The sequence below is a fragment of the Urocitellus parryii genome, chromosome 14 (assembly GCF_045843805.1).
Source record: "Urocitellus parryii isolate mUroPar1 chromosome 14, mUroPar1.hap1, whole genome shotgun sequence".
NCBI lineage: Eukaryota > Metazoa > Chordata > Mammalia > Rodentia > Sciuridae > Urocitellus > Urocitellus parryii.
The window spans coordinates 17,193,004-17,337,182 of NC_135544.1; positions in this window are offsets into that span (position 1 = coordinate 17,193,004).

Consider the following 144,179-nt stretch of genomic DNA (forward strand, 5'->3'; position numbering starts at 1 on the left):
TCTCTCTCTCTCTCTCTCTCTCTCTTTCTCCTTTTTGTGGTGCTGGGAATTGAACCCAGGGCCTTGTGCATGCAAGGCAAGCACTCTACCAACTGAGCTGTATCCCCAGCCCAGGATATTTCCTTTTTTTATTTAAAATTTTTTTTTTAGTTTTATTGATTTTATTTTTTTTTAAATACATGACAGCGGAATGCATTACAATTCTTATTATACATAGAGTACAATTTTTCATATCTTTGTATATAGAGTATGTTCATGCCAATTCATGCCTTTATACATGCACTTTGTTGTTTTTTTTGCATTACAATTCTTAATACACATATATACCACCATTTTTCATATCTGTTTATATATAAAGAACGTTGACACCCAATTTGAGTCTTCCTACATGTACTTTGGATAATGATGACCATCACATTCCACCACCCTTGCTAATCCCCTGCTCCCTCCATTTCCCTCCCACCCCTCTTCCCTATCTAGAATTCATCTAATCCTCCCACGCTCCCCCTCCCTACCCCACTATGAGTCAGCCTCCTTATATCAAAGAAAACAATCAGCATTTGTGTTTTTGAGATTGGCTAACTTCACTTAGCATTATCTTCTCCAATGCCATCCATTTACCTGCAAATGCCATGATTTTATTCTCTTTTAATACTGAGTAAAATTTCATTGTGTATATATGCCACATTTTTTAAAATCCATTCATCCATTGAAGGGTATCTAGGTTGGCTCCACAGTTTAGCTATTGTGAATTGTGCTGCTATAAACATTGATGTGGCTGTGTCCCGGTAGTATGCTGTTTTTAAGTCCTTTGGGTGTAGTCCAAGGAGAGGATAGCTGGGTCAAATGGTGGTTCCATTCCCAGATTTCCAAGGGATCTCCATACTGTTTTCCATATTGGCTGTACCAATTTGCAGTCCCACCAGCAATGTATGAGTGTACCACTAAACCACAAAATTATAATTATCTTATATTAGACAAAATTGCCAGAAACATGCACTGGAGAAAAGATAACATTTTCAACAAATGGTGCTGGGAAAATTGGAAATCCATATGCAACAAAATGAAATTAAACCCCTATCTCTTACCATGCACAAAACTTAACTCAAAATTGATCAAGGACCTAGGAATTAAACCAGAGACTCTGCGTCTAATAGAAGAAAAAGTACACCCTAATCTTCATCATGTGGGATTAGGCCCTAACTTCCTTAATAAGTTTTTTTTTTAGTTGTTGGTGGACCTTTATTCTATTCATTTATCTATATGTGGTGCTGAGAATTGAACCCAGTGCCTCACGCATGTGAGATGTGCGCTCTACCACTGAGCCACAACCGCAGTCCTAGGATATTTATGCTAGTTTGTTGAGTATTTTTTCCCATGGAAGTGTTTGTTGGATTTGTCAAATGCTTTTCCTGCATCAATTGAGATAATCATGTCCCCTCCCACTTTCATTCTATTAGTGTGATGTATATTCAAGTTATTTTTACATATAGAATCATCCTTGCATTCCTGAGATGAAATTCAACTTGGTCATGGTACATAATCCTTTTAATATGCTGCTGGGTTTGCTTTGGAAGTATCTTCTTGAAGACTTTTGCATTAATCTTCATAAGAGATATTGGTCTGTGGTTTTCATTGTTTGACTTTGGCATTAGGGTATTACTAGCATCCAGGAGAGTTAAGTGTATTCTGCCCTCTTCCTTTTTTAGGGTGGGGGGAAGAGTTTGAGAAGGATTATTATTAATTCTTCTTTAAATGTGAAGCCAAATGGTCCTGAAATGTTCTTTGTTGGAAGTTTTGTAATTATTGACTCAATTCCTTTACCTGCTATTGGTTTACTCAGATTTGAGTCACTTGATGGTAGCTTGTGTATTGCTAGGAATTTTTCCATTTCATTTAGATTATCTAACTTGATGACATGTCATCATTTTGTAGTATTCTCTTATAATCCTCTTATTTCTCTAAAGTCAGCAGTAACGCCCCCACTTTCATTCCTGATTTTAGTAACTTGAATCATCTCTTTCTTTTTTCCTTTGTCAGCCTAGCTAAGAGTTTGTTAGCTTTGTTTATTTCTTCAAAAAAAGCAACTTTTGGTTTTATTGATTCCTTCAACTGATTTACTATATTACTGTATTTCATCTTTCTATGCTCTAACCTTTATTTTTTGCTGTCATTTGCTCTTTTTTTCCTGATTTCTCAAGATAGAAGGTTAGGTAATCAATGTGAAATCTTTTTACAGTTTACAGTTAAAATTTTTCTTTGATTATGCTTTTATTGTATCTCAAAAGTTTTAGTATATTGTATTTTCTTTTTTTTTTAAAGAGAGAGAGAATATTTTTAATATTTATTCTTTAGTTTTTGGCGGACACAACATCTTTGTTTGTATGTGGTGCTGAGGATGGAACCCGGGCTGCACACATGCCAGGGGAGTGCGCTACCACTTGAGCCACATCCCCAGCCTGTGTATTTTCATTTTTAATCATGTTAAAGTATTTTCTAACTTCTGTTTTTATTCCTTTGTTATTTACAAGAGTGTTGTTGTTTAATTTCCACGTATTTGTCAGTTTCCAGATTTTCTTTCTTTTTTTCTTTTTGAGGGTCACTCAACCACTGAGCCACATCCCTAGCCATATATATAATTTAGAGACAGTGTCTCACTGAATTGCTTAGCACTTGTTTTTGCTAAGGCTGGCTTTGAACTCATGATCCTCCTGCCTCAGCTTCCGAGCCACTGGGATTAGAGGCAAGATTTTCTTTTTCTATTGATTTCTAATTTCATTGTATATAGTTGGAGAAGATACTTTGGATGATTTAAATTTAAAAAAAATATTGAGATTTGCTTTATGGTGATATTTCATGTGTACTTGAGAAGAATTATGGGTACAAGAAGAATGTCTGTTATGGTTTGAATATATGGTGTCCCCCAAAACCTTGCATTGAAACAATGCAAGAATGTTCAGAGTCGAATTGATTAGATTATGTAACCTGATCAGTGGATTGATCCACTGATATGAATTAACTGGGTGGTAATTGGAGGCAGGTAGGATTGGCTGGAGGAGGCAGGTCACTGTGCCTTTGGAGTTTATATTTTGTCCCTGTGTACCAAATGTTAGAGTCTGTAAACAAGTCAAAATAACACCTGGCATTTTGCCAGACGCCATCCAGACTTGTTTAGGAACTCTAACATTCTTCTGGCAAAATGCCAGGTGTTATTTTGACTTGTTTACAGACTCTAACACCTGGTGAGTGTTGCTCTCTCTGATTGAGTTGCTTTCCTCCACCATGACCTTCTGCCTTGATGCTTTGCCTCATCTCAGTCCCTGAGCAATGAAGTTGGATGTCTGTTGACTGAGAACTCTGAAACTCCAACCATAAATAAACTTCTTCTCTTCTACAATGTTCTTTTCAGGTAATTTTTGTCATAGCTACAGAAAAAGCTGACTAAAACAATCTGTTGTTGAGTAAAGTGTTCTGTAGAGAGAGTTACATACAGTCTGTTAGGTCCAGTGATTTATGTTGTTTTCTATTTCCTTGCTGATCTTCTTTATAGTTGTTCTACAGAAAGTAGAGTATTCAAACTTGAAACAATTATTGTTGATCCATTTTTCCTTAAATTCTGCCAGTTTTTGCCTCAAATATTTTGACTCTGTGTTTTGAGATGCATATGTGTTTATAATTGTTGTATCTCCTTGATTGAATGATGTATATGTTATCATTATACATTATATATCATTTTTGTCTCTTGTAACAATTTTTGTCTTAGAGTCTATTTTGTTTGATATATTAGCTACTTCAGTGTAATATAAAATTAATTTCATTCTGCCATTGTGTATAACAAATTAGAATAAATAAATAATTTAATAAAATAAAAAAAATCAGGGATAATGAGGAAACAGGTTCTTTTATACCTTGTATGTATATTTTTTAGCCTAAAAGATATTTTTGAAAATAAAAGTGTCCAAGATTAAAAAAATATACATATATATGTATATGTATACATATGTGTGTGTGTGTGTGTGTGTGTGTGTGTGTGTATGTATCACATATTACTACTCCAGTCTTCTTTGGGGTTAATATTTGCTCAGATTATCTCCATTCATTCACTTTCAATCTATTTGTATCTATAAATTTAAAGTCTCTTGTAGACAGCATATAGTTGGATTGCAGCTTTTTAATTCTCTGATTCTGCCAATCTCTGCCTTTTAATCAGTGAGTTTAATCCATTTAAATTTAACATTTTAGTGATAAAGATATTTCCCCCCTTTCCTATCCATTTTTTATGTCACATGTCTTTTGTTCCTTAATTTTCCTTCCTTATTACTTCTTTTGTATCTAATAGATATTTTCTAGTGTACCATTTTGATTCCTTTCTCATTTCTTTTATTATATGCTTTTCTATTTTCTTAGTGGTTGCCCTGGGATTACAATTAATCTACCAATGAGAAACAATTTTTAATAATCAATTTGAAATGAATACCAACTTCTTTTCAACAGTACACAAAATTTTTGTTGCTATAAAACTCTATTCCCTTATATTGTTATTGTTACAAATTGCATCTTTGTGCATTGAATGCCTATCCATATGGATTCACATGTATTGTTTTATGCTGGTTTTGTTTAAATCACTATGGAAAAATGAGAAGTAACAGATTAAAAAAAATTAATGCTAAGTGTGTGTGTGTGTGTGTGTGTGTGTGTGTGAATTACTGTCTTTTGTTCTTTCAGTTTATCCAAAGGATTCCTTCTAGCATTTCTCGTAGGTCAAGTATACTAGCAATGAACTCTCAGTTTGTGTTTATCTGGGAATGTCTTAAATTCTCCTTTAGTGTGAAAGGCTTTTTTTTTTTTCTTTCTCCCAGATATAAGATTTTTGGCTGGAAATTTTTAGCTCTCAACACCTTTAGTATGTTACTCTTATGTAGGACGGAAGAGACTGCACACTGAGGAATTAGCAGGAAGCAAGTTTATTGGCTGCAGCCTATGGACCGAGGGGGCTTTTGCCTAAATAAATTCGTTCCTCTGCCCTGAGTCCAGAAATTTTTGTAACTTTAAAAAAGGGTGTAGGGGGAGGGGGGCTTTACTAGGTTTTTTCCTACTGTATTGGGCACCTGACCTAGCTATAGCAAGGACTTTCTCAGTAAAAATCAGTGCCTGGGAAAGGGAGAGTCCTCCCCTCCACCCCCAGCTGGTTTTCAAGGAACCTAATTTGCACCATTCACTGTTACCTTTTCGATTGTAATGGACTTTCCCTGGGATCTAACTGCTTTTCTTTGAAGTGTAAACGCCCTGTGGAGGCTCCAGCAGGGCTAGAGGCCTTGAGCTAGTCTCTCTAATTGCATTCTGCTTCTGTAAACACACTTGTCTCCTGAAAACTCTTTCTTTCCAAGAAAATTCTTGCTGGTAGGCTAAGAACAGTCATGGTGAGGCTCTCTGGAGAAGTGTAATTAAGATTTTCTGTGGAGGAGGGGGTGCCACTACAACCCTACTGTCTTCTGATCTCCACAGATTCTGATGAAATATCAATGGCTAATATTATTGAGGATCCCTTTTACCCCAGGAATTGTTGGTTTGATGCTTCTTTGTCTTCATCTTCTGGCAGTTGATTATACTAGGTGTTATATGGGTCTCTTTGGGTTTATCCTGCTTGGAGTCTGAGCTTCTTGGTTGTAGATACTCATAACTTGTTTCCATTCAAGTTTGAGGAGTTTTTGGCCATTCTTCAAACTTTTATTTTTCTGCTTCCTTCTTTATTTTTTTCTTATTATGGGACTCCAACTACGTGTTGGTTTGCCTGATAGTGTCTTGCCGTCTCTTAGATTTTGCTTATTTTCTTCATTTTTCTTCTTCTTAATCGGGATAGTGTAAATTCAGCTCTCTTTAAGCTCATTACTTTTTTTTATTGCCCTTTTAAATCTGAGGTTGATTTTTTCTAATAAAATTTTATTTTTTATTGTAACTTTTTAAACTACAGACTTTCTGTTTGATTTTTAAAATATGGTTTCTACCTCCATATTGATATTCTCTGCCTGGCTAGGAATTGTTCTCATGGTGACTTTCTTTGATTTTTTTTTTTTTTTTTTTGTTGTTGTTGTTCACTGTTTCCCTTTCTTCTTGGCATACACTCACAGTCGTCCATGTGAGTTCAATGCTTTGGCTTCCTCAGGTACAGTTTCTTTTTTGCTTATAGTGTATATTAATCATAAGAATGGTGAGTTTCATTCTGGTACATTGGTAATACATGCATATGACATAATTTGACCAATTTCACTCCCCAATAACTCCCCTTCCTGTCTCTCCTGCCCCCTCCATCCTATGCTTCTACTCTATTGGTCTCCCTTCCACTTTCTTGACATCCTTCTCCCCAACCCCCCTTTCCCTGCTAGTCTCCACATAGGAGAGAAAACGTGGTACTTGTCTTTTTGATTTTGCTTATTTCACTTAACATGATGCTCTCCAGTTCCATTTATTTTCCTGAAAGGGATATAATTTTATTTTTCTTTATGGTTGAATAAAACTTCATTGTGTATATATAACATATTTTTAAAAATCCATTCATGTGTTACTGGACACCTAGGCTGATTCCCTAACAACCATTGTGAACTGTGTTATAATAAACAGGGGTATGAATTTATCTCTGAATTACGCTGATTTTAATTCTTTTGGATAAATATGTAGGAGTAAAATAGCCGAATCATATGATTGTTTTATTTTTAGATTTTTGAGAAACCTCCATACTGATTTCCATAGTGGCTGTACTAATTTACATTCTTACCAAGAGTGAATGAGTTCATTTGGGGAAAACTCTTTGCCAACATTTATTGTTATTTATTTTTTTGATAATTACTATTCTGACTGGGATGAGATAGAATTTCAATGTAGTTTTATTTGTATTTCCCTTATGGCTAAAGATGTTGAATACTTTTTATATATCTATTGGCCATGTGTACTTCTTATTTTGAGAAGCCTCTGTTCAGCTCATATGCCTCTTTATTGAACAGTGTTCAGTTGATTTTGGTGTTCAGTTCTTTACATATTCTGGATATAATCCCCTGCCAAAAGAGTATCTGGCAAAGATATATTTTTTTCCCATTTGTTAGCTGTCTCATTATGTTGTTAATTGTTTCCTTTGCTGTGCAGAAACTTTTTAATTTGATGCCATCCCATTTATAAATTCTTGGTATTACTTCCTGAGCTACAGAAGAAATCCTATTCAGGAAGTTGTTTCTTGTGTCTATATGTTGAAGTGTTTCCCTTATGTTTTCTTCTAACATTTACAAAGTTTCTTGTATTGTGCCTAAATCTGTGGTTCATTTTTTAGTTGACTTTTGTACAGAGTGAAAGATAGGGAACTAGTTTCATCTTCTATGTAAGGGCTAGCCAGTTTTCCCAGCACCATTTGTTAAAGAGGCTGTATTTTCTCCAATGTATGTTTTTGGCATCTTTATATAAAAATTAGATTACTGTATCTGTGTGGGTTTGACTCTGTCTCTGTGATTCTGTTCCATTGCATTGGTCTACGTGTTTGTTTTTATACCAGTACCATGCTGTTTTTGTTAGTATGGATCTGTAGTATAATTTGAAATTGAGTATTGCTTCATCTAAACTTTGCTCAGGTTTGTTTTGGTTATTTTGTGTCTTTTATTATCCCACATGAATTTCAGGATTCATTGGTATTTTGATAGGCCTTGCGTTGAATCTGTAGATCACTTTTGGTACTATGGTCATTTTAACAAAATTAATTCTATGTATCCATGAGTATGGGAGTTCTTCTATCTTCTAGTGTCTTCTTCAATTTCTCTTTTTCAGCAGTCTGTAATTTCCCCTGTAAAAGTCTTTCACCTCCTGGGTTAGATTTATTCTTACGTATTTTATTTTTTGAAGCTACTGCGAATGGAATTGTTTTCTTTATTTCTTTCTCAATGGATTCAATATTGGTACATAAAAAAACTATTGATTTTCTTATGTTCATTTTGTATCCTGCTACTTTGTTGATTTGTTTATCAGTTCCAGAAGTTTTTTGGTGGAACCTTTAGGGTCTACTAAATATAGGATCAGATTATTTACAAACAAGGATGATTTGACTTCTTCCTTACCTATTCATATTCCTTTTATTTCTTTATCTTACCTAATTTCTCTGGCTAAAATTTGAAGTTATGTATTGAAGACGTGTGGTGAGAGTGGGCCTCTTTGTCCTGTTCTTGATTTTAGAGAAAATTCTTTCAGTTTTTCCCCATTCTGAATGATGTTGACTTTGGGTTTGTCACATATAGCTTTTGTTATGTTGAGGTAAGTTTCTTCTGTGCCTCAGAGTTCTCATCATGAAGGGATATTGAATTTTTTCAAAAGCTTTTCCTGTATCTGTTAAGATGACCATGTGTTTTATCTTCTGGTTCCTATTTATGTGGTATATTAAGTTTATTGATTTGCATATATTGAGCCATCCTTGCATCCCTGGAATGCAACCAAGTTCATCTTGTTGTGTGCTCCTTTTAATGTGTTGTTGAATATGATTTGCCAATATTTTATTAAGGATTTTCACGTCTCTATTCATCAAGGATATTCGTCTGTAGTTTTCTTTCCTTGAAGTGTTCTTATCTGGTTTTTGGTATCAGGGTGATCCTGGCTTTGTAGAATTAGTTTAGAATTATTTCTTCCTTTTATTTTTCGTGGTATAGTTTGAGGAGCATGGGAGTTAGTTCTTTAAAGATCTGTTAAAATTCACCTGTGAAACTCTCCGATCCCAGGCTTTTCTTTGTTGGGAGATTTTTATTATTGCTTTAATATTATTGCCTATTATTGATCTGTTTAGATTTTTTTAGGTCCTTTCATTTCCTGAACTTTCTTCCTTAGTTCATTTCTCATAGATTCTTTTAATTCATTGATCATTTTAACAATCAATTTTTTCAATTCTTTGTCCAGCATTTCCTCCAAGATTGATATCTATGGGTTTAGTTAAGTCACCTGATTATCTTATTTTCTCATATTTCCTGTGTTTCTATTTTGGTTCAGTTTTGGTAGGTTATGTTTATCTAGAAATTTGTCCTTCTAGATTTTCAAATATATTTTTTTCAAATATATGTTTTCAAAATACTCCCTAATGATCCTCTGGATTTCAGTTGCATCTGTTGTAATATCTCCATTTTCATCTTTAATTTTATAATTTTTTTGCCTTTTCTCTCTTTCTTTTGGTTAGTTTGAGTAAGGGTTTAATCAATTGTGTTTATTTTTCAAAGAGCCAACTTCTTATTTCATTCATCTTTGTATTATTTTAAAGTTTCTATTTCTATTTCTTTGTATTATTTTAAAATATGAACTTAATTCTACTAGTTTTGGGATTATGTTTTTTTTCTTATGTTTCTCAGGCCTTCAAATGCATCACTAGGTTTTTTTTTTTTATTTGAGATTTTTTTTTCTTAATGCATAGCTATAAGCTTCCCTCTTAGTACGGCCTTGGCTGTGTGTCACACATTCTGGTATGTTGTGCTTCCATTTTCATTTGATTCTAAAATTTTTAAAATTTTCCCACTTATTTCTTTAATGACCCACTCATCACTCAAAAATATATGACTCAATCTTCAAGTATTTGCACATTTTCTCTAATTTGTTTTTTATGTTGTTGATTTCTAATTTAATTCCAATATGCTCCAAAAAGATTCAAGGTATTACTTGCTAAGATTTGCTTTATGTCCTAATATGTGAACAATTTTGAAGAAAGTTCTATGAGTAGCTGAAAATAAAGTGCATTTAGCTGTTGGACAAAATATTCCATAGATGTCTGGTAAGTCCATGATATGGTTTGGACACAAAGTGTCCCCAAAAGCTCCAGTTAATGTAGGAATATTCAGAGACAAAATGATTAGATCATGATTAACTTGGTTAACATGATTAACATCATGGGAGCTGTTTGAATGGACTGAGTATGATAATTAGAGGTGGGTGGGGAATGACTGGCAGAGGTGGGCCACTGTGGATGTGCCCTGAAAGGGTGCACATCTTCTCTGCTGCTCCTTCCCCTCTCTCTTGCTCTCGTCTTCCTGACTACACCATGAGCTGAGCAGCTTTTTTCTGTGGGGTCTTTCCCTCATGGTAGGCTATCTATGGATTGAGACTCCCGAAAACATGGGCCCTAAATAAATGTCGGCTCTAAGTTGTTCTTGTCAGGTGTTCTGACCACAGCACTGTGAAAGCTAACTAAAACTGTCTATTTGATCTATAGTTTGAGTTTGGTGTGTGAGATTGGTTGTATCCTTATTGATTTCCTATCTGGATGACTAATAGTGAGAGTGGTGATTTGCAATCTCCCACTATAAGTCTTAAGTTTGGCTTTTTAATGTTATCCCAGAGCTCTTGTATATTCTGCTTATAGCTGGTTATTGTTTTTGCTTTATTAGGGTTTAAACATTCTAATTCATCCACCATGCCTTCAATGCCTGATATTCTTTCCTCTGCTTGATCTAACCTATTGGTGAGACTCTCCACTGATTTTTTTTTATTTGATTAATTGAGCTTTTTATTTCTAGGATTTGTTTCTTTTTCAGAATGTCATCTTTTATTGAAATGATCTTTCATTTCCAGAATTTTCTTCCTTAGTTCATTCCTTTCATGTTCTTTTAATTCATTGATCATGTTAACAATCAACTTTTTCAATTCTTTGTCCATGATTTCCTCTAGAATTGATATCTATGGGTTTAGTTAAGGCACCTTATTGTCTTGTTTTCTCATATTTGCTGTGTTTCTTTGTTTAGATTTGCATATTTGCTATGATGGACATCTCTTCTACTCTAATGTGAAAGCCTTATGAGCCACTTTCTCTTTACTATGAGCCCTGGGCTGGGAAGTATAGCTCATCATCAAAACACCCATTCAGTGTGTTCTGAGAGCTATTATCCTAGCACTGCTTTAAGAGGAGATAGTAATCATCAGTAACTGTGATTGCTTGAGAACAAAGCGTATACTAATAAATCATAAAAACTTACGGAAAAGTTTCCCGTTACTTTACTAGTTCAAAAGTGAAAAAGAGACTAAAACCATATAATAGACTAAAAAATTAGGTATTATTACTATTATTTTTTGGTTGATTTTTGGAGGGTACAAGGAATTTAACTTGGGGGCACTTGGCCATTGAGCCATGTCCCCAGCCCTATTTTGTATTTTATTTAGAGACAGGGTCTCACCAGTAGCACCTTGCCATGAATGAGGCTGCCTTTGAACTCACAATCTTCCTGCCTCAGCCTCTGAAGCCACTGGGATTATAGGTGTGCACTACCTTGCCTGGCCAAAAACTAGGTATTATAAAGAAAGTTACTGGATACAGCACATACAAAAAAAAAATTAAAATGAATATTAAACTATATTGAGCATGAAACAAACTGGGGGGAGGAAGAAAGACAGAAGAATAAAAAGCAAAGAGAAAAGAGAGTAGAAAAAAAGAGCAGATAAATTCAATTAACACATTATAACACTGAAAAATATATAAAATTATATTAAGATATGTGATATCAAATAGTGGGTAGGAAACCTATCAAGTCAACACAAAAGATAATACCACTAAGATGAAAAAACTAACATGAGAGTCTAAAATTACTCCTGGCCAATATATTTTGAGATGGAGATTTCTTAGTGAAGTTTCTAGCTTTGGATTCCCCCCACCCCCCACTTCCTGGAAGATGTAACAAATGCCCAAGCTTCAGCTGCACAACCTCTGAATGCCCCTGGGCTTAGAGGTAGTGACCATACCTGCTATTTCTGTAGTAGGTTTGGAGCTGTACCTTTAGTTTTTCACCTTTGTAACTCAACATTCTTCTTCAAAAACTGCCCAGAATTCAGGCTCTTGTGCCTAACCTTGCAGACCTAATTAATCCCTCATACCTCTGGCTCCAGAGAATGCAGAGTTCTCTGGAGTATCTAAGGGAATGACCCAGATTGTCTGCGGTTCTGCAGCTGGATATCTCCCTGGCTCAGTTGGTGGCTTTATGTGCGCCCTGCGGGAAACTTTGCCATTGGGGTTATCAGTACAGACCTTGCCCTGCCCTTCTCTGGTACATCCAAAGTGGCTCTAAAAATTCCACAGTGAATTTCAGCATTCGATACCCTGCTACTTGGCCAAATTAAACTGCTGTTTTGCAGCTGATGTGTGTGTGCCTGTGTAGTTCTCAATGCATGATAATAGCGTTGTTGACCCAGACTGTGTCAGATGTCTGTAGGATCCTCTCCGCCTACTTCGACCCTATTGCCAGTGGTGGAGGGGCTGAACGGCTTTCAGCTTGCAGTGATGCTGTTATATAAGTTATGTAGATGACCAGGTTCAAAGGCATTCCCCATAAAATTATTGATGCTATCTGTAGGGGGAATGAAGCTGTTAGGATATCATCCTTTCCAGAACAGCAAGCTTAGGTGTGGTCTTTTAAAAATGGCTGCCCACCACAGATCTCTACCAACAAATTGAGAAAAGTGAAGCTCTTCTCACACATCAGCTTGCCTTGGAGCCCCTGGCCCAGCTTAATTTGGTCTGACTCTCTCTTCTATTGCTGTTTCCAAGGCAAACTTGTCAAGTTTTGCTTCTCTTTTCTTTCTCTATTTATCACCCCTACGGCCAGGTCTGTCTTGACCTTGTAGGTGCAGATTCAGGTTCAATGAATTCTTTTTTGATTTCTGTTCCAGTAAACACAATTTCTTGAGCCTCTTCAACTCTCTGACAGTCTAATATCAAGCCTCAGTGCATTCCCTCTTTCACCCACCTTGCTATCCTCACTGTTTGATTCTGAACTGAGGAGAAGCTGGGTCTGCATCCTGTTTTCTACTCTGCCATCTTGATCTCTCTCAATTGTTATTTTTCTTATTTCCTGCTTTTTTATAAAAAGTCAAATTTTCTTATTTCTTTTTATGCCTTGCATTTTTTTTGTGGAAAAGTAGAAAATTTGAATATTATAATATGGTAATCCTCCTAGTTACATATCTGATGATTGAAGTTGTTTTTGTTTTGTGGCTTTTTGAACTAATTTTATAAAGTCTTTATTCTTTGTCATGTGAGGTTAGTGAATCTGTTCTGATAGGTTGGTGGTTAGCTCGTGATTCTACAGAGGTTTCTTTGAAGTCCTGGAACTAGAACAAAAACTTCCTAGTCTTTGAAGATGGACTCTGTTGTGTTTAGGGTGTGCCTTCCACACTGAGTCAGATAGGTTAGAACTGTTTTAATTTTCATTTTCTCCTGCTCAGAGCCTAGTGGTCAGCCAACAGTGAGAGCTTAGAGTCTTCTTAAGTCTTTTCTTAGATTTTGTTCAGCTCTGGGCTATATGAGGCCTTTTAGGATCCTAGGATTATGAGGGAGTTTTTCAAAGTCCTTATTCTTCAAAACATTTCATTGTCCAATCTTTCCTTCTTAAGATTTTCAATTCACCGATTATTTATCCAACTTTTATTCTTTGTCCGAGTAGCATCAGCTAATTTATTTGCTTTAAATATTTAATTTTTTTTGGGGGGGGGTACCGGGGATTGAACTCAGGGACATTTGACCACTGAGCCACATCCCCAGCCCTCTTTTCTATTTTATTTAGAGACAGGGTCTCACTGAGTGGCTTAGGGCCTCACCTTTACTGAGGCTGGCTTTGAACTCACAATCCTCCTCTCTGAGCTTCCTGAGCCCCTGGGATTACAGATGCTGCTTTAAATGCCATTCCTTCCTTCTCAGGTAGCTGCCTCAGCCCTGGAAGAGTTATGGATTGCACGAAATAAAGGCAAGCCTTTTGAACCATTCCTTTAGGGAATCATCAGATGGGTCAAAACAAACATCCACAATCTTAAAGTTAGTATCCATTTGGCTCCCTCCACTACTAGGTGCCTGAACTGGGGATGTGGGCGGCTGTCTTCAAGGCAACAAGCTGTGGAGTGGGGTATGAGGTCAGACATGGAAAATGCTACAAAGCCCTCTTCCTGAGATTCATCTGTTTTTTTCTTGATTAAGTGGTCCCTTGTTACCCGAAGTCTATAAAATTCCTGCATCCTGAAGAAGCTGATTCTGACAAATTTTGCCAGTTTATTCATTACTTTTGTGGAGAAAGGGACTTTTAGATATATGTGTTCTGCTGTTTTACTGACGTCATTTATTAATTGAATCCTGTGGTATATTGTCTCCCTTATGAAACTAAATTAATACCAGATGTTTACTTGGTCGGCAGAGTCAGAGTGTGGATTTGGATGATTTGAGAGATCCTGTCACTGAACTATGATAGCCTGGTCATTTCCTTATTTGATAAATTCTCAGTCCAGGAAAGACTCTCTATTTCTTGAAAATAAGACATATACATTTTTAATGTTTTACCCATTTTCCAGATGTTTCAAAGACTACAACTCAACCAATGATAAATACACATCATTAGTAATGTGGTAAATACTTAATTATCTTTATGTGATGTTCTTCCATGGGACTGGGAAGAAAAATATTTGCAAAAATAATAATTGAATTTTTAGTAAGTAATTAATGTCACCCATTTTATCCATTTTATGTTAATGTTTGCTAGTTTAGTCTTCAGAATATGATGTTTACTCATTTTGTTTTAAACTTATGTGGTGGCAATTTTCTAGTAGGTCTTGAAAGTATACAAATTTGTATTCTAATATAATAGGAAATAAGAGTATATATATGATACCTTTTGTGTTGAGCATCTTTTATTTTTTGTTGTTAATTCTTTTATTTTGGGAAAGACTCCTGTGAAACATTTTATTCTGGAGAATGTCACTCAAGGAACATACAACTTTAGCTGAAAGGTGAGACTTAACCTCTCAAAAGAGAATATAGTTAGAGATGAGTGGGCTCATGGACTGGCTGGCTGTATTTTTCTCCCATCATAAATGTATAGTCTGAAGACCCAACTTTGTCCATTTAAGAGTCAAACAAATGTGAATATTTTAAAGAATAGTTAGTGAGCCTCAAAGAACTTATGCTTAGGGAAGAAAAAGTCACATGAACCTGCTTACTTCAGAGCCAGTGGGTTAAAGTGGCAGAGGAAAAGAATTTCTGTGCAATTGGAGGTCTATTCTTTGAGTTGTCCCTCACCCAGCCTCAGAGTGTCAGGGCCAAATTCTGCAGACAGGCTCACTGTTTTGTAAAATATCCACATCTGTTTGACTCTTAAACTGGGCAAAGTCGGATTTTCAGACTGATACCTTTATGATGGGAGAAAAATACAGCCATCCATGTGTGAACTGCAAAGGCAAATAAGGCAAACAGAAGGACGTAGTGTTCCTAGCAGTGACCTTGGTAAGATGAATAGAACATTTGTGACCCATTTTTCCCATTTGTGAAATGAAGGGATGAAGTTGAAGCTCTGGCCACCTGTAATAGTCTGTGGTTCTACAATGCTGTCCATGAATATAGGCCCTTATTTCCTGGTTTTCTCTGATAGAGTTCAGGGAGGAATCACCTTCTCCCTGTGTTCCTGGACTCTCCACACATGTTTTAGCTGGATGGACAGGTGTCTGTTCTAGCAGAATAAGTAGGGAAAGGAATAGCAGTTATCATGCCTCTCCTCATCTTGATCTTTACATCAATTATTCTTTTCTGTCACTATCATGTTCATTTGATGGACACTGCTAATCTGACAGATGAAGATTGCAGAATAATTGATTGGTTTTCATTATACTTTGCCCCTCTTTCTCTCTGATCTTAATTTATTATGGAAAAATTGGAAGATTTACCAAGATTGTATTAGGTTACATATAAGAGCAAACCTGATGAAGAGTGGTTTAAACAAGTGGGGTTTTATTTTGCTCGGGAAGGTCAAGTCTGGAAGTGAGTAACTTCTAGCACTGGTTCAGTAGCTCAGTGAGGTAAAGCCTCTGAGTTGGCATCTCTGTGATTCTGTTGAGCATTTCCTCATGCTCATAAGAGAGCTGTGGTAGCTCCAGGCATCAAATCTGTGTTTAAAGATCATTAATATTTGGTTATAAAAAAGTTATTATCCATTTCTCAAGAAAGAAGTATTTTAATGCACAGAATTAGATGTTTACATAACCATTGGAAGGGCTAAGGGAGGAACGATGAGGCACCTGTGCTGCGGACTGCAGCATGTAACACCAAAGTACATGGTTGCTCAGAAGCTTCCTCAAAACTCAAATCTACCAAGTCACTCTACCTGAAACAGCAAGGTGAGTTGTTTTCAATGGCTTTAGATCTGCCAAAACCTGTGTTTGCCCATAAATTTGCCTGGTACTAAGTCTAAGGAATGCTGGCTTCTTATTTCTCTACCCACTAAGTCTTAGGTGAGCATCTCTCAAGGCAAACTCAAACTCAAAGTCATATGGGACTTCTGTTCTTCCCTCTCCCCTCCTTGTTGTGTGTATTAGACAAAGGGGAAATGAAGGGAAGGGAGGAGCGATGGAAATAGGAAAGATAGTAGAATGAGTTGGACACAACTTTTCTGTGTTCACATATGAATACAGCACAAGAATGGGATCCTAACTAGAATAAGTTATACTCCATGCATGTATAATATGTCAAAATACACTCTACTGTCATGTATATCTATTTAAAAAGAACAAATTGAAACACACACACACACACACACACACACACATGTCATATGGGAGTGGGGTTTTGGGAAATGTAGTTCTTAGCTTCTCCCTTAAGATGCCAAGAGACTTTATCAGGGGTGGTGAAGATACAGAGTTGGTAACAAGCAATTTGTTGGAGTAAGCCTTCTTTATCATAAACAAAACAAAACAGACACACAAAAAACTTTCCTAGAGTTCTGAATGTTTCTGTTTTCATTTTGGTGGATGTAACTTTGTTACATGACTTCTCCTGGTTGCAGAGGAACTGAGACAGGAAATATTTAGCTTTTTCAGTCTATGTAGTACAAGTAGTAAGGGAGAAGGTTGGAAGGGTCAGTTAGTGAAAAGAACCACAATGCTTGCCACAGAAGGGCTCTAGCACAGCTATCTAGGTAGACAAGAGACTGAAGAGGAAGGGAATGCTGCCTCCTGATCAAATATAGCCCTTCATCCCACAAAAGGGAATTGCAGAACAAATCCTCAGAAGAATAAATGGAGAGGATCTGGGGTATGGGTGATGTGGGAGCTTGTCATGGTAACCAGTTGCTGCTCTGTGTGCATGTGTGTCCAGGAGCAAGGATGGGCTGTTCCAGTATTCCCCTTCCACTTGCAAACCTTGGTAGGCCCTACATGCCTGTGTTGCTCAGACTTACTCTCTACCCTTCTTCTGAGTGCTCTGGACAGGGAGTCACATGATCTCCAAAGGAGGTGTTCCAGGAGCTGAGTCTTAAAGTGGAAGTAGAAGCTAACAAGGTGAGAAAAGGCATGCTGTGACCCTTATGGAAGGCAGTGATGTGTGGGTGTTGCTGAGGATTGAACCAGGGCCTTCAGCATGCTGGGAAAGTGCTCAGCCATTGAGGTATACCTGAGACTAACAATGATTTTTTTAAACCTAAATGTTATGGACTCACTTAAGTTCTTTCCAAATTCATATGTTGAAGCCCTAACCTAATGTGACTATATTTGGAGGTAGCAAACCCTCATCACCTTTCCCCCTGGCTGAGATGCATCCTTGCCATGTTGCACAGGTTAGCCTCAACTTTCTGGGCCAAAGTGATCCCTTTGCCTTAGCCTCCCAAGTAGCTGGGACTACAGGTGTGCAACACCACATCTCCTTGAAACAGTTCCTTTAACGTGGCACTTAAGATCAAATACAGGTGGGGTGCTAATTCAATAGGACTCGTGTCTATAAGTGCTATAAAGGACTGGTAATCTTTTAGGGCTGGCATCCTATAAGAAGTGGAAGAAAGACTAGGGGTTCAACGCTTGTGCAGAAACTGCCATACAAGGACACAGTGGGAAGGCAGTCATCTGGAAGCCAAGGAGAAAGACCTCAGAGAAATCAACCCTGCTGGCACCTAGATCTTGGACTTCCAGTCTCCAGATTTGTGAGAAAATAAGTTTATGTTATTTAAACCACTTGTCAGTGAAATTTTGCTATTGCTGTCTAAGCAAACTAATACTAGAGTAGTTAATAAAACCAAAGGGGAGACTCAGAAATTTAAAGAACAGCTCCTAGACCTAGAATGAATAAGCGCCAATAGCTAATTCTGTCCTTAAGCCCCTCCACTTTAAGATTAATAATCCTAGGAGACATCGAGTCAATGGCCTTCACTTTGGTCACATGTTCAAGCATAGGCTGGAGAGGATAGGACACTCTGATAGAAAACTGCATTAGTACTGCTTCTAAGGAATAGACCAAAATATGCAATCCTGGAGGCAGGATACCAAAGTTGCCATCTGGGGCTGTGGGTCCCCAGCATTGGAGAGGAACTGACTTAATTGTGTGGCTCTCTAAGAGAAGTTCTAGCCTGAGGTCCTCAGCTCAGTTCTGGAATCTAGAAGTCAGGTGTAAACTTTAGCTAAAGCTAAAGAACAATATTTTCTCCATATAGCAATTTTTTTTATTGCCCTTTGTGTATAGACTGCACATCCAATCTCAGGGGACATTTTCCATATGTCAGTGTCAGTGTTCTTTCTGAGATTAACCAGATCAAAAGGGTGGACCGGAGATTTCTCTTGGCAGAGAAGAGTTGATACAGTTGGGTTGGCTTTAAAACTTTGCATTTCAATAAATTAGAAGTTGTGGTAGTGATGGGCCCATCAATAGGAAAAGGGATGTTCAAAGGGGATGGTGATTCTTAGCAGTGTAACAGAAGGATGCCACAGTGGATAGGATTCCTTTTCCTTTCAGTGAAACATTGTTTTCTTTAGGAAGCTTACTCTGCTTTTGAATCCTTTATGTCAGTTGAGTTTCTTTCTTGCCTTTTTAAAAAAAGACATTTGGATTCCACCTCTTGGGTCCCCTTCTTCCTCCGGGAGAAGTCTTTTCTTCTGTCCTTTAATAAATTTCTAATTTCTACTCTGACCTTGCCTCGGCGTGCTTCTTTGGTGTTATTCTTCAACATCGGGGAGCAAGAACTCGTCACCGGTCAACAGCGGTAACATATTGGAGGTCCCATACCGAGATTCTACACCGAGGTAAGTGCACGCACCCCATGTCTGTTTGAGGTGCATCTTTCTCTCTTTCTTTCTGGAGGGTAAGGTGGGCACCCATCGGCTACTTAAACGCAACTAGTGCAGCCGCCACTCTACAAGACTCGGGTGAGAGGTTTCTCGGCCTAGGCAGCTCTCAATCACCTGTTCGGTACAGAGCAGGCATGTTGGGTTCTGCCAAAGCCGCTTCCAACTTTTCTGTCTGGGCCCGGAGAGCAATTGGCGTGAGTACACAGTGTCCGGAATCCCGATCTGCCTCGGATGCGTGGAGGTGGAGGAAGGAGTTTGGAACAACTGAGGAATTCCGGTCTGGGCTACTCTCAGACAAATTCTTAAGGTTCCTTTCTCTTGAGCCCCCTTCCGACAGCCCCCAGGGGTATCTAAGGTGATCGGTAGATGAACGGCATTGAGGGAAAGCCCCAATCACATTTGCCTCCGTATGGGCCATGCAACACTCCCAACCCCGCATCCAATCCCTCCTGGATGCTCCCCTTCCTTCATGGGTCAGAAACGTTAGCAATTCAGGTTGTGAGGCTGAGAGAAAGGCATAGGATAATTAGTAAGATCTGCCCAGGTTCCCTAAGGTGCATAGGTAACTATCACTAGTCTGTTTTACCGCCCAATGTTTAAAATGAGCTGTGTTCCTTAAGCTGCTAAGAGAAGCATTTTTTAGAATCAACTCCTCCGGTAATCTGCTAGTCTACAGAGCAAAGGCAACAAAAGAGCACACAATGGGTTTTTAGTGGTCGGGAGGAAAGCAGTAAGGCCCTTAAGTCTGAATCCTCCCAGGGTCTCTGGCACAGGGCAAAACTGAGACCCTAGCACTTTGCTAAAGGGGACCAGAAACCCCTTGGCAAAGCCAGGTGAGAGACGGGTTTTCTGGACCGTTTAGGAGGCTCAAGTATTAGGGAGATCAACAGTTTTCTCCGGCGCGGGCGCCTGAGTTCTGTTTTTTTCTCTCCACACTCAGATGGGAGCCTCACTCTCTAATACGTCAGGTACGCCACTTGCCTGCGTATTGAAAAATTGGGATAAATTTGACCCTCAAACACTCAAGAAAAAGGCGCCTCATTTTCTTCTGCCGCCAGGTCTGGCCTCAATACAAACTCCCTGATGGAAAAACCTGGCCACCAGAGGGAAGTATCAATTTTAATACTATTTTACAACTTGATAAATTTTGCAAAAAGAAAGAAAAATGGTGTGAGGTGCCATATGTTCAGGTTTTCTTTGCTCTAAGGGAAAATCCTAAATTATGCCAACAGTGTAAAGTAGACTTAGCCATGGTATCTGCCATAAAACCTAATTACCCAACTGGAGCACAGGCAGTTCCCAGAAATGATCCTGAGTGGGACCCAAATGATGAGCAAGACGCTTGGAAAATTAGATATTTTCAGGTATTGATCCTTGAAGCCCTAGGAGAATCAAACAAAGGCCCATTAACTATTCTAATATTTCAGAAATTATTCAGGGGCCCCAGGAAAGCCCTGCTCTTTTCATGGAGAAACTCAAAGAGGCAATAAGAAAACATACCACCGTGGATCCTGAATCCACAGAGGGTCAACTACTTTTAAAGGACAAATTTATCACTCAGTCAGCCCCAGACATCCGGAGGAAATTACAAAAATTGGCATATGGCCCTGATCAATCTCTAGATAACATCCTCCAAATTGCTACTTTGGTTTTCTACAATAGAGATATAGAGGAAAAAAAGGAGAAAGAGCTTAGAGACAGAAAGAAAACTGAAACGCTGGTACTTGCTCGCAGAGGAGTAAGCTCCCAGGGTGCAGGAGGACGAAATGCTCCTCCGTCCACAAGAGGGACTTGTTTCCAATGTGGAGAGGAAGGACATTTCAAACGGAATTGCCCAAAGGCCAAGCGTCCGCCTCCACGGCCCTGCCCTAGATGTCAAGGCAATCACTGGAAGAATGACTGTCCCCAGGGACGTAAATCCTTGAAGTCAGATCCCTCTACACATGCCTGACGACGGGGCCCAAGCTCAACCTTGGCTCCCGTGACTCCTATCACCGCATGTGAGCACTGGGTATGCTTCTTCTTAGGGAGCCAAAAGGTCAACTTCCTTTTAGATACTGGCGCCAGTTATTCTGTGCTCACCTCTTATCCTGGACCTCTTTCCTCTAATACTTTAACCCTACAAGGGGTGTCTGGACGGCCTTTTACCAGAAGGCTTACTCCCCCACTGAGTTGTGAGTGGGACGGGGTGATGTTTTCTCATGCATTTCTGATAGTCCCAGAATGTCCTAGCCCCTTTATTGGGAAGAGACATACTTTCAAAACTTCAAACTGAATTTAAGACCAAGAGGACCATTATGTCTGCCTTTATTAAAATGTGATATAAACACTGAAGTGTGGGCTACTGAAGGCAAAATTGGACTGGCAAAAAGTGCAGTTCCTATCAAAATAGTTTTAAAGGACCCTTCTGTCTTTCCACATCAGAGACAATATCCCTTACGCCCAGAGGCAAAAAAGGGTTTATTGAAGATCATTCAGAACCTCAAAAGACAGAAACTTTTAGTGCCCTGCAATAGCCCATCACCAAAAAGTGATACTTAGCTATGATATCTTGGACTCACTGAGGAAAAGAATCAGAAAATTTGGGCTGATCAAAGTACATACACCCTTCCCCCTTCAAGACCTAAGGCAGATAAAAACTGACTCTACTGGAAGGTTAAGAGATATGCAGATTGCCTAGGATTGGATCTATCCAAAGGAGCTAATCTTGCAAGTGAAAGGGAAACTGAGGAATTCCCAGCAGCTGCCAGAGCCTTTTTCGCTTTGGGGAAATTTCCTCATTCTTTCTCTACACTGTAAGGATTACTCCACCCAAATGCAGTAAAGTCAGTCACACTGAGACCCTTGGTTTTACACTTACAGTTGCCCCTATGTGAGAACATCTGGTCCACTCATGGGAAATCTAAGGTGCCACTGATACGAGTCATAATTAAATGGAAGTTCAAAACCTAGAGAGGTATTTTCTTATCTGGTCTATTTTAAAGGTTATTATAGATTGTTTCTTGGGGATAATCTAGGTTAAATGTGTGTCTAAATGCTATTTCATCTGGTATCTAAATGAGTTTGAAGCATTGCATAATCTTGCAGTTAAAAGTTAGGGTTAGGTAACTGTTTAGTTTGTGACGTCAGATAATTCATGCCAGAGAACTTAAATACTTAGGATGGAAAATTAAAAGAACTCTACTTCCGAGTTAGCAAATAACTTCCAATCATTCAGTTTTATTTTTTCATCAATTTTTGAACTGGGTAGCCTAAGGAGATTTCACTAGGTATACAGTGCATTGATTTAGGCAAGGATAGTAAATTATGATTTGGTATCTGTTTCTCTCTGTGTGTAAGATTTAGGAAAAAAGTGTTGAATTAAAACGTTGATCTGGCTTATTGAAATGACATTAATTAGCAACAGTCTTGGGAATTTTCAAAACTTAATTTAGATATACATGGTAGTGTGTGGATTTTTTCCAGGTGATTTAATGTAACTTAATACTACTTTAGGAACTTCAAAAAGAAAGTAGCTTAATGATCCTGAAGGAACTTCTTCTGATAGTGGCTTTTATATTATCAAGAAGGATCCTATTTTCAGTTGTGTGAGCAAGTTTTTCTAACATAGGAAGATAAATTGTGACTTATGGTTAAAGTGCCTCAGGCATGTGGTTTCTGGTCAGAATTCCAGTTTCCCCAGGTCCTTCCAGACCTCAGCCAGGACTTAAGTTGGTATGCAAACAGAAGCAGCTTGGAGCTCAGGCCAAGAAAAAAAAAAGGGGTAAAAGTGTCTTTTTTACCTAAACTCAAACTAGACCAAATCAAGAAGTAAATTGTATGACATTTACTAATTACTGGCGGTCAATTTTTTTAGGACTTTTGCCTTTTCTTAGATTCTATGTTTTTTGAGCTCATGATTTTGTTCCTACAGACAAGTTAATGTTTTTCTGATAAGTTCTATTTTTGATCAACTGGATTTTTAAAAAAAAAACATTGCAATGAGATTTCACCTGAGAAATCTACAAGGCCTTCACCATTGTGTTATGTGTTACACTTGTGTTACATGTTGTATGTCGATATGTCTGTATGTGTATGTCCATATATCATGCAGTAATTGACAAATGACAGATGAGGAGCGCTCACAAAAAAATTAAAAATGGATCCAAATATCTTTGATTCAAAAGTTTACAGGTGTTGTTTCAAAATGTGAACAGAAGGAGGTTAACAGATAAAAAGAAAAACTAAAAGGTTCTAGGTATGGATTTAATAGAGGGAAAGTGTGTTTCTGGATAAGAGTCTATATGATTAAGCAATTAAGAGGGTTTAAGTAAGTGATATAAAGAAGGTCTATGCAAGCTGTAAGTTTTGAGCAAGTAATCAAAAATTAAACAGCTGGTTGAACAAGTGCTGTTGTTTTAGAAAATTATGCTAGGTTATTTCTTTAAAAGCTAAACTTGGTTAATATAAGAACATCAATGTAATTGGTGCCATTTTTGTGTTCATATATTCCAGGTATACAAGTCTGTAAGGTAGAAGCTTTAGAAAGAACATTATATCAAACTGGTGTTCTAAAATTGTATGGTAATTTTAGGCTTAAAAAAACGTGTTGGAAGTTTATTTATATCATTTGTGTTCTATAACTAAACTTGTTATCAATAAGTTATGTAAAGTTCCATGTTACTTCTTACACTGAGATACAATTTAAATGTATTTTTAAGTTAATGAGAGCCTAATCTATGTAAAGGTTTTATTGCAAAACACAAAAATGCTTTGCTACTTTTCTACAAAAGGTTAAAAGCTTTCAGCCTTTCTTTAATTCTTGTTGTAGATGTGATATTATGTTATGTTTGCTCAAGTTCACAACAATTTATGTAGGCTTTGTAAAATGATGTCCAAAAAGCAAAGATCAGCTTCAGAGCTATAACATTTAAGACTTATGATGAGCCCTGCCTTACTTGAGATAAGGCTCTATGTCCCATTTCATGTGAAAGTGACTATGAAAGAAGTAGACTAGATTTCAGTGCATTTAAGGTTGTGTCCAAAAGTTGGTTTTTTGTCACGATTGCCAGGACCTCAAACAGGGGATTATAATGTATAACTTTGCCAAAATTCAAGGTAGCTATTACGTAAATGTTTTTATCCTAGTTAGTTTTGTTTTGTAGTTTGCTTTTAGATGGTCTAAAGATTGCCTGTTTTAAAGAGGTACTGCTTTAAGAACTCACAACCTGGGTTAACTTAAGGAGTTATCACCTACAGGATAGAGAGATAGGTACTAAAGCCCAGTACTTAGTATAAGGCTGTTAAAACTTATTTGCTGGATGTTTAAGATTAAGTTTTAAAATTAAAGTTAAATTAAAGGGCCAAAAAAAACAATATTTGGCTCTTGCCCTCTGAGTCAGCCTGAATCAGGGATAGGGTACTTCTCCAAAGAGCTCTGCAACTCTAGGCCACATAACCTCCCAATCAGGGAGATTAATGAGACCAGTGGAGGACAGAAAGCCAATCAGTGCATTTGCTGTAAAAGAGGAGGTTCATCAAAGAGGGAGACATCCCTGATGCTTCTGAGGGAAGCCACATGGTCAAGCAAGGCCTGAACCCATCCTAGCGCAAATGGCACTAGCAGAACTGAGAAGCTGCTGTGAAGTTCCCGAGGACTCCCAGGAGAGATTCAGCTGACTGTTAAATAGGTAGTAACAAAAGTCAGTTTGACTTACTTCATCTTAAACACTTAGCAAAGACAGTTAAAGAGCCAAAACACAGCTATTCCTGGACATTTTAAATGATAATAATAGTTAAATGTAACTTCCAAAAATAAGTAGACTGGAGGCTACAAAAGAGATTCTTAGACAGAAATGCCTGTTAACTGTCAAAGGGACTGTTAGAGTAGTTTTACTTTAAGGCCCACAGATATTCCTAACCTACACAGGTAGGCTTAATATTTGCTAGTATGAGTATCCAGCCCTAAGTAACAGAATTAAAGATTTCTCTATTAGACACAGAGGTCATACTAGTAAAAGGATTTTGCAAGATCAGATGATATTAAATTATTAAACTATATCTTAAGGGAAGGACAACTGTAACCCTAAAAGTTAAATGTTGTGTTTACATCCCTGACATTTCTGGTAATGTGACAAATATCCTTAAGGATTTACATACTCAGATAAAAGCCATGTCCTCACCAACTTCGTCATGGAAACAATATCTTAGCTCCTGGTTCTCTGGTACTTCCTGGTGGGAAACATTGTTAGTCTCTGTCTTTGGTATCATACTTATTGGCATATTCCTGTGCTGTGGTATTTATTGCTACATTAATATGGTTCCAATATTAATGAATTCTTGTTTCTCTTATAGACCGCCCATCACTCAAATGGCCCTCCAGCCTATCATGGACCACTCGATAGACCCGATTTTTAAAAGGGGACTCCAAACTGCTTGCCCCAACATCGCCCCTTTTGTCAGCCTGAAGAAGCCAGAAAGATCTTCGCCCCCATTCCTTACAGCAGTAAGGAGCTTCCCAAATTAGAGGGGGGAATGAAGCCAGATTTAAAGTTAGGTAGTCAGTGTAGTTAGGTAAATCGGGTCTAATATCGAGTGAAATCTAAAATGGAGGCCATGCTGGGAATGACTCAGGGAAAACAGGACAACTCATGGAGTGTTAATAAAGTTCCGAAAAGGCCCTAGGCCAAAGTCCACCTGGAAGAAATGTTAATGAACATCCCCCAACAGATTCGAAGACAGCCCATCCCAAAGAAATGTTAATGAAGCCCAGGATACAGCCCCCAACAGATTTGGAGATAGCTCATCCCAAAGAAGTGCTAATGAACAACAAACTTGACTCGGAAATGACCAGATTACTCCTTTGTCCCAAACCCTTCCCACCTACATTCCATTACCAAACCTATAAAAAGGGAAACACATTGCCCGCTAACTGGATTCCACCTCTTGGGTCCCCTTCTTCCTCCGGGAGAAGTCTTTTCTTCTGTCCTTTAATAAATTTCTAATTTCTACTCTGAAAAAAAAAAAAAAGACATTTATTTTGGAAAAATTTAAAAATAGAATAATATAGAAATCACCTCTCATTCATGAGGGATATGTTCTAAGAGAGAATGGATGCCAGAAACCACAGATATTAGTATATTGATACTATATATACTATGTTTTTCTCTGTATACCCCTACCTGTTATACATTTTTATAAATTAGGCACAATGGAATAGTAACAAAAATAATAATAAAATAAAATAGAACAACAAAGTAAAAGAACTGTAAAAAATAAAATTTATTCAAAATTTATGACTTGTTTATTTTCTAGAAATTTCCATTTAATATTTTTAGACCATAGTTGACCACTGAAACTATGGTAAAACAAAACCATGAGGAGGGGGAACTATTGCATATCCCCCCAATTTTAATGAGTTATGTACTTTGGCCATCATTACTTCATCTATTACTATTCTCAAGATTATTTAGGGGAAAAAAACAAGCATCATTATTCTATCTGTAAATGTTTTAATGAACGTCACTAAAAGATACAGACTCATTTTAGGAAACAAAATCTCTAACATGGGATGGTGGCATTTTGAAATACAATCATGCTTGGGAAGAATAATAATTCCCTAACTCATTGAAAAGGAAAGAAAATGTAAACCTAGGTTTTTTTTTTTTTTGCTTGTTTGTTTTTTAAATTTCCTTCTTATTCATGTAGTTCAAATTTTTAAGTGGCACATAACATTTGTACATATTTACCTAGTTTTGTGCTTTCTTGGATATCATACTTTATTTAATCTCTCTCAGACTCAGTTCACTGTTCAAAAGGCAACAATAATGTTTCTCATCTAACAAGGAGAGTAAACAAAGAAATGATGTCTGCTGAGCCCTAGCATGGTGTTTGGCACACAATAAACAATAGGCAGTAACTATAATAACAGTGAATTGCTTTTAGCTGATTTTCCTTTGAGTGAGGAAAACTCTTAATAGGTATAAAATCTATTAGGCAGAGGAAGGGGAACCCAAAAGTAGCAAGCTAGATTAAGAGAGGGAAAATTAAGAAGGTATCTGAAAAGGAACTTTGTGCAGGTGCCCCCTGAGTTAAACTCACTCCATTTATGATCCTTTTTTACTGTTTGATCGCACCAGCATCTATTTTCTAGGGTGCATCCTCCTAGGGCATTTGCTAGTCAATAGGCAGAGAGTCTGCTGTGCTGTGATCTTTCTAGTCTTTTGAAAAAAATTTTTTTTTCAAAGCTTGCTTCCTCCAAAGATCAAGATAAGTTTTCACACACACACACACACACACACACACACACACACACATATATATTTATTTTTAAAATTTTTTCTTTACATGGGAAAGTTTGTGAGCTTGCTTCTGTATGAGTCTGTACCTCAATTTCCAAATCAAGCAAGAAAATTGGTGGAATCCTAGTAATTTCAGCAAAATCATCTCTTTCTTTTTGCATGCCTGAGGAGCTGATCAGAACTTCAGTCTCCTCTGTCCTGCTTGTTAAAGATGATAAAACAGGAATGCAGAGAAAACAAATGCTATGCCTCAGTTATTTATGAGGAGAGACAGAACGAAATCTCCCAGCCTCTGAATTCACCGAGTTGGCTCAAAGATCTGTTTCCGCCTCTGTGCTTCCTTTGGCAGTAGGAGATACAGCACTATGCCAGCTGGGACACTTCCCATCTTCCTCCTCCACCTCCCTTTGGCATTTGGACAAAAATTCCTTGTATATACACAACCATCTAGCTCTGGTAGTGACTTACTGGCTGCATGTTTTTCCTGGAATTTAGTTTGCAGACCAGATAGCAATGGTATGCATATGGATTGTCCTTATTGATGGATTCATTGAACATTCCTTTAAGAAACAATGACACCTGTCTATGTGCCAGGCTAGGTGCTTGTGTGAGATCACCTTAGTTTGCATGGTAATAGAAGTGGAAGGCAGTGGATATTTTTTGTTTGTTTGTTTGATTGCTTGAATTGTCCAGGAGATTGTGTGGATTCAACAGTGCTGTGTTTAGACTATCACTATGATTATATCTATGTCCACAATGGGCCTGATTACCATTTGCCTGTTGACTGCTTTTCAACTTGTAGATATCAAGATGTCTTTCTGGGATGGAAAAAGTAAACAAACAAGATGCCATTACTGTTGACCAAGAGTTCTTGGATGGGGGTGATTTTACATTAGATATTGGGTCTCTCAGATACAGCAGATGGTAAGATGTCATCATGGAACATCTGAATCTGTAAGTCAGGAAAGGATGAATCATCCTGACCTTATCATTGAAGTTTTTTTGTTTTTTTTTTTTTTTAGCCTTTCTGAATTTAACTCTACAAAAATTTCCTTTTCATCAGCTACAGATTTTGTCTTAATAAAAAGTTCCTGTAATTCTTTAATGACAACAATTCTCCCTGCATTATGAGAATCTTATAGTGAAGCTTTCATGTGAAAAAGGCTTCAACATTGAAGTTCTTTGAAAAAGTATACTAGGGATTTCTAGTACAAGTGATATCCTGAGGATTAATCTTCCTTGTGACCTTGTAGTAAGGCAGGACCATAAGACTGGTTCTGATCAATGAGATGAGTGAAAGCAGTATGGGACATTTCTAGGCATTTAACTGTGTCATATTTTGCTGAGCTGGGTTTCAATGTACATCTTCAACTTTATTATGTAGTTTCCAATTTTATTTTCCAAAATGGTTGCAGTAATTTATCCTTTGACCAAAATGATACGACAAAGCCCAATGATATAGAAATATCATTGCCAAATTTATAAGTCTCAAATATTTGCAATTTGTTATAAAATGACCTTTTGGAGGATATAATTTTGCATTTCCATGATATCTAGTGAAATTGGCAATCCTTTTGTATGTTTATTGGCTACTTTGGGTAAATTCACGCATGATCCCTACAGAAAGAAATATTTGCTGCTCTAAATATTGTTTCTGTATCTTGATAAACATCTAGATTCAGAGCCCTCATTTCACAAAAATGATGTCAGAAACCATGCATCGTTCAGCTAGCTCCCTTGCAATTAGGGTACAGCACATGACTGAGAGTGGTCCAATCAGACGGGTCCATGTAAGATTTGATTGGTAAGTGAGCAATAGGAATGATATCCTTTGGATGAGTGGCAGTAGTTGTAGTAGATCCATCTCACATTCTGAACCTTGGGTCACAGCGTATATCTACTCATCACTCATATCAGAATCTGAAGTGAGAATTCATGGTAGAGCAGCCTTCCATGTGGTCATTCAAGGGCTTAGGATATTTGTTTTGTTTTTAATATCCTGGGTTCTGCTCTCCTCTCGGTCCTCAGAGTCCTCTTCATTCAGACAATGAAATCCAAGAAAGGACCACTCATAGGAGACTTTCATGGGCTCTTCCCAGAAGTGGCACTTCTTTTCTACCTACCTTCTTTGGGCTGGAACTCAGATGCACATTTCACCCAATTATAAAGGAGGCTTGGAAGTATAATCCAGTCATGGCTTTTGGTGAATGTGTAGTTGATTCTAATGCATGGTGAAGTTGATTTTCTGACAAGCTTGGTGACAGAGGTCTGGTTCCTTTGAGAAAACTTTTCAGTGTTCAGTCTCAAGGAGTGTAGGAACTGAGCAGTGTGGGAAAAGGGAATTTACAAGCCCCACAATGTAGTTAGGTAGTGTTCTGCACATGCAGCTACAGTGACTGACTTTCTAGCCTTTCTAACAATAGTGTGAGCTGCATAATATTTTTGAGCAAGTTTGTCTTCTACTTAGAATAGGCTAAATAGATTTCATGAGTTGTAGATGGGAATCTTGCATATTTTCATTTCTTTGTCTCTTTTTTCTTTTGGTCATTTGTATCCTTGAAGTTGAGCCTTGAAGGGAATAACTGTAGTGAAATAAGTAATGATGCTTACTTCTTTCTGCATAATAATCTGTGTGTTCTGTTTGTACTGATAACAAACGTAGGCTCATATGTGTACAAAAGCATTCTTCAGTGAAACCTTTCTGCTAGTTTCAGGCCCAAAGATCTCTTTCTAAATTAAATCAGAACAAGGTAAATGTTGATAATTCTTATGCGATTGAGGTAGGATAGGCTCATCTAATCTTTGAAAGAAGTTTATTTAAAATCCTGTTGCTACCAGTAATAAGGAAATGGTGTTGATAAAGCACACTTCATTTGAGGAGGGGTGTGACTGCCTGTCCTTCCCTCCCCATCAGGAGGCCTTCAGCCTGGGAATGGGGTTGTGGAAATAGCAGGAAACTCAGGAGTCTCTTGAACATCGACAGGGTAAAGGATCAGACTGACTAAGAGATCATGATAGATCCTTTGTAGATTCCAGGGTTTAAGGAGGCAGAAGATGCAAGTTTTAGAGTGGAGAATAAATCTTATTATTGAGGCTCTTCAAAATCAGTACTCCACTGTCTGGTTCATATTGGATTTATAGCATATCTGAGGATAATTAACTTAATAAGGACATCATCCCACTCTTTGGCTTAGGAAATTCATTTAAACTTGTTGGGTGTTGTCGAATTTCATCATATGTAAAAAATAAAGAGTATCTTCCAGTCACCACTTCTGGGATTTGATGACACTGGCAGATTTTCACCGTTTCTCATTATTCTTGGCTGCTTTCAATATTCTCCACCAGATGGCTCCAGTCTCTATGTGCAAACCCAAGTCTTCAGTTTCCTTTGGAGACACACTTGCTTTTGTGGGTTCCTCCCCTCTACACATTCAATTTCTACCATTCTCGTCTTTTAAAAAGCCTGTTCATATGTTTGAAAGCATTCACCTCCTTTCTTCCTCAGCACATTACTCTCACTTAAACCATAGAAGAAACTCAAATAGTAAAATATCTTGTATTTGGTGATATTAAGGTATTCTCTACCAAAATCCTTATGGTGATCTGTGATCAGGTCTAGTGCCCCCAAAGATGGCCCATTGGTGCAGAAGTATGTACTCTGTGCAAGAGGAGTTTCCCTAAATAAAGGAGGTATTTCTTATGGTCCCCATAGGTAATTCCTACAAAGGTCAATGAACTGGGATCCTGAGCTTTCTGTTTTGGTGGATTTTTACTCTACATTACCTAGTGAAATGACTGAATTCTGGGGGACTTCTCTGTAAGTAATCAGGAAGGCAAAAGGGAGTAATCTACTTATCCACATCTTTGTTTTTATTCTATTCTTTTCATTGCTTATTTGCTTGTTGGAGAGCAAACAGAAGTAAAAGGAATCTTAATCCAAATCTGAATCTTCAGTTTGAAAATAATTGGACTCAGACCAACTTTGTGATATGGTCCAGTTCAATCATTAGTCACTCAAACAACCTTGAGTAATTAGTCACTCAAAACAACCTTGAGTAATCAAGGGAGGCTGAGGCAGGCAGATGTCAAGACAAGGCCAGACTGGACACTTAACAAGACTCTGTTTCAAACTTTAAAAATAGAGGACTGGAGATATAGCTCAGTAATAGAGTGCCTCTGGGTTCAAACCCCAGTACTACATAACAAAAACAAAAGCATATCAGATATTAGAGATTTGTATGTATGTGTGTGTGTAATACATGATTGAAAAATTACTTTGCGTTTTCTTTTGCATTGCAATAGACTCAGCTTCAAAGAATCAAGGACACTCCTATTTCCCATCACTGAGGCAGACTGTTTGTGATGATCTGGATGCAGCCAGGGTGAGGTTTATTGCTAAAGATCATGTGATAGTAAAAGAAAAGGGAGAAAGAAAAGAGAGGGACTTAGCATGTTAAGTCACTCATTTAATAGGTCCTTGTCACCAGCTTATGCCCAGCGCTTTTCTAGGCATTAGGTATGTACCAGCAAATAGGATTGGTAAGGATCCTGTTCTCATAGAATTTACATCTGTGCTGTGAAAAAAACACAATAGGCTTGTGAGCCACAGAGTGCTAGGAGGTGCTATTTAGGCTGAGGGCTGACAGGGTTAAGGAAGTAGTAGTGGCTTGGTTCCCTAGAACTAGCCAGGAGGACTGTGAGTTTCATAAATAGTGGAGAGCTGAGCTCACCTGAATCCAGCATCTCAGAGATGAGAAGACATGCAAAGTCAATATCTGCTGGGATGAATACTGGTTATTAAGGGGCCCTGCCTCATGGCTGAACTTGGTATGAGGGGAACTCGGCTGCTTGCCTTAGAAAAACTGTAGCACATGCCCTAAAGTAGGAGCAAGGCAGTGAACTTCATCTTGGGATCTTGAACAGGTCTCCCACCATTAAAAAAAAATTTAAATCACAAAAGCCCATGGTTCTTGTATTTATGGGAAAGGAACCCCCCCCCCCCAATATGACAGACACTGGACTTTCCACCACCTTTGAAAAGGAGCATCCCATTAGATTTAATTAGTCTAAGGCCTGTTCAGGGTGGGACAAGTGAGTGCTTAGTTATGGAGACCTGTTTCTCAGAGGAGCCCGGAATCCTCCTTTGCCATCACTTGATGATGACAGTTTTCCTCCAAAGGGCCTCTGCCTTGACTTTATGGCTCTGTGTCTGGGCTGGAGCAGCAATGAGGTGAGGATAGGTGGAGGCTTCTGAGACTCGGACAAAGCAGGCCCTAGTCCTTGCAGGACAGATGACAGATCCTGGGATGGTGATGCAGAAGGGCCGGATGGAGCACCAGGAAGCCAGCTCCTGTGAGGTGCTGGCTCCGGAAGGGCCAGAAGGTGCCAAGAAACCTGCAAGGAAAACACTGTTGCCTCCGCTGTGAGCGCCGGGTGCATCTGCCAGCATCGATGCTTGCCACCTGTTTCTGTCTGCTCCACTGATTGGGGCCGGGGATGGGGCCCGAGGAAGCGAATGCAAATGCGGGTTTATGAGGTGGCCCTGTTGCCAGGAGCCTGTTCACTGAGCTGTGTCCTCCTTCTATCTCTAAAACATCCTGGCTTCAAGGAAAGGTGCTGAATCAAAATAGTAGATTGGGTGCCGGTCCCTTGACTGTGCGCCACTTTACTGAGTGGGCAGGTGTTGTTATCTGTTGGAGCCAGTTGCTAAGGTTTGAACCCAAACCAGGAAAATGGTGGGAGTGGAGTAGGGCAGAATGGAGAGGGAGAACAGCTGCAGGGTGGGGGGAGTGAGTCAGCCGGAAAGAGCCTCCTCCCTCCTGGCCTGCCCACGCCTTTGGCACTGGAACCCAGAGGCCAGCTCCGTTTCCAGTGCTGCCCCTGCCTGCACTTGACTGCCCAGTTCTACCCCAGCCATCACTGGGCTGCCAAGAAGCTCTTCTGTGTGCTCAGGCAAATGGCTTTGTTAGACCTTTAGATGTGACTGAGTTTTGGCTGCAGGGGGCGCCAGGGCTCTTCCTGGCTTCCAGGACAGGTCGCATTACCTCTGTGTTGGTGCATCTCTGGGTTTATTCCCCATAGAATGAAGAGGTTAGTAAAATGTGAATCTCTTCCATCTTTAAAGAGTTCCCAACTCTTTCCTAGCAGATAGGATGGGTGAGGGGTCATCAGGCTTTGCCGAGGTTTAGGGATAGACAGCAGGTTTAACCTGGGAATAAGGGTTTCTGGCTCTGCAGGGTAAGCCAGATTGATTAAGATGACAAGAAACAAAAATACCTTCTAATCATCTCTTGTGTCAACTGCAAAGTTCATATGTCTCCCTGAATTAGTTTGTTATTTCTTTTTTCAGATGTTTTTCAATTATAAAAAAAATAATTTGGGTAACTCGAAAAATTTAGTTTAAGAATAATACCTGGTATGGTAATGAAACTGGCTAATATAGAAAACAATTTTAAATAGTTTTAGTTGTTATTTGTTTGTTGCAGTGAAAACCTTAAGAAACCCATGATATATATTGAGCTGTCTTTGCACTAAACCTTTGGCTGCCTAGCATCAGAACCACCTGAAGTTTTTCCTAAAAAGGTCACAATCCTACGTCACGCCTACTATATAAAAATAAATGAAAACAAGGCTCTAGAATCTGCGTTTTTAATAGTTTTTCAGGGGCTCTACCACTTGCTAAAGAAACCCTAATGGACAGCCTGTGCCTCTTAATTCCACACTCTTGTATACCATTATGCTATTTATTTCTTCACTGTTTTGTGTGTGCCATTGTCTTCACTCTCTAATTTGATGGTAGGCTTTTAGAAGGTAACATACCACCACTTATTTTTGTGTAGTGTGCATTACATATTTGTGCTATTCAATTCAGGTGTAAATAAGAGTCTGTGAATCTGTAAGCCCAATGTTCCACAAAGATCTGAGATTTGGGGTGTAGCTGCTGATCCTAGGCAGTAGGCTGTGGCAAGAGGAGGGAGCAGTCAGGCCAGAATGCTCTAGATTTATTTGCATATTCCACCCCCTTTCCTGGGAAACATCTGGTATATAGGATTCTTCCTCTCCCTGGAAGTTTGGGTCACAGGTGTTTTGGCACTAGCTAAAGTGTATATAAGGATGAGGCTCCAGGAGTAGTGGAGGAGGGGGGCTGGAAGTGGTGAATCCAGGTCACTGTAGTTACTAGCATGGTCTTGGCTCTCACAGTGAGGGCCATCTGGTTGAGGGTTAGTCAGAGATCCCTCTGTGGTCCCAAGATGATGGAGGCAGGAAAAGGCTAAAGCCCCCAGGACCTTCATCTCAGGGGCAAATTAGCCAAATGGCTGCTGGATATTCTGGTTCTTGCTTCAAGAATACATTATTACAAGGTTAGGTCTCCCCTCTGCTCATGGCAGAGGAAATACTAAAGGTTGTGTTCACTTCTTGGTGAGGGAAAACCCCCATTTGGACAGGGTAAGAAAAAAGTCTGGGGGCAGTAATGGAAGGGATAGGGTGGCAGGCATGGGGTGGCATGGTGGTCATGGCAGTGGCAAGTAGGAACCAGGTGGGAGTGGGAGTCTCTGAGCAATGGTTGGTGGTGTACTGTGGGAGATTAGAGCTGCCTCTGGAACACAGGTGGCTCTTGGGTTGCTCAGCACCAGTTGCAGACCCAGAGAAGGGGTGAGAGGAAACCATATGGGGAGCTCTGAGATGGTGATTGGCTGTGACTGTGGCCCTATGATAGGAAAACAGACCTTGTCAGGAAAAGAGGGCAAAGATTGGAGTCCTTTCAGTCACAGAAAGCCAGTCCTCCATTTCTTATTTGCACTGTATTTTTTTTTTTTTTTTTTGTGTGTGTGTGTGTGTGTGTTGCTAGGATTAAACCCAGGACCTGTGCAAACTCTACCACTGAGCTAACACCTCCAGCCCTCAGCCCTCCATTTCTTCCATGGCTATGCTCACCTGTAAAAGGCATTGGAGTCTCTAACAACTTTTGTAGGACCATTTTATTTAAGTATCTTGTGACTTCTTTCAGCAAGAATTCATGTGGTCCAGCATCAGCTGAGGAAGAGCAGGCCCTACAGTGCGAGCATGTGAGCTGCTCGGGAAGCATTGTTCAAAGGCCTTGCCATTTAAGGTCCAAGGAGAGGGAAGGCATAGGACTCCTGAATTATCCCTTCACCTCTAGCTCATCTTGTAGATTAGTTAAAATCATGAAAATGTATGATATTGTTCATAGGATACAGTTAATAGTAGAAACAAGAAGAGCTGTGTGGGTGCTATAAGTTGTTGGAGCTGACAGGAGTATTCTTTCATGGAAGAGTCAAGCTGGATTTGCTATTTGGTTTTCAGACATACATCTTTTGTTGGTTTGCTTCAAAGATGAAGCCTGGCATTAGAGGCCATGGGGGACGGCTGCTGAGAAAGCCTGAGGTGGAGGTTACAATGAACTGGGTGTCACAACCCAAGATACTCAGAAAGGTTTTATGGTGGAGCAGACATGTAGATGATGTTTGCTTTTGGCAAATGCTTCCATCCCTTCTTTGCTCTGATCCATTTCCTGGAAGCCTAAGACCTGTCTTTTCAGGTCCCAGCATCTTTTGCTGTCCTCTGGTGGCTTACTCTTTCCCTACCCTTCTCTGTGCTGCGGTGGCTAGGATACCCATTCCGTCTCAAAGGTCAGTTCTACTTTCATCATTAAAATGAAAATATTCATCAGATCGACGGTTCTAATATCCCACTATCACTGATGTTTCCAGAGTCAATAACTGTGCTGCTCTACATTTATTCCATGTTCTCTCTTCTTGGCTCCATCCTGGTCAGGAGCAAGAAGACACTGACTGTTTATTTTCTCCCATTATTTGTTCTCCTCTTCTGCCATGGCACTAGGACTCCCACTTTTGGCTTAGCACATGAACACCTAGAATAAACACTGCATTTCATATCTTCCTTCATAGCTGGGTATGGCCTTGTCACTGAATTCCAGTCCAAGAAATTAGGTGGAATTGTTGGGTAGCAGATTTTGAGAACCTTTCTTCATCTTGCTGCCTGAAAGGCAGATGCCGCCATCTTGGACCATGAGGTCGGGAATCCACTTGGTGAAGAAATAAGATGGAAGGAGCCTGGGTTTCTATCACCGGGGTGCAATGTATGGAACTTGGGTAACTCACCTGGGTTTATAGAAGTTGCTATTAATTTTTTGGACCTTTTTTGAACTTTGTTTGTTGATCACTCCAAACTAACTCTTAACAAATAGAGTGCAACTTAACAGCAGACTGTGTAGATTGCTTCTAACCCAGGCTAATATATTTAGGACCTTGGGAGAATCATCTTTTGCCATCTTAGTCTTTATTTTTTTGATACTGGGGATTGAACTCAGGGGCATTTGACCATTGAGCCACATCCCCAACCCTATTTTGTATTTTATTTAGAGACAGAGTTGCTGAATGCCTTGCTTTTGCTGAGATTTGTGAGCTTTCTATCTTAGCCTCCTGAGCTGCTGGAATTACAGGCATGTGCCACCATGCTCAGCCTTTTCTCAGTCTTTCTTCTCTGTGATGTTGCCATGTGGAGCGCAGAGAAGGTGTAACGACATGATTTATTCTCTGATTGATCAGTGGGTGAAGCAATAGATCTAGAGCTCCAGAAGGCCAACCCATCCCTTTAGTATACAAATCAGATTCTTCATTTTCAGTCATCCCTCAAAACAAAAATTCCCCCAACTCCTCTTTGAACCATCACCCTGTAATAGAAAGCTAATTAGTTTGCGCAGAGCCCAAACTTATATTACAATTTCTTCTTTGGAATGTGTTTTTTTGTGACCACAATGTCATTGCCAAAGGTGGGTGGGCTGCCAGGTGAATATGCAAATCATTCCACAACTGTTTCTTCTCTTCCTATTTTTTTTTTCTTTTTTGTGGTGGGTTTAGAGATTGAACTCAGGGCCTTGCGCATACTAGGCAAGACCGCTACCTCACAGTTCTGCTTCTTATCCTTTCCTTACCCATTGTCTCATATAAAATCTAATTGCTCCATTTTGTTTTTCTAAAATTTATTAATTTAGTCCAATTTATTTCTGCTTGCTATCTTGCTTTTTTTTTCTCTCTCTTTCTATAAAAAAAGAGGGGCTGGAGGATCACTGCAATTGCTTTCCACTTCCCAGCATTAAGACACCAGTGAGCTTTCAGTAGGATAATTTAAGGGCAATAAAATCAATTTCAAAAAGATCCAGGTTCTTGCATAAGACCTGAGTGTGCCCAGAAACAGCCCTGTCAGTAAATCTTTTCTTCTACAGGAAGGAGGACCAGGAGAGGAAGCAGAACTGGAAGACATGAGGGTCACCTTAGAAATTTGAACCCTGGTTCTAAAATTCAATAGTGAAATGTATTCCAGTAAAAGAAAACAAAGCTTTATTTTCTCCTAAGTATAACCCATGTCAGATTTTATACCATGAACTTAAAGGGAACCCTAGTTCAGAAACTCAACCCACTTTGTGTGTTACTTGCATCCTCCATGGCCATAGGTTTTGTGTGTTTTTTTTTTCCCTGTCAAGTGGAATGCATTTTCTTATGCTGAACTACTCCTATTTCCCCAGGGCTTTATTTCTTTTGTGGTATGTTTATCATTATGAAGGTTTTTCATTTATGTTGTGAATATTCTCCATTTGTCCTTATCTTTCAACTGTTAAATTGATTTTCATACAAATGTTAACCAGGAAACCTGGTTTTTATGAGAACATTAGTATTATTTTTTCAAGATTTATATATTTGTCCCCAACCATAGTCTGGCTCACTGCAAGGACATAAACATATTTCTTTGTTCTGCCTTTGAATGGTTTGGCTGTTTCTGAACATTCTCTGGGCTGGATCTCTATCCTTATATCATGTAGTGGGCGATATTGGATAGTTGTCTCATTGATTTTAGATTATATGAGTATGCACATGACATGATTTCAAATCTGTCCTATGACTAGTCCAGTGGCTTAAACCAAACCTTCAGCACTGGTGACTTCCAGCTTTCTTAACCTCCAAGTTTAGTTATCATACAAAATTTGGATCCACAGGAACTTTACAGAAAAATAAGAACAAACGTTAACAGTTTCATCAATATGAAGGACTTTAAATTTACTTCAGCTCTATATGGTTAAATTGTTAGGAGGTGTGAATATAGAGTTTTTTATTCTGGTATTTTTCGTAAGATACCTTTTTCCTATTTGTATCACCATTACACTCATTTTGATGTTCCCATAACTAATCTAACATTCATGTAATTTATAATAACATGGCAGGCTGTGATGTTTCTAGCAATTCTTTTTATATTGTGTATTTATTGTATCTTGTTTCCAATTGAGAGGATTCTTGGCCTTGGAAATGAAAGCCTTGAAATGATCATGCGGCCTCAAGTCACAAGCTGAGAGTTACTCTGTGGCTTATCCGTGACTGCACAAAGATTTTTAGACCTGAAAACTTGATTCCCAGTTTGATATATGCTTACAAGCAGTCACAATCAGTTTAAAAACAAAGCAAAACAACAACAATAAAAGTACAGAAATAGGCTGAGGTTGTAGCTGAGTGGTAGGCACTCGCCTCGCATGCATGAGGCACTGGGTTTGATCCTCAGCACCACGTAAAAATAAATAAATACAATAAAGATATTATTTCGCCTACAACCAAAAAAAAGTACAAAAACTATTAATCGTTCCCTACTTTAACAAGTGTTTTCTCTATTTTGCCTTCTAACCTGGTGTTTGTATATATCCTTACAATATGCATATCTTGAAATTTGTGATTATATCGTACATGCAATTTGTAATCTGCTCTTCTCACTTCATATCAAACCACACATACAAGCTTTAAAAATTATTGTTTTAAGTGGGTGAGTGTTTTAGTCAGCTTTTTCATTGTTGTGACCAAAAGGTCTGACAAGAACGATAGAGGAAGAAAAGTACATTAGGCTCACAGTTTCAGAAATTTCGGTCCATGGATAGCTGACTCCATTGCCCTGGGCCCACGGTGAAGCAAAACATCATGGCAGAATCGTATGGCAGAAGAAAGCAGCTCAGGGATATGGCAATCAGGAAGCAGAGATAGCTGTGCTCAGTAGGGACAAAATATAAACCCAAAGGCATGCCCCCAGTAACCTACCTCCTCCAGCCACACCCCACTTGCCTACAACTACCACCCAGTTAATCCATATCATTGGGTTAAGTCATTGGTTAGGTTCCACCTTTCACAACCTAATCATTTTGCCTCTGAACATTCTTTTTTTTTTTTTTTTAAGAGAGAGAGAGAGAGAGAGAATTTATTTATTTATTTTTTTAAGCTTTTGGCGGATACAACATCTTTGTTTGTATGTGGTGCTGAGGATCGAACCCGCGCGCTACCGCTTGAGCCACATCCCCAGCCTGCCTCTGAACATTCTTGCATTGTTTCACAAGTGAGCTTTTGGGGGAACACCTTATATCTAAACTATAACAGTGGGTAATATAAAAAATAGTAAAAAGCTATTGCAAATGAAGCTGTAGTACATTTTTGATGATACAACTAAAAACATTCTCTTACTTATTTCCTGGAATTGGGGTCAAAAGTATTTTGTGATACTTAAACATCTTGTCGTGTGGCTCCCTGAAATACAATGATGCCAGCAAAGAATGAGTTTGTCCGTTTTTCTACAACTATGATAGCATTGGGACTAGCATAATAGATGTAAAATAACTCTGCTTCCTATTGGATGGTGGATAAATGAAAAAAAAATCTTTTATTCACTCTGAACAAATTGTCAAAAGAACACCCACCTTTCCGTGTGTGGCCTAGATCTGTAATGGAAATGCAATAAAACATTAGAGACTAAGATGAACCATCGGCTGTGTAGTAATAAATATCTTCATCTTGTTGTTATTTGGCTTGTGAGGTAATGGAGGGATCTCTGACTGAACACTAGAGGGTACTCCTGGCCACCGAATAGCTCCATCCTTTCTTCCCATTCATTTTTTCCTAAGCATTGTCTCAGGGAAACTGGCAGCAGCACCAATGCACGTGGCTTAATAAATGCCGCTTCACTGAGTCCCTGGCATGACAAAATGCAAAGGGATGTTTAGCCCTTGGATGCTTGTATGGCTTTTTTTATTTCTTCTAGTATTGTACTACTTGGCTGTTTACCAGAACAAAGATACCAAAAGAGTTTTTGGTGGAAGTTAGGATGTTGCCTAAACAAATAAAAACACCCCAGGCAGCTCTCTGGAGGAATCTGCACAACAAATCTGAACAGTGAGAATAGTTCAGGTGCATGGGAACGGAGCCCCAGGCCTTGGCATTTGGAGAGATCTTGATGTCAGTTTTGATTTCCTGTAGAAATCTCCATGAGCTCCTCATGGTGTATCAAATCCCAAACTAGATTTAGCTTGGAAATGGATCTGGAGGGGACCAAAAGAAGGCCAAAAGGGGAAGAAAGAATATACACACAGGCTCCTGGGAAGGATGGAAACCAAGAGAGAAGGAAACAGCCTTGGGCCCTGGAGCCAGGATTGGCCATCCTCCAGGGTGACAGGAAGCAGCAAGGTTCTTGATTATTCCACTCCCACCAAAATAATGAGAGAATATTCTGTTCTGAATCCAGGTAGGCTCTTTCTCTGAGGAGCTCAGAAGTTGTGATCTCATTAGCCCTAAAGACAGCTCTGTGTGGACAGCTCCCATGGTGACCCCTTGTTTCCTGAACAGGAAATCAAGTCCCCCAAAGGCCAGGACAGAGCAGGGGCCATGCTGGCTTCTTTGCCTCTTAGGTAATCAGATGACTGTGTGGCTGTCTTCCTGGGGTTGGTTGTGGCTTGGGAGAGGCTCAAGAGCCATAAACTCTTGGCCTCTCCAGAGACCTGAGCTGTTTTCAACTCATTCTTTCTCAACTCTTCCTCAATTTCTCTTCAAACACATTAAAGCTTCTCCTACGTTTAAAAACAAACAACCACCTCATCCTTCCACCTGTCATGGCCAGGAGCAAACTTCTGGTCTTTATCTTTCCAATATCAGGAAAGAAAGATGGATCTTTTTTTTTTTTTTAAATAACAGTGAGAGGTTTGAAATGCCCCTGCCTGTCTTAACTATTGACGTAAATCCTGGTTTACGGAAAAATTGGACTATTACTCAAAAAATTAAAACAGAATTTGAAAACTAGTTACACAGACAAATTTTCCAGACATGTTATATGAAACAATCAGGAATATACCCACAATCCAAAACACAGATCTCCTTAATGTATACATAGAAGAATGTCTGAAGGGAACTCTCCCAAGATGTTCATTAAGTTTGTTGAGGATGGCAAGTATGAGAAGTATAAGTTTTCTTAACAATTTTTTTTTACAATAAATTGATAGGAATTTTTATAATCAGACAAAGAGTTGTATTGTAGTTAATCTCTCTCATCTTTTCCACTTTCTTCTATGGGCTAACTCCTTAACTGCTCCTCTGTCTCTGTATCTCTACTGAAGTAGTCCCTCCAGGGTCACAAATCATCACTTGCTTATTTAATTTAGTGTTTTCCTCCCCCAACTTCAGTCATCCACAATGGAGATCATCACCACCTTCCTCACTGTGGTACAGACATTTCTAGATGGGTGCCCACCAGGACCCCAATCTCAAAATGTCTCAGATCCTCCCCCTTCTCTTCCCCCAACTCAATGATCCTTTTCATTTTTGAAATCTCCGATGACAACACAGCGTTGCTTTCACAGACCTAGACATAAAGTAGCGAGTCCTGTCAGACACCTACCTCTGCCTGGCTTCCTTCCCCATCTTCTTAATTGCGGAGTCCTCTGAATTCTGTTTCTGTAATGTCTCTTTCATCTCCCTCTCCCTCATTTTTTTTTCTTATTCCTCTTCTAGGTCAGAAGCCCCCTGTGTGATACCTGGGTCATGCTGATTATACCCTGGCAGTTTGCCTGCCTTCTACTCTCTCCCCTGTATCAGTTGATGAGCCAGAGGACCATAGAACAGCCTTCAGGAGGTTTTCACTCTGTAGAAATCTCCATGAGCTCCTCATGGTATATCAAATCCCCAACTAGATGTTCTTAGGTTACCTTAGGCCTAACTGTACCTTCTAAATGAGTATTGGCAGTCCCCTACTCCAGGCCCTTTAGTCAGCTGAAGCAGATACACACCTTTATTCAAGGATCAAATGCTTTCTTCTTGTGCCACTCAGAGAATCACAGATTCATAAGGGGCAGGCTTAACCTAATTCTTTCTATCGTGTTATTTGACCAATGTTTTTTGAATAGAGTTCAGCTTATTCATGATCCTTTAAAGCTTGTGACCAGGCATAGAAAAACATGTCTAATAGACCAGACCAAGATGGCTTGGAAAAGGAGAACGGGGTCCTTGAGAGAATTCATTGTAAGAACAAGAAGAGAAGAGCTCAAGTGATCCTTAGCATCAGATGCAGAGTTGGACGTGTAGATGATACTGGGTAGGGAACCTGTCCTGACTTAGCCATGCTGGGGTTGGTAGAGGTATGCTGTAGGGGTTGGTGATTCTGGTTATATGATGTCAATTACAAGAGTGCTAACAGCAATAGAGGCAGCCTTGCTGTGCAGGACCCCCCGCACAATGAGGGAGTGCTTTCTGTTTCACAGCCCAATACTAAGAAGAGACTGGTTGTGGTGGGAATTCCTTTCCTTCTCAGAGATTCTTGGGCTATCTGGATAGAGGAACCCTAGGAACAGGCTGGATTTCTTGAGAGACAAACATATGAAGATGAGAAACATCAGGATTTGAAGTAGTATTGAAAATGGTCTTCAGTTCACTTGCAGCCCAATAGAGCCTGGGATGCCAATTATCTAGGCATGGCCTTCTCTCAAAAGATTGTAAGCTCTTTGAGGGTAGGGTTAAGTCTGTCTTTTAATTGTGGTAAACCAGTGCCTGACTTCATGAATACTTTATAAATTACTGACAAGTACATCGTTTAATTGATATACATTAGAATATGTAATCACTTTTATTCTAGAGTCTGTATTTCTATTAACCCAAACCAAAACCCCATGGATGTTTCTGAGTGCCATGTTATATTATGACTGACACTAATGTTGCTGTAAACTAGTTTTCCTCAAATTTGGGTGTACTTCTGAGTCACTTTGTGACATTTAATAAGACACAGAGTTGTCTGGGCCTACTGAGTCAGAATTTCCAGGACTAGGGAGTCAGGCTTGCATATACCTTTGCATTCCTCTGGTTGAATTGCCACTCTGGCCTGAAGCACTGCATGGTTTTCATAAGCATTTCTGCTACATCATATTTCCTTCCTATGTTATCCTAGTTATAATTTGGATTCCTGCTAAATTTTATCTTGTCAATCTTGGCTCATTGCTCTAGCCCATCAACTTCTTTTTGATCATGATTCTGTCATTCATCACATCAACCATTTCCCTTTAGATTCACGTTACATGCAAATTAGACAAGCATGCCTTTTCTGTCTTCATGCAAGTCTCTGAAAAATATGTGGAACGTTAAAGGGTTTGGGTTGAAATGGATTCATTGATTAACCCCCATAAATAAGTTTAAAAAATGTTTAACACTAAATTATGTGTCCCCTCACAAATTCAGTTTGGAGGAAAATATTACCAGGACCCAGTGAGGAGATTTAATTTGTATTTCTAGCTCTGTCAATTACAATTTCTCTGACCTCAGGCAAATCACTCTTTCTAGGTCTTAGGAGGAAAAAAACTGGGAGGATAGATTAGTGCTTTGAGCTGACTTGAATCTTCTCCTCCTATGATTTCCTCTCTGGTCCTGTCCCCAGTGCCATTCACTTCTTCTGGGACCTCACTCAGACACAGTCCCTGCTATTACCACCCATGGGCAACAGGGTGTCACTTCCTTGTTCTCAAACCTGGTGTCCACAGATCACCTGCTCCTTTAGACCAGCTGGTTAGTAAGGTAGACATTTTTCAAAAGAACTTTTCTGTTTTTTTTTTTTTTTTAAAGAGGACTCAAAGGAAATAGAAAGGAAACTATAAACAAAGAGATGAGGTGTATTATTCATTCAACAAGGATTTGATGAGTTTCTGTGATGCCTCAATGACTGCTCTGGGTTTGGGGGATAAAGTTGAGAAACAAAGTACCTGCCCTGATGAGTTCATATTCCGCAGTTGGTGGTATGTGTGTGGGGGTGGGGGATGTGGGTGGGCGGGCAGCTAATAAATACATAACCAAATAGACCAGTGGTAGACTACCTCAGAGAAAGTGAGATCAGGAGGGAGGCAGGAGCGTGGATGGTGGTGCCATTTTAGGCAAGGTATTAAAGGCGAATCTCTTGTAAGCTGCCACAAAAGCAGACACGAAGAGGGGCTGAGTGGGTGGGGAAGCATTAGGGGTGGAGGCAAGCCTTTGTGGTCTAGGAACAATAAGGAGGCATGGACAAGGGGAAGGTGAAATCAGGGGGAGATGAGATGCAAGTGACATCTAGGGGCCAATTGCCTAGGCTCTTCACAGAGATTCTCTGAATTGAGAAGCATCAAGATCTTACTGAAGTCTTTAAATTATCATTGGGGATGCTGTGGAGGGAATAGGGTCTGTTGGGACAAGTATGAAAGAAGGGAGACCTAAGGGGCCACCAGATCAGGGTGGGTAGTGATGTCGTAAAAGTGTCCAGGCTGGATGTGTATTTGGACGGTCAGCCAGCAGGAGATGCTTTTGAGCTGGATGTGGAGGAGACCTATGTCAAGAGCAATGCCATGATTTTTTTTTTTTATCCGAGAACTGGAATGACTCAGTTGCCATTTGTTGGGATGGGAAGGTTTGGGAGTGAACATGATTTTAATCTTGGGCATATTACATTTGAGATGGCTTTTCAGCATCCGAATGAGTCAGGGTTTGGCTTAAGAAACAGAAACCATCATGGCTGTGTCAAGAAGACTCAGTGTCTCACAGAGCAGGGCTTCCAAATTGAATTTACAAGTCTGTATCTCCAGGTCCTGAAATCTGTTTTGGACTCTGCATGTTCAGTCTGACTCATTTATTTTTGTATGAAGTATTCATATTAACCTTTTATGTACTACCAGCAGAAGGCTGGTTTTTCCTTTGGAGAAAACTGACTTTTCTTCAGTCATGATTTTCATGAATGGGTCTCTACCATAAGCTCTCCTGACATAGGCTATGCTAACCTGAGGGCCGACAGGGGGCTTCTGGGCCTTTTTATCATTTAAAGCCAGAGTTTTTGCCTGCCTGCTCAATTCTTGTTTCCTCTTGGAGGGTTATTGCTGCTGCTATTTTGTTTGCAGAGTGACCATGACTAAGATTCTGTGGGCCAGGGTATCTTCCCAGAGGTAGCCACTTCCCTGGGTGACTCAGACACCTGCTTCCTTTTACCCTCCAGCCCTTTCCCTTGCCCACAGGAATCAGGACACTCCAAGTTTCCAACAGAAAATGACTGAACAAAGTCTTAATGAAACAGAAATCAGCCCATTCTTATTCCTTTCTATGAACAAGAAAGGAATGAATTAGCATTAAGATAATAGCCCCAGATTCTGAGTGTCAAGGGTCCTATAACAACACAACAATCTAAGAAACAAGCAAGGAAAAAAGGTAAAATAAAAAATCCAGGGAAAACTGCCTTTTACCTTGATTCCAAGGAAGATTCTGTAGTTGGAGCTAGAGGATTTTTATTTCAAATGATAAGGCATTGTCCAAACAAAGAACCCTTCTTTCTGTCTCAGGTGAAGTTGGGGCTCACAGCATTTTACCCCCACTCCTTTTCAGTTTCCATCCTTTTATTATCTGTGAAGGTGTTAATGAACAGTTAATTGCTTAAGGCTGGAATTGCTACAAAGAAGGAAGAATAAAGGCAAGAAACCAATGACAACAATTTCAAAAACTGTTAACAGCGAATTATAAATGAAATCTTCTGCAGAATCTTCCAGTGAAACAGATTAAAGTGGAGCTCCTTTGCCTCTGGCTCCTGCCAAGTCCTCCACTTCCTCCTCATCCCATTGCTCTGTTTTTGAAACAGTTTTTGGCATTTTTCCTGATGACCTCTGGACAAGAGAGTTCTATATCTTGTAGTCACTGATTAGTTAGGGCAAAGAGACTGCTGGGCAGCCCAAGAGGAGTTTCCCTGCATCAGGAAGGATTTCCTTCAAGTTTAGAGATTACAACTGAGAAATCAGAAGCCAGGTAGAGGAGACTCTGGGCTATAGCAGTACATTGAGTTAGTGTCCGGGGGCCTGATGTGATGTTCTGCTCCTAACAACTTGAGAGAGTTTGAGGTTCTGTTCACCTTGTGGCTGAGAAGAGAGTAAGCATGTCTAAACAACAGAGGGAGCTCTGTGCCCTACGCCCTCTAAACAACGGAGGGAGCTCGTGTGCCCTACGCCCTTGACCTTTGCAGAGGATTTTGTCCTCTTCTGTTCCTAATTCCCGAGAATTCTCTGTTTTCATGCCCACTCCCTGAGGCTCATCATTCTGGTCATTTTGACCACGAGAGCACACACATACACTGCCCTGACAGTGGTTTGAGCCTTATGCCCACCACATGGCCTGACAGTGACGGCTTCCACTTTGATTGCTGGAAGTGTGACGAGCCGTGACTCACTCTAAGAGTCGCCACCATTTGCGCCAGGCAGCCAGCCCATCCATTATCTGTGGCTTGTCTCATCCCTCCTAAGCCTATTAGCTCATCTCTTTTACCCGGTTGACATTCGGTTCTCTTCCTTTGTTCAAGCCCCTGGGACTGTCTGTATTACCTTCTTCTGTGCTCATTGTCCCATAAGGTGTCATTTGCAGATAATATTAACATGCCATTTACACTCTCCTAGGTCGCTAATAAAAATGTTAAATGAGTCAGAAGGTGACACCTCATTTTTGCCATCTGCAGCATGTTGACTTTTATCATAACCACCAACTTTAGGCCTTTTAAAGCAGAAATCAGACCCTGAAATCGTTGCAATCAAAATTTGACTCATTCAAACATGACTGTCAGCGGGTGCAGTGACAACACCCGCATGAACCATGATCATCAGTTGTATTTACCCCAAGTGGTAGCCCGTGTGGCACTTGAGTTACTGACCAAGATGGGGAGCAAGGGAGCAGCAAATGAACTGATAGAGCCAGTTCTGAGATTCAGGGGGTTTGGTTCTCTGGGTACTTGAAGTCTGCAAGCAAATAACAATGAAATATGGTGGTGGTGGTGTTTTGTCCCTAGGATTAGCTTGGCTAAGGTTAGTGAACTGGCAGCTAACACAGGACTAGCTCTGCTGCATCATTTGAGTGGCAAAGCAGATTCTTTCTGGTTTGAATTATTTGGCTGCATGTATTGTGATGAAACAGACACTTTAACACATCCATAATTTTAGAGATTTGTAAAGGTATTAGTTATTTTATTTCCTTGGTTAAACTATTAATTACTGATTTAAGCATCTTTGTTTTTAACTTTATGATCTGACTTTTCTCTTTTTCCTATGCTGTTCTGATTATTTTTTAAATTGTATTTTTTAATCCTCTGATTCATTTACTACTTTTCTTATTCATTGACTTGATTTTATTTCTTGATAGAAAATTCAGGATTTTTTTTCTATATGTATGTTTTTAATTCTTAATCATATGAATGCATATGTGTTCCTATGTGTTCCAGTTTGGGTGTAGATTCTTCTTCCTTTTACTTTTTAATTTTTTTGGTGCTAGAGAGTGAACCCCTGTTGTGGATGCACTCTACCACTGTTCATGCTAAGCAGGAGCTTACTACTAAGTCACACCCTCAATGTTCTTCTTCTTCTTTTTTTTTATAGTGGCATAGAGTGATCCTTCAATAGTCCATGATGTAGGTGTTATTTCTTCAGAAAACTGAAATTTCACTTCAAAATTTCCTAGTATGATTTCTACATTTTCAATAGACTAGGATAAACTGTGATTCTTTCTCCTTATGTGACCAGAGATGGAAATAAGACATGGACATAAATGACATAAACAGAAGGGACAAAGTAATCAGTGACATCAAATTTGTGCTACTGGCTACCATGAATCCCTGTCATAGGGGACTCTGCTTATGTGGAGCACTAGAATTTGGAATAGCTTTACTGGGAATCAGAAGGCAGGTGAAGGGAATTTTTGAATTAGCAGCCATAAATATCATGCTTATCATTTCTTGGAAGAGTTTCCTGGAAAAGGCAGTAATGCAAGCAGGAAAAGGGTAAAAAATCATCCTTTATGAACTCCCAACCATTTATTTAACTATGATTGATTTTGCCAAGCACCGAGTTAAATGCTTGCCCTGCATTAATAATAATAATTATTCTTCATGCTTATTGAGAATAATAATTCTCAATAATCATCTCATCAATCCAGTCAGCTTAGAGAGGTTAAGTAACAAAAGCTTTCCGAGGTCAGACAACTTGTGATAGGACTAGAGTTGGGATATCATCCTAGTTGACCCCAAAGTTTGAGCTGTTGTCATTACTCTGAATGTTTAGAGATGCTGAGATGAATCACTCGGGCCCACCCTCAAAGGTGTTACAATTGAATGGAACTGCTGTAGAATTCCTGTGAGCACTTTTAAAAGAATCACGCTGTATTAGCCAGTTTTTTTGTTGCTGTGACAAAAATATCTGACAAGAACAACTTAATGGAGGAAAATTTCATTTGGGCTCAGGTTTTAGAGGACTTAGTTACTAGTCAGCTAGCTGGCTCCAAAGAAGAAGCATCATGGGGGAAGGACAGGGCGGCAGAAATTTGCTCAGCTCATGGAAGCTGGGAAGGAGAGAGAGGGGATTCCAAGACACAATCCAATAAAAGGGATAAAGCCTAGACTCTACCCTAAACCCAGGAGGTACAGTCTCCCATGTGACAGTGAGCTGGCAGAAGACCTGTGTTGATGCAGCTGCCAAAGCAGAGTGACTATCAGCCTCTTCACTAGCTCTGCAGGTATCTACCTTGGCTGAGACCACCACAAATAGCAGAAAATGGCTTGGGATGTGCTTGGGCATTTGGTCCCTGCAGTCTGTATCCTGCAGACTCTTGCCTGTTGGGCTCTGCCTCCCAGGAAGGGCTGAGCTGAAGTCACAGGAACCATAAGCCCAGCTGTGACTAGGAAGCCTGGGAATTCTTGCTGCTCTGTCTTGCCTTCCTGGGGTGGGATCCTGGGTTTCTGCAGAAGACTTGCATCCCCTACAGGGACTTGAGCTGAGTCTTCAGAGACATGTCCCTGTCCTAATCACTGGAACCTGTAAAGGTTACCTTATTTGGAAAGAATAATTAATACATATAACTAAATTAAAGATTTTCAGATGAGATTATCCTGGATTATCCAGGCAGGCCCTAAATCCAAAGACAAGGGTCCTTAGAAGAGAAAGGCTGGGCTGGGCGTGTATCTCAGTATATTCATGGCCCCAGGCTCAGTATCCAGCACAAAAAGAAGAAGAAGGAGAAGAAGGTAATAACTACAGGAACTGAGGATATTCAAGACTGGCACAGAGAAGCTTATGTGAAAAATGAGATTTGAGTGATGCAGGTTCGAGCCAAGGAACACCAGAAACCACCAGAAGTTGGAAGAGGCAAGGAATAGACTCTGTCCTGGGACTTTGGATGCAGCAGAGCCCTGCTGACACCTCAAGTTCAGACATCTGGTCCCCAGAACTGCAAGAGAATAAAGTTCTGTTGTTTCAAGCCACCAAGTTTGTGGTAATTTATTCTGGCAGCCCCAAGAAAATGATATAGAAAATGATATATGGCACTTTAGAAAGTGCCATATTAGAGGATAAAAACATGCTATGGTGATTCTATTACTGAATGTACCCAAATATTTATTATATTTATTATAATATTTATTATATTGAGTTTAACATGGACATTTTACCTCTCTGTAAATTATAACATTCTGAGTTTCAACACTGACAAAACTCATTATTCTTTTGTCTTTGACAGTTTAAGGTAGAAGGGCTTCAAAGCAGTGCTTTCTTGACCTAATTTGGACCTCAAAAATCAAAGCTCTTAGAGTGACCAACTGTGTGTGTGTGTGTGTGTGTGTGTGTGTGAGAGAGAGATATCTGGATAACACTATGGTATCTTGTTCAGCAGAGAGAAGACTCAGGCTGTAGAAAGAGCCTCCCTTTCTCTTCTAAGGACCCTTGTCTTTGGATTTAGGGCCTGCCTGGATAATCAGGATAATCTCCTCATCTGAACATCTTTAATTTAGTTATATGTGTTAATTATTTTTTCAAATAAGGTAACCTTCACAGGTTCCAGTGATTAGGACAGGGACATGTCTTTGAAGACTCAGCTCAAGTCCCTGTAGGGGATGCAGGTGTGCTGCAGAAACCCAGGATCCCACTCCTTTTCTTAAGTATAGGGGTGAAGGGAAGGCAAGACAGAACACCAACCTCTCTGGTTGAGTGACTTAATGTTCAGAAGGAATGGGTATGAATAAAGAGGAAGAAGATCTGTAAAAGGAGAGAGAATGACGTATGTCAAGTTGAGCTGTGAAAATTCTTTTAACATTTAGTAGCTCACTATTTTCCTTAGCCCTGTGTTTTATAGTTCTCTCAGAAGGAGCTTCTTATGTGGACAAGTGTGTAAGATGCAGATGGTGGAACACCCTGTTGGCTGGAAGGGTGTGTTTGTGGCCGGGAGTGTGGCTTCTCTGCATTTGCAGAAGGAAGAGGATGTGGAGAGATGATGACCAACCAAGTGATTCTCACTGTTTCCTCTTGCAACTTCCCAGAAATCCACAAATGAATAAAAGGCTCATGCAGACCTCATAGCTGATTCAAATCTAGCACTAGAATTGCAGATTGTAGTACTTGAGAACTGAATTTCTGTGACTTGAAGCTAGGAAAAAAAAAAGAAGCCACTGAGTGAATTCACTCTTGGTCTAATGATTGCTTTCTGTCTTAGCCTGCTCAGCAATCTAGCACATTTTAGGAAAATGAACCTCATAAATGAGTTTGTTCACTTCCTTTACAGTGGCATTAAATAGTGGATATGATATTGATTCTGGAGGAAACTTAGTATCTGACTTTGGAACAAGCACTCTGAGGGAAATAGTTGTTCCCATCTTAACTTGGAGGGCACCAATTACTGTCACCTGTTGTTTGGAATTGAAGATGGGTAAAGACTCCAGTTGGAAGGTCTCCTTTTCCTATTCAGTTGTCCCTGGGTAAGATGGCTTTATAAAATCTGTCTTCCAGGTGTTGCAAGGGAATATTCTGAGTGGTGTGACCTGAGTCCCCAGAGGCTTTATTCTTGGAAATTGTCAGAGACTAGAGTGCCTATAGGAACAAGAAAATATGAGGATCCGAACCATCTGCAATTCTTTATTTGACCTATTATATGAGTAAGCTTTCTGTCACTGTAACAAATACCTCAGGTAGATCCACTGCTTTGGGGCCTCTGATGGGGATGCAGGATGGTAATGATGGGGAACATACAGAGGAGCAATACTGTTCACCTCACAGTGGTAAGCAAAAACAAGAGAGAGGAAGAGACTGGGGTCCTTCGATCCCCTTCAAGAGCATGCCCCTGATGTCCTAAAAACTTCCTGCTGGGTCACATCTCTTAAAATTTTTATCATCTCCCAATTGTGCCAAGCTGAGGATCAAGCTTTTAACATATGGAGCCTTGAAAGACATTTCAGATCCAAACCATAGCATCTACATGAAAAGAGTTTACATTGTCATAATTTAAAAGCAGCTAATTGAAAGAGCAGCAAACATCTAATGTAGGTGGGAAAGACCAATCCTGTCCCCAGCTGAACTGTGCTGCTATCTCTGGTTCACCTAAAGCACAGTCGATAGTCTTCTAGACTCAGAGATGGAAGACCACACTTTTCTTTTCTCAATGCCAGGGTCATTTCAAGAGCCAGCTCAGGGCTAGATCTACTCAACTGTCTCTGGGATGTGAACCAGCAAATATCTCCTTTAAGGTACCTCTAGGTAAAGATTTACATTCTGCTGCATGGCTCAGGCAGCCGCTCCCCAGCCAAAGAATCTGGGGGATGGGTTATATTTAGCACTGAGTGCTCTGGATCAGATATAGCTGTCAAACCCACCATCCTCTCAAGAGCTACAGGAGCCCACAGCAAGTCTGCAGGGCACCATTTCATCAGGGAGCCATGGTCAGTAGTTTGTATAAATATGGTGTATTCCCATTTCACTGCCACAAGTCATGATTTATTTCTGTTATATAGACTCTTAATTAAATTAAAAAGCAATTTTATTTTTAGTTGATATAACATTATACATTTTTCTGGTGTACAACATGACAATTTCAAATACATAACTATTGACCTAATTAACATATGTATTATCTCATATACTTTTGTTTGTATAGTGGGAATATTAAAATTTATTCTCAGCAATTTTTAAATGCATGATACACCTCTATTAATAATAGTCACCATTTTGTACTATGGATCCACTGCAGAACTCACAATTTAAGATCAGATCTCCTTTTCATTCTATCATGATGAAAATGGGAACTCCCCACATGAAGGACAAACAAGTTGGAGAAAATCTGAAGTAAAATGATCTTCTGGATAATCTGCTGACAAAGGTAGCTGTTTCTAATGGATTCAATCTCTTTTCACTTGGCAAGTTCAATGTTTCTTAATCAAGGTAGTTCAGACCAATAGATGCCCAAAACTTCAGCAGGAAAACACCATTTGTGTGTGTGTGTGTGTGTGTATGTGTGTGTGTGCGCGCGCGCGCGCGCACGTGCTCTGATGAGTGATAGATGGGGTGCAGGACCTCAGGAGGAGAGCAGGCTGAGAATAGAAGGAGAAAATGAGGAAGATGAACTAGCTTTGTGATGAGCTCAGCCCAAAGTGGCATCTGTCAGTTTGTGTTCCACACTTGTAGATAACTGGACACTTGACCCCACTACACATAAGGAAGCTGGTAATAGAGCTTTGGCAGAGCATTCATTTCCCAGTTATAACATCATACCTGGAAGAGGAAGCATAAATTGGAGTGGGTGCTTAATTTCCCTGAGTGACAGATTCTCAGGACCACATTCCAACAGTTTTTAAAGACACCCACAGCCAGCTGACCATTTGCATATACTATCCCATTAGTTTAAACTGGTTGTCCATGGATCAGGGCAGGTGGTCTGTGGAGCAGATGGCAAAGGCTTGTGAGATTACTCTTCTGAGTGCATGGCAGCTGGGGTTGGGGAGGTTGGAGTGCGTGGGTGTAACAGGTGGGGGAACCTCACCCCTTGGCCTCCCCTGAAACACCTGTCTCCATCCTTTGGTTTAGCAGCGCAGACTGGTTTGATTCTGGGTGCTGCATTTTCAGGTAATGAGAATTTCCCTAGAGTGTCCTGGGATGCCTGAATGTGAGGGCCTCGATGGTCATTTTGCCCTCTGCTCTTTCTGTCCTTCAACCCTACCCCTTACCTGCCAGTGTCTTCAGGAATACAAGAAGACTTGCCATGCCATGTGTGAAAGGTGGCTTTTCTCCTGCCCTGGAACATCAGCGAGCCGTAGAAGAGCAAAGAATCATACCTAAGTTGAGCAACCAAACACAAAGAGCTGGCGAGGAGAAGCTAACTATAATGTTGTTGAAAACATTTTTAATACATCTACAGGGATGTTGAAAATGGCCTTAGGTTTTAAAAAATAAGTTTATTTTTCAATATACTGAATGTTTTTTTCTTACAATAAAAGTAATATATGGATAATAGTTTAATGCTGCTTCATGCGGTACTAATTTGTTATAGCACTAGTTGTCTCTGGAACATTTTTCTAAAATAGATGTGTGTGTATACAAAATAATATAATCACGGAAAACAGCATAGAACATAATTTTTATATAAAATATTTTATTCCCTGAGTATTATTGAAGCTTTAAAACAGTATTATAACTCCGCATGATGGCACACGCCTGTAATCCCAATGGCTCTGGAGGCTGAGGCAGAAAGATTGCAAGTTCAAAGCCAGCCTCAGCAACTTAGCAAGGCCCTAAGCAACTTTGAGAGACCTGTCTCAAAATAAAAAAATAATAAAAACAAGCTGGGGATGTGGCTTAGTGGTTAAGTGCCCCTAGAGATTAATCCCTGATACCAAAAAGGAAAAAAAAAAAAAAAGAAAAAGAAAAGGAAAGTAAACAGAATTTTAAGGTTCAAAAGAATTCCAAAACAAAAACTTTGTATCAGCCTTAGAAAAAATTATATTTCCCAATTTTTTTAAATTTATTTTTTAGTTTTAGGTGGACACAATATATTTTATTTTTATGTGGTGCTGAGGATTGAACCCAGTGCCTCATGCATGGCAGCTGGGGTTGGGGAAGTTGGAGTGCGTGGCAGTAACAGGAACCTCACCCCTTGGTCTCCCCTGAAACACCTGTCTCCATCCTTTGGTTTAGCAGCTCAGAGGAGCGTACTACCTCCTGAGCCGCATCCCCAGCCCCTCCCAAGTTTAATTGGTGAAATGTCTTGATAAGATATATTTTGCTGACTAAGTCTTTTGAAAATTTAAATGCAGATTCCTCTACTGCATGTCTCAGAGAGGTGAACAGGGGATGGTGGAACAACTTAACTACAGAGCCAGGAGCTCCATTATAGGATAGGCTAGTGGGGCAAAGGTCCTATTTAAATTTAAAACTATGTATGTTCTATTTCTTGTCACTATGATTGCAGATATTTTTCTTTATGCTTTTTGATATATAAGAAGCAGCAGAAAGCTTTCTGTGACATTGTATTTTTAAATCTCTACGGTTTTAATTTTACTTCTCGGGAAAGTAATATTTTAACTTGAAAGCTTATGATAACTGAGAATATGGAAGTGTGTCTGTTGTGGAAAACAGTGGTCCTTTAAACCATTTAAACCATGAATTGTTTGCATGGAGAATTGAGTTTGCTGACTTAAGCTATATGTGAGCTTCCCAGACTTATGTTAATTAACCCACCACTCTTACAAATGAATCCACCAGCTTTGTGTTAATTGACTTTCCACTATATATACTGTGTATGATCTCATGTTAGTTAAAAAGCAACACTTTTAGTCTCGTTTTTTTCCTCTGTTGAGCTGTTTGAAACAATGGGTGGCTCTTGCAGATTTGAACCCAAACCTAGTATAGAGCTTTACTGTTTCATAGTATTCTCAGTCAAGGAGAAGTAAATCTTCAAATTTTATCTTCTCTATGGTACAATGGTTTTTGTATTTTTTTAAAAAATGTTTTTTATTAGTGCCTTATAGTTATATATAACAGTGGGTTCATTTTGACATATTCATAAATACACATAGTGTGGTTTGCTCCTTCATTAAATACACCACGCTGCAATTATTTTCACTGCAATTATTTTCTAGTATACAATTTATCATTGTATTCCTAATCAACTGTATTTGGTGATGCATGCTGTTATTCTACTGTGACTCTCATTCTGCCTATTATTTTGTGTTCTGGTGAATCACCCTGACTCATGAGAGTTGTCAAAGGTATGTGAGTAATGATGTTAGAACACTAAGGCCAAGTAAGAACATCATGGTGGTGCTCAAGTGCAAGTTTCAAGGTGTCTGGAGTTTATTCAAGGACATTGTTGAAGAAGCAGAGGGTAAAGTTCAGTAAGCAGGCAGGGATTTGTAGATGTCCTTTGACATTATGAACAGTAGCATGAAAGTGATTGCAACCTGGCACTGATTGGTCAGCAATTGAATAAGTGGAGGTCTGAAGAAACTGGTTAGAGAGGTCTGTTTCAACTTCAGGGGATGTGAAGAGAACAGAGCTGTTATTGCAAGTGTACACACATTTTCTTGGTGAAGCTATGACAACCTTGTGTCTCTGATGTAGTCAGTACTCTTAATTTCCAGGAATGGATCCCCCACCTTCCTGGAATCTCTTCACCAAATAAAGGGGTACTTATGTTATTGCACAAGGTCAAAATACCATATAGAGAGAAAAAATGAAGAATACAAGCCTCTATCCTCTCTTTTCCAGTTCCATTCTCTAGGAGCATTTCCGAAATTTGTGATATATATATATTTGATACAGATGAGCATGAGCATAGCAATGGCAAAATTTAGGCCACATATTCAGGTGGCAGGAAATATAATTAATATTTTTTGTATAACACAAAAATTCATTCTATCTTTAAACTGCCACTGAGAGGTAAGACCTGAAGCATAGAAATTTCAGGGTTTACCCCTGCGCTTTCCCAGGAGTTGTAGCTAAGCTTTGGGGACTTGGGGGCCAGAGTGTGATGGACAGCCAAGATGTGAGGTGGATGAAGCCTGCGCTCCTTGGGTGCTCCTGAGGTGAGGGTCAGGCCTTTGATTCTGTCCTGTGAATCCCAATCTGGTCAGGTGTCCATCACATCTGCCCTTGGTAGGGCAGGGGGCCATTTCTTAAGATCTCACAACATGCCACTCCTTTTCCTCTCCTAGCCTGTGGAATCCTCCTTTAACCCGACAGTGAGCAAAACTAGGTCTGACTGAGCTTGTATGGAATATCACAGTGAATTCCAGAACCAGAATATTTCAGAACTTTAGCTTGTGGCATAAATGATACGCATCTCAAAAGCTGGCTTCATATAACTTAGAAGTGTTAACTTTTGAACCCTGCAAAGCTATTGTGCCAGGAGTATCAAAAGTCTATTTAAAAACTGCAAAGTCAGGAATTGACATCTCTGTTCTCTGTATAGTACTTCTCTGAGGCAGTAGAAGATTCTGACTGCTGCCCAAATGGTAAAAAGGTCACAGAACAACAGGAAATATCGAAGTAAAGATCACATCAGTATTAAAATAGTTCATCATTGCAAATGTTTATCCTTTGCAAAAACACTCAAGGGATCAATATTTACCCTATTGCATCTTGACTGTTTTTTTTTAATTTGTTTAATTGTATATTTTGGAGATATTTCCATATCACTACACATAGATTAGACTCATCCTTCTTTTGAACATTTTCTTACAACTATTTTGAGAGACATATTTTTCAAATGCTATTTTTTTTGCTTCCTTCTTTTAGAAAAATTATTTCAAAGGATGCTTCAATGAGGCATGGTCATCCAGGGCTCTTTTCCAAGTGGAACGTGAATCCTGCTGAAACTAGAATTTTGAGATGAAACTAGGTTCTTCACTTCCCCAATTTCATTCAGGGTTCTTGTCTCCCAAATTTGAAGAAGGAAATCCACAGACAACAACGAAAGGGTCAGCTGAGCAGGCTTTATTTAAGCAAGAAGACATAGAATTCCTGCAGTGTGGGAGGGGGCCTGATAGCAGAAAAACCTATTTTGGTGTGCTGGTTTAGGGGTTGATATGGTTCTGGGCAGAATGTGGAGCAAAATCTATGTAAAATAAGCATTAAAGCCAGCCTGGTGGTGCACACCTGTAATCCCAGCATCTTGGGAGGCTGAGACAGGAGGATCACGAGTTCAAAGCCAGCCTCAGCAATGGTGAGGCACTAAGCAACTGAGTGAGACCCTATCTGTAAATAAAATATAAAATAGGGCTAGGGATGTTGGTCTGGTCAAGTGCCCCCTGAGTTCAATCCCCAGTATCTCTCCCCACCTTTAAAAAAAAACAGGTATAAACAACAGCACCAAAATCATTGGTCAAAATATATGTAAAATAAGCATTGAAAAAGTATCAAGATTTAATGGTTGTGTCCTTTACCCTAAGTTTTCCTATAACTCCCATCCCAGTTCACTCCCACCTTCTGTTTTCCCACCTTTTGTTTTCTTCTTCTGGGACAGGGAAGGGGACAAAGGAGGTGAGCCTCCTGGTCTTTCACATTTGATATAGGCCTTGTTGGTGGTCTCTAAAGGGTTAACCTGGGGTGTAGTTTCTGCATTTGAACAAGACCTCAGTTGGGGCCCCTCACTTCTGATTGCTGACCATTGACCATTCTTATTCACTGCTAGCAGTAATACACCCTCTGGGCTCCCTGGAAGGGGTTACCTACCTCAAGTAAACAATTTTCTATGAATAGGGAATTTGGGCTTAGCAGTTTTGCATGTGGCTTTGTTTATGAGTTAAATAGAGGTCTGTCTGCCCAGAGTGCCTTTGGACATTTGTTAGCTGATGCAGGACCGCAGCTCTTGAAAGGTTTATTATGCAAATGGCAGCCACCACCTCAAGGCTTCCCATTGGATCAAGTTTTGTTGACCATCAGTGAAATAGCTGATCACCTCTGTCATTGTTCTATTCAGGATCTTTGAATTATTCTGTGGGATCTCTGCAGGGAGGAAACAAATGGCCAAATTCAACCTCATTAACCAAGAGATGCTCTTAAAACCAAACACAAACTTTCACAAATTTGAACTAATAAATTCAAATTCAATAGTAGGAATATATAATTGAAATGAGCTTAATTAGATAAAAATATTTTAAAATTCCTTCAATAAAAATACCTCTAGGTGAAAGGACTGACATTTTGGAAGTTTCTGGCACTGACTCTGTAGCAACTAGGAGGAATATCACCTAATGTTGGAAATTTTTTAATGTTTTCTCTTTATTATTATTATGAATGCATATTAGTTGTATAAATAAATGGAATTCACTGTGATATTCCATACATATATTATGCATTGATCATGTCTATACATCCTTTTTCTAACCTTGTCTCCCCAATCCCTAATAATCTCTCTTCTATTTTCAGGTGGATTTTTAATTTTTTTGGTTTCCACATATGAGAGAAAACATGGGATTTTTTCCCTGTGTCTATCTTATTTTACTCAACACGATGTGCTTCAGTTCTGTCCATTTTGCTGCAAGTTACAGGATTTCCATTCTTCTTTGTTGCTGAATGATACTCCATTGTGTATATATACCATATTTTCTTATCCACTCATCTGTTGATGGGCAAATAGGCTAATTGCAGATTTTAGCTATTATGAATAGTGCCACATTGAACATGGATGTGCAGGTATTTCTTTTGTAAACTGACTTCACTTCCTTCAGATGTAGACCCAGGAGTGGGTTAGCTGGATCATATAGTAGTTCTATATTTAGGTTTTTGAGGAACCTCCATACTATTTTCCATATGGATGGAGTAATTTTTATTCTCACCAATAGTGTATAAGGGTTCATTTTTCTCTATGAAGTTGCTAGTATTTGTTGTTGTTGTTGTTCTTGTTATTTTGATAATAGCCATCCTAACTGGGTTGAGATGGTTTCTCACTGTAGTTTCATCTTATATTTTATAAAAAATTTTAAATTAAAAAATATTAAAAATTGCAAACATTTTTTCATGCATATGTGTAACAAGCATTTATTTGATATGTCTATGGGATATATACTTTGTGAGAAACCCTATATTAGGCCTAAATTTTCATTCATATCTATACTTCCACCAGCATTCCAACAAAATACTACTACTCCCTATTGTTTTACATTCCATTTTCCCATTTCCTCCATCCCAAGCTGCTGTTAACATTCGTATGACACAGTTAGGTCAGGAAGGGACAAAGCATGCTGTGTATTTCTCAACCTTCCCTCCATACCTATTCTTTATTCATAGCTGAGAATCACCTATCTAAAAACAGTAGTGATATATTCTGCCCCCAAGGACAGGAAGGGAGGATGATGACACCAGGGAAGGAGAGGACTTTTACTAAGACGAGAGAGACTGGTGTGTGGTCAAGGCTTAGCACAGTGGCTGACGCATGATATACATGCAATGAGTGGTGCTGTTAGGATCCCCGGTCTTGTCTCTGGGTTGATGTAACCCTTCCCAGTGGGAAGAGCTCATCCCCTTCTGTCCTGTTGGCTACTCTCTTAATGAGCAAAAACTCCCAGAGGATCTTTTTCAGAAGAGAAGCTGTAGTAGAGTGACTCAAGACTAAATTTAATGTAGCTGTTTATCAAACAAATGAGACCGAAGAGAAGAAGGATGGTTTTATATAAAAGAAGATGAGAGCAGGGATATGGCAGCTCTCCTTGCCTTCTTCTTGACCTTTCTGACGAAAGCAAAACAGCACTGCAATTACCTAAAGTGGCTGAACTTTAATTCACTTAGGGACCCCAATGTGTAATAGACTGAAAGTAATGCAGACAAAGAGTTCAACCTCAATTTTGGACCCCCATCTAAACTTGCTGACAAAGAGGTTCTGTCTCCACATTTGCACATAGAAAGCTTCCCTTGGGATAATCAGTAAACTGACTTTCCCTTTCCACCAATTGCTGGAAGAAGACATTCTTATCTCCTTTAACAGGCCGTTCTCCCAATTTTCACCCGGAGTCCCCCAGCATGACCTGAGTTGCACAGGACTGGCAGAAACCACAGGACTCCCTATTGTTTTCAACTCCAGCTTTGCTCCAGCTGCAATTTCAAAATACCACAGATAATCTGACATAAACAATGGACATATATTTTCTCATCATCTGGGGTCTGGAAGTTCAAAGTGCTGGCCTTGGTTTCTGGTGAGGACTCTCTTCTGGGTTCACAGATAACAACCTTCTTGCCATGTCCTCCTGTGGTTCTTTCATGTATGCACTCTTATTGAGAGAAAAATCTCTGCCTCTACTAATAAGGACACAAATCTTATCAGATTAGGGCCTCACCCTGGTGACCAACCTCATTTAACCTTAATTATCTCCTTTAGGCCCTGTCTCCAAATATGGTCATTTTGGGGTATTAAAAGAAAAACTATTCAATGATGCTGGTTAAAGCATGATCAGGCAAACTTTATTCAGGACCACAGAGCTGGATATAAGAACTGCTGCAATGGGATTTTGCAGTGGAAAAGAGAGTTTGGGCTCAGCTCTAGAGACAGCATGGGCAAAGGGGAATTTATAGACAAGAAGCAGGGTGGGGATCAGTGAGTGGAAAATTATGAAGAGGAAACATAAGAGTAAGGGGAAGCCAACCACCCTAAAAGGGTTCTTGCTGAAGATAGCAAGAGTGATCAGACATCACCTGGAGATTGGTAAAGGGTGAGGAACCTGATTAGCTATTGCTCAGGTTTGCATAAGGGTCCCCCAAAGGCCCATGTGTTGAAGCATTGGTCCCTAGCCTGTGGCACTATTGGAAAGTTGTGGAACCTTTGGGAGGTGGGGCCTAGTTGGAAGTCTTCTGCTTGGATGGGGGCATCCCTTTGAAAGAATAATGGTCCCCCCATCTCTCTTTTTGCTTCCAGTTTGCCACAGTTCCAAAAACAATGGGACCAAGTGACCATGAATTGAAGCCCCTGAAACCTGAAACCAAAAAGTCAAAAATCAAAACAAACCTTTCCCCCGGGGTATTTTGTTATAGTGGTGCAAACCTGACAGACAAATACAGAGTGATCAGTTATCTATCTTGCTAAGCTGACTTAGTGGAAGGGCTCTTGGCTAAAACCCGATTCTATAAGGAAGTCACAGAGGGCCTAGGAGAGGATTCAGAAGGCTGTCTACATTTTGGTCAGGCAGAGAATCTTTTTCAGGGGTTAGAGCTTCAACAATGAATTTTGGGGCCTAAGACTTCAACATGACATTTGGCGGACACAATGTAGTTTATATAACATCATGAAAGCTTTTGCAACAATGCTTTCTTTTACCAGGAATATTGATCTGCAATTGGTGCATAATAACCATCCGACAACAGAGTGGCTTAGATCAATTATTTATTAGCCTTCATATGCCTGCAAGTGACCTGGGATTCTGCACATACGGGCTGGTCTGTTTCTCACTCTGCTTTAGGGTTAGGCATCTGGGACAGCTGTCTCTCAGATTTCTCTCATCCTCCACCTGGGAAAGCAGACTAGCCCAGGCATCTTCTTCTCACAGCAGAGGCAGAGTCACCACTGCACAAAGTATAAGCCCCTGCATGCCACTACCTCTTAATATCCCAGTGGTCCAAGCAAACAACATGGCCCCACATCAAGGGATGGGGAAACATTCATCACCTTTATAGCACTTCAAAGTAGAGGGTGTGCATACAAGGAAAACAGGGAGGGATGAAGAATTGAGTCTGATAATGGAATTTACCTGTCTTGGCCACAATTACACATTCCTCTCCTATGCAAAATATGCTCAACTTTATCCCAACTTTCTTCTATCTCACCCCAGGGATGACCTTATATAGGGCCTTATAATTTTATGTATGTATGTATGTATGTATGTATGTATGTATGTATGTTTCTGGGGATTGAACTTGGGGCCTTGTACATGGAGGCAAGTACTCTACCACTGAGCTACCTCCCCAGCCCACTGGCCCCATCCTTATTGTTATCTGTGCTGGGAAAATTGTAAGTAACGGTGTTTATATTTATCTGATGTCCAAATAGGAGGTACTAGTGAATGAAACTGACCAAATTATATAGTTATATTGTGTGCATGTCCAACTATGTAATAATGAATGCATTATTATGTACAATTTTAATGTACCAACAAAATGTTAAAAATAAGCAAAACAAAACAAAAATTTGCTGGTTTAAAAATGTTTAAAATTATGTGTAAATTTTAAACCTTAATTTTAATCAGGAAGTGAAGCAATCTTGACTTTTCAGCAGTGTTAGGAAAAGGTCTTGCACCAGTTTGGGTATGAGCCCAGGCAGGGTAACTCTCTGCCCTTGACTTTCCTTCTATGTCAGGACTGTAAGAAAACCAGTTAACAGAAAAATCTAGAGGGAAGTGGGCAGGGTGGCATGCTAACACTGTGCAGCACAAGTTAAGCTTGCCATTATTCTGATAATCATATGTTTGAGAACACACTATGCACTGAAGTAGTTCTATCCACTCCACATATTGCAACTTAGTGACAATGAGAAGACACTACTCTTGTCCCAGTTTTGAGGCAAGAAGCTGATGCACAGAAAGTTTAAGAATCTTACCCAAGGCACAGAGCTCATAGTGACAAGATAGGGATTTGAACCTCGACAGAATGATTCCTGATCTGTATACTTAACCATTATGCTATTATGTCCTGATGATTCAGGGAGATTGCCTGCATCTGAAATAGATTTCCTATATGAATCAGAGGACAATTTTAGAAAATATCTACTCCAATTGTTAAAAAATAAATAAGGGGACATTTTCTCTGAGAAACAAGAGTAGTCTATTCTGGAAAAATATGTGAAAAACCTAAGAAAAGATTCAATAAAGCTAAATATAACAGCTAAAAGATACCAGATTGGAGGGAGCAAATAAAAAATTGAAGCCATGAAGAGGGAATTCATGTAGTAAATGACAAATTTGAAAAATGGTTCCAAAGCATAGCTTCAGAGAATATAAGATTAAAAATTATATGCTAATAGTTGGATGACATGTCTTAGATATCCAATTTTTTTGAATAATATTTCTGAAGGAAATAATAGATGGCAAAAACCACAATACCATAGTTAAATAAATGAAAAAGGAAAAAGTCTTTTTCTAAAGCAAGTTTTCAATTTAAAAATGAACATATCCATTGGTTAGAGGCAAAAATTGTAAGAACAGATTATATCTATTATCTATTGCAACATAACATATTACCCCAAAATGTAGCAGCATAAAACAACAAACTGTCATTAACTCACCTAATTTTTGAGGGTAAGGAATTTGAGAGAGACTTAGTTGGTTAATTCTACAATCAGTCAAGCTGTAAGTTTGGGGCTTGTCACCCTCAGGTAAAGTACTAAATTTGATCATGGACATCTTTTTTTTTTTTTTTTTAATTTATTTGTCATCAATCATCATTTAATTCCTAATTTTAACTTTGTATAACAGTAGTGGTTACTCGTTCACATTGCATGCACTCAGATGTACAAAGAAATGCAGCTTCTTTTTCTATTTCACTATAACCTAAGCGACTTCCTCATGAGTCCCCACATGGTTGAGAACTGGAGGAGGGTGGGATGGCCAGCAGGTGCACACTGTGTTTTCTCTGCAGATGTTAGTCCTGACCATTCATTTGTACTCTCTCTTCAAATGACTCAGCTTTTGCTTGAATGCTCAGGTGCACAGAAGTTACCTCTCTGTAAGCTCTCTCCACAGCCCTAGGGACCCTCCATGGGGTATTCGAGGACTGCTAGACTCTTTTAGGTCAAATATTTGGTGGGAGAAACCAGCTGCTTATCTTTCAACCCCCATTGAGCTGCTTTTCCCAGGCCATTTCCTCATGCCATCTTGGATGGAGAGCAAGTTTTTATAGTGACTGGCATTTTTTTAGGGATATAGACTCTCATACAATTCTCAGGAAAGTAAGAAATATAGAAAACTCTTTCTTTCTGGGACAAAACCTGTCTTATATGCCTACTGTCTCTTGAAAATCGTATTTTGATATTAGAGGCTAAAATCTAAGCCTTTCTAGCCCTTTATATTTCTTCTATAGCATTCTTTAATTCTCCCAAGACAAATGAGTACTTATGGGAAAATATGACAGTGGAAATCTCATGAACACATTTCAGAAATAGCCCCTCAGTGTAAAATCGTGTTATTACTCCAAATTCAAGCATTTTAAATGGGAGTTCATAACCCTTTTGAATCAAACTGTGAAATATATCAAAATAAATGTAATGTTTTGAACTACCAACAATAAAAAAAAAAGAAAGAATATAGACCTAGTTTAAAAATAATAGTTTAAGGTATGGTGGGTCATCCAATATCAAATAACTAGTTAGCTGACCTGAATTCTGGAATGCTTTTTATGCATCCCCATATTTAGCAAGCATTTCTTTAGTTTCAAAACTACAAAAGAATCAATTCTACATTCAACTAACAATTCTTTTCTCTCTCTCTCTCTCTCTCTCTCTCTCTCTCTCTCTCTCTGCTTCATTCTTTCAAAAGCAGTTGGAAGGCCCTTAGTTAATATAAAAATTAATTTTGTTCATTTAAAATGATCATGGACATCTTGAACAAGTATATTGGCAAAAGCTTCAGAGAGAACACACACACACAAGAAAATTAAGAATAAATAGATAAAAATTTATGCAATGATTAAAACATCTTTGAGAGAAATAATATATAGTAGTCACCTTTATCCATAGTTTTGCTTTCTGCTTGTTTTAGTTACCTGTGGTAACCTGTAATCTGGAAATAATAAATGGAAAATTCCAGAAATAAACAATTCATAAGTTTTATATTATGTGCCATTCTGAGCACATGATGAAATCTTGTACCATCTCGCTCCCTCCCACATGGAACCTGAGTCATACCTTTGTCCAGTGTATCCATGACATGTATACTACCTACCTTTAGACACTTAACAGCCATTTTGGTTATCAGAATGACTGACTGACTGTCATGGTATCACAGCGTTTGTGGGTCAAGTAACCCTTATTTTACTTAATAATGACCTCCCAAACTATTAAAGTAATAATGCTTGCATTTTTATTGTCGTATATTTTTATAATTGTCCTATTTTATTATTAGTTATTATTGCTAATTTCTTTACTGGGCCTAATTTATAAATTTATCATAGGTAGGTTTATATAAGAAAAAACAGTATAAGTAAGTTAGATGTTCTCCATGGTGTCAGACAACCACTGAGGGTGTTTTGAAACCTACCTCCATAATAAGAGGGGCTACTATAAATGGCTAAAAAACAGAAAAATAATGGAAAAATAAGTAATAAAAACACATGCTAAAAGTGTAGGAAAAAAGAAAGATATATCCATACCATAATAATAGCTGGTTTATATTGCTTTAACTGCTCTTTATGTATTAATTCATTTATTAGTCAGGATTTTTGGACTTTAAGTGACAGAAACATAATTCAAATTAATTATAATGGAAAGTAAATTATGAGTTTACTTAACAGAGAAGTTAAAAGTGTGGATCTATTTAGATGTGGCTGGGTTCAGGGGCTTCAATGTTGTCTTTAGGACTCAGGGTCTTCTCCCCATCCCCTCTCTCTCTCTCTCTCTCTTGCCTTCCCTCTCTATTTTCCTGAGTTAATTTTATTTTCAGGCCGACTTTACCTTTATGATTCCAAATATAGCCATTGCCTAAGCTCTAGCTCACATCTCTGGAGTTAGTGAGCTTAGATAAAAGATGGTTTCTCTTTTCCCATAACTCCATCCAAAGTCTTGGGGATAAATCTTATTATTCTGGATTGAGTTATAGGCTCCTATCAAGAGGAGGGGAAGTTCACTTCTTCTAAACAAGAGAGGGTGCCCACAAATAGAGAAAGGCAAATAAAGGAGGTCAATGGGTTCACTACAAATAACAATACCAATTTTTGTTGATTTACTATAAGCTGTAGCTACTCTGCTACTTATGTGTATTATCTCCTTTAACCTTGCAAAGCTGGGCATGGTGGTGCTTGTTTGTACGACCTGTGACTTGGGAGGTTGAGTTAGGAGGCCTGCAAGTTTGAGACTAGCCTCAGCAACTTAGTGACCTCCAAAACTATTAAAGTAGCAATGCTTGCAATTTTATTGTAGTATATTTTTATAATTGTTCTATTTTATTATTGGTTATTATTGCTAATTTCTTTGCTGGGTCTAATTTATAAATTTATCATAGGTAGGTTTATATAAGAAAAAACAGTATAAGTAAGTTAGATTTTCTCCATGGTGTCAGAAACCATGGAGAACATCTAACTGCTCAAAATAAATAATGGAAAAAAAAAAAAAAGGACCTGGGGATGTGGCTCAGTGGTAAAACACCTCTGGGCTCAATCCCCAATACCAAAAAACAAAATAACTTATAACACACTACCGATCCTCATTTTACATGGGAGGAAATAAAGGCTCATAGATCAAGCAACTTAGTTCTAAGGTCTCACGACCAGCAAATTAAAGATACTCAATTCCGGGTCATGTCTGTGTAACTCCAGTCTGTCTGTGATCAGCACTTCAAATGCATTATCTAAGCACCAGCAAACATTTCTGTGAATCTCTTTCTGCTTCTTGGTTGAGTGCCTGTGCTCAGTGTCTCTTTATCATTTAATTATAGGTTTCCATTGCTGGTCCTTTTATAATTGTAAGCCTTTTACCCTAGGTTGAACTGGATAGTCAAAATGGGGGTTTTCTTTAATGTATATAACAATATTTCTATAAAAGTCTTTATGTTATGATTTTCTTCTTGTTTTACTTTTTTCATTTTCTAATTAAACTTTCGTCTTTCTAATAATGTTTTTTTGTTAAGATGAGCTCATCTTTCCTTCTCAATCTTTGCTTAGGCTAATGTGTTTCTTTCTTAATAATTTAAATTATAAAATGTACCATAAATAAAAAGAGCACATAATATATGTTTAACTTGAAAAATCATAACAAAATGAACATATATGAATCTATCATACATGTAAAAAAAGAGAATATTTCCAGGGTCCTTGAAGTGCCTCTAATCATATCCTTCTTTGTGAAGATAACCACTAACCTGATTTTAGTTGCAGTATTTCTGTTGTTTTCTTTCTAGTATGACACATGTCATATTAACTGTATAACTGTGGGAAAATCACCTAACCTCTCTGTGCCTCAGTTCCCTCATCTGTAAATTGGGAATAATGAGAATACCTACTTCATAGAGTGGCTATAAAAAATTAAATCGGTTAATATATGTACAATATTTAAACTAGTGTCTGTCACGGTGTAAGCACTACATAATAATTGGCCATTATTGTTAGTTTCCAAGTAATAGATTATTGGTTTTGCTTGTTTTTGAGCTTTATATAAGTGGAATCATATGGTATATATTCTCCTATGACTTTTTTTGTTCAATAATATGTTTGAGAGATTTATTCATATTAATGTATATAAACAATTCTTCATTTTTATTGCTTTGTGGAGTTACATCATGTAAATATACCCCAATTTATTTACCTATGTATTCTTGATGGATATCTGTTTTTTATTTTTTTCATTTTCTTGCTGTTGTGACCTATGCAGTTGTATATAGTCTTATGCACATTTCCTAGTGTACACGTGCTAGAGTTTCTCTAGGCAATATAACTTGGGATAGAATTGCAAGATTATACAATATGTATATTGTCCCTCTTTTCTACGATTCTAAATCTTTCTTTTACATTTCCCAACTTTGCTTCTGTATGCTGCAGTCCGTGGAATTTCTTCAAAACAACTATAGCAGAATATGCTAATACTCTACACTTACCACTTTAGTGCGTGTCTGCCTAGCTTTTAACTGCCAACATCTGAATTTCTTTGATCTGGCTTTCAGAGACCTCTTTGCCATGCCTATGGCAGGTCAGAAGTATGCGGTGATTGATATCTTCATGGAAACATCCTTCAACCAATGAGTGAACACCCCAGATCCTTTGCTTTCTGGTGGGCTAACTTTGAGGTATGTGTTCTACATTGGCTTCCAAAGAGCCTGCAATGGATTTAACTCCACTTCCCTGCAAGGGCCATGGGCTTATAATATCATACACTTACTTTGCTGCTTCGTTGCTTTGCCTTTCTTGTATGATTCACTTTTTTTTTTTTTGGTACCAGGGATTGAACTCAGGGACACTCAACTACTCAGCCATATCCGCAGCCCTATTTTGTATTTTATTTAGAGACAAGGTCTCACTGAGTTGCTTAGCGTCTAGCTTTTGCTGAGGCTGGCTTTGAACTCAAGATCTTCCTGCCTCAGCCTCCTGAGCTGTTGCAATTACAGGAATACAACCCCTGTGCTGGCTCATTCACTCACTTCTTTACCAGTGTTTCTTTCACCTCCCCAAATTAACTACGTGTGCCCAAATCCTTATCTCTCAGGGTTGACTTTAAAGGGAAACACTGAGATATTTGTTTTCTAGTTCATTAATTTTTCTCTTCAACTGGGTCTAATCTGTTGTTTACTCTTTCATTAAACTTCTAATTTCACTTATTTTATTTTCATTATCAGAAGTTCTATTTGTTTCCTTAGTAAATCTGCTTGGCCAACAGCAGTAGCCCCTGATTCTCTATCAGTTTCTCTCTCTTCCTCTCCTTTTTTAAATTGACCATTCTTATTTTATAGTTTATGTTTGATAGTTCCAACATCTGCTATCTTTGCTATTTTGATTCTGTGGTTTATTGTTTCTACCTGTTCTTATTCCTGGTGTTTTTTGTTTGTTTTTGTGGTACTAGAGATTGAACCCGTGGGTGCTCTACCACTGAACTACAATCCCAGCCCTTTTTATTTTACTTTGAGACAGGGTCTTGCTAAGTTGCCCAGGCTGGCCTCAAACTTGCAATCCTACTGCCTCATCCTCTTGAGTTGCTGGGATTTTGGACATACCATACCCAACTACTAATGGTGTTTTCTTTCCTGTTGTATAAGTGACTTTTGGTTGTGAGCTTTACCTGTATGACTTATTTAAGGCATTGTTTAAAAAGTCATTCCTTCAGATAAGAGGTGCATTTTTTTTTAGGAACCTGGAAACATTTACCTACCTGAGACACTTTAAATTCCATAGTTTTGGGTTATACAATAGGCTTGAATTCTGATTCTGAATGCCTTAAGTGTAGATTTTTTTGGTTAGAAATCCCTTCCCATCTGCTCCCTTCCCTTCCCTTCCCCTTCCTTCCTTCCTTCCTTCCTTCCTTCCTTCCTTCCTTCCTTCCTTCCTTCCTTCCTTCCTCCCTCCCTCCCTCCCTCCCTCCCTTCCTTCCTTCCCTCCTTCCTCACCTGGAGCTAATATAACAATGTATGGTACTGAGTCTCTCTCTGTTGTTTTTTTCTCCTAGGTCATCTAATTAGAAAATATTATTTTCTCTCATGACTTCCTACTTTAAAAAGTGAATAGTGTCAGTTTAAGCCTACCCAGTTAAGCCCACAGACTTTATCTTCTTGGATTCCAAAGCAGCCTCCAGCTTGAGCACTATTTATCTTTTCTATCCTTCAGATAACATCATTACTTCTTGGCTAGCTCGTTTGTGTATCTAAAATAGTTTTATTTTTTAATATATCTAACTTTTAACTATGCATTGTAGTGGAAGAGTTTTCTCCAAACATCTCATCCATGATATTGTCATATAAAGCTCCAGTGTGTTCATATGAGGGTGCAATCTGTTACCCTCCTTCTCTCTTTTAAATATTGAATATTCTATTTCTTTGTTATATATTTGATAACTCATTATTAATTTCTTCAAGTACTTATCCTTAACTATGCACATGGTCATCTTTTAGTGCAAGGTCATCTATCTAGTGGTACTCACATTCAGGAAGAAAGGATAAGCTGCACTGATCTACACTGCACGGATCTACACTGCACCCCAAAGTCTCATGAGTCCAGAGGCAGGGCTTTGGAAAGTAATTGGATCATGACTTCATCAGTGTATTAGTCCACTGGTGGCTGAATGGACTACTTGGAGGTAGCACCTAGTTGGAGGAAGTGGGTCACTGTGCACATTCCCTGGAAGGATTTATCCTTGTTCTGCTTCCTTCCTCTCTCTGTCTGCTTCCTGGCTGCCATGAGCTGAGCAGCTTTTCTCCACCATGCCCTTCTACCATAATTAGTTTTGCCATATCTCAGACCCAAAGCAATAGTGTCAGCTGACCATGGTTTGAAACCTTTGAAACCCTGAACCCAAATAAAGCCTCTTCCGTTAATTTGCTTATGCCAGGTATTTTGGACACAGTTACAAAAATCTGACTAACATGGTTGAAATGTGTAGTAAGCAGCACTTTGTGTTTGGTTGCTGATATCTGTAAGCCTAAAATGGAAGAAACTATGGCACTGTGTATTCACTTTGCTACTCAGAAATATAATGATTTGTATCTGCGTCTAAAGAGATGTGTGGATAAATTTACATTTGTGCCTGCGGAAGAAGAGGATTGGGGCTCTCACTGATACAGTATTGTACAAGGATATTTTATATTTAGTTTTTATTTAGTTCTGACCTGCTCCCCATAATCCATGTAGTAAATATTATCTCTATTTTAACTATAGTGTAAACTATAGTGTAACTGAAATATCTAATATTTCAGTTAATTCACTAATATTTTCCCCCCTTTCTTGATAGCAGTAGATACTTTTAGCTGAGTATATGACTGCAGAGCCTAAACATGACGTTTTCTACCTTCCTTTGCCAGTAAGTGTGGCCATATCACTAAGTCTGGTCAGTGGGATTTAGAGTTTAAATTGTAGGTGGCAAACTTCCCTACAAGACAGCTGTTCTACATCTTTTATCCTTTCTACCTATCCTTTCCTCCATTCTGCTGCCTAGAATGTGAATACTGAGTAGGACCATGGTGATGAGTTTAGACCCTCTATTCAGCTGTACGTCCATGATAGCTCTATACTACCTACCTCTGAACTTTAAAGTAGGGGAAAATAAACTTCTATATTTTATCAAATACTGCCATTCATTTTATTTTTTCCCCCAAAATATGCCATCACAAATAATCCTAATACACTGGGGCTCAGAAAGATTACATGACTGTGCCCTAGGTAATATATTTAGGAAGAGGCAGAGCATGGACTTGAACCTATTTCTTTTCATCTGAGTAATAATAGCTAAATAAGAATGGTATTTAGTTACAAAAAAGAACTACTGCATTATATATACCAAGAAAAATGTCTTAATTGACTTTTAGGGCTCCTTTAATTCCCATCCACTTTACCCATCTATCTAACATTTCCACCACAGTTCTGTAACACACACTTCTTCATTTAAGCTTGCCTTCTATGCCCCCTTATTCTTATTGGTCTAATTTATGCATCTAGGCAGAGTCTGGAGTTCAGTCATGAAATAATCATTGAAGAATGGAGGAATATTTCATGCAAGAGATGGAGTTAGAACTAGAGCTTGGATTTAGAGAGAAACAGGATTTGGATAGAGAGTTGGGCAGGGGGAGTAAAGACATGGAGGTATTATCAATTTTCTGTGTAAGGTGGGTCCCTTGGTAATACATTATGTCTTCCAGTAATTAAATTTTATGTGCTAGGGAAATCACATTAACATTATGAAAGAGACTGGTGGATGCACTGTTCCTTTAATGGTAATGAAACCTTTCAAGACTTAACTTTGCCTTCATTAAGTCATTTTAAAGGCTACAAAGACAGTATAGATTATAACTGTAAGATGTCCTGGAGTTTGCCCTTACAATTAATTTCATGCTAAAATGGAAAACAGCAGTGCTAATATAAATTGGTGATTTAAGATATTTTTTTTCATGCCTTGTTTCAGTTGTATCTATTACTCTTATTTTGGGCTTTAAATATTATTCCACATGTTGACAATTGAAGCTTTTGGCTAATGCTTTAAAATTTAGAAATGTAAGTTACTTTTGGAAGGTATTTTTTAAAAAAATATTCTCTCATTTCTTCTCTTGGTACTGCTTCTTAAATGACTGATAGAGACCTATAACCTGAGAATAACTGTATGTCAGGTCGTGCTGAAGCCTGAAATCTGACTCTAGTAATGAGTATATATGGTTGAAATTATAAGTGGGTAGAAGCCCCTGTCTCTTCAGAATCATTGGTAGTGCTGAGACCATTTGAAAGACTTTATTTACAAATAGGCATAACCCAAGTATATGACTGCCTGAAGGCTGCTATTCTGTGCTGATCATGCTTTGTGATTGACAAGGAATAAAGAAAGGCTCAATATAGGATATAAAGTAACTGATTACCATGATCCAAATCATTGCTGCAGAAAATGGGACTGTTGACTGATATTTAGTAGAAAGGTTTGTGGTAAGTGTAAAAAAAAGTTGATCTGAATGAAGTTTCCTGATTTCTTGATTGTAGGATGTTTTAGTTAGCGTTTTTGCTACTGTGATCAAAATACCTGACAAGAACAATTTTAGGAGGAAAAGTTTATTTGGGGACTCACATTTTCAGAGGTGTCAGTCCACAGATAGCAGACTCCATTCCTTGGGGCCTGAGGTGAGGCAGAACCTCAAGGCAGAAGAATGTGGCAGAGGAAGAGGAAGATGCTCGCGAGCGTGCGCGCGCACACACACACACACACACACACACACACACACACAGAGAGCGAGCGAGCTACTCAATAAGGACAAAATGTATACTCCCAAGGTATGTCTCCAGGAATTCATCTCTTCTAGCCGCACCATACTGGCTGACAGTTACCTTCCAGTTAGTCCCCGTCAGTGGATTAACACACTGATGAGGTTAAGACTCTCCTAACCCAATCATTTCCCCTCTAAGCTTTCTTGCATTGACTCACACATGAGCTTTTCAGGGACATCTCACATTCAAACCATAACACAGGGCGTTTGGAGATCCTTAATATGCTAAGGGGCAAAGAGAATCTCCAAGAGGAGAGTGCGGTAGGCAACACTCCATTTCATTGATTTCAAGACCTATTCTTAAGTGAGAGTCATAGCAACATATTTCTCAGTAGAAACCGCTTGGGTAATACTGACCTGGGTGATATAGAAATTGCATGGCTGTGGGGTGGTCAGGACTTAAGGGGCTAAGTGGGTGACTAGTGCTATCAATAATGTAATTTATGAAACTGGACCATTTCTGAACACAGATAATTTCAGTTTTTCACACCAAATCTCCACAGATTCTTTATTTAACATGTCAGTTTATAGGTCTAGGAGCTGAAGCTCAGGGAGGCTAAGGCGGTTGTTCAAGGTTGTATACTAGTTGGTGGGGAGTGAATGCTATGACCTCAGTGTTCTGATCCTCGGAACCCTCATTGTGTGTGGCTGGCTGCAGGGGAACACGATGAGTTCAGCTAGTGTGGAAGTTACTGATAGAGTGAACAGGAGTGATGGGCTGGATCAGTGTTTGGTTGGGAATGTCTCTATTCATTTAAGTAAGGGTTTGCATAATCCAGATTCCTCACCACCCTAGTCACTCAAATCTGGAAAAGTTTAGTTTGTCAGTTTCCTTCAGCTCACAACGAGTTTTGATTTTCCAGTTGTGCTTTGACTAGTGCAGAGTGCTGAATCCCTAGATCAGTATTGATACACTATGCTTGGATAAATAAAGACCAAGAACAAGTTAAACATTTTTAGGATCTATGAATCACTTTTGGCTCCTATCACTTAAGGTGATGGTTAACCCAGATATATTTTATATAATTTGCTATCTAGTCCAGTGTCTCCTGTACTTCTTGGATTCATTTTTCATCCTAAATGTACATCTTTACATTAACTCCACTTCATTTCTTCTTCATAGTTTTGGCTCAGTGCTCTTTACTGTCAGGATGAATTTTGAATCTTAACTCATCATTTATATATTCAGCTCTTTCTTCTAGAGCTGCAATAACTGCACATGTAGTATGCAATGCAAGGCTTTTATTTATTTATTTATTTTTTGTTGTTTGTTTGCTTCTCTTTTTTTTTTTTAATATATATTTTTTTTTAGTTCTCGGCGGACACAACATCTTTGTTGGTATGTGGTGCTGAGGATCGAACCCAGGCCCCACGCATGCCAGGCGAGCGCGCTACCGCTTGAGCCACATCCCCAGCCCCTGTTTGCTTCTCTATAAGGGGATAGAAAGGATGCTGAGGAACATTTATTCAGCACCTGTTACTTGATAGATATTATGCCATGTGCTTTATAAGAATTTTATTATTTAATCCTCATAATAATCCTCTTCAATGAAAGGATAATGAAAATTCTTATCTCACTGGGTTGTGGAGAAGAATAAATGAGACCATTTGAATTATGTTCCTATTACATTGCGAGCAGATAGTAAGGACTTGATGAATATTAGTTGTCATTATCTCTGTCCCTCTTCCTTCATCTTTTCTTTGGACAAGATAGGGACAAGATAGAATGACATTATATTAAGGAACTCATCTCTTGGTTGTCTGAAAAGGATCAGTCATCTCCTACCAGATTGCCAGCAGGTTTCAAACCATTTATTTATTTATTTGTTTATTTATTTATGTTTAAACCAGGGAATCCAGGGGCACTTTACTGCTGAGTCACATCCCTAGCCATTTTTTACATTTTATTTAGAGACAGGATCTCACTAAGTTGCTTAGGGCTATACTAAGTTGCTGAGGCTGGCTTTGTTTTCTTTTTTAAATATATATATTTTTTAGTTATAGGTGGACACAATATCTTTATTTTTATGTGGTGCTGAGGATCAAACCCAGTGCCTCATGCATGCTAGGCGAGCGCTCTGTCACTGAGCTACAACCCCAGCCCCTGAGGCTGGCTTTGAATTCATGATCCTCCTGCCTCAGCCTCCAGAGTTCTTGGGATCACAGGTGTGTGCCACCACACCTGGCTCACACCATATATTACTGCATTACAAATCACACCAAAACCTAGTGGCTGAAAACAATACAAGTTTATTTTCTCACAGTTTCTGTGGGTCAGAAATTCACACCTGGGTCTTCTGCTTTGGAAAATGTCTTAGTCCATGTGGCTAATAACCAAAATATCACAGACTGGTCGCTTATAAACAGTGACATTTATTTGTGACAGTTCTGGAGCCTGGGAAATCCAAAATCAAGGTGCTGGAAGATTTGGCGTCTGGTGAGGGCTTCCTTTATATGGAGAGTGATGGCTGCTTTCTCACTGTGCCCTCTCAGGAATGCCGGATGAAGTCAGCTCTCTGGGGTCTCTTATAAGGACACTAGTCCTGTTCATAAGGGTGGGGTCCTCCCAGAGGCCCCACATCTTAAGCGCCTTTTTATTGAGGATTAGGTTTCCACCTAATTTGGTGGGGAGGTGGGAGTAGACACAAACCTTCAGTTTACAGCAGGATCTCTCACAGGGCTGCCTTCATAATGTTGACCAAGGCTGCATTCTTACCTGAAAGCCCAATGGGAGGGGATCATTGGTCAGGCTCACTCTTGTGGTTATTGGATGGATCAGTTCCCGGAAGGTTGTTGGATTGAGAAGTTCAGTTCCTGGCTATGGTTAGCTGGAGGTCACCCTGGGTTCCCCACCACATGTGCCTCTTCACGTTGCCTCACCAGAGCAAACGTGGGGCAGGAGAGTGAAACAAGACGGAATCCACAGTCTTCTATAACCGAATTTTGCAAGTGATATCTCATTATTCTTGCTATATCTCATTTATTACAAGTGAGTCTTTAGATCCAGCCCACAGAGGAGGGAATTTCAGCAGGGAATGAACACCAGGAGGAGGGGACCATTGAGAGCCATGTTAGCAGCTGCTTACATGCCGCCACCATCATCTTCTTTAGCTGTTCACATAGTGTCTTAGTTATTGGCAGAGCTGCGATGTAAGTCTAGGGTCCCGAGCCCTTGCTCTTCTCTCAGAATTGTACCCAGGGAAGAATCATGAGTGTTAGATGTAACCATAATTAAAAGCTGATAATATAGCCATTTGATCCCCCTTTGGTTTGTTTTGGAACTAATGAAGTCAGAATTAGATAGGCAGTCAGTATTGACAGGTAAATTGAGTCAGGTCGGATCAAGGAGGCCAATTTGAGTGAGTCCAGGAAGTTGGAGAGGGATTAAAATGCTAATGCCTTCAGAGCCCTTCCTCCACCCTTATCAAGATAACCTGCCCCTGCTCCAACCTGTTGCTAAGGTAACCTGTCCCAGGAGTTGTCCCTCCCTACAGGGAGTTGCTAATTTAGCCCTCTTCCTTCCCAGATCACTCCAACTTGGCCCCTCCAGCTCATCTGCTTCTCATCTTTCTGACCATCCCACTGAGCACCTCCTGGGCCTAGTCACTTACACAGGAAGGACAGAGATAAGGGAAAGAGAGAGGGAGAACCAAGGAGGCCTGAGATCTACAAAAAGGACAGAATACCCCCCAGTTCTTGGGATACCAGGATACCAGCTATGGCCCCTTCTTCCACCCCTCTTAAATAAACCCCACTTTATATGCTTGCCTTGGCGTGCTTTGTCTTCTCAAGTACTATTTCAATCTCCTCAAAGCTTGAAGTCTTCAGCTTTTTTCACTGCCACGAATAACTTTGTTTCCAATTGCACAGAGAAAGTAGAAGATATCAGTTGTGAACATTTTCAACGTCCATTTCCCACTCCCATCTTTCTCTCCTACTTTTTGATCTGAGAAGATGAAAAATAACTTTTCCTCTTCACTTATTCTCGAGTAAAATTTTCTCCTCTTCCTTTCGTATCTTGACTACAGAATTATCACTGATGTAGAGGTCCTCAAGGACACCTCGGTAAATAGCTCTCTGTCTTTTCCACCTGGATGCTGAATAAATTGCAAAAAGTAAATCAAAGAGTAAAGACAGAAGCCACAGTGTTACTGAGGATAGATCTGATTGGAGGATATGGCTTGGTGTTCGGATCAAATGGGCCTGATATCTGAGATACCCAAACTGGGAGGTCTTGGGAAGTGCTGGATGGGAGCTTTCCCAAGAAAAAATGACAGCGTGGAGTGGCAGAGGATAAACCCTGCCTTCTGTTGGTAGGCTCAGTCTCATAAAGATGAAGGACAGAGCTGAATCAAGGTAGCTGTTTCCGCCCTGAAACTTTCTAATAAGTCATTCATCGTCCATGGAGATGGAGTAATTAAAGGGGTTGAGAGGGTCTGCTCACAGGAAGGAAGTGATGGAATCAGAGAAGCCTGCTCCAACAACATTTTTTTTTTTTTTGGATATGTTTCTTAAACCTCTTTGTTTTCTTATCTCCTTTTTCTTAACCAATAAACATACTTCGATTTTTCTATCCAAATAAAAATGCTTCCCTGAGTCAGCCTGAAATTGCTTCCCTATCTTTTCTATTTCTCTCACAGCTGAGATCCTTGATTAGGAAATCTGAATTTGCTAGGATCTCCTTATTCATTTTTCACACATTCTTCAAGTCAATGAAGTTTGACTTCTGTTTCATTACTGCATAGGAATTGCTTTGCCAATGGCCACCAGCGACTCCCTGCTTGTCAAAACTGGTAGACTTATGTTAATTTTAATTTGACCTGACTTCTCTTTAGTATTTAACCTTGGCCCACTCCATTTCTCTGGAAATGATCAATTATGTGTTAGCTTCTCATCATTATAATGAAATAGGTAACATGGGCTACTTATAAAGAAAAAGAGGTTTATTTAGCTGGCTGTTTTGGAGGTTCAGAGTTCAAGATTGGGTAGCTCCATTGAGTGAGGGTGACTCTTCTGGTGAGGGTGGTGTACAGCTGTGGTGGGAGCACAGGTAGGAGAGTGATCATATTTCTAACCAGGAGCAGAAAGGTACATCCAGCATTCCATGTTTCCTCCTGAGGACATACCACCAATGGCCTAAGCACCCTCTATAGGTCAAAGGATCGCACAACCTTCCTGTAGTACCACACTGTGGACCAAAGCTTCAATTACCTTGGGGAATGGTCACACCACATCTGGGCACTAGCAACTTTTCCAGGCTTCATTGCTGATTCCTTTCCCTGTGTTCACTATCAATACTTTCTAGGGCAACTCTCCCAGTTTTAATTAGTTTCAATGTATTTAAGTTCCTTGGGTGAATTGTTTTTCTTGGGGCTTTGATGGTCACTTACTACTAATTATTCTTCAATATTAGTCCAGAATCCAGACCTCTGTCCTGCACTCTAGACCCACATCGTACATTGCACAATCTGGCCAATACTTACCTTCCCTCAATCCTATTTTTAACTACTTTCCTCCTTACTTAGATCTAGCTATACTTTCCTTCTATTTATTCTTTGATTACACTGAGCTTATTCCCACCTTTAGGCCTTTGTCCTCACTATTACTTTTGTGTGGAATGCTCTTTCCCTACAGCTATACTCAATTTCCTTCTCTTACATCTCTGCTCATGTATCTCAGTCTTGAAGGGATTATTGCTCACTACTTCCACCCCTATGTGTATTTTGTTAGGGAATTTATCACTACTCAATCCTAAAAAATATAGTGCTCTGAACCTAAAAAAATATAGTGTGTTGAGTTGTACACTGACCCTAAAAAATACAAGGTAACTTAAGCATTTAAGAACTTTGAATTGTTTGCTGCTATGTCCCTAGTACCCCAAATAAAGATGTTAATAATATTTGTTGAATGAACAAATGAATGTTTGCTTGAAACTTGTCTTCATGATTCATTATCTTCCATAAAGTTGTTTAATATTAACATATCTATTTATTAATATAAACCCCAATTTTTAGCAGTTTTCTCCTGAATTAAAAAAAATCTATCAACTGAAATTAGAATTTTCTTTTCTTATAAGACTTCTTGTCAAGTTAAATATAAACAATTTGGGTTGCCTTATTAGGAAAAAGGAAGCTCAATTATACCAAGAATTGTTCCATAGCTTTTAATAACATTATCATGATTAGGTCTTCCAAGATGGTCCAATAAGCCAATTCCATCTTTCTTTTTCTGCTTGCAGAAATTGTGTTCTCATTATTACTTCCTGCACTCCGGCAAAAGGGACTCTTGCCCTTGGTTTCATGCTTTAAGGGCCCCACTAGGGTCCTTTCCTTTAATCTTTCACTCCCCAAGGAGTGAAAAGTCCTGGGGTAAAAAGAGTCTAACTACCTAGAACCCATATTTTTTACTTACAGAACATATTCTGAGTACATAACACTTAAGAATTTCCTGCCCTCATGGTTGCGAGTCAACTTCTAAATTTTGTGAACCTCTTTCCTGAAACTTTTCTCCCTAATGTGGAGAATGCAGATTGTGTGTTGAAACCTGGGCCAAGAGTTGGACAAAGTGCTGACCATTTCAAGGACCTTGGATGGAATTTTCTAGACATGTGTATGCTGGACTGCTTGTGGTATGGGGAGAAACTAGGAGTGGGATAGAGTAGGGGAAATGGGTCACTTTCAAGGTTTGGATTTCTGGGATTCTGAATTCAGGTATATTTGTCAAGATAGAAATTGTTTTGATTAGATATTTTAGTTAATTATGTTAGCTTAATATGTGACTTTAATAATGTAGATGTATGATATATGTAGGCCTCCATTTGTATTGTTGGCTGAAATTCTGCCAATATTAGGGGTGAGCCTGTTTTCATAACTGAATTAATAGTGATGCTGCCTTCAACTTATGTCTCAGTGGATGAGCTGACTATAGATAAGGTGTTTGCAATATTTTGATGAAAAAAAAAAACCTGGAAGCAACAATTCAAGTTTTAGATAACTGAAATTTTACCTGGGATGAGATAAAATCTAGAGATGTAAGATTACTGTGGCTGCAGCAACAAGGAAAGACCCAGACAGCCCTGTTGACTAATGGACTCTCCACTTCCATCTTCTCCCTTCCTTCCTTGAGTAGCATGAGACCCAGCATTGGAACTCTAGGACCCCAAAGACACTTGGAATATTATGGCTTTTGATCAAGTTCTCACATTGGCATTTAATACATTTATGTTTTGTTAAGAATCCTTGGAACAGGGCTAATAATCAAGTAAGTTCGGGGGAAAAGGGTGTTCTCAGACCCCTTTGACAATCTCAATGTTATTGTGTCATTGTGACCAAAGACAAGGACACTTTACTTAGAAGAAAAAAAGTTTATTGGGCTCATAGTTTCAGAGGTTTCAGATCATGGTTGACCAACTTCATTGCTACAGTCCCAAGGTGAGGCTTGGTAGAGGGGCTGATGGGGAAAGCAGCTTGAGAAAGAGTTACAGAGGAGCCATGAACAAGATAGAGTCCCCAAGGGTATGCCCCCAGTGACCTGCTTCCTCCAGCTATGCCCATCTGCCTATAGTTACTACCCAGTTAGTCCATTCAAATTATTAATTCATCCAGTGGGTTAATCTACAGTTGAAGTTACAGTTCTCATAATGTAATCATATCACCTCTGAACATTCCTGCATGGCCTAACACAAGAGCTTTCTGGAGGACATAAAAGAGCCAAGCCATAACACTGAGTGAGGTGACATTCCTACAAAACAGTACTGTTTTACCTTGTTTAACCCATAGTTGCTTCAGCATATCTTTCTATGAAACTGTCTCCTCACAGAGTTCCCTTAAATAACAGGCAATTCACTTTATGAAATGTTGTCTAAGACAATTCCCTAATATGAAACAGAGCTAGATCCCCATAAAATCTACAAATCTACTTACTATGTTTTTTCTATAAAAGTTTTTTTTTAAAAAAAAATTAAAAAAAAATACTTAAATGAAAATAGTCTTATTGAAATATTGTGAAAATTTTTTCCTTGCACAAAAACTATTTATTTTCACACATTAATTTTGTATTATGCATTTTAATAATGTGTTTAAAAGTGTATTTTGCTCTGAGGGGAAATACTTAACTGTCACTCACTTATTTAAGGTATAAAAAGGCCCTAAGCCTCATTCACAGCTCCTGGCTTATTCTTGCAATTTATTATATGCTCTACTTCGAGAGTTAAATATCTTTGTTGCAAATTCTAATGATAATAGCAAAAGATTTTGAATTCTGTGATCTGATAATCTCAGGTTGCCAAAGTTCCTGAATATTTTTTGAACGTATGAGAACAAGTTTTCCAGTCAAAACAACTGCTCTTTCTTTCAACTTGGTGTTCAGTCAGAAGACAGAAAATGTATTAGTCAGCTAGCTATCTGTTACTCTAACAACACAGTTGATTTACTCAATCTAAGAAGAGGAAAGGTTTATTTTGGTTCATATCTTTGGAGATTTCAGTCTATGATTTATTGGCCCAGTTGCTTGGACCTGTGATAAGGCCTTACATCATGGTGGGAGCATGTGGTGGAGGAAACCCCTTCATCTCAGGGTGGCTAGGGAGCAAATAGAGATAAAGAGAAGAGAAGAAGTGCAGGGGTGGGGGAGGGGGTGCAGGGGAAGGAAGAGAGGAAGAAGAGAAGAGGAGGCAGGGTCTCATTATCCCCTTCAATGTCAAGTCTCCAATGACTGAAATCCTCTCATTTGGCTCCATCTCTTAAATATTTTTACCAGGTAGACACATGGGTCTTTGGGGGGAACTTCCGAAATCTAAGCCATAGTGTAGACTGAACACTGTATTGATTCCACACAGTGGTTAGATTGACAGGGTACATGTGTGGGTCTCCTCCTGTTTTAGTGAGTTTTTTCACTGTTGTGACCAAAGAAGACCCAATAAGAACAATCAGAGGAGGAAAAGTTTATTTGGCTTGTGGTTTCAGAGGTCTCACTCCATAGACAGCCCCATTCCTTGGGACACAAGGTGAAGCAGAACATTAAGGTGAAAATGTATGGCAGAGAAAAGCAGCTGGGAACATAGCACCAGGAAGGAGAGAGAGAGAGAGAGAGAGAGAGAGAGAGAGAGAGAGAGAGAGAGAGAGAGAGCTCTGCTCAACCAGGACAGAATATATATCCAAAGGCAAACCACAGGGACCCACCTCCTCCAGCCACACCCTACCTGCCTTCAGTTACCACCCAGTCAATCTCTATGAGGGATTAATCCAATGATTAGGTTAAAGTTCTCATTACCCAATAATTTCACCTCTAAACTTCCCTGTATTGTCTCACACATGAACTTTTGGGGGACACCTAATATCTAAATCATAGCACCTCCAGACTTTCCTACAGTAATGCTATTTATTCATTTATTTAATACTTTTATTAGACACAGTGTATTCATTGTGTCTCTTAGCCTCTTTCCTTGTGCTAGTGGGGGCATCTGTATTTGACTTCCAACCTGACCAAAACTTTATAAATAGAATGTGTTTTTGCTTTTCTCTTCACCTTTGAAAAAGAATTGTAGACAGATCATGAGGAAAAAGAGTAGTTCTTTTGTTTGTTTTGGTACTGGGAATTGAACCCATAGGTGCTTTACCATTGAGTCATTTTATTTAGAGACAGGGTTTTGTTGAGTTCCTTAGGGCCTTGCTAGGTTGTGGAGGTAAGTTTTTAAGTTGGGATCCTTCTGCCTCAACCTCCCAAGTTGCTGGTATTACAGGTGTCAGTCACCGCACCCAGCTTCTTTTGTTTTTAATAAATATTCAGTAATATGGCAAGGCACTGTGGACAATCAGTTCTGTAAAGGACTTGACCTGATTGCTACAGAATTCTCTTTAGTTCTACCTCCAGCGTCCCACCCTGGTGGGTTCTCTGTTGGTATTGCATCACGGGTGCTGAGGAAACCCTCTGGGACTCACATGTGTGCAACCTGGAAGCACTGGGAACATTAACACTGATGGGATGAACTTTGCTTAACAAACTTTGGAAACTGATAGATAATTGTTTCTCCTTCAACTCACAGTTCTAAAACATATTGCTTTCCATTGTTCTAATGTATATATTGTAGAATGACTAAATTAAGCTGCTTACCTTATCGATAAATATGTGATCCATATAAGTATCACACACAACCATTTTTTTTGTAGCAAGATCTACTTTCTTATTAGTTTTCAAGAATACAATATGTTGTTATTGATTATAGCCACCATGTTATAAACTTTTTCCTTCTAACTAGTGGAAATTTTGTGTTCGTTGCCTAACATTCCCCAGTCCTTCCTCCCTCTACCTCCTGGTAATCACCATTCTACTCTCTGCTTTTTGAGTTGAACTGTTTTAGATTCCATATCTAAATAAGATCATGTGGTATTTTAGTTTTTCATACCTGGCTTATTCCACTTAACACAATGTACTCCAGATTCATTCATTTTTTTCACAAATGACGGAATTTCTCTTTTTTAAAGATGTTATAGTTTTTCATTGTGTATATATACAACATTTCCTTTTTCCATTCATTCACTAATGGACACTTAGCTTGATTCCTGATCTTGGCTTGTCAGATAGCTGTTGGGGACTGAGAAGTCAATCATTCCTGGTGTAGGCCACTTGACATTTGTTTATGGAAGCTCTTCCTTCTTGCCTGCTTTGCTGGTGCTGACATTTGTACTCTTTTCTTGGAATCACACATCCCAAGTACTTACACATGTTTCTGTTTTGGGGACATATATGTTGCGGTCTGGCTGTCAAATGGGCTCATTTCTTCAAACATGTCCTAACTGGCATGTTTCAGGGACTCCAGCTGTTGGTGGATGGATATTTTCCTATGACATGGTGGTGGTTGGAGGAGGACAGCTGGTTGTCTAGTAGAAATCTGTGTTCTTAGACCCTGCTGTGAATGTAGCCTCCTAGAGGGGGTGCTATTCAGGGATTGTGGGGGCATGTGTGGCACTGGACAGCAAAGAGTCTCATTTTATTAAGAAATAAAATGAGACCTTTTTACTCTCTCTGTGTGCAGGGAGACAATGTTGTCAACCCTACTTTACAGATTGACAGATATTCATGTGGAAGATAATTTCTGAATTCAAACTCCTTATTGAGGAATTTAAATTTTTTTCCAAGATGGCCCTTTTCTTAACTTCTATCGTGGTATTAAACCTTTCAAAATTAATCCGAATCTCAAATTTTCAGTAAAGTGTTTCCTGACCTCTTCTGACCAAATTGTTTCTTCCTCCAGGCACCAGTGGAGCTTTAGGAAAACCTTTATTTTGGAATTGATTATAGTTATTTGCTATTACAAAATCCTCAAGGTCAGGAGCTAGTCATTTTTCATCTCTGTAAGCTTATCATTTCCCACAATAATGAAATATGGACCTTAAGGAGTTCTTAAATGTTACTTGCCCCTAATGATCAATTTATTTTGAAACTTTCCTTTTGTTGTAAGAGATCACCATTAGCAGAGCATGGTGGCACATGCCTATAATCTCAACAATTTGGGAGTCTTAGGCAGGAGAAGTGCAAGTTCAAGGCCAGCCTCAGCAACTTAGCAACTTGATGAGACCCTTTCTCCAATTAACAAAACAAAACAAAACAAAACAAAACAAACAAACAAAAAAACCGCAAAAAACTGGAGATACAGCTCAGCACCACTGGCTTTAATCCCCAGTACTACCAAAAACAAAAACAAAAAAACCAACCACCCCAAACCAAAAGAGATTACCATGTATATGAGATACCAGTATAGAAACCAACAGTTATCTTTTAATATAAAATGACAAAGATTTGACCTTCCTTAACCTTCTTGGAAACCGAGAAAGTTTACTACTCAGATGAAAACCCCACAGCAATATTAATGAATTCATGTGTGCATAATGTGACAGACAATTCCATATTGCTCTTCTCTCTCCTGGTGGACGCCTCAAAAACATATTACTAAAGTGCCAGTATTGTATTTCCAAATAGCATTGTGCTATTATGCTGGATCATTGCATGCATGTGATAGTTGGAATTCATGAATATCTACATTAACTGCAAAATAGCCTCTCAGCTGTGCAGACTCCAAATAGACTTTACTACAGACAATATTTCAGTTATCAGCAGTAAAGATGTCCTCTATTGAAACTCTATTGGACTTTCCCCTCTTCTTCTTCTTCTTTTTTTTTTTTTTTTCCTTAAGTTCCAGGGATTGAACCAAGGGGCGCTTAACTACTGGGCCACATGCCCAGCCACTTTATTTTATTTTATTTTGAGGGCCTTGCTAAGTTGCTTAGTGCCTCACTAAGTTGGCTGGCTTTGAACTCGTGATCCCTCTGACTCAGGCTCCTGAGCTGCTAGGATTATAGGTGTGTGCCACTGTCCTTGGCTCTGCTTTCTTTCTTTTTCTTTCTCTATATATGTTTCATTCAGTGTTACTGATCTTGGGCTGGGGTTGTGGCTCAGAGGGAGAGTGCTCACCTAGCATGTATGAGGTACTGGGTTTGATCTTCAGCACCACATAAAAATTAAATAAAGATATTGTGTCCACCTAAAACTAAAAAATAAATATAAAAAATGTTACTGATCTTATATTATATGTTAGAGGCCACATAGAATGTGTAGAGAAGGGTAAAAGAAGTATAAATCCAGCAACTTTCCTGCCCTCAAATTCAGGAGGCATTATGAAAACAATGCAGAAGAGACATAAGACATGCAAAAGGTATAGCAGAAGTGTAACAGAGTTGAGAAACAATCCAACAACTGTAGACAACAAAATGAACTTGACCTAAACCTTTGCGCACTTTATACAATCATTAATTCAAATAGATCATAGACTTAAATGTAAAATGTAACACTATAAACTTTTAGGAGAAAATTTTGTGGATCTAGGAGTAAGTTAGGGTCTCATAACTTCGGGCCCAAACCATAACCATAAAAGGAAAAATCGATAAACTGGACCTCATAAGAACTGAAAACTTGGCTCTATGAAAGATCTTGTGAAAAGGATGAAAACACAAGCTATTGCCTAGGAGAAAATATTTGCAAATCACATCTCACAAAGTACTAGTATTTAGGATACCAAAAAAAAAAAAAAACAACTCTTAAAAGTCAGCAGTACAAAAACACATGTCCAATTAGAAAGTGGGCAAAAGGTGTAAACAGACATTTCACTAAAGAGACTACACAGGTGGCAAATAACCACAGGAAAAGAAGACCAGCATGATAAGGCATTAGAACATGCAAATAATACTGCAAAAGGTATTACTGCTCACCTGTTGGAATGGCAAAATAAGTAGTGACAACATCAAAAGCTGATTAAGATGCCAAGAAACTGGGATCACTCATACATTGCAGGGAGGGATGTAAACTAGATAGCCACTCTGAAAAAGTGTAAGGCAGTTTCTCACAAAACAAAACATACATTTACTATATGATCTAGCAATTACACTTTTAGTCACCTGACAGAACAATTAAAACTATGTTTACACACAGATCTGTATACAAAAGCTAATAGCTGGGTATGGTGGCTCACGCCTATAATCCCAGCCACTGGGGAGGCTGAGACAGGAGGGTTGCAAGTTCAAAGCCAGCCTCAGCTAACTCAGTGAGACTCTGTCTCTAAATTTAAAAAATACAAAATAGGGCTGGAGACCTGCTTCAATGGTCCAGTCCCCCTAAGTTCAATCCCCGGTCCAAAAAAAGAAAAAAAAAAAGCTAATAGTAGCTTTATTTATAATAACTAAAAACTGGAAACAAGCCAAATACTCTGTAATGGTTAATCCAAATTGTCAACTTGATTGAATTAAGAGATGCCTAAGATTAATAGGCTTCTTAATTTGTTGATGAGAGTGTTTCTAGAAATTATTGATATGTGGGATAGCAGAACTGAAGTGGAGACCCACCCTAGGTGTGGGCAGCACTGTCCAATAGGTTGGGGGGTTTGGATGGAACCGAAATTGTAAGAACAAGGAAGTAGCAGCAGATGCAAGCTCCATTCTTCTTGAATGAGTTCTTGATTGCTACTGTGATCACCTGAGCACATCAGATTCCAACTCCTTCATTCTTTCAAAGCAGATTCTACCCAGTGACTCTCCAGAGAGTGTCCAGGTTTTTGGTTTTGGACTGAGGCTGCAGCATTGATCTCTCTTATACTGGGGCTTCAGCTTCTTGGACTGTGCAGCTACTGGTTCCTCTAGCTCTCCAGTCTGCAGATGGCAATTGTGGGACTATCCAGCATCTGGTTGAGTAAGCCAACCTCATAAATCTCCTTTTTTATAATCATATATATGAGATTTTGTGTATTATATACATATATTATATATGTATGATTACATATCCATATATATATATATATATATATATATATATATATATATATATATGATGGAAAACAGATTGATAGTTACCAGGGTTTAGGGAAAGGAGAGAGATGGAGGGTTGTGACTAAAAAATAATACCAGGAGAAATTCTTGTCATGGAGCTGCTCTGAAGCTTGACTGTGATGGTGGTTTATCAATCAACAAGTGTAATAAAATTACATGGAATTAAATTCACAGACATGAACACAAATGAGTGCATGTAAAATTAGAGAAATCGGAATAATCAGTGGATTTTATGTCAGTTTTCCCAGTTGTGATATTTATAAAATTTACCCACTGGGGGAATCTGGGTGAAGAAAACAAGGTATTCCTCTGTATCATTTCCTTTATTTGCATCTGATTCTAAATTTTTCTCAAAATAAAAAGTTCAAAGAATTTTGGAACTAGGGTGTGAACTCCTCCACTACAAATAAAGTGCAGATTTAGTGAAATTTTGTTTTGATTGGACCCAATAATCAATAAGAGATTGCAGAGTTGTACTGAGATAATGAAATTCAGTCTAGTTGGGAAGAAGTTTGCAACTTCCAGAGCAGCACTGTTCATAGACCTTCCTGTGATGATGAAAGTGCCCCATATCTGTGCTGTCCAATATTGTAGCCACCACCCACATGTGGCTAGTGTGATTGATGTAATGAACTTTAAATTTTATTTAATTTTAATTATTTAACATTTAAATTTGTATAGCATTTTAGTATACATAGCCAAGGTAACCATGTTGGATGGTGTAGTTCTTGGAAACAATGGGGTTCAGAAAGGGGGCAGAAGGTTTTAAACATAGGCAGCTCAAAAGGGTCATCGTAAATTATGTTTTCTTTTTAAAAGGGGATTGTCAACTGGAGGAAAATATTGGTTAGAATGCTGGAAATCATTGAATTAAGTGGTTCTGAAGAAAAACTTAGACCTGGAATGGAAAGGTAGACTTTAGGGACATGACTTTCCCTGTGACATGACTTTTCCTGGTTTTGCACTGAGCTTGGGTATAGTGGTTAACTTTGGAGGAGAATTGGAAGAGAACATATTAAACATAGTATATGTGAATAGTACTGGTCAAATGGCCAAACCCTAGAAACCAGTGAGGGGTGATAGGGGATTAAGAAAGACACACACACACATACAGAGAAAAAGCTGGGATCAGGTGGACTACTGCACTCTAATGGAGAAATAGTGACACAGAGCTGGCCCAGCTAGTTTATTATATAGTGTCTTATAATCAGGAAATTAAAGACTATACAGACATTGTTCTTTGTGCACTAGAAGGTTACAGGGCTAGAAACATTCTTGTAGCTGTTTTACTGTTGCATTGCTAACAGCTTCCTGTGGCATCCAGGAAGTTTCTATTAAGTGGGCAGACTTGAAGGTTACAGCACTGGTGAAACATTGTAGTTATCTTGCTATGTTCAGAATCCTGTGTCTCTGGTAGTTGGCGTCTGAGGTCTAGGTCAAGAATTGAATGGCTCTGTGGCTAGCACAGAACCTCCTTTTGAACAGGGTGTCGCCATGCATCTCAGTTGGCACCCTTGCACTAAGAGTATTCCCAAGGGGCATGGCCTCTGTTACAGGACAGTTTCAAAAACCATAAGCCAGTCATCACTCCCAACAAGTTGGTACATCATCTGTGTCCTGAGACTGCTCAGGGCCACAGGGGTCAGGAGTGTGGTACTTAGAAAGGACTCTTCTTTGTTGATATGACCCTGAATTCCAGGTGCTGGTGGTTCTGGCCTTACCCATGAAATGCAGGCCCCCCTCTTTGAGACTCAAAAAAGGGTTAGATGAGTAACTTTTGGTTCTTTCTAATTCCCAGGTTTGTTTATTTATTTATTTATTTTATCGTACATATTTTAATTCAATGAATGAGAATAATCTCTTGGCAAATGGCTTTGATGGATAAAATGCTGCAGAATGTACAATCTTTAGAGGTGGAGTTTCCTCCCCACCTCACCTCTTCTCAAAGTGATCAAAGTGGGATTCTAGTCTTCTTATCAAGAAATCAGATGAGAAAACTTCCATGTGGTGTTTTATCTGGATTGTGATATTCTGAATGCAGTATCTGATTGCTTAAAAATTATAAGGTCAAAAAATCCACACTTGATTCATGAACAATTTATGGTAAAAAGATGAATTACCCTTCTTGTACCTCTGGTAGTCCTGACTTAACAGAGACTATGAGCTTACCAAACAGTTCATATTTATTAGGCATATTTAGATTTCATAGGATAAGAAGCCCTGCTCCTGTCCCTCTAAATGCCTTTAATATAGTTCTAAACAAGATATTCCCTCATTGTCTCTCAGATTGACAGGACCAGGGGACCTATTATAACTTCTAACTTCTGAAGTGACATTTCCAGGATTTGGTTTTCAAAAGAGAATGCATGCATAGGTCCTTCTGCCCCCTCCCTGCCTCCCTCCCTTCCTCCCTCCCTCCCTTCCTTACTCTCTCTCTTTTTGCAGAGCACTTAACTTTCACTTTCCTGTGAGGGACACAAGTGGGACTTGGCTTCTCTCCCTATTGTGTATTCAAGGTCCAAAGTCTCAAGATTGGCTTGTTCAAGTTATCTCTCTTCTCTCAACTAATTAAACTTTCTCCCTTGAGTTAGAAGCCTTGCATTTACAAATGGTTGGTGAGCAGATGGAGAAGACTGAACTTTGATGGAATTAAGTCCTGAGGTCCTCAAGGAAAGGTTGGTGAGGGAGCTCTTGGCTGTTATCCAGGAGTTAGGTAGAATCCAGGTAGAAATTGATTTCCCACGGACTGCTTGATTTGCGAGTTTACCTCATCCCCTACGAGTGAGCTTGGACTCCCTCATGAACTGAGTGCATTGATTGCCGAGGGTCTTGGCATAGTTGACTTCATATTAGGGCAGTGTCACGTATAGACTTATAGTTTTATATAAGCTTTTGATTAAGACAACTATTACTCAACTTCAGTAGTCTACTGCCCCAAATAGATGCCTCTAACTAAAGATAATTAACTACTAAGATTAGCAAAGGACATTGGAGACTTGACTTCATGACTTTATGCTTGTATCTTTACTTTTAGGGACAAACTACCTAAAATGAAGTCCTCATCAGTCAAGTCAACTGCTATTTTGTCATTTCTGCCCTTGGATTTTGAAGGTCTCTTCCATGATTTGCAGTGTGTGTGTGCATGTGTGTATGTGGATCTGTGCATTGTGTTGGGGGAAGACAGAGGCTGAGAGGACATTTCTCTGAGTTTGCTGACTTGGATGTCTGATCTATTAATTTCTTCAGTCCATTTTCTTTCATGGCCAGTATATTATCTCCATTCAGCAGTTAATCTTTACACGACATGGGGAGTTTAACAGTCGTATGAAGGACTCTAATTATTTTAATGGTGCCAAAACCTTTTTTTAAGACTTGACTTGCTTTCATTAAGTCATTTTTAGAGGTTATGAAGAAAGTGTAGATTATTGCTTGGAATACCCTCAACTTGTATCCTAACAATGAATTTCATGCTGAAATAGACTACAATGATGTGCCATTATGAATTGTGAGCCTATCTATAATTTCTACTGGTAATTCTTTTATGTTACCAAGGTGCATGCTTTATGGTGTCACTGAAATAAAATCCTGTGAATGTAGGGATCACATATCCAGCTCAACCTATTAATTTTCATTGCTATTGCCCTTCTTCATTAATTACCTTTTGAGAATTGGATTTTCTCATGTCCGTTTTTAATTTTACAGAGAATTGTAGAAAAAGTGTTAGGAAAAAATTCCCAATTGTTTGGGAGATAACCAAATGCAAAAGCAAAAAAATATTTGTCAGCCATTCAAAAAATTATTCAGATCCTCTGTTGTACTCAGAAACCTTGAAAATAGATCAATTTACATATGACATTTATTATGGTTATTTATAGTTTGATTTACAAAATATGCTCAGCATGCAAACTTGCTGGCTGCATACTGAAAGAATAAATACTTAAAGGGATTTTTAGCTAAAGATAAAGTTTAAGCTGAACTCAGGCTTGGTTGAAATGTGTGTGTGCTTTAGTTGCATATGTTTTATCTATCAAAAAGATAAATTAATGTGCTTTTATTAAAATAAAACACAGGCTAAAAGCTTTAGATACCCATGTTTACCTTTCATTCTATTCCTTCTTCTTTAAATTCTGATTGAGATTAAATAATATAGGCAAGGTAGGAAATACGAGAGAGTTGGAAAATGTGACTTATTCTTTTCGAATTTTATAGTTTAGATATACTCCCATGTAGGATACTGTTTTTGCTGTAGGCAAGAAAATGTTATCAGGAGGTACATTGTGAGATATAGATTGCAATTACCAAAGAACTTCAGGGAAGAGAGAGCAGAATGTGAATTGAAACAGTCAAAGAGAAGAGCCAGTGTACCAGTTGGGACAAACTGAATGACTTAAAAACTCAAGCTTTCTAGATTCATTTGGGTCCTCAAAAATAAAAGCGAAAGACCAGTCTTTCCTTTGGTTAAATCCCCCTCTAGAACTCCTTTCAGGCGTATGTTAGTCCTTTCAGTTCCATCCTCTGTCTCTTCTGCCTAACAGTGTTGTCTCTTTTTGTCTTTTTGAGATTCAGGCTGAGCAGTTTCTTCAGTTCTACTTTTGTGTACACCAGTTCTCTCTTTTCCCAAGTTGACTTTGCCATTGAATACTCTTGCAGAATTTTATAATTTCCATGACTACATACATTTTTTTTTTATTCTTAGAAATTTTGCTTACTTATTTTCAAGGTGTCCTCCTTCTTAGTTTACATGTACTGCTCTTAAATGCGTCCGCCTCCATATGTGCTTCCATGTCCTTACCCATTTTAGACAAGTATTATAGGGTTTCATTCAGAATATTTATAATTATTTAAACCTACCCAAGATCTTCTTCTGCAGCTCATTGTGCCCATGATGGATAGATTCCTGGTGTGTTTACACTATAAAATGTTATGGTTTTAGTTATTGAATTCTGAGCTCTTCTCCACTGGCACTTTATCTGTGGGATTCCTGTGTGGCCTGGATTAGGAGTACAACCTGTCAAGAGTTGTTTCACATGGGCATTCCAACATGTTAACAACCTGGGACAAATTTTTATGTCAATTTATTGGATATAGAACCAGTTGACATATCATGTGGCTAGTATAAACTCAAGTTAAAAAAAAAAAATCTGTGTGTGGCCCAGATTCAGGTATATACATTTCTACAGGACATTATTTTTTTTCCACCCAAGATTAGGCCTTAGGCAGAATTTTTCTTTTTTTTTTTTTTTTTTTTTTTGCTCTTGAGGTTTCCCTGGGCTGCTGGTTGGTTTATTTTCTCCCTAATCCACTCATTTATGAGGGTGGATTTTAAAGGCTCTTAGCTTTAAGCTGAGGTTTGAATTCTAATTTTCTCATAGACCAAAAAAAAAAAAAAAAATTGAAATCCACAGGGTACCCATAACAACAATGCCACCCCTTGCTGGATGACATCAACTGAAAGGCTTATCTCTCTAGTTTTCAACTTCTTTTTGTTTCTGGAATCTGAGAATTTTATTTGCTTGCAAATTCACTTATACCCTTCAAGTCTGGCTATGGTATTTCCTCCAGCATTTTTAGACTCTAGAAGGAAGGTTTTCAGGAAATCTATCCCTCCCCCAAACAAGAGAGTCTTCATTCCTTACTAGTCTCCATATGGCGGGCACTTCTTCTTTTATTGATCTTCAGGTTTACAATTATCCTTTTATTTTCCAATATGATCCATGAATCCCCTTCTTTAGGCATCTTTCTGTCTGCCTAAAGTAAGCCCAGATCTCCTCCATTTTGAAAAAGTTTTACGTGACTCTCTCTTTTCTCTTATTTGTGACCTAATTCTTTTCTGTTTTTCACAACTGAAGTCATGATGGAATGTTCTAGTAATGTTCCTAGCTGTGTTGTCTGATAGTCAACTCATTTCTGAATGACTTATAACATGACTTTAATCTCTACCACTCCACTGAAACTATTCCCTCCATTGTCGTTGATGACAACACATTTGCTATATCCACAAAGCTTTTCTCCTCCCGCCAGCTCACACACTATTTTGCTTCTCTGGGGTTTTTATGTTGATCATTTCCTGCTTTAAGCTTATTTCTTTGAGACATGTATCATAATACTGTTCTAATTGCTCTCTAGTTCTCCTGCTACGTATCTGGTTTCCTCTCCTCTGACTTCTTCCTGGAATTCTTTTCTTCTCCCTGCTGCCCATTATGTAGGAGTGATCATTTCTTTCCTTGGTTCTATGTTCTTCTTTCTCTGTTATCTTCATTTCTATGTCCTTTTAAATAAATGATTCACAGATCTTTTCCTTGAACTAAAATTCCTGTTTTTCAGTTGTTTGTCAGATACTTTTTCCTGGATATCCTACTATATGTTAAAATCATTGTATTTTATATCAGACCCATATTCTTCTCTTCCAAAATTGCTCATTCTTTTGGTTACCTAATTCCATCTGTGTTGTCATTATTTTTCTCTTCTCTTGGGTTTAGGAAATGATTAGCAAGTATGCTTTTTTCCCCCATATCCTCAACAGAATTTATTGTTATTTGTATTTCTTGATGATTGTCATTCTAACTGTAGTGAAATGAAATCTCAGCGTAGTTTTGATTTGTATTTTCCTGATTGCTAAGAATGTTGAACATTTTTTATATATTTTTTGCCATTTATATTTCTTCTTTTCTACTCTTCCTCCTCCTCTTCCCTTTTTTTCTTCCCTCCCTCCATCCCTTCCTTTCTTTCCAATTGAACCCAACAGTACTCTACCACTGAGCTACATCCTCATCCTATCAATTTATTTATTTTTGAGATAGGATCTTGCTAAATTGCCCAGTTGATTTTGAACACGTGGTCCTCGTGACTCAGCCCCCTGAGAAGGTGGAATTATAGGTGTGCACCATCGTACCCAGCTGTTTTATTTCTTCTTTTTAGAAATGTTTCTTTAGTTCATTTGCCCATTTATTGATTATGGGATTGTGTGTGTGTGTGTGTGTGTGTGTGTGTGTGTTTGTTGAGTTTTTTTTTACTGCATTATATATTCTGGTTATTAATTTCCTGTCATAAAAGTAGCTGGCAAAGATTTTCTCACATTCTGTAGTCTCTCTCTTCACAGTCTTAATTGTTTCCTTTGTGAACAGATGCTTGTTAACTTAATGCCATCCCACTTATTGATTCTTGATTTTTTTTTTGAGTTAGAAGTCTTATTAAGGAAGTCTGATCCGTGCTGGTGGCACTGCAAATTAGTACAACCTCCATGGAAATCAGTATGGAGAGTCCTTAGAAAACTAGGAATGGAACCAGCATATGACCCACCTACTCAACTCCTTGGTGTTTATTCAAAAGAGTTAAAATCAGCCTAGGTGTTCATCAACAGACAAATGTAAAAGAAAATGAGGCTTATATACACAAGGGAGTTTTACTTAGTCATAAAGAAGAATGAAATTATGTCATTTTCTAATATATGAATGAAACTGGAGAACATCATGCTAAGTGAAATAAGCCAGTCTCAGAAGTCAGGGGTCAAATGTTTTCTCTCTTATTCAGAAGCTTGAGATAAAAAAGGAGTGGAAAAAGATCTCACAAAATAGAAGGGAGACAAAGAGTGGAAATAAAGGGCGTAGAAAAGGTGGGCAGTAAGGGAGGAAATAGTGAACAAAACTGACTAAATTATACTATGTCCGTGTACAAATATACCAAAATGAGTTCCATTTTATGTATAATTATAACAATTGAATTTAAAAACATATGGAAGGAAGACCAGTGAAGTGGTGAAAGGGGTTGGGGGAGTGAGTAGGGGAAGGAGAGGGAAAGTACTGGGGAATAAGATTCATGAAATTATCTTATATGCATGTACAAACATGTCACAGTGACTATGTTACTATTATGTATAAATTGTATTGCACAAACAAAAACCATAAAAATAATTAGAAAAAGCTGTCATTCTTGTCAAATTTTTTCTTTCCAAGATCTTTTAGATCTATCCCTTATTTTTCATCATTAATGCTGCTCTCTTTATTTGAACTACTTTGTGTTATCTGTATTCTAACTGATTTACCTACCTATAGGCTCATGTTTCTATAATCTATTCATCTCACCATCTTTAGATTTGCCTCCTTAATCACCAATGACTATGTCATTACCAAGCTTAAAAACCTGATGTGATTATCACAAACTGACAGGATTGACCCCAAATTATTATTTTTTTTTCCTGTTGGGAGCAAAAGTCTCAAGAATCTAGTGCTCTTGCTCTAGGGCTGAGTTTAGCTCTATGACTAATTTGCCTTGTGAACATGATGAAGTCATCAGTCATCAGGGGAAAAAAGTCTTTTTGCTCTAAAATTAAGTGGTTGCAAAAGAAAAATGGCCAAAAGAGACTTAAAAGATGAGAACCAAATGGGTAATGAAAGATAAATAGATGCTTTACTGCTATGAGATATTACCATGTCACCAGAACAGATCAAATAAAAAAGACAGACAATACCATATTTCAACAAGGATGTGCAGTACCAGAAATTTTTATATCCTGCTAGTCTATGAACAAACAATTCTACTCCCAGGAATATCTCCGATAGAAATGTGTACATATATTCATCAAAGGACATATTCAAGAATGCTCATAACAGCATGTCCAATTTTGCTGAAAACTTGAAATGACTTCAGATACCACATAATGGGTAAATTATTTGTGGTACACTCACAAATGGAATTTAGCTGTAAGAATAAGCAAGCTATATAGCATGAATGAACCTCATAAACATGATGAAAGAGACCAGACATACGAGTACATTCCACATAATTTTATCTCTGTGATATACAAAAATGGGCAAGATTAACCTGTGCTGTGGTGATTCTTAATAGGGAATATACTGTTTGGAATAAGACACAAGGGGGGTCTATGGTCCTGGCAAATTCGTCTCCTTGGTCTTGGGCTAGACAGAGATATGTGCAGTTTGTGAAAATTCATTGAGTGGTACACCTATCATGTTAGCTTTCTGTCACTATAACAAGATGCCTGAGATGATCACTTATTATCTTAGAGAAAGGTTTATTTTGTCTCACAGTTTGGGAGGTTCTAGTTCATAACCAAGTACTTTAGACCTGTGGTGAAGCAGTACATCATGGTGGGAAGATGTGGCAGAGCAAAATTCCTCACAAAATCGCTTGCAAAATTGCTCACATATGGCCAGGGAGCAAAGAGAGAAAGTAAAGAACCGGCATTCCACAACCCCTTTGAGGGCACACACTCAACATCCCATAAGGCCTCACCTCTCTTAGGGTTCCATCACCTCCCAACAGTGCCACCTAGGGACCAATCCTTTAACACATGAAACTTGGGGACACTTATTAAAACCCTAGCACTTAGGATATGTGCATTTTTCATATGTATATCGTACTTTAATAAAACATTTGTAAATGGGGACGTGGGTGCTGTAGATGAAGAGCAGCACTATACCGAACAATCTCCTCAAGTGTCCTGTCTAAATAATATGAAAAAATTCTATGACAGTCACCTCTCAACATTAGAGTTAGAGAAGTCTAAAACTGTAAAAAAAAGCTGTGAGTGAAAAGAGAAAAATCAACCAGCATCAATGCTGTGTTCCCACATGCTCCTTTCTCAGACTGTGGGCTTGGTGTAAGCAAATGCAGAAGGAGAAAAATGATGGGGAGGATGAGGGAGGGATGCTAGTGAGAGGGCCTGAGGGTGAGCTGGGGAGGTCACCAGAGGTGAAATCCATGGAAAATCTGAAAATCCTAAGAGCATGACAGCAGGGAGGGACTCACAGTTGTCGTGGTTTAGACATGAGGTGTGCCCCCCAAACTCATGCCTGAGACATTCAAGAAGGTCCAGAAGGAAACGATTAGGCTGCGAGAGGAGGAACCTAATCAGTGGATCAATCCACGGATATGGATCAACCGGCAGGCAGGTAGGGTGTGGCTGGAGGAAGTAGGTCACCATCGAGTGTGTGTTAGGGTTTATATTTTTGTCCTTGGTGGGCAGAGTTCTCTCTCTTCTTCCCGACTGCCACGTCGTGAGCTGCTTTCCTCCTCCATGTCCTTCCACCATCATATTCTGCGTCACCTGGGTCCCAGAGCTATGGTGTCAGCTGGCTATGGACTGAACCTCTGAAGCCATGAGCCCAAACAAACTTTTCCTTCTCTAAATTGTTTTTATCAGTTATTTTGGTCCAATGATGAAAAAGCCAACTAAAACAAAAGTATTTAGGGCTTAAAGGGCCAGGTATAGTTAAAAAAAAAAAGTATCTAAAAGAAAAAACCTGATTTAAAAGGAAGGTCTTCTGAGGGAGGAATCTTGGAGAGAAAAGGCAAAAGGGAAGGAAGAATTACTGTCTAGAAACTGTGTCGTGGAGAGGAAAAGATGAAAGGGAAGCCTCACAACTTCTGCTGAAGCACCCGAGCTTTTCTAGACAAAAAAAGGAATCAAACGAGAAATCTTCTAAAATACTGCATTATTGTTAAAATGGACAAAAGTAAAGTTTACAGAGAAATATTTCAGGATATCAGGAAATGAATTTGCACATAAATCAACTGAGGAAAACTCCTTTCCTGAAAAATAACCGTGAAGCGTATTAAAATTGTAGGGTTAGACTCCCCAAAGAATTAAATATACCAAAGAAAAATAAGCATTTGAGGATCTAAATCTAAAAAAAAAGGAAAAACCCAGCAGAAATGTACAAAAAAAAAAAAAGGGAGAAAAGATAAAAAGTTCCTTAAACTTAGGAAAGAAGGAGAAGGAAAAGACTAAATCACCTCAGTAAAGAAGAACAAATTGCAAGAGGCACAAGGGAGAATGGACCAAATGGAAGTTTAATAAGGGGCAGGAAGACAACCAGGGAATAAAAATGAGCAAACAAAAAAAGCAAAAGACCCAGAAAGTATAAATGGAAGGCAGGCAAAGAAGAATGGCGTGTGTGTGTTATCCAAGTCCCAGAAGAAGAAAAACGAAACAAGGGAGCAGAGCTAACATTTAAAAGTGTAGAAGTAGAAAAAGACCTAAATCAACATTGAAAGGAGTCTTCTGCAAAATTCACCCAGAACAATCAATTCTCACATATTCCTGGGTCCAACTGTTACTTCTCAAAAAATAAAGATCCTCATGGTCTCGCCAAGCAACAAGATGAAATTATTTACAAAGACAAGAGAGACCAAGAGGGCCAGACTTTCAAAATCAATATACAAAGCAAAGCAGCAGTGGATCTTTTTGTCCTCCTCTAAGTCTCCTTGAGCTTTGTTCTGGGAGGTTGTTAAATCACGCAGAAGTAGTTTGATCCTTTCTGATCTTGTCTTTTTCATTTGCTAGGTGAGTCTGAGCGGTCCTCAGTCTAGGGCTAATTGCTTCCCTTTACTGGGGCAGGACCTTCTTGAATACTCATTACAAAGGGAGTGTGCCTTTCTCCAGTCTGGCTGGTGGGGACAGATGCTATTCTTGGCTCTGTGAGAGCAGCTTCCTCTCCACCTTTCCAGTGGACTTTTCCTTATCTTGAGTAGTTTGTATATACACTGATCAGTACTCAACTGAATACCTCTGCAGATTTCTGGGGATCTCTCTGGAAGTTGAGATGATAGCAGGAAATAAAATGGGAAAAATGACAGAGATAATTTCTTTGTACCCTGGATTCATAGAGCCGTTCATGTGTGTGGTACAGTACTGAGTTTGAAATGCTCCAAAGCTGAGACAAAATAGCAAAAACAGGACATGACATTGAGGATTTAGTGGACCCAGAAGTTTAAGAGTGCCTTTTTCTAAGGTCTCAATGTTCCGAATCCCTAAGTAACTAGATAAGAGTTGGGCTGTTTCCCTCATTGGAATGAGGTTTCCTTTTTATCAGAGTTCCTGTTCTGTTTATTCAGACTGGGTTTTTTTTGTTTTTTTGTATTTTTTAATGAAGGAGACAGGGCCATGTGTGTTTTTGTTATGGCTAATGTCATTGCTTCCTTAGGACAGTGGCCAGAGAGATAAAGTAACTGAATTGATTGAACTGGAACTAGGGACAAAGCCACTCAATCTCATGTTCTTTTGTTTATTATTTCTTTCATCCACTCAACGAGGAATTACTGGTCCCTTACTATGGGTTAGGAATTCTGTTAGGTGTGAGGAATATAAAGAACATATGGACCATGCTCTTGAGATGCAGCAGTGACCCATGCAGGTGTAAGAGATTGAGCATCCCCAGGTAGCCAATGTGAAATAATAGAAATGTTCTTTATGGGAAAGGATCTAGATTTGGGCTAGGAATTGTGGTCAAATTAGATCATTGTGAATTAAACTTTAGGACTGAACTGTCCTGCTGGCCCCAACCTTAAACTTCTCAATTTATCAATGAATTTTCTGGGGTTCTTCTTCTAAAATGCCATCTCTCCCAGTATATTTGGAGTAAATGTGAATGAAGTTTTCAGAGATTCAGTGAGGCAGAGGAGGAAGGAGGCCAAGAAGGGAACTCAGTCTGGAGCTGGGAGGGAAGTCAGGGAAAGACAGACCCAAACCAGGTGGTGTCTGGGGATGTTGGATGATTCTAGACCAGAAGAGGGTGCCAGAAAGAGTGTGCAGGGGATGGGAGAGGAAGGATGAACTGCTAATAAATTTGGCCATTTCTCATCAATCATGGCTGAACGATTTTGGATCAACATAGCTAGGATTTCTGCAGAGTCAAGTGGCTATTAGCAGAAATGATTTACCTGTTACTTTTTTTCTACTGCAAAAAACGTCCTGATTATGATGCCCTGTGATTTTCCAGATTAAGTAATTTTGAATGATTATGTTCACTAACCGCTCCTTAACTATCATTACAGGCAAAAGACATAGGGAGGTCGATTGGGATGGAACATAACATAGCAGAGATTAGTCTCCTTCTGACTTTTTTTCTGAAAGTACACAGCTCTGAAATAAGTTTGGAGGCCTGGTTATGTCAAAGGGGAGGTTGGGTAACCATTTATCCAAATGAAACAGAGAGTTCATCCAAATTGCTTTCCAACAATGATATTTCTTAGACAGATAACTTGAGATTTATGAGTTCCAAAGGGGGAAAGTCCAGCTCTCTATTGAAAAGATCTTTCAGTTATGTGAAAATGATTATAAACAGCCAACTTCAACCAATGATAATATTTTTGGAATGTTCCTGAAGAATCTAGGTTATTCTCTTTGAAATATGTAAACACTGGTGAGAAAAACATTTCTCGAACTATTATATTTAGATAACTCAGCCTTGGCTAAACATTTTGGATTCTGCTTTTCTGATTTACTTTCACTCTTTTACTCACTCAGAATGCATGAATAAGATGCTTCAAAGTCCTCTACAAAATTCCCATATTTTCCAGTGTAAAGAATCAAGAAAGGATAATGGAAAGATTAAAAGAATTTGGAAACAGGAATTTTGAAGTTTTCTCTTGGCTCAGAGTTTGGCAGTCATTTAATACGAATATCTCACCTGTAAATAATAATAAACATTGCTCTATTATTTTGCCTAATAAGATCAATATGAACAAATAATCAAATTTATATGGAATGGCTTTGTAAATTGACTGGAGCCGTACAAACGGTGGCTGTACAACTATAGCTATTATTTAGTGACAATAACTTAGTAACTAAACACTTATTATCTTTCTGCCATTCTCTGTTATTTTTTAGGAGTCCAGAGAGACAGTTTGGTTTTGTCTCTTCTATTGATGTTGGCTGTTGCCTTTATTATTTTCTTCCTTCTGCTTGCTTTGGGTAATTTAATTTTTCTCTAGATCCTTAAGGTAGACAGGTAACTGGTGGTAACTCTTTTAATATAAGCATTCAATGCCGTAAGTTTCCTTTCATCACTGCTTGACTTACATCCCACTAATTTTCATATATAGTGTTTTCACTTTTATCCAATAATATTTCCTAATTACCCATGTGATTTTCTTATTTAAAAGTGTGTTTAATTTTCAAATATTGGGAAATTTCCCAGCTATCTTTCTATTATTGATTTCTAGTTTAATTTCATTGTGGTTACAAGACAACCCTTGCATTACTTTGTTATTTTAAAGTGTGATACACAGATATGTATATCTATTTTTCTGTCTATAGATATAGATATGGCTGAGAACATGGTTTCTTGAAGAATATTTAATGTATACTTGAAATGGATGTGTATTCTGTTGCAAGGGTGGAGTTTTCAATGCCAATTGATCAAGTGGTGTATAATATTATTTAGATTTTCTATATCCATACTAAATTCCTGTGTACTTGTTTTATCAATTGATGATAGGTGAATGTTGAATTCTCCAATGTCAATGTTATATTGTTGATTTGTCTACTTCTCATTTAGGTTTACTAGATTTTGCCTCATGAATTTTGAAACTTGTGTTAGGTGCATATATGTTTAGCATTGTTAAGTCTTCTTGATGGATTATAATACCATTATGTGAAATCATTTTTCATATCTTTTAATATCCTTTATTTTTTCACATGTAATATTGTTCCTCATATCTTGTAATGGTCCTTATTTTGAAATCTACCTTTTCTGATTCAGTTTTCTTTTGAAATATCTTTTTATTCTTTTACTTTTAATGTATCTTAGTCTTTATATGTGGATTTCATAGAGTTAAGTCTTGCTATTTTTCTAATTTGACAACATCCACCTTTTAAGGGTAACAGACCCCATTGTTTTTAATGTAATAATTAACGTGGTTGAATTAAATCTACATTTTTGCTACTTGTTTTCTATTTATCATTTGTTTATATTTCTTATTTTTGCCTTTTCTGTGTTAGCATTCATATATCAGAGAGAACATTTGGTTTTTTAGGATTGGCTTATTTTACTTAGCATGATAGTCTCCATTTCCATCCATTTACTGGAAAATGCCATAATTTCATTCTTTATGGCTGAGTAATGTTCCATTGAATATATATATACCACATTTTCTTTATCCACTCATCTGTTGAAGAGCACCTAGGTTGGTTCCATAGCTTAGCTATTGTGAATTGAGCTGCTATAAATGTCGATATGGCAGTCATTATAGTATGCTGATTTTAAGTCCTTTGGATGTATGTCAAGGAGTGAGATAACTGGATCAAATGATGATTCCATTCCAAGTGTTCTGAGGAATCTCCATACTGCTTTCCAGAGTTGTTGTACCAATTTTTCAGTCTCACCTGCAATATATGATTGTGCCTTTTTTCTCACATTCTCGCCAACACTTATTACTTGTTACTTGTATATAAAAAATACATCTTATCATACTATACCACTTCCTGAATAGTATAAGAACTATACAATACTATACTTCTATCTTTATATTTTTGTTATTTTTGTCACATATTTGACTCTATAGGATATAAACTTAACAATATATTGTTATTATTTTGCATTAGACAATTTGCACTTAAAAATACTGAAAATAAGAAAACTACTTTATACAGATTCTGATTTTACTGATTTCATTGCTCTTCATTTTCACAAATTTGTGTGAATTCAAATTTTCATCTATTGTCATCTTCCTTCTTCTGCAAAATTTCTTTTAACTTTGCCGTTATTTATGAAATATATTTTTACTGGCTGTAGAGATTTAAGTGATCTTTTTTCCCCCAGCACTTTATAAATGTCATTCTCTTCTGTGTTGTATGATCTCTGATGAGAAATTTATAGCAATTTCTCTCTCTTCATCCATGTCATCCACTTATTTTACTAGATTATTTAATATATTATTCCTAGTTATTTAGGGATACTCAACCAATAAAATTATGCAAATATTTTAAAATCTGAAAATCTCCAAAATCTGGCCTTAAACATTTTGGATAAGTGGTACTCAATTTGTAGTGCTAAAACCCAGATCATCTCTGGGTGTATTCTACTGATTACTGTATCACTTGGTAGCAATTTACTTTCTCATTGTCTGTCTCCTTATTTACCATCGCCATCTAGACATTATCTATGAAGAATAGTGGAATCTGAGGTAAATAGCCCTGAAATGGACATGGCTCTTCTTATTTTCAAGCATGTGGGCTTGTAGTTATTCTTGTCAGTCTCTATGCTGAGCTTATGTTTTGTTGTCACTGTAGGCACCTTTTGTAATCCATGGACTTCAAACTCCTTCAGTGGCAAACTGTTGCTACCTTGATATGAGGTCTAGGATGCTGAGGGTTGACTCGATATTTATGCCTCATCATTCGCTTTTAGCAGCTGCTGTACCTTTCTCTCATAGATGAAATTCTGTTCATCCTCCTTTCCTGACCCCTCAGATAGAGTCTGCTCTTGCTTGTTGTTTGGAACAAGGCTTGTGGTGATAGTAGGTGAGGATCTTTGTTCTCCTGGCCCATCTTTAGTCCTAGATGGGCCCTGTTTCCTCTGGCCTCAGTGGGTAGCATTTTCTCTATATTTTTCTCACACATTCCAATGAGTTTGGCTCTCATTTTGGCTAAACTCTGACTTGCATCTGTGGGGGCTCTTGTATGGTCAGATTTTTCTGTTCTGCCTTCAGCGATAACAGGATATTATTGATTTGTATTAGTGCAGGATCTTGGGTCCGAGTTTCTCATCTTCCCAGAGGCTTTCTTATCCAGTAGCAGGTTAGCTTACTCTCCTCTGGAACAGCAGAAATCTTTGCCAGGGATCTGAAAATGGGAAGTTTTCCTGCCTTTCTCCCAGCAGCTCTGGACTTTTGCTTGACATGGAAGAAGAGTCTGGTGAGTAGGCAGGACCTTGTGCCAGTGCCACCCAGCAGCAGATGTTCACAATCAGACATCACGACCATCAAAGGGGACTCCCTAGAGTTTCCTGTCCTGCCCAGAGTCTTTCTCAACAGTCCTTATTAAGGGTTCATAAAAAAGAACTGGTGAGTGGGTACAGATCATGCTTGTGTGCTGGGGTCCAGGAATTCTCTATTATGTCCCATTAGCCGTTAAGAATTTGTTAATATATTAGCTTTTTTCTTTTAACCCACTTTTTTTTATGGCAACTGCCTATTCATTCTGTGATCTTCGCAAGAGGAAGGAGTCTGTGGGTTCCATCTCTCCTGGTGTTGACTTCACGTGTTGCCTTGTGCTCTCCGATCTCTGATGGGCTCAAGAAAAGTGATGACTGTACCGATTTTTTTCTCATTATTAGGGCAAAATGAACATTGTCTTGTGGCTTTCTGTATTCTAAGTGGAAATCAAAGAGAACTTAGTCAAGAAACTACTTGTAAGTACATATGTAGAATATATTAAAACCTTTAGGGGTTAATGCCACACCCTGGGGCCAGTCGCAGTAGGGAGATTTTACTACTCTCTTATGGATTGAATTGTGTCCCTCAAAAGATATGTTGGAGTTGTTGTCTCCATTTCCTGTGAATGTCATCTTCTTTGAGTTAGGGTGGGTCCTCATTCCATATGGAGGCATCCATATAAGAAGAGGAGCAGAGACACAGATGGAGATACAGGGGAAACACCATGTGACGACCAGGGAGAGAGTGCAGTGATGCTTCTCAAGCCAAGGAGTGCTAAGAATGATCAGCAACCACCAGAAGCTAGGAAAGAGCAAGGAGGGACCATCCTTTAGGCCTTTCAGAAAGATTATGGCTCTAATCTTCTTGTCTTTAGAACTATGAGACAAATATCTGTTATTTTAAGCAGGGAACTTTTTATGACAGTCTTTGAAAACTAGTATACACCTTTGGCCTGGAGGAGTGAAATGAGGGAAAGGGAAAGAGCTGTGTGGAGCTGAGATCTTGGGATGACACTGATATGGGAGGAAATCCAGGGAAGAAGCACCTGACCTCTCTATCTTCTGTCTTCCATCCTCTTACTGGGACTCCCCTTAGACTAAGCCCCAACTGGACACCAGAGGGCAAGAAGTCAGTTGGGGGCAGTCCACATAAACCAACATCCTGGGGCACAGAGCAGAGTGAGGAAAGCGATATGGAAGATATGAGAAGCCAAAGGAAGATGGCCAGTCTAGCAGGATTTTGTATAGCAGATAATACAGCTCTCTAAATTTGTTTCCGGTAGGTCTCATGGGGTCATTAGAGATATCACAAAGTTATGAGACCTGTCTCAGCTCTTTGCTGACTCACTGTGACCTTGGATACTCCACCTGACTTTTCTGCTACTTGTTATTTCCTCATCTGTAGAGGGGGTTAGATGAGATGGCCTCTGTGTTCTCTTCTTGGCCTTGTATTGAACATACAGGACTGAGTAATCTTACATCAGACAGAGAGAGGTCTACAATAAATTTTCTTAGGTTCAGAACTTGAAATTTTATGATGTTGATCCAGGGTCAGTGAAAAAATCTATTCTTGGTGGTGATAATTATACCTTTACAACTCTGTGAAACTTTTACTACTTAGCACTTAAAAGGAAGGAGGGAGGAAGAGGAGACAATATGTTTGGATTATATGTATTCTTTAGTCACTAGGAAACCAAAATTTGTTTATGGATTTTCTTTTGAAGTCACAGGTATTCCCCTGCATGGGCTACAGAACTTTTGGTATAGAGATGTATCATGGCTCTGACCTCAGGGATCCAGATGCAGGGGTTAGCATTGGGCAAAGCAAACAGTATTGTTTGCATTACAGTACTGTTACATATCAAGCAAACCAAATGAAATCAGTTAGGCTTCCTAGTGTCTGCTAGGTGAGATATTTACCTTTACATGAGGTCCAACTCAATTCATACCTCATTCATTTCTCTCATCACACAAATCTACTGTTATAATTTTCCTTCTGCCCTCAAAATATTTTCAGCTATTCATTCATTATAGATGACCTTCTGACCTCCATCTATTTCTTGAGGCAGAAGGATTTCCATTATAATGACATGGGAAAGTACACTTAGGGACAAACAGAAGGATCAAATTCATGACAGACCCACGCTCACAGGAATATACAACTATGTTCTTTTTGCATCTTGTAACAAGATTGTGCTATGTGATTGTAAACTGGTGACTGGGTACATCATCAGACACCTTGAAGGGAGCAGTAGGGCAAGTGTTGTTGGCACTGACACAGGGGAGGTAGAGAGTGAGATCAAGGATGGAAACAAAAGAGAGCAATGGTAGGTGGTACGACTTTATGTAAGCTCACTTTCCTTGAGCTAGCCCACCTCTTAGGATCTTATCAAAGGTTCATCTAGCTTCAAGTAGGAAACTATAAACCCAGAAAGTGTGAGTCAATGACAGAAGAAGGTGGCATTGAGGCAGAGAGAAGCATAAGATTCAGAGAGACTAGCTGGCAACAGCAGGGAGGTATTATGTCCATGAATTTTGTGTTTCCGCTAGATATTCGTGTATTTGGAACATCACAGTCAGGAAGGAACTCCCACGGAATCTGAAATCCATAAATCAAGAGGTCTGTGGATAGAACTCCAATATATTTGCTTCTTTTGCAATCCTATGTATTTTGAAAACATTATTCTACCAAAGAGATTGATAGTCCAGAAAAGGTTGAGAATCCCTGAATTAGGAAAATAATAAAAGAGCCACCGAGATGACTGGTGTCAGTGCTGTTCTAGGTCCCAGTGCCAGTAGGTGAACGGAGGCCTGAATCAGCAAGCTGCTTACACTACACTGCAAGATCATCATGTAGGCAAAATAAGGAGCGGGTCAAGATTGAGGTAGACCAGGAAATGTCAGCACGTTGCATTGCCTGATACTTTCAATAAGTGATCTATGTGCAACATTGCATTTTTTAATACTTGAACTTAATATACTAAGACTAATTGCTCCAACTGGTAAAGCTTGATTCCTACTTCTTTTCTTACACCAAAATAAATTCCAGAAGGACCAAATGTTTAGATGAAATGATATAGATCTATAAATACACTGGAATAAAACTTTTATGAATTTATAAAATGATTATGGAATGGGTATGGCTTTTTAAAGCCCAATATAAGAATTTGAACCATAAAGAAGAGGATAAACAGATTTGACTATATAAAAATAAAGAAAATTCTACTTGGAAAAAATGCCATAAGGAAAGTCAAAAGACAGCCAGGAAAAAAATTATGGCAACACTTTTAACAAAAGGATTCGTTTTTCATCTTACCCACAGAGCTCCTAAAAACAGAATAGAAAAATACTAAAACTTCAGAGAAAAATGGGCATGAGACATGAAGAGGGAGGCTACATAAAAAGAATGTGTCTGTTCTATAAAAAAGTGCAAAAAACTTCACACTCACTGGTAATGAAATAAATAAAGAATAAATGGGCAAATTAGCATTTATCCCCATTGGATTGGCAAAGTTTTAAGTCTGATAAATCCTTTGGTTGGCTAAGATATGTACAAAGAGATACCTTTCTACACTGTTGTTCCTGGGAGAACAAATTGGTACAAGTGTGTAAGATAAATTTAGCAGTATCTACAAAGATTTAAAATGCTCAATTTTTGACTCACCATTTCTACTTTTATGAATTTAGTTTGTAGTTAAATGTGCATAAATTTGCAAAGTTATGTGTACAGGCTGTTCCTTGATGCTTTCTAATAATAACAAAAGCAACACACAGACACTATGAAGTAGCCTAGATATTCATCCAGAGGCAATGCCCATTCATTAAGGGACATAAATGGGGTACTTATATGTATTGACATAGAAAGCTAACATATATTAGGGAATAAGTTTCAATATAGTATGTATAGAATGATCATATTTGTGTTAAAAAAAAAAAAAACCCTTCAGAATATTACCAACACATGGACTGTGGCAACCCTAGTGGTACAGAGTGGTAGTTTGGAATGGGAGAGGGTGGAGAAGGTTGGAGATTTGTAGAGTCTCCCCAGTTACTCCACTGTATAGCCTTCTCTACAGTTTTAATTTTAAATTGAAATTTAAAAATATTTGAAAAACATTCATGAACGATTTACATAAGGGATTATTTACCAAGATAAAATGAATACCCATCCCATATATTAGATATTCCTATTTGTATGACATTGAGACATTGGGGAGGGACATATAAGGTAAGATTGGTGGCTTCAGAAGTGCCCCTAGACCCCCTCACTGGTGTATGTATGTTTAACCCCTTGCACTTTTGGAGAAGCAATAGGTGTTTATTGCTATTTAAGAGGAGGTTCTTGATGCCATTGAGACTTTTTTTGATAACATCTCATCTACTATTTATCTGATGTATCACATGGACATATCACTTCACCTTCTTGAGACTTCCAACACAGAGTCTACCCCAGCAATGCATGTAAAACAGACAGCAAGGTAAATATGTACTATTTGGGTTAATTGTGTGGAAAACTGAAGAGAATTTGTTGTATGCTTTGTAATTTCCCAAGGTGCTTTTTACTAACATTATTTTATTCATTTCTCAAACAGTCCAGTGAGTTAGGTTAAGAAGCTATTTGCCTTTCTTGTTTTACAGGTAATGCAACAAGGGGACTTAAGTATAAAGGTGATGACAGGGACGTGTTTGTGGTCTTTTGATCCTATTTTTGTACCCTTTGTACTACATCTTAAAGCCTGTAGGGTGATATTTGGGCAATTTTGTGTAATAAAAAATAAGCTTGCCTTTCATAGAGTGTTGGTGGGATGGTCTCCTCTGAGGCCTATTGCCAGTTTCCCCTCAGCTTTGTGCGTTGTGAGAAGCCAGACAAATGAACACCTTGAATAGAAAACAGCAGGGCATCTTGCGTTTTGTTTGTCTTTGCCATTCCGTGATTTTCCTGGGCAGAGGTTGTTTCCTTCTGGACTTGGACATGTAACATGACTGCGTCCATGTTGAGCGACAGTTTCTGTGTTCTTAGCAGTAGCATCTTGTTTCTCTGGCTTGAGGGCTATAAACTAGTTTGGTCACAAGGTCAGCATAAGAGAACTTTGGAATTAGCGTTCTGGAGACAGAATTGTAGCTGAAGGGGGGTCATATGGAAGTGGAAAAAATCTTGGTGGCTTTACTGATGGTGGTAATATTTATGTACTCAAAAAAGTACAAATTTGGGGATGTATCATGCTTTAATACAAATCTTTGAGACAGACCTACCTGCATCTTTCTGAGAAAAGCATCAATACAAAGCAAGAAAAAAAAAACCAACCCCTATTTTCTGAGTGAAGGGAAAGAAGGGGAAAAAAAATAAAGCTGAATGTGCTTCTCATTCCATCCAAGCACCCTTAAGCAGTTTTTGTTGAGCATCTGCAAGTTGACATAACGTTGATCTGTTCAATCTGGTTCTAAATTGTTCTGTTAAATACGAGACAACTTTTGTCACAGAAGCTGTCCCCCTTCCTTCAGAGTGATTGTCTATAATTAAGGAGGAAACCAGAAAATAATGATAGGGTTCTCTTCTGCCTTTCTAATGGCTTTCTTATTAAGCAAGTCTGAAAAAGCCACTGAGATGTTGATTTCCCACGTAACCAAAAGAAGTCAGCCATTATATAATTACTTCTTTTTAAAAACTACAAAAGGAAATGTGTCAGAGAGGCTTTCAATGGGCTAAAGACACCATGAAACACAAAGAGAAAAAATTCCTTTCCAAAAATCAAAAAAGCAGCGAATAAATGCATTATTTAAGAAATGCCTTTGCTAACTCCACTTAGGTGCCAGTGCATGCCATGGGGTGATTTTTGAGGTGACTCTGTCAGAGAGCATGAAAAAAAGTCAGTGGGGCTGTGGAGGTATAATGGTATTTGTGCATTTTTATAGTAAGAAGGGTTTTCACTTTCATTTTCCCTATGGAGGGGACTGAGATGTTCACAGGGTTAGACTTGATGCAGGTCCCTGGTGATCTTTATTGGAAAGTGGAATGCCCATGTTCCAAACGTCCCTTGACTACCAGGTTGTTGCTGTATGGGTACACTGAGATAATGATAAATAACTGGGAATATGGGTTCTTACCTCCCTTTACTGCCTCTTTCCTTTCCTTCTCCCCGCCCCCTGTCAGAATAAAGAGAGAGACTGTATGATTGATTACCCATGGAAGTTTCTTACTGAAAGGTCTCCACTATTAGCAAGAGAAAGATTTGTCTTGCAGATGTTTTCTTACCCAAGAGGTCAAGAGACCTCCATAAGGATACTTTAGGTGAAGGCAATATGCAGATTGAGTATCTATTATGGTTTAGATGTGAGGTGTCCCCCAAAAGCTCATGTGTGAAGCAATGCAAGATTGTTTAGAGGTGAAATCATTAGGTTGCAAAAGCCTTAATCTAATCAGTACATTAATCTCCTGATAGAGATTAGCCGAGAGGTAACTGTAGGGAGGCAATGTATGACTGGAGGAGATGGGTCATTGGGGGCATGCCTTTGGAGTTTGTATTTTGTGCATGATGAGGGGACTGTTACTTTGGTTCTTGGTGCCATGTCCTGAGTTAATTTCCTGTACCACATCCCTCTTCTGCAATGTCCTGCCACACCTCAGCCTCTGAGAAATGGGGTTCCCAGTCTATGGACTAAGACTTCTGAAACCATGAGCCCCAGGATAAACTTCTGCTCTCTAAAATTGTTCTTGTCAGGTCTTTTGGTCACAGCAACAATTAAAACAATATCCCTTATCCAAAATGCTTGAGATCAGAAGTCTTTCTGACCTCCCCCGCCCGCCGACATTTGAAATATTTACACATACATAATATCTTGGAGATGGGACCTAAGTCTAAATAAAATTTATTTATGCTTCATATATACCTTATCCATATAGCATGGAAATCATTTTAGACATTATTATTAGTGCACCTGCATTTTGACCAAGACCTGTCAAAAAGGCAGGTGTGGAATTTCCACTTGAGGTATCATGTTGATGCTACTCATAATGTTTTGAGGGTGAGAATATTTTGGATTTTGGATTTTTCTTACCAGATATATTCAAAGTATATTATAAATGGCTGGGGAGTTATTTCTAGGTTCTTCTATAGTTTCTCCTCTGGTGATCTGGGTTCTACTTCTTCAAGTCTCCCTTACCCCTGAGCCCCATTATGGTGCTCTCAGGTTGGGCATGACTCCATGCTGAGAAAAGGGGAATTGATCAGTTAGTTGGTGCTAATTCAATGTAACTTCACCCCCTGCTACAGTGAACTCTTTATATTTCTTATAGTCCATGGTATGCTTTACTCATGTAAGAGCTTCTCCTTGGATTAATGAGCAAGGTAGAGGCAAGCTTGTAATAGCCCCCCAAAGTGACAGTGGAATGTCCTCCAAAGTGCCAGGGGTTGAAGTCTTGGTCCCCAGCCTGTGGTGCTGTAGGGAGGTGGTTGAACTTGTAAGAGGTGGGGGCTCATGGAAGTAAGTTAGGTCACTGGGGGTATGTCATGCAGGGGATATTGGTACCCCAGTGTCTTCCTGCCTCTTTACTTCCTGGGTACCGTGAAATGAACAGCTCCTCTATACTCCTTCCCTAATGTACTATGCCACCACAGGCCCAATGGCATAGGGGCCAAGCTACCATGGGCTGAGATTTCTGAAACTGTGAGCCAAAATAAACCTTTCGTCTTAGTTTGATTTGTCTTAAGTATTTGTTACAACAATGGAAAGATGACTAACATACAACACATGGCCAGAGATTTTTTTCTGAAACATCTGTTAGTATCTCTTTCCATACTGTAGTTGACTGGGAAACCTGGGATTATGGATTCAAATCAATTTCAGCTTCACATCTGAATTTCTTTACCCATATACAGGGTAGAAGAAGTTAATTTTAAAAAATCTTAAATTTATTGGCATTAAAAGTAGTTTGCATGAATTATCTGTATGAATCATGCACTAATAAGATATTAGAATCAGAATTAGAATTTGGGGGTCACTGGAGATCCTGTGGTTCAAATTCCTGTGCAGTGGTTATCTTCTCTGCAACATCCCTAAAAGGTGATCATCCAGCATTAATTTGAACATTCTTTGGACAAGGAGCACATTACCTCAAAAGTAAGTGTTTTAGTCAGTTTTTCATCACTGTGATCAAACAAACCTTGCAAGAACAACATACAGGAGGAAAAATTTAGTTTGGCTTGTGGTTTCAGAGGTTCAGTACATGGTCAGTTGACTCCATAACCCTGAGCTTGGAGTGAAGCAGAACATTATGGCAGAATGGTATGATAGAGGAATGTCATATTATGACATGGAAATCAAGAAACTGAGAGATCTGCTCAGCAGGGACAAAATGCAGATGCCAAAGGCATGCGCCCAGTGACCTACTTCCTCTAGTCACACCCTGCCTATCCACAGTTATCACATAGTTAATCTATCAGTGGATTGACCCACTGATTAGGTTATAACTCTTATAACTAAACCATTTCACCTCTGAACATCCTCGTGTTGTCTCACACATGAGCTTTTGGGAGATACCACATAGTCAACCCATAACAGTGAGCTGTTTAACAACTCCATCAGATGACAAAATGTGCATGTTTTTTAGTATCAACTCATTGATCTAATTCTTGCTGCTGACTAGTGGTGACTCAGATATTTGTTCAAACATTAGTCTTGATGTTTTTGTGAAGATTTTTTTTTCAATGAGATTAACACTTAAAACAGTTGATTTTTAGTAAAGTGGATTATTCTTCCTAATGTGAGGGAGCCACACTCAATCAATTGAAGACTTCAAGAAAGCACAGGCCAAGATCCCTTGAGGAATAGGGAATTCTGCCTCCAGACTATCTTCGGACTCTAGCTGCAATATTAATTCTGCCCTGGGTCTCCTGGCTGATGGTCTACCCTATAGATTTTAGATTTGCCAACCTCCACAATTATGAGTGATTTACTTAAAATTACCTCTCTCTCTCTCTCTGTCTCTCTCTCTCACACACACACACACACACAAACTCTTTCTCTCTCTCTCATTTGTTCTCTCTGAAAAACCCTCAGTAATACATCCACAGGACAATATGTCAGGCCTTCAAAAATTCAAAGAGTCTTGATATAACCCATAGGTGGTTTAATAGAGCCTTTAACTTACCTCTGGATTTAGGAGTAGAAAAGACAGAACGCCAAAAGATAAATGAGAACATTAAAAATGCCAATTGAAGACGTATTAGGACTGAGCTCTCCACCCTAGACTCCTCTAATGAGAGCTGTTACGAATAATAAGGACACACCAGGCCAGGCCAGACAATCGCTGCCAGTGGCCAGTGTTCTCTCTCTAACATTGGGAGAGCTTGTTGGGCTATCACAATATTTGCTTTCACGCTTGGGAGATAATTGGCACTTAGCTGTTACAGCAACAGCAGTAGGGGGAAAAAACAACACACGGGAAAGAGGGTAGGTCTGGTTTTCATCTGTTAGATCCGGCACATGCCCATGTGAATGAAAAATAATAGCTACAGGATGGCTCAGTGCCTGGACATCTGTCGTCACCCTGTCTGGTAGCTGCTCTTTCTTCCTTAACCATGAATGGGATGTCTGAAGGGAATGGGAAAATCTTTGCCATGTGGAAACCAAGGACAGTGTCCCTGGGGGCACCAAAAATTTGCCTGCCTTCTGCTTCTTTGTGTAGGCGCTGACTGTTGGACACTTGTGCTGGGAATGGATCTGTGGCTGTTCCCACTCCTGCTTCGAGGGCAGGCTCCTCCAACTCCCTTTATATCCATGACTCCAATACTCTGAGACTATTACAGAAAAAAACAATTCAGATAAAAATCTTACAAGTCCACTGCTCGAGCACAACGGTTTTTTAGTTTTTAGGTTTTATTTTTTAAGTTTTCACCCACCTGCCAACATATTTTAGTGTAATTATAATCAGTGTATGAATAGAATTTTATGCAGTATTTTTTTCACTTGAAATTATATGATACACATGTTACATTGTTTTTCTTCATGAATGCTATTTTACTGCCGTGGTATTATTTCAGAGCGGATATACCACGGTTAAGTAAACCATCCTTTATTGTTAAATACTTACAATACTTGTTGCAGAAAACTGCAAGAAAATCTTTTTTATAGTTTTTTCCTCTTTTGAATGTCTTCCTTCAGAATTTCTAGAGAATGAGTCAAGAAGTTGAGTGTCTTTAAGTCTTATATTGCTGTATTATTTCCTAAAAGAGTTCATTGCTATAAATTACAAAAAAATTATCTGTCAGATAATTGCCAGATTGAGTATTTATTATATTTAATATAAAGTGATTTTTTATAGTGTAGTTGTCTTTTCATTTTAAAATTAACAAATGTAATCACTTTCCATATATTTTACTGATTACATTTCTTCTGTTTCTGTTATTTGTCTCTTAAGTCTACTTGGGGTATTTTTACAAATTAATTTGAGTGAGTTCTTCACACAGTAGTCAGAACTGATAAAAATCTTTTCTAGTTTATTTTTATTGTTAGCTTTATGATTTCTGGATTTTTAAAAATTGCAATAGGCTTTCCAATTGTCTAATGAAGAAAAACCCTTTATCCAATACTTTGTTAGCATATTCTTATTTTTTCTTTTTATCTGCAGCTTGAACTTAGTGGAATAGTGCCTAGTTTCTGAGAACATTTGATGTTCAAGTTAAGTTCTGGTTCAGAAGGTTCTGATTATCTTAAACACAATCAACCAAGAACAAAATGATTAAAAAATAAACTGACTCATTTTATTATTCAGAACATGCCATCAATAATTAAGTTTCTGTATAGAAGTATGGTTTATTCCTACTTTCTTTTTAAAAAATATTTAAAAAAATTTTTTTAGTTGTATTTATTTTCTTGTGGTGCTGAGGATGGAACCCTGTGCCTCATACATGCTAGGCAAGCTCTCTACCACTGAGCCATAACCCCAGCCCCCCATTCCTTTTTTCTATTCAGGTCCTTATATGACTTTTGTAGCTTTCATATTCTCCATATGTGTTCTGTCCTCGAGGAGCAGCCTTTGAAAGCCGGGTTTCTGTCCTCAGTTTACCTGCAGCTGAGCTCTCTCCTCAGCCTGAGTAATTTCTACCTCTTGTACCACTCTGCCTGTATTGCCTGAAATGCCCTTTGCCCTAGTTACTGTTGGGTCAAGGCCTGTCACGAGCCCTGAAACAACCATTGGTTTAGGGCTTACATTCTGACCAAGTGTTAGTGGCTTTCCTCCTACGTGGCAGCTGTGAGGTTGGACAGAAACTTTGTTCCAACTTGGTGAGTTTCTATTTAGTCCTTCTGCACATTTTTGGATTAAGGTCAAGCCCCTACTATTCACAGAAAAGGCTGTGGTTAATTTGCAAGTGGTCTCCAGAACGGAAAATTGAAAAAACACCCCCGTGTGGTGTGGTTGCTCTCCGTGGCGTTTTAGTAAGTGGTTAGCCATTGATGGACAGTCTTGGCATTCTTTCATGACTCAGCTTCCAGGCCCTCTTAGAACCTGACCAGAGAGGGGCTGAACGGAGAGGAAGGAGATGAGGCTTAGGCTGAGAGCAGGCTTACTGGATGTATCAATAGTTTGAGATGAAATGTCCAGAGATTGTAGTAAGTAGGAACCAGCTTTGGTTGGAGTTAGAACTGAATGGCTGAAGGTGAAAACTCTGGGTTTTCTGGTATAAAGGTTCATCTGTTATCAAGAAACAAGCAATAATAAATGTTGGTGAGGATGTGGGGGAAAAGGGACACCCTTACACTGCTGGTGGAACTGTAAATTGCTGCAACCATTCTGGAAAGCAGTATGGGGATTCCTTAGAAAACTTGAAATGGAACCACCATTAGATCTAGCTATCCCACTCCATGGTTTATACCCAAGGACTTAAAATCACACACTACAGTGACATAGCCACATCAATGTTTATAGCAGCTCAATTCACAATAGCCAAATTATGGAACCAACCTAGATTGCCCTTCAACAACTGAATGAATAAAGAAAATGTGGTATATATACACAATGGAATATTACTTAGCCTTAAAGAAGATGAAATGATGGCATTTGCAGCCAAATGGATGGAGCTGGAGAATATCATGCTAAGCAACAAAATAAGCCAATCCCAAAGAACCAAAGGCCAAATGTTTTCTCTGATATATGGATGCTAATTCACAGCAAGGGGCATGGCTAGGGAAAAATAGAGGTACTTTGTATTAGGCAGATGGGAGGGGAGATGAAGGGGGTAGGAAGGATAATGGAATGAATTGGACATTATTACCCTATGTGCATATATGGTGACATGACCAGTGTGATTCTATATCATGTACAACCAGAAGAATGAGAAGTTATACTCCATTTATGTATGATGTGTCAAAATGCCTTCTACTGTCATGTATAACTAATCAGAACAACAAAAAAAGTACAACTGTGATGCGCTAGTTGCTGAGTGAGCGTTCCTGACTCAGGGGGAAGTAAGGAAGAGGAACACTTAGATGAAGGAAGACTGTAGGTACTGGAAGGCCAGGTGTGAGACTGTAAATTGGGGTCAAGGTAAGTGGTTTGGGTTTAGAAAGATTGTGACTTCTCTCGGGGAATTAGAAACCAGTAAGAAATCAGGAACTTGACTGATATGGAGAGTCAGAGTGGAAGCTCACTGGAGAGAGTAAGAGGCAAACTGATGCTCGTGGAGGCTCACCTGGGCTTTTGGATAGCAAAACTGGGATTATCTGCTTGGGGTGGACTGGCCTGAATGTTTATATTGCCCCCAAATTTGTGTGTTGGATCTTATTCCCTGTCCCCACCATGATGGTATTAAGAGGTATGGCTTTGAGGAAGTGATTAGATCATGTGAGCTCTGTCCTCATAGTTGGGACTAATGCCCCTATAAAAGAGTTTAAGGAAAACAATTTGTCCAATTTTTTGCTCTTTCCCTAAGCGAGGACAAAGTAGTCCTATCTTTTACCCTTCCACATGTAAGGACCCACAGAAAGTGCCATTCATGAGAAACAGTTCTCACCAGACACTAATATTGCTGGTGTGTTTATCTTGAACTTTCAGCCTCCCCAAATGTGAGAAAACAAATTTCTGTTATTTATAAATTACCCAGATTAAAGATATTTTTGTTACAGCAGCAGGAATGAACTGCTTATCTGCCTGGGCTGCCTGCCTCGCCAACCTGCTCTGTTGAATTTTTTTTTCTTTCTTTTTCTAAAGCAAAGACTCCAGCTCTGACAATCGAGAGAGCACTTCAGCTCCAGGATTCCTTGAGGAAGCGAGGAGATGATTCCCCTCAGCCTGGATTACATGTCCCTTCTATGAATTCTCACAACAATCTGCGTACTTTGAACATGACTCATGCCACGTTTTCATCGTCACCAACATCATCAACATCATCATCCAGTTTTCAAAATAATGTTTAACTATATGCTGTTTCTGATATACGGGCAAAAAAGAAGAAAATAATGTAGCAATTCCCACATAACCTTCTATCCAGATTTAGTAGATGTTAACATTCTTTTTATTAGGCTTTCTAAAGAACAATGCATTCCAAAGTCCCACCTCTTCATCCCCTTCTCTATGTCTTTGGACAGCGGTAAGCACATAATGATTCACCATTTTTCTGGAGGTGAAGTCCCTGGACTGTGTGTTCCTGGAGAGTGGCACTGCATCTTATTTATCTTGCAGTTTTTAGCTAACAGCAGGACCTGACACTAGCTAGGGATAAATAACTAATCAAATAATGAAAATATGAATGAATGTCAGGGACTGTTCTTATTTTAAAATAATAATAGTATTTATTCTTCTCCATACCTAATGGGGGCTCTGTAAATGTTGATGAGTTGAGGATTTTCTTATTTAAAAAAGGCTTAGTCTCTTACTGAGCATAATTTCTTCAGTTTTGTCATTTTCCTTTCTTCTTCATATGGACTAATAGCATGCATTGCCTCCAGCTCTTACAAAAGAACTAATGTTTTGGCATATTTAAACTAGTAAATATGTAGAAATATGATCTACCTCAAGGTACTTAACAGATGCATATAAAAGCCAACTTGATTTCTTTGGAATTAATTTCAGATGCAAAAGAGAGAGGAGGGAAAAGATGAATATGTGTGAAGGCTTGAGATACATTAAGGAAGAATTAAACTAATGTCATTAGAAACTATTTTCATTTAATCTGAATGGAAATATTTTAGATTACATTTCATATAAGCTTCTGTCAGGAAATGCCAGTCCCAATGACCTGATACATGGATGTGGAAACCAAACACACACTCTCACACACACTTGTGTCTCTTCTTCAGTGTGCAGCTCCATGAAATGTCCTGGGGAACTGTTAGGAACTGGGATGGATCGTGTGTAACTGTAATTTTCTCTCTTGTCATAGGAAGCTTCTCACAGTGAATTAAAATAACCAGTCACACAACATGCACGTTTTTCTGTGGGACACTCGTTCCTCCATTTCTTCTTAGCCACCTGTTTCCTTGGTGGAGTGATATTGATGTTTCCACACAGATTTGGAGCAGAAAGGATTGGTTTTATTCATTTTCCCCTTCTGAATGAGGGAAGCTTTTCAAAATGAACATACTGAACAGCAAATTATCATCCCATTAAGCGTTTAAAATTATAGGCAGCTGAGCCAAACATTCTACCCGGCCCCCCACCCCTTCCCTAGATACAGTCTAACAAGCCAGCTACAAATTCCAGATGATCAATTTGCTTGGCTGTGATGGCAATTTACAAAACCCTGTGTGTTGCTTCAAAACCATTGAGAGGCTATGCTGCAGACACTCTTTGACAAGAAGTCTTCTGCTTGGGCTCTTGCTTTTTTCATGGTTTTGGTGTCCAGTAGTTGAGGGTACCAGAAAAGAACCTTCCACTGTCAGTAAGTGCTACACATGGAATGACAATGTTTGGTTCTCCTACTGCTTCTACTACCACCACTTTTGCCATTAGGTAAATGTCTTTCCATCTGAACTGCAACTGTTATGCAGCACCATTTGCACAATGAGTGACCATGAAGAGTAAAGATGTGTGGTCAAATTTATTTCCTCCATCCAAAGTGGATTGGATTTACTCACTATCCCCGAATGCGCATTGCCCTGCCTGCCTTCTGCTCATGCTGTTTGGTCTGCTTGGTTGTCTCTTCTCTGTTGCTTCCTTGAGGAATCTTATCAATGCCCTCAAGACCAGGACTACTTTGATTCAAGCTCCTGGAGCACTTGGTGCTATTCACAGGGTACAGAGCACAGAGCATGTGGCCTTGTTTGAGTGTATTAGGTTCTTCTAGGTCCGCATGGACTGTGAGCTTCCTGGGGTCCCACAATCTCTTGAATAGCGCAAGGTTCCCTAGGCAGTTTTCATTAGCTACTTGTTTTTGGAATAGGAACATTTTGATACAAAGAAGAGACCATTCAGTTTTTAGTTTTAGGTGGACACAATATCTTTATTTTATTTTTATGTGATGCTGAGGATACAACCTAGTGCCTCATGCATGCTAGGCGAGTACTTTATCACTGAGCTACAACCCTGGCCTGACAATTCAGTTTTGATTTCTGTGACTGAGATATTAGGAAATCCACCAGATTTATAGTTTGAGTCTTATCATTCTTAAAATGAGGAATATTTACAAGCCTAATGACAAAGTCTCATTGTTTGGAGATAAAACTGGCAGGGGGGATCTAAAATCTTTGTTTCTGTATTCTGTTCTTTTAGCACAGAAGCATTCCAATTAATTTTATTAGGCCAGGAAAAAGAAATTTTAATTAGATGTGGGGGACCAGCCTCCCCGACGACTGTTGACATGTAGTCAAATTCAATATCCTGTAAATTCTCTTGTCATCCAGTCTGATTGCACTTGCAGTGGGAGATCCATTCTGTCAGGCAAGGGAGGTCCTATTCCTGAGGCTCAGCAGAAGAGGCTGGACAGTGGAAACAGAATCCTTCATCCTGTAGAGAATAAATGTGATCTTGCTTGGGAGTTGACATTCAGGTTCCTAATACCTATTAAACTCACTATAATCTGGTAATCTTTGTCTGATTTTGCATTATCATAGTTGGTATAGTAACAATGTTTGACAAATCATGACGAGGACTTAATTCCTTTGGGTGTCGTGCTATAGTTTGGAGCTTAAGTGTCCCTCAAAGGACCATGTGGTAAAGATGGGGTTCTTTGCATCGTGTTCTTGGGAGATTATGAGGCCTTTAAGAATTAAAGCCTAGTGGGAGGCCTCTAGGTCATTGGGGGCATGCTCTTAAAGGGGATACTGGGACCCCAGTCTCTTCTTTCTCTCTCTTTGTTCCTTGGACATAAGGTGGGAGGTTTTGCTCTGCTCTGTGCTTGTATCATGATGTCCTGCCTTCCCACAGGAATTGAATGCAATGGAGCCAACCCATTATGAACTGGCACCTCTGAAACTATTAGCCCAACTAAACGGTTTCTCTTTATAAGTCGATTATGTCAGATATTTATTATAGTGAAAGAAAGCTGACTAACACAGACAAAAAGGAATTCACATGGTTTTAAATTTAAAAGTCTTATGAGTTAACAGGAAAAGATAAGAAAAATACACATTCTGAATGAAAACAGAAAATGGGCACCCATAACCCCACATGGCTGTGATGCTCTAAACTTCTGGCTGTGCCTGGGATATCTACAAAGAACCTTCTCTATCTGGTCCTATGATGGTGTTAGACTCTGTGGATAGTCCTGGTTCTGAGAAAATCCAAGGGATCAAAACACAGTAATCAGTTCTTGATTGATATTTTTGGTACTTATGGGAGGTGTCCAGGATTTGGGACGAGATGTAAGTGAAATGGATATTGAGGTCAGAAGGCATGCCGGGTGGGGACGTTTACCATGGTGGGTTTGCATTATCTCATAACTAGATCTTAAGATAATGGTGCTGGTAGGAGACATCTGAAAGGTTAGAGCAAAAGTCGTGATGTACAGCTCAAAGCAGGAATTCTAGGCTAGGAGCTTAAGAGGTAGAATCTGAGTCAACAGTGAAAGAGATCCTTTCTAAGTCTTGCTGAGGTTGGAAACTTTAGTAGGGTTTTGGAAGAAAGAAAAAACATCGTTATTGAGAGAATGGGCACATATGAAGCAAGGGGAAGTGGTGAGTGATTTCTATCTCCTAACTGAGAAGTCTGGTTCAGGATTCTATTCTGTCCTCCTGGGGAAATCTGAGACATCAGGACAACAGATGAGGGTATCACAGTCATGCTAAGCATCGGGCATGTACTTCTCTTTCCAGAAACACAGTCAGGATTATTTGTCTTCCTTGGCAGTTAAAAAGAGCTGGCAACTCTTTTGGCATGGCAGAGTCATGAGGGAGTCTTGATAGTCTGTTGCATTTGAGATTCTGAGATATTTTAATCAGTTTAGAATCAATTCGCCTCGGAAAAGGGGGATGCAAATTTGAAAACCATACCACTGTTGTTCTTTAATAGCTGATTATGCTGCAGGCAGGGAAATGGTTAGGCAGTGATAGTTAGAATGAATAATGACATTAAATGAAATACAAAACAAATCCATATAGGTTTTAATGGATTGCAAGTAAGAGACAGAGAGGGGCTGAAAATTTATCTGAATTTGATTAGGGGAATACAACCTCGGACAGGGAAATGATGGATGATATAAGTTGATTAACTTGAGCTCCATTGGAAGTAAGTGTCCTCTAAGAGAATGCACCATGGAATTTCAGAGCCAGAGGGAGTTTGGGCATTTAGTCCAGATGTTTATTTTTACAGAAGAGAAATGAGGCTTAAAGGAATAAACAACTTGACCAAGTTCTCACTAGTTAATAGGGGACAGAGTTCCAACTTGAATCCAGATCTTCTGATGGTTGAAAAGTGTGACGCAATTTGATGAATCACTGTGCTTTAGCCGTTTGTCAAATATGCCTGCAACAAGGGCTCAAGAAATATGTGTCAGGCTATCTGAGTCAGTTTTCTTGTGCCATCCAAGTCCCTCTGTCACCTCGTCAGGCACTTAGGTATACCAGTAGCATACCAGCTAATACCATGTAATACTTGTATTCTTTTACTCTCTTTAGGGCATAGGAGGGCTCTGAGCTGGGTGTTTGTTCACTTGGTTCTCAAATCTCTCAGTGTCCTGGTTGACTACTTTGATTTGGTTCCATGTGTGTCTGCCTAACAGTCCACTCAGTGCACCAGAGTTCTGTCAGCTCAGAGAGACCATGGGACAGCAGCGCTGTTTGTCTTCTCTATCACCCTCACTCAGGTTACCTCTCCACAGCCATAAGCCAGGGGATTTGCAGTGCTATTTCTTTCTGTGTCCATTATGTTGTACATGGAATCAGTGTTAAATTCAGACTCTCCTTGAACCCTGCAGTCAGCGTTATCCTTTCTTCTACTTCTCAGGCTGCTGTCTTAGACCAGGAACTCATTGTTTTCCCAGAAAAACTCTCTTGCATTGGAAAAAATAACTTTCTGTCATTGGTCTGCACATTCAGCTTTTCTTATTAGGCCCAAATGTGGCCCAATAAGATCTTGATCTTTTGGATCAAGACTAAGATATTATCAAACCTCTTTCCTTATCTTGTTACTTTTTATATTGTATTTCAATATCTTTCAGTATTCTATGGTTTGGATCTGGAATGTCCCCCAGAAGCTCATGTGTCCCCAATGCAGCAATTTCCAGAGGTGAGACTTTTAGGGAAAGATTGGATAGTCAGGGCTCTTAAACTTCACTATTTGATGGATTAATACTTTGAATGGACTACTGGGAGGTGATGGAAACTGCAGTCAGGTGTGGCATGGACGGAGGAAGGAGGTTCCTGAGTTCATGACCTCGGGGTCCATATCTTATCCCTGGCACCTTCTTTCTGTCTGTCTGTCTCTCTTTTTTCCAGCTGCTATCTGGTGAGCCGCTCTCATATACCATGTGCTTCTACCATGATGTTCTGCCTCACCTCGGGCCCAGAGCAATGGAGCCAGTCAACCATGAACTGACGACTCTGAAATTGTGAGCCAAAATAAACCTTTCCTCCTCTAAGTTGTTTTTTTCAGGTATTTGTCACAGTGACAAAAAGCTGACTAACCCACAATCCCAGAGAGAAATGATCTATGGAAGCACATTGGTCATAAAGGGAGTAGAATGAAGTTTGTAATGTAAAAGCAGGCGAATGCAAAGTGAGTGGAATTTCTTTTCTAGTCTGGAAGATAATCATATGTTTTTTCTGACATTTCTTTAGAAGGACCTCTAGGAAGATAGCTTTCTACTTATAGCACTTAATCATCTTTGTTTGGTTAAAAGTGACTTATTTAAAAAAGGTTCAAAGTAGCATTCTCCTTTTCGTATAGTCTGTTTTTGTGGTTGAAGAGGCTCTTATATTTTGGGAAGCAGTTTAGTCCCCAGAAATGTATGTCAGAATACAAGGTGGCCTCGGGTTGTCACTCCTTTCATCATAATGGTCCAACACAAATTCTGAAGTTTTGGCTTCTGGTTGAAGAGTAAGGATATTATTATTAAGTCATAAAGATAAATAACTGTTAATAGTTGGCTGTGTAGCAGATAAGGAAACCAATAATATATGCTATACTCAGGAAAGATTTGGGATGCTGCCCAGCCCTGACCCAAATTTTGCTTTTTCCTTGATATATTCCGCAGTGTTCTCTTATTAATTAATTCTGACAATGTTGATTAAGGTTTAGCTGAATTCCAGGTACTATAATAGGTGAGAGAGACTGAAAGTTGAACATTCCACCTTACATTGCATAAATCAGTTCTAGATGAATTTCAGATCTAATTTGATCTAATTTGAAGATAAACTTGCTCAATTTAATTAATCATTGGGAAGTGCCAAATAAAACCACAATGTAATATTAGCATACTACACCAGATTGGCTAGAATGAGATAAACACAAATTTCCAAGAACTGGTTAAGGATGTAGAGAGGTTAGCATCCTCATATACTGTATAAATCGGTATGGAGTATAAATTGGTAATTTGGAAACCACTTTGAAAAACTGTTTGCATTATCTTCTAATGTTGAAAAATGCTATATTCTAGCCCAGAAATGTCAATCTTAGGTAGACGTACACACCCAGAGGAAATTGTAATGTGTTGAATGAGAGTAACTAGGGACAAAGGAAACAGAAATGGTAATTGTAAGGTGTTGAATGAGAGTAATTAGGGACAAAGGAAATAAAAATGGAAAGCATGGACTGTTCTTTTGAGAAGCTTCGTTGTTCCGGATTGGAGAAATGGGGTTTAAAAAGGAAAATTCAGGTTGTAAGAGGGCTTTGAGAAGATTAGCCCTCTCTAATCAAGAGATAGAGGTTAGAAATATAGAAGAGACTTGAATTAACTTATGGGATAAGTTCCCAGATGAGAAGAGATTTGATTTTAAGATAAAAATCCTATAACATTTGAGTGGATCCATGGGAGAACCCTATAATTTAGGAAGAAATAAGAATTAATGTAGATGAACATTAGTTATATGGGGGCAAACGTAGGTTGGAGGAGTTTTCTGTGGATAGCATCTATTTTCTCAGTGAAGTGAGATGCTAGTTAATTTTCGGAGTGAGATGGACAAGCAGGTGTAGGTTGGGGACTGGAAAAGTGAGGAAGTTTTGGAATAGCCATTAGGAGAGAAAGGGAGAGAGGTGATCAGGTGAGGTAAGATGATTAAGTGTCCTTCATGATTCAGTTGCTGTGGGAGATTCTTACAGTGGTATCAACTTATCTCCTGCAAGCTTTCCTGCAGGATGACTCAACAGGCATGCGCACAGCTAACCAGAGGTGGCCAATTGTATGGGTCCAAGGTTGAGCATTTGCTGTGATGATGCCATAGAAGGATAGGGAAAAGTCCAAGTAAGTTGAACCCTTTGGCAAAGGGAAGAGGTGTTTTATAGATATTGGATAAGAGAGGATCGGTTGTGATAAGAGAAGATGGACTAGAGCAAAAAAGCACAGCTGAGAAATTGAGGGTTTATGGGCTATAATACCAAGATGATAGACTGGTCCTAAGGGAATGAGTTGGCTACAAAGAATGACTTTGCACAGAAATGGACTTTTGATTTCACATGATGATGGGGCCCATGTTAAGGGCCCACGCTATGTAAGAATGGGTGAGAGTGGGCAACTGTCTCTGAGGTCAAGAGGTTGAGGAACTTTGCAGTTAGACTCTCAGCAAGGTCATTCTTTGGGACATGGAGGCTGGCAGGATAATGATGGGAGCAAGATAGGAGAGAGAGAAAAGCAAAGGACTGAAGCTCATAGTTGAGTTAGGGCAGCAACCAGGTGTTCTGTGATGAAAGTGCAAAAAAGGGTCAAAGGTGATAGAACAAGGAAGCAGGAGATTCAGAGGAGGACATATTTTTTGCACGTGGAGAAAGCTCTTGAAAAGCTGTAGGGAAAATACATAATCTAATATACAGTACATAATCTAATGCTGTATCATATGGAATGAAGAATGTCAGGAGTAAAAAGAGGCTGAACTTGAACTTGAAAGAGTCCTTGTTCACCAGAACTCTCTGAAGTTATTCCATAATCATGCTGGTACTCCGTGCAAGAGGAAGTCAGTGTGACTTCTAAGAACAGGTTACTAGTGTTCAGTTTATAGCACAGTAAGCAAGAAAACAAACACCTTAAGCTTTTAGAAGGCAGATATTGCGCTTCATCTGTCTGACCTACTGCAGTGCCTAGCATAAACATTTACTGAGTGCACTTTCACATGTGTGTATGTATGCTTATGTGTGTATGTTTATAAATATATGTACACACCCATATTGTGTGTCTAGACATATATGTATGCACACATATTTACAGTGTATCTACAATCTCATTTGCTTTGGGACTGTGCCCATACATACACCACTTAAGTCATTTAAGTATAGTACCCACTTTAAAGGTACAGAAATTGAGGATTAATTAGGTTAAGTGTCTTAACCCAATGAGTAGAGGGTGTTCTGGATCCAGGATTTGAAACTGGGCCTTCTGACTTATTCAGGGTAAGCACTAAAAAAATGTTGAACATGTACATGGACCTCAGTGGAATACATTTTATGTGGAATAGAACCTTAATTTTTTTTGACCATGCACTGCAATGTATTTTAAAATAGTCCTAAAATGAAAAATGAAATAAATGACACCAAGCCCATCAGCCTACATTTTAATTTTTCAATTCTTGATATCTTGTGGATATGTGCACTTGACTGGGAGGAAGTGAAAGAAATCAGTTTTCCCTTGACCTGTTATAAATTTACTGACCCGAGGATGCAATAACTGGTGTGAACACTTAAGCCAGACTATTCATCATTATAAATTAATAGGGCCACTTTGCCGCTTTCTGACATGCAAATGTGGTTCAGCTTGAATGATTCACAGTGGTATTAATAAAAGGAAAGGTCCTGTAGGGTGGCCTCTTGTGAGCACATCTTCTCAAAATGGCTTTGGTTTAAAGGGAAATGAAATCTTCTGCTCTGAGAATCTGGAATATATGGCTGTTCAGTTCTGAATATTTAGGGGTCCACAAGCTGATGGAGCAGGGATGTCTGCAGCCATGTTCACTTACATTCCAGTTCAATCCCCTTCCTGAATTGACTGGAAGCTTTATGATTACCACTTAGAAAACCTGACACTCTGCAAATTGTATGGTGAACCCTTAATGATTTCTCAAACAAGAATGAGGTAATCTTCACAGTAATTTTAAATATTTCAGAGGTCAAGGGGACATTTATGATTTCCTTTATCACAGACTGAATTGACCTTTTCAGTCAATCACTCAAGCAACAAATGATGTATATTATGCACATTATTACATAGTAATCTGCTTCATTGTGTTACTTCATGTAGGTGCTTTGGGTATTTGTCAGAAAGGCAGGGATATTGGACTAGATAGCATGGATTATTATTGGAAACAGACCATTGATTGAAACATTTTTTTTCTTCTTTTCCCTTTCCTCCACTCTCCTTTTGGTTCTTTCAGTAAAAATAATAATTGGCTATCTCAATAAAAAAAAAAGGAAATTGACTACTTTTGGAATGACGGACTGAGTAAATGACAAAGTGCTTCTCCTCCTTTGGATGAACAGATATGTGCTTTGTTCTAGGTTCACATTGAAAATACTAGCTTTGGGGGATATCGCGATGAGCTGCTGAGAACTCAAAAGGGGAATTTCTTAGAAGGGGAATTTGAAAGATCTGCAGTGACTCAGAATTTCTCAGACTAGGTGTCTTTGTCTTTTTCTCCTCCTCCTCCTCCTCTTCCCCTCTTCTTCAAAACATCTTTATAAATACAAAATTGTTAATTAGGTAGTTTGGTCTCAAGCTGTAGAATTTTTGAAGGTGGGTAAATGTTCGGGTGGCACCCAACCCAGTAATTCTATGAGACAAGGTGTTTTTGGATAATCTAATAAAACTATCATAGGTAGAGATTTTTGATTATAATATGATATGATACATGATTACATGATTATGATAAGGAAATGGATTTTTCAGATTACTAAGAAAAAAAAATGACATGCTCCATTGTTCACCTGTACTAGTTAGTAGCCGAATTTTGCAGCTTTTAGGGGTTTCTTTTAGATTCCATTTCCAAACACTTTGAATTATTTTATTTTCAAAATGTGTAAATAATATTTTTGAGGAAGATGCCATAGAAAGCTCAACAGATTTTTGTTACCACTGAGAAAACCAGACATTCTGCCTAAAAGTATGAAAGTTGTTACCTTGGGACAGATACTTTTTACCCAGGTTACTTGGTTAGAGCCAGAAAGGAAGGTATTCTTAAATATGCCAAACATTTTTAAACTACTTTCTTTGCTTTAACTTCAACCAGCAAGTGAAATAGAAATTTCGAGAAAACGTTCAAGAAATCAAATTCTCAGTCCCTGGGTCTGAATATCATCTGGAAAATTGAAGAGGAATTGGAGATTTGGTGAAGGTGTTCCCAAGTGAGGTCCATTTTGCCTGCTGAACACTATGCCAATCACTGAAACAAGGAGTTCTACAAAAGAAAAACAGTTTATTCATTAGGAGCCAATCATGAGGGGACTGAAGTCTCAAATCTCAAAACTGCCTCCCCAAAGATAGTATTAAGTGGTATTTATTGGAATAAAGAAACAGCGTGGTTTGAGGAGTGGGGAAAGGTGATAGGAAGCTGGGGAAAATGAAGAATCCATGAGCTGTGAATGTATAGACAAAGTTCATGGCTCTTCTTGGAACACATAATCAGAAAATGGCAGTGTTGTCATGAATGGGAGGAAGGGTTTTTGACTCTAATGTCGAAAGTTCACCTGTCTGACACCTAAACAGGTCCAAGTAAAGGGTCAGTGGTTTCAACAGGTTTGAGATAGAAAAAAAGCAGTCTCCAAGTTCCCCCCAAACAGCTTAAACAATTGTTACTGCAGTGACCGTACATCAGGGGTATTACCCATAGCAAAGCTTATGAAGATAATTCCTTAAGTGAGGTGACCTCTATAATGATGATAAAAGCAAGTGGAGCTAGATGGTCTATTCAGGTTTTTTTTCTTGGTTTCAAAGGTGGGAGGGCAATATTAAAAAAAAATATCTCAGTACTTCTCATTCCTCTCTTCTCTGCTTGGCTTTCTTAACAGAAGGCTGACTTGCGATGGCTTCTTTCAGGACCTTTCCTATTTGGATTTTCTTCTCCCACCTCCAGGCTGGTGTTCTTTTTGAACTGTGAGCCATCTGTTTGTGTAGGAGCCACCGTGTCATCTCAAGTTGGTGGTGACAAACCAAACTTCCCCTGCCTACATCTGAAGACACTTCATATTCGAACAGCTCAGCAGGCCCACATGGTTACTTTCTTCTTTTGTTGCTAACATTTGCTCTAAGCAGGGGGGGCGGGGCACGAAGGCAGCAATTTTATGGGCTTAGACTGTTGATCATGGCCACCTTTAGTAGAATCAGCCAACTTCTCCCATATTAGAATGAGTTTTTAACTCTTGGAGAATCTGCCTGTGTTGAGGCAGACATATGTGTGTTTTTGAATGGACAAGGTTGGATCACTCATTCACATTTGTCTGATCTGAAAGTGGCCTGAGTAGGTGGTGGCTCAGGGGGAGATATTTGCATTTATGATCTGCTGCATGCCTTTGCTGAATGAAATTCATATAATCACTACACACCATGACTTCCTCTGGAGTTGTAGCCCTTCTGGTTGGCTTTTTTTCTTCCTCCACTTCATCAGTATCCAATTAATTAGCAGTTGCTATGGTGACTGTTGCCATGACAGCATAAAATTCTCCCAAAGGGCTTCTCATTCATATTCTAATGCAATAACAGGCACATAGCTGGGTGGCTGGAAAAAGTGGTAAGGAGACCTCAAGAAGAATGGAAGAAGGAATAGAAAATAGCTGCTTTGTCCGATTGCCCTGGCCTCTTCTAGCTTTAGCTTTAGTCTGCCTTGCCTTCTGAAAAGTATCTTTATTGCCTTGGTTATTTTCCTATAGAAATGCCTGGCAGGGCCAGGTGTGGTGGCACACACCTGAAATCCTAGAGGCTTACAAGACTGAGACAGGAGGATTGTGAGTTCAAAGCCAGCCTTAGCAATTTAGCAAGGCTGTAAGCAACTTAGCAATACCCTGCCTCTAAATAAAATATAAACAGGGCTGGGGATATGGCTCAGTGGTTAATCCCGCGTTCAATCCTGACCAAAAATGAAAAGAAAAGCCTGGCAGTTCCTGGGGCTCACTATATTATTGGGTAAAGTAGCCTATTCTGCCTAGGGCCAAGTTCTTCTCTCATGCTTGTCTTAGATCAGAAGGTGAAGGACACATTGTTTTTTTCTCTGTTGTTTGGCTGATGGGCCTGCTGGGTGGGATTTCTAATGAATTCTCCAGAAGCCAAATAGAGGAAGTGGAACTTTGTCACTTATAGCCATTGGCAGCTTCCACCTCTCAAAAAAGATAATATCTGTCACCTGTCTGCATATAATTTCCCAAGAAATCTTACACCATTTAAAAATTGCCCTTGCAAATCTGTCTACAGTTTCCTTGTCCCTATTTAATGTCTAATTACATATTTATTCACTTGGTTTCTCTAGAAAGAATTAAAACTTTCCAGAATTCTTTTCTAATCACATATCCCTTGCATTCTGACCTGACTATGGTGTTCTTAGCCCACCACCTCGTTCTAATTCTAAGACCTCATATTTTGGCCTGCCTTTTGGCCCTAGTCCCTCTGCTATAGTTCAGCACTTGTCTGCTTTGCCCTGCTTACCTTCCTGTCTCTAGGCCCTGTCCGCTTTGAGGCATCTTCCACACAGCTCTCAGACCTATTTCTAAATTGGTTCTCACTGAAAATGTCACCTTCCACTGTACATGGGAATAACTAGGGGAGCTCATGAAATAAATAGATCCCTGGGCGTCCCCTCCAGAAGTGAGACCCCAGTAAGTGTGGCATGGAGACCACCTGCTGCTCTACCAAGCTCTCTGGGTTATTCTGATGTAGAAAATCCACAGGCTCCATTCTGAGGCACACTGGGTCAAATGTGAAGCCTGTATTCTTTGTCTGGCATAGAAATCCCACTATCATATTGATATCAATCTTTTTGATTTTTAAAATTTTCTTCTGATAATGATCCTTCCTCACATTTTCCACTCTTGCTGTGGGTTTTTACCATATCAGTGTTTTTTTTTTTTTTTTTGACACCCCGTGAATGCTGCATCCAGCTTAGACTCCTGTCCTCTGCTAGAAGTCTGTCTGTCAGAATGGCCTCACTCTTTCTGATCCTGCTCACACTCCTCCTCAACCCAATGTCACCTCCTTTCTGAAACTTCCCAGTTGCTCTCAGAAAAAAACTGCCCCTTCTTTTGTGCCCCATAGCTCTTTATAAGACTTATGCTTGTCCTTATCACACTTTTAATATCTCTTTAAGGATCTGTATTCCTTGTAGATTCAGTGCTAATAAAAGAAACATTGTCATTGTTGAGGACCTACTAAGTACTGTTTATGGTGCCAGTTCACTACTCTCACCATAATCTGTTTTATTAATTTAAAGTAACAACGATAATTACCTACGTTGAGTTTTTCATTTTAGGTAGTAAACTGACATTTCACATACTGGTCAGCCTTATGAAGCTGCCATTGTGAATTTTTTTTTCTGAATAAGAAAAGGGCAATAACTTACTCAAAGCTGATAAGATTTGTCCAGGCTTGTCTGACTTTAGAACTTTATGACTGATCTTGCCTCTTGCTGTGAATGGATTTTTAAAATTTAATTTAAAAATGATAAATAAAAACATATAAATTGTACATAATAATGGGTACCATGTCAGGTTTAATGTAAACTATGTAATGTTTCTCTCCTCAGTCACCTCACTTCTCCATGGTGAAGATGTGCAGTGTCCTTTCCTTTAGGTTTTGAAGATGTACAGCACATAATATTATCTATAGTTCCCCTGTGGGGAGACAATTGCCTGAGGGTGCCCAGGAAGAGAAAACCAGAGCTATAGATTCATTCGGAAGGCTAGGAAGAAGTCCCTTCAAACTTTGAACTCTGGACCTCCTGTAGTTCTGGCTGATTTAATTGTAGGAGGCCTATTGGGTATTAACATGATTCTTATTTTAAAGACTCAGAGAAAAGACCTATCCAAGGTAATGTAGCTAGAAAGAGGCTGGGCTGATCCTAACACAGGTGTTTTCGTGCTCAGTTGAAATCTCTACCTTGTCACTAGTGTCTGGTCAATACGATGGACCCTGGATATGTATCTGGGATTCTGGGCATTATTTTCAGCATTGTTACAAGGGGAAAACCTATCTATTCTGGGTTGTTTGTGGGACTGTTAATAGTGATTGTTTTGAATTTGGCCTAAGTGACTGTGAAGTCAGCATGCCTTCTCATGGAGCTGCTGTGCTGCTGTCCCCACAAGCAGTGGCATTTACTTTCAGATCCAAGAAGGTATCTGCAAAGTACTTATCATCTCAAAATAGAACCTCAGTCAAATATTTGGCACTTACTCCCCAAAAGAATACTTGGAGTAGATTTGACAGCATCAGGCAGCTGAGGAAGGAAGATGTTTCTCACCTAATTTTCACAAAGGGTTTCCAAGTAACCTCACCTTCAAAACCCTTGTTAAACACAGCTCTGCCTGCACCCTCAGAGGAGCTGAAACAAATCATGCAGTTAACCCCATATGTTCTATTTAGAAAAGCATTTGGGTAACAGCTGATAGCCAGATCCTCGCCTGCCAGGCACTTTCTGATGAAATTTGCTTTTCCTAGGAATTTAATAATTCAGTGATCCATCTGTCTGTCAAGCATCTGAAGTCAGTGGAGGCTCCAATAATTGATGGCAATCCCTCTTTTCCCTCCTGCCCGACTCCCTGCAAAGCAACTAATCCCATTCTGGGATGGCCTTTGCCTTTGTTCTGTCTGGTCTTCTGGGGGATGGGCAGTTCCTGGCTCCTTTCAGGATAAAATTCTGTGTTGCGAGATCATGGGGGGCTGAGGAGAGAGAAGCCCCCTGTGCATATGATGGAGCTTCATTGATTTCCACCATGCCCAGCTCTATCACGCCAGTGCACCTGCTACTGGCTGCCAACATGATAACATACCCTGCTCAGGCATGAGGGGAGGATGTTGTGAAAAATGCATCTCCTGGGTGATTCATCAGCTCCCACTTCCTGCTCCACTCTTGTGCTCCCCCACCCCCACCTTACAGTGCTATCAAGGCATCCAGATTTTGAAGAGGTGGAAGTCAGAGGGTGAAATTATTAACCCCCATGTCAATTCTAATTAATGCAGTAAGCCACCTGGATATTTAGTGACTGGAAATGAAATCAATTTGAGTTTTAAAATTTAATTTACATACAGCTGGTATAATAAATCAATAACATACTGCTAGGTAACACACTTCTCTAGTTCAGCGAAAGAATTTCTGTCTGCACTGTTATCTGAGAATTTTGCAAATTCTGAAATTAATTCAGAGCTGTTTGCCTCGCAAGAAAAGGGCATGCTGGTGGAATGGCTTTGAAAAATTTCACTCCCACTGCAGCTTGGGCACCAAAGAGAAAATGCAATTTCTATATTTTGTTTATAACTGTTTTAGTTTAATTCATGATTTCCTGCACTCTACCCTACCCCCAGTGGAAAGAAAAAACTAAATATCTAATTTGGTGAGTGAATGTCTGATTTAATCCTTTAAACAGAGCCTTCAAGGAATCTTTCTTCTTTCTAAGGAAATTTTTTTAAAAAAAGCTTTGAATTTCAAATTGCCTCCCCTCTCCTACTGTGTCTCTTCCTCAAGTGACATCTGGTGTATGGAGACATTGGATACAGGGGGAGTAGTGGGTTGTGGCTTATTGACCTCACGGAGGTAGTAGGAGCCAGGGTTCTTGGTATAGGAAATGTGACCTCGGCTGATGTCTCTTTGTAGAGATTCTTGACTCAAGAGAGTGACTGGTGTCACTTGAGTCCAGTCAGGGCATCTTTCCTGGCTGATCATTGGACACTCCCTGGTTCTCACTAGCATTACCATGTAGTCAGAAGATAGCTTAGAAAAACGAAACCTCAGATTTTATCCCTCCATCCTTCCTTCCTACCTTGTCAAGTTGATTGGCCTGGCTCTAGGTTGGTGTAAGGCAGCCAGAGTGTTCCTTTTCTAGAAGTCTGTGCAAGGAGCAGAAGCTGTGCCTCCCTGTGCTCCATTAGTTTCACTTAGACATTGCCAAAATTAGAAGAAATGAGGACATGCTTCCATGAGTCTCTCTTCTTTCTGCAATTCTTCCACCATCCTCCGGTCTGGAAAAGGGTTGAGACTTCCTTTTACTCCCCTGTATCATAATCTCTGAGTTCCACAGGAGTAGCAAGCATTCTGGCTTTCCTGATTCAATAAAGAGGCATGTTATAGCTTGGATGTTAAATATTCCCTAAGAGTCATGTGTTGAGGGCTTGGTCCCAGCCTGTGATGCTGTCTGGAGGTGTAGAACCTTTAAAAGATGGAACTGTGTGGGAGGAAGTTAGGTCAGTCAGTGGGGGCATGCCCTCAAAGGAGGTTTTGGGACCCTTGCTCCTTCCTTTCTCTCTTTGCTTCCCCCCTGCCATAAGGTAAGCAACCTCCCCCACTATGCACTCCTGCCATAATGTTCTACCTTGCTACAGGACCAAAAGGCAACAGGGCCAACTGACCATGGCCTGAAGCCTCTGAAACCATGAGCCAAAATAGACTTTTCTTCTTTGTGAGTTGTTTATCTCGGGCATATTGTTGCAGAAAGCAGACTAACACGGACATATAATCTAAGTGATTGAAGGATTTTTGTATGTGGGGTCATCTATCCTTGATGATCTAAAAGGTGGGGGAAGTGGTGAGGGAGGCATAATAATAGTTTCACTTCAAATCTAATTATATTTTTTTGTTTAATCCAGTTTCAGAATGTGATAAATGGGAAATCAATCTTGCCATTTATTTTGTATTTATTTTGCAAAGGCTGATTTTTCTGGCAGATAGATACTTCTGGATGCCTTTGGCAATCTAGGGTGATGGCAACATATTTGAAATCCAGAAAGAAAACACATGAATGATTTTCAACACAACTTTGTCTTCATTATGTTGGTAACATGTGAGATTGTGTCCCATGTTCTCTGCCCAGATACATCTGACTGTACTTGATAGCATGTGATCTCTTAATCAACAGCATTTAAGAAGCATCAGCAGCACTGTGTGTGTATGTAAGTGTGTGTGTGTGTGTGTGCGTGTGTGTGTGTGTGTGTGTTTGTGTGTTGGGGAGGGGAGAGAAAGATGGAGAAAGAAGATCCAATATTAAATTTATAGACAGATCACAAAATTCTAAATATTTAAAAGGTCACAAAAGGCTAAGTGAGATTAATGTAGCCCCAGCAGAATATAAGAGTTTCGAGGGAACATGGAACAAAGAAATGATTACAGTTGCAGTCATTTATCCAGAAAATACTTTCTTTAAGAGAGGTAATTTTGGAATCAGATTTTAAGTCAAAATTATCTTCCTATATAGATAAAAAGAAATGGAAACACAAAGATCGGCTGATCAGAGCTGAGGCTTACTGCTAAAGAAAAGGCACTGATGAGAGAGAAGGAGATCAGTCTGAGGGACAGGCATGGTGTTGTGAGAACATCTTTGGCTTAGGAATCAATAGAGCTCTCAGACTGTTACTAATGAGCTGTGTGATCTTGGGTAAGCATTCTTGCCTGTTAAGTCTCAGGTTCCTGATGGGTTGAAAGACAGAGTAGAAAGTCTCTCAGCCCCTTTAAGGGTAAAGCTGGCTCGGATTCAATGGCAAGAGGGACCTGATCCAGTTTTGGAAAGTGGAGGGATGTGATGAAAATGATGTTGACATGGGATTCTGCCAATCACTGTGCAGAGAATAAATTTGAGCCCTGGAGAGCAGTGACCCAGGCATGAAGTGATGTAGGGATATCGTAGTCGACTAGAGGGTGACCTCCTGTTTTAGTCAGCTTGTTCATGGCTGTGACCAAAGGACCTGGCAAGAACAACACAGAGGAGAGGAAATTTATTTAGGGCTCATGGTTTCAGAGGTCTCATTCCATAAACAGCCAACTCATTACTCTGGGCCCAAGGTGAGGCAGAGCATCATGGCAGGAGGGTGTGGAAGAGGAAAGCAGCTCAGAACATGGTAACAAGGAAGGCCGGGAGGGACTCTGCTAACTAGGGACCAAATATAAAGCCCAAAGGCACACCCCAGTGACCTGTCAACTTCTGGCTCTAGCACTATGAGGGAAATGTGTTTCTCTTAAGTGATCCAGTTTATGGTAATTTATTAGAGTAGTCACAAGAAGCTAGTACCTATGTATCAGAGTGGAAATAAGAAAAGAAAGCGAAGATTTATGAGATGTTGGTCCATTTCTCAAATATCTTCTCATGGGAGACTGGGAGAGGGAAGGGGAACAATCCAATGACTCAAAAATTATGAGACACAAGACTGGTAGAATTAATAAAATTGCAGATTTTTGACAGGCATCACATTACAGTTTATATCAGATTCTCATTTTATCACCCTGTGTTTTTTCCTCCAATTTTAAAAGTAAATAATTTACCTTAAAATCCCACGTGCGTGCGCGCGCGCGTGTGCGTGTGCGTGTGCGCGCACACACACACACACACACAAACAGAGTCATATAACAAAAAGGCTTATGATGAAAAACATTGATTCCCTTCCTTCCACTTCAAGTTGTACCTTAGAGATAATTTTTCAGTTCTGCAGTTTTTCTTGGTTTTGCTTTGTTTTAGCAATTATGTATATCTAATGCTATTTCTTGATTTATCAATCTTAGGCCACACCTATTAATTTCTTCTTCAGATCATTAATGATTTTCTTCTCTTCGAACTACTTCTGTCTACTTCCCTTCCCTTCAAACTTCCAGCATAGTTTTGGTGACAGAATGTTATCTTGGATATTTGGATCAAGACACCACAATGTAGTATACTCTTTTATAAATTTATTTTTAACTGATACATAAAAATTATACATATTTATGAAGTATATGTGATGTTTGAAGACATGTACACATTGTGTAATGTTCAAATCAGGGTGAATTTATCTATTGCCTCCAACATTTGTCATTATTTATGATGAAAACGTTCAATCCTTTATTCTAGTGTTTTTGAAATGTACCGTGTATTATTTACAGTCATCCTACTGTGCAATAGCACATCAGAACTTCTTACTACTAGTTATCTGTAATTCAGTACCCTTTGATCAAGGTTTCCATTTCCTGCCCTTCCCGCAATGAAGACTTTCAAAGTGACTAAAGTCACTTTGACTAAAGTGACCAAAAATTGGATAATTTTTTTTTTCCTGAAGCCCATAAAAAGGACAGAAGATAGAAAGTATGAAGATAGCATTTTGTAAAGAGATTTTCTTCAGGGAAAACTGTGCTGAGTCCCCACCAGAGGTGTCCACCCTTCACTCTAAGCCTGTGAAAGGGTCTCCTTCAGAATTATAGGAAGAGGGCTGGGAATGTGGCTCAGTCCGTAGCGTGCTCGTCTGGCATGCGTGCGGCCCGGGTTCGATCCTCAGCACCACATACCAACAAAGATGTTGTGTCCGCCGAGAACTAAGAAAAAATAAATAAATATTAAAAATTCTCTTTCTCTCTCTCTCTCCTCTCTCACTCTCTCTTAAAAAAAAAAAAAAGAATTATAGGAAGAATATTATAAGAAGTCCCTGGTAGTGAGAGTTGTGATGACTTGTGTGTGACCACCCGCCCCCCAGCACAACTGGAGAGTGAGAAATGGGCTCACTGCTTTGGAGAGTAAAAACTGGGCTCATTGCTTTGGTGGTCAAGCCAGGAGGCTTGTTGCTGATTGGCATAGGGCTGCACACCCAGCATCTGCCATGACCCAAGGTAAGAGCCACATGGAATGTCCCCTAGCAGTCCAGGGTGTGCTGAAAGAGTGTCAGCCAGAGAAATGAACTAACTCTCCTGTCCTGAGAGTTGTGTAAAGGCCCAGCAGGGAGATATCCAAAGATCCAGTGAGAGCAAAGAGGATCTCAAAACCCACATGTGATGACTTTTTGGAATCCTCTTCTCACTTCCTCCCTTCCATTTGCAAGGAGGATGTGAGAGAAGGGAAATAACAGCACCTTATCCAGCATAGCAGGCAGTGTCTTCAACTGGCCCTACCCGAGAAAAGAGAATATTCGACTCTGAATTAGTTTTGGATAGATTTGATTATGACATGAGGTAGACATTCTAATTAGTAAATGGAGCCTGTTTCCTGATGTGATAACTTTAGGACTAAAAATAAGCAGGAAAATCTTGAGTCGTTCCAGGGTTATCACCTAGGGATAAAAAGAAAATTTCTCATGGAATGAATTTTTCCCCCACTGAATGCATTTCTGGAACTTAAAAAAAGTTCAGTATTTTATTTTGAAATAACTGCCGTTTCCTATGTAGTTCTAAGAAATCATAAACCAGAGAGCCTATTCTATGTACTTTTATCCAGTTCTCCAACTCCAAGGATAACATTTTGAGAAATGGTGGTACAATATCACAATATGAGATGTCCCCCAAAAGCTCATGTGTAAGATAATGTAAGGAGATTTAGAGGTGAAAAGATTTGAGTTATGGAAGTTTTAACCCAATCACTGCATTAATCCACTGATATGTATTAACAGAGCAGTAACGATAACTGTAGGCAGGTGGGGAGTGGTTGGAGGAGGTGAGTCGCTGGGGTGTGTGTGTGTGTGTGTGTGTGTTTATATTTTGTCCCTGGTGAGCAGAATTCTCTTTGCTTCCTTGTTGCTATGTCCTGCACTGATTTCCATCTCCACACCCTTCTACCATGATGTTCTGCCTCACATGAGACCCAGAATAATGGAATGAGTCATCTATTAACTGAGACCTCTGGAAGTGTAAGCCCCCCAAATAAACTTTCCTCCTCTAAATTGTTCTTGTAAGGTCACAGAGATGAAAATCTGGCTAAAACACCTTCTTTTGCCCCTCTCTCTTTGTAGCCCCCTCCGTAGCCCTGGGAAACTACTAATCTGATTGCCTTTTCTATAATTGTGCAAGAATTTCATATAAAGATAGGGGCTATACCTCAGTGGCAGAGCACTTGTTTAGCTTGCACAAGACACTGGATTTGACTCCCACAACCCCCACCAAAAATATATATGAATGGAATAATATGACATCCAAGCTTTTGTGGCTAGCTTTCTTTCTTTTTTTTTTTTTCACCCAGTTTAATCCTGAAGATCCATCTAAAAGTTCCATGTGTCAGTTGTTTCTTCCTTTTAGTTGCAGAGTAGTATTCTATGGTGTGGATGTACCACAGTTTAACCAATCATCGATTTAAGGAAATCTGTGCTGTTTCCAGTTTTTGGATATTCAGAACAAAGCAGCTATAAATGTTTGTGTTTATGTTTTTGTGTAAGTCTATTTCTATTTCTCTGGGATGAATGCCCAGAATATAATTGTTAGGTGGTATGGTGGTTGCATATTTTGTTTTTTAAAGAGCTGCCAATTTTTTCCCGGAGTAGCTGTAGCATTTCCCATTTCCATCAACAATGTATGAGTGATTTAGTTTCTGTGAATATATTCTAAAGAAACAGAGGGAGATAAAAATAAAGTTGCTTTTTTGATGACATCCTCTAGGTGGTGCCGCTCTGGCTTCTGAAAACAGAAAGTTCAAGCTACCTGACCCGTTAAAAAGCAGCAAGGTCTGCAGGCTGGATGCAGGCCTGGCCTGGGACCTGGCCATGGTGTGGCACTGCTAACTGGCCACAGAGGCACCCCAACACATGACAGCCAACCTGCCTGCTGGGAGGTCTTTTAGATGGTCCTGTTCCCTCACTGGGGCATCTATATGCATTGGTCAGAGCTATGGCGGTGTCCTTGGATTTGAGTTACTTTTCCCATCATGGAAACAAGGGAATCTTTTTTGTTTGAGCACAGTAGTTGCTATTAAAAGCTGCAGTTGCATAGAGGGCTGGAAGTGGCGATTCAGAGAAACTTTTGTCTTCCCACTCCCAGAGAGGTGCCAGATGGCAGAGCTGGGTTGGAAATGGAGAGGGAAGAGTGGGGCTATGATGGAAGGCAGAATGGAGGTTGCTTCCCAAAGAAAACCCCACCCAGGCCAGTTTAACCTCCCGTTGCTGCGGGGCCAGGAGTGCCTCCTATCAGAGCTTAGCTGCTATGTAAAACTTAGCTATGAAATTGAATGGCTTATAAGCTTATGCTGTGGAGCTGAATGCCTCAGTTCAAATCCCATCCCAAACACTTACTGCCTGTGTAAACTCAACCAAGTTATTTTAACTGGTCCAGGTGTCAGAGATCTGATCTTTGAAGTGAGGATGCTGAAGTATCTTATCATTTTCTTATGAAGTAAAAAGGGGACAGTGTATGTAAGGCACTTGGAACAGTGGTTTTTCAAACTTGGTTGCACATTGGAATTATCTGGAGGTCTTTAAAGACTACTGACACATGGATCCTGTTCCCCAGAAATGAGATTGTTACATTTGATCTAGCATGTGAACTCTAAAACCCTCCTTAGGGGACTTATTGGGTTGAATTATGTCCCTTCTTAAAACTCATGTCCTTCCTGAAACCTCAGAATGTCATCTTATTTGGAAATAGATTCATTGTGGGGCATAGCTAGTTAAGGATGTAGTGGGCCCTTAAGCCAATGCAACTGTTGCTCCTATTAGAAGAGGAGAAGAGTAACAAAGATAGACTTGCAGAGAGTCAAAACAATGTGAAAGATATAGGAAGAGTGCCAGGCAACAAAGGAAGCAGAAATTGGAGTGATGTATCTACAACTCAAGGAATGCCAAGGGTTACCAGCAATCACCAGAAGCTAAGAGAGAGGCATGGACAGATCCTCCCTCACAGTCCTCTGGAAAACCACCTTGATTTTGGACTTCTAGCCCCCAGACCATTAAAGAATAAATTTCTGTTGTTTTTAGCTACACGCTTTGTGTTACTTTGTGACTGCAGCCACAGGAAGCTCACCCAAGTTATTATCATATGCAGCTGATGTTGTCAATCACAGCTGTGGATAAGAACTCAGAACTCGTCAGCTGTTTTCTTCATCCTTCAGCAGTCACCCCTGGCGGTATTCAAGAGCCTACCAGCCCAAAGCACCTTGGGGTAGTCATTGGCACTGTTGGAAAGGAAAGAGTCCCAAAAAATATCACTTTCTAAGTGTTTTAGTCAGCTTTTTCACCACTGTGACCAAAAGATCTGACAAAAATGATGTAAAGAAGGAAAACTTTATTTGGGGCTCACAGTTTCAGAAGTCTCAGCCCTTAGCTGGCAGACTTCATTGTCCTGGGTCTGAGGTAAGGCATAGCACCATGGCAGAAGGGTGTGGAGGAGGAAAGGAGCTCAGAACGTGGCCACCAGGAAAAATATATACCCCCCAATATATATATATATAGATGGGTATACACACTTGCCAGTGGGAAAAACTGGATAAAAGTGATCCCTTCATTTGGTTATCAGGTGGAGCTAAGCAGCGGGATAGCGCTGGGAGGCTGGAGAGCTCAAAGATGTTTACCAGTTGAAGGGCACAGAAGGCAGTTCACACATGGAGGTTGGCTCTGCACATTGTGGCTTGAATAAAAAAGGGCTTTCTTGGTGTGAAAGGGGCTCTTGGTCAAGTTTTAGATCAGGGATGCCAGCACTCATTTAACTTGTCAGCTTTGAGTACAGTGGACAAATGCAAGCTGGGATGCAATGGGTAGTTTTTAAAGAGCCGCATTGTTTGCTCTTCAGAGGGTCCAGGGAAGATCAACAGCTGTGGGAGTTCATGAGACATGATACCAGCTGTCCTTCCCCTTTGTGGAGGGTGAAATGAAAAATGAAACAGAGAAGCCCTGCAAGATGTGAGGAAGGATTTCCCAATAATAATAATAAAAAAATTCAAAGCCAGGTTTCAGATTCTAAATCCTGTCTTCTTTCTACTGTGAGATTCTGCGTAATGAATGAATCTCAGCGTATAGACTCAGATATGCAAAAAAATGCAACTCTTTTTCTATAACTTAACAACTATGTCAGGCATCTATTGGGACAGGGAAGCAGAAGCTTAATTTTAATTAATTGCTCTTGGGATTGCTATTGCCCTTGGAGCTATACCTAGTTCCAGGGATTTATATTGGCAGTACACAAGACGGGTAGAGCAGGCCCATGGTCTTCAGTGTTTTTTTTGTCTATGTAGGTATTCTCTGGGGTCTCCATCTTCTTGTCAGGTCTTGGTCATCTGTACACGAAGATTGTCTGACCCAGTTACCATAGTCTTTTTAGCTAGTGGCTCTACTTATGTGCCAGATTGGGGCAAGGAAGTCTGTGGTAGGCTGTCACTGCTCTTGCTGGTCTAGAGAACCTGCAGTCTTTTTCTCTCTGTCTTGTTGTCTCCCTTAAACTTACCTGCAGGCAGCACATGGGGCCTTGCTTTCTTTTTCTGCCAGGGTCTCAGTTTTTGGAAACCACGGCCAAGAAGAAAACCTTACTTCCTCATGTTCCACTATGTAATCTATATCCTTTTTTTTTCAAAGAAATCAGAAGAGCCAAGGGAAGAGGGTGAGAGAAAGAAAACAACAACAACAAACAAAAACCCAACCCACCACAATCTGAGAACTGCTGAACCACCTGAAGGAAAAATTCCCATCACTTACCACTCACAGCTGACCCAGGAGGAAGGAAGGGGAGTCTTTCTTTTCCCTGACTGATGAAGATGGACAAGTTCTGAGGCCCCGGAGCTCTCCTTGCTGCAGTGAGGCCTGCTGTAGTATCTTGACTTCCTATTCTTGTCGTGGATGGCCAGCTGGGCTGGTTTCACTGGGACTGAGGACTTCCCAGGACCTGCGACTTTCATTGCTCATTGGTATAGTCCAAGGCAAATTGGGTCAATTCATTACTTTATAAGACCTTGTTATGGGTTAGATAGGAGATGTTCCCCAAAGGCTCCTGTGTGAGACAATGCAACGAAGTTTAGAGGTGAAATGATGGGGTTATGAGAACTTTAACATAATCAGTGCACTAATCCCCTGTTTGGTAGGGATTAACTGGGTGGTTTAGGCAAATAGGGTGTAGCTAGAGGAGGTGGGTCCTTGGGGCCTTGCCTTTGAGTATGTATATATTGTCTCTAGTAAATGGAATGTTGTCTCTCTCTGCTTCCTGGTGCCAAGCCCTGGGCTGCTTTCTTCCACAGCACTCTTCCACCATGATGTCCTGCCTCTCCTTGGGCCTAGAGCAGTGGAGTTGACCAGCTATGGACTGAGACCTCTGAAACCCCATATAAACTTTTCCTCCTTAAAATTGTTCTTGTCAGGTCTTTTGGACACAGCAGCAGCAACAACAACAACAACAACAACAACTACTGACTAAAACAAACCCTTTGTTTATGTTCCTCCAGGACTAAGATTATGACCCTCTGTGTAGACTGATCCCATGTATCTTTTCTAAGATGCATTAAAGAAGTAATGACCATCATTCATGAAATTGAGTGCCTGCTAAGAATCAGGCACTTTGTTTTGCAGATCGATCTGACTTTGCTCTCCTGCTGGCCATAGGATTCACTTTCTAGGATGAGTGCCATGATTCTGCAGCCTGTCTGCGGAGAGGTTTGCAGGCCCCTCCCTCTATCGCTGCTCATTATCACCAGCTTGCTATCAGCACCTCATCTGTTTTTACTCAGATCATTATTAATTTCTGCATCTGCTTATACTCATGCCCATGGATGGCTTTCTAATTAACCACAAAAAAATGGCAATAAGTCAGACTTCTCTATCAGTGGATTGTCAGTACTGACAGGCAGCAGGGAGCTCCTGAAGGGTGTATGTGTGTGTGCATGGTCGGATGGGCGAGTGTAGGGAAGAGAAAAAGGAAGGTGGGAGTGCTGTAGAGGAGACCATCTGTTCCTTGCAGTCTATTTTAACTGTTCCCTACCCTTCTTCCAGTCTTTCTCTACTTCCCTAGTTACCATCATCTGTGACATCATTGTTAGATATTTCTGACCTTATTGAGCTGTCAAAAACAAAAATGACTCCTGTTCCTTTTCCCTGCTCTTCAAAATACCTAATCCATAGCTGGGAAAGTAGAAATGCTACAGTTGAAGAAAATCTGTATTGTTAACATCTTTTCATTAACTTCTCATGCTCCATTCCTATTGATTTGTCTGATAGCTTTGAGGAAATCAATCAGCTTCTCTGATCATTAGTTGCCTTGTAATAAAATGAGAGCTCTGACTACAGTGACGTATTTTCAAAATGTGACATTGATGATGCTGATTGCAGAATCTTTCTATTCAACCATTCTTCTGCTCAAGTACCTTAAAACAGGCGATGAGAAAGCCCCATAGTCTATAGAATAAAATCAAAACTCCCTAATATTCCAGTCTATGCCTTAGCCCAGTGTGGATTCTGAAAGCTGGAGCTATTTATCATCTCCTTCCTGCCTCACTTGGCCCTGTAGTATATATTTAATTGCAGGTTTCTTTCTTTTAACAAGAATCTGCCTTTCTTTTTTAAAATATTTTTTTAGTTGTAGATGGACACAATATCTTTATTTATTTATTTTTATGTGGTGCTGAGGATCAAACCCAGGGCCTCACACAT